The sequence below is a fragment of the Impatiens glandulifera genome, chromosome 1 (genome assembly GCF_907164915.1).
Source record: "Impatiens glandulifera chromosome 1, dImpGla2.1, whole genome shotgun sequence".
Lineage (NCBI taxonomy): Eukaryota > Viridiplantae > Streptophyta > Magnoliopsida > Ericales > Balsaminaceae > Impatiens > Impatiens glandulifera.
Window position 1 is genome coordinate 147,819,596 of NC_061862.1, and position 144,179 is coordinate 147,963,774.

At 29.5% G+C, this 144,179-nt stretch overlaps 7 protein-coding genes, 1 long non-coding RNA gene and 3 other non-coding genes across 12 annotated transcripts in view; 3 read left to right on the forward strand and 8 right to left on the reverse strand.

Moving 5' to 3' along the window:
• Positions 1-20,261: 20,261 nt before the first annotated feature.
• On the reverse strand, positions 20,262-20,332 carry TRNAG-GCC. Its single transcript has one exon. It is a non-coding gene; the product is annotated as a tRNA-Gly (tRNA).
• A 137-nt stretch (positions 20,333-20,469) lies between these two features.
• On the reverse strand, positions 20,470-24,076 carry LOC124914404. Of its 2 annotated transcripts, none has more exons than XR_007096814.1 (7): positions 23,865-24,076; positions 23,031-23,100; positions 22,520-22,611; positions 22,270-22,413; positions 22,031-22,134; positions 21,572-21,733; positions 20,470-21,194 (listed from the first exon to the last, which is right to left on the reverse strand). It is a non-coding gene; the product is annotated as an uncharacterized LOC124914404 (long non-coding RNA). The 2 variants fall into 2 exon arrangements; XR_007096813.1 differs by having other exon boundaries at positions 22,270-22,416.
• A 9,070-nt stretch (positions 24,077-33,146) lies between these two features.
• TRNAE-UUC lies at positions 33,147-33,218 on the reverse strand. The gene has a single exon. It is a non-coding gene; the product is annotated as a tRNA-Glu (tRNA).
• An 8,390-nt stretch (positions 33,219-41,608) lies between these two features.
• On the forward strand, positions 41,609-42,928 carry LOC124910161 (scarecrow-like protein 7). The gene has a single exon (XM_047450779.1). It carries the CDS (start codon positions 41,609-41,611, stop codon positions 42,926-42,928), a length of 1,320 nt encoding a protein of 439 aa, XP_047306735.1.
• A 357-nt stretch (positions 42,929-43,285) lies between these two features.
• On the reverse strand, positions 43,286-47,444 carry LOC124920069 (importin subunit beta-1-like). Its single transcript, XM_047460471.1, has 3 exons — positions 47,208-47,444; positions 44,223-46,655; positions 43,286-43,732 (listed from the first exon to the last, which is right to left on the reverse strand). The coding sequence occupies exons 2-3, from the start codon at positions 46,646-46,648 to the stop codon at positions 43,528-43,530; spliced, it is 2,631 nt and encodes an 876-aa protein (XP_047316427.1). The 5' UTR covers positions 46,649-46,655; positions 47,208-47,444; the 3' UTR covers positions 43,286-43,527.
• Positions 47,445-49,410: 1,966 nt separating this feature from the next.
• Positions 49,411-50,406, reverse strand: LOC124914415. The gene has a single exon (XM_047454960.1). It carries the CDS (start codon positions 50,352-50,354, stop codon positions 49,554-49,556), a length of 801 nt encoding a protein of 266 aa, XP_047310916.1. The 5' UTR covers positions 50,355-50,406; the 3' UTR covers positions 49,411-49,553.
• Positions 50,407-67,114: 16,708 nt separating this feature from the next.
• Positions 67,115-67,186, reverse strand: TRNAE-UUC. The gene has a single exon. It is a non-coding gene; the product is annotated as a tRNA-Glu (tRNA).
• Positions 67,187-79,607: 12,421 nt separating this feature from the next.
• LOC124914426 (probable transcription factor KAN4) lies at positions 79,608-82,297 on the forward strand. The gene is made up of 5 exons (XM_047454972.1): positions 79,608-80,157; positions 80,341-80,417; positions 80,508-80,550; positions 81,574-81,676; positions 81,799-82,297. The coding sequence occupies exons 1-5, from the start codon at positions 79,920-79,922 to the stop codon at positions 82,145-82,147; spliced, it is 810 nt and encodes a 269-aa protein (XP_047310928.1). The 5' UTR covers positions 79,608-79,919; the 3' UTR covers positions 82,148-82,297.
• Positions 82,298-97,873: 15,576 nt separating this feature from the next.
• Positions 97,874-99,022, forward strand: LOC124914434 (pre-rRNA-processing protein TSR2-like). The gene is made up of 2 exons (XM_047454983.1): positions 97,874-97,931; positions 98,277-99,022. Exon 2 carries the CDS (start codon positions 98,303-98,305, stop codon positions 98,855-98,857), a length of 555 nt encoding a protein of 184 aa, XP_047310939.1. The 5' UTR covers positions 97,874-97,931; positions 98,277-98,302; the 3' UTR covers positions 98,858-99,022.
• Positions 99,023-115,381: 16,359 nt separating this feature from the next.
• LOC124910172 (agamous-like MADS-box protein AGL65) lies at positions 115,382-117,431 on the reverse strand. Its single transcript, XM_047450790.1, has 10 exons — positions 117,230-117,431; positions 117,089-117,148; positions 116,977-116,995; positions 116,826-116,890; positions 116,721-116,736; positions 116,582-116,643; positions 116,411-116,507; positions 116,212-116,259; positions 116,010-116,137; positions 115,382-115,928 (listed from the first exon to the last, which is right to left on the reverse strand). Exons 1-10 carry the CDS (start codon positions 117,412-117,414, stop codon positions 115,382-115,384), a joined length of 1,227 nt encoding a protein of 408 aa, XP_047306746.1. The 5' UTR covers positions 117,415-117,431.
• A 25,286-nt stretch (positions 117,432-142,717) lies between these two features.
• The window catches only part of LOC124920070 (pyruvate decarboxylase 2), a 2,270-nt gene continuing 808 nt past the window's right edge, over positions 142,718-144,179 (reverse strand). The window contains exons 2-4 of the mRNA XM_047460472.1: positions 144,160-144,179; positions 143,433-144,083; positions 142,718-143,367 (exon numbers count right to left, since the gene is read on the reverse strand). The exon at positions 144,160-144,179 is cut by the window's right edge and continues 144 nt beyond it. Coding sequence (XP_047316428.1) covers positions 142,890-143,367; positions 143,433-144,083; positions 144,160-144,179 — 1,149 coding nt within the window. The 3' untranslated portion in view covers positions 142,718-142,889. The remainder of the gene's footprint in view (positions 143,368-143,432; positions 144,084-144,159) is intronic.

Sequence of the window (144,179 nt, forward strand, 5' to 3'; positions counted from 1 at the left end):
GGTTTAGGATAATAGAAATGCCTATCAACCAATTATAATACTTAACTTCAATTTAAAGTTCCAAAGTGTCCAACATGCCTAAAACAGTGGCTCAATAGGACCAAACAGGAACACAAAATTAAAGTACCATATTATAAAAGGGATCGACATTTCAAATCCATGCCAGATGTCCATTCAAAACTTCTAAGATAAGCTTTAATTTTTTATTAATTACTTTTTTTTTTTTTTTTTTTTTTTTTTTATGAAGGGTAGTTAGCGGTCATGATCAACACCTAATTTGATTAGCCTATTAGGCTTGACATTTAAAGCAAATAATTAAATATGTAGTAAGATTTGGAACGTACCCGGGAATGAAGGTTAAACACACTGTCCTCCAAACTTTTATTGATGATGCTTCAAATTTATTACAACTGGATGATGGTGCTAGAGAGTACAATAGAGAGAGAGAGAGTACAATACAGATTTCAGGGGTCGTTTTCGCCTCCCCTTCCAACCCAACATAAACAACTATTTATAGTAAAACATTTAAATAAAAGTTAAAAACTTGAACAGTGATTCCCAGGATTCCCGGGATAAGTTTCTTCCCGCAAATTACGGATCTTGTCTTCTTCTGCCGCAAACAGTACCTCCCAGGATTCCCGGGATAAGTTTTTTTCCGCATCTTTCGGATCTTGTTTCTCTTTAAATTTTGAACTGGCTGGATGATGATGATCCAACGTCTTTTTTTGAAATTTTTTCAACCAAGGTATCTTTGATTGCTTCGAAAATGTCTTCAATGGCGACATCACTTTGAGCGTCTTGAAGATAATCGGATGCCATAGTTGAGTCTGATTTGTTTGATTTATTATCATCTTCAAATTTAGACATAAAGTCTTTCTTCATTTCTTCAATATATGCAGATATCATCTGACTTTTTGATAAGTTCTCTGACCTCATTCGAAATTTTTTGGAGATATAATCAAACGGGGACGGTGCTTCCGCTACTTGTCGTTTTTCTTCATACATACTTATTTGCTGGTGTAGGAGGTCCATTGTCTCCTTCCCGAATCGCTCTTTTGTTTCCTGATCTACTCTCATCATCTTATCCCAAAATTTATAAAATGACGACCTAAACAGACAGGGAATGCCTGTTTTGGTATAACCAAATTCAGGAATCCATCTCCAGATCCATGGAATGGAAAATTCAGTAAAAAAGAAACATGAAGCTATTCCGTCAATATATAAATTAGCTTCTTGTTTTTGCAGAAGCTGGGGAGATATATTGCTCCATTTATCGAATAGGACCTTGATTTCTTCTGGTAAAATCTTTGGGCAGGGACCAAAACGGTAAAACCAGTCTATGAACCAGTGGGGAATATCACCTCTATAGACATTTGCACATACCTTGATGAACCAGGAATGTTTATATTTATTATTCTCATAATATAGTGCCTTAGTAAAGGCATCACAATAATCCCAATAATTAAATTTGATTGTTGTCGTTTTATTAAACGATAATTCTCTTTCTTTCATTGGGGATATTCCCCAATCTTCCAACGAAATTGTCTTTTTTATTATTATTTTGCTGAAATTATAAATTTCTTTGTTTGCCCCAGAGAAATGTGATATTTCACATGACCCACTTTGAATAAGTATTTGCTCGTAAAATATCCGAGACTTGTAAGTCCTTGACGGAGTGGATGTATTATCCAAATACCTCTGCATTATTGTCCATGGCTCATTCCTCCATTTGACGTCCTTCTCTTCTAAGAGAAATATAATTTCCTTATATTCATTTCTTATAAATCCAATATTATTGGATTCTGATTCTTCATCTCCCAGTATTCTGGCGTACGTTGGATTGTCTTTTTGACTGTCCGAACTTTGGGATAGATCCATTGCTATCAGTTTTTGTTTACCATACTGAGATATGATCTCTGGTGCTCTGCCCCGACCTCTTCCTCTGATAGAGGAGGATCCTCTTCCTCTATTAGAGAAAGAATCATAACCCCTTCCGCTCATTCCTGTAAATTTAAAAATTCACGGGTTAAGAAATCAGGGAGATTATTATCTATCCCTTTTTTGTATGATATTTCAAAATCAAATGGGGCTAAATGAGCTTGCCATCTGGCGAACATTTGTTTTGACACATCATGTTTAAAATCTTTCTGGAACATGAATTTAGCTGCATTGCAATCTGTTCGTATAATAAATTTTTGATTATATAAATCATCTTGGAATTTTAAAACACATTTGACTATCGCCAGAATTTCTTTTGCGACTGTTGCATAATTCTTTTGAGAGTTGTTCCATTTCCCTGAATGGAATCTGACAAGATAGACCTGTTTTGTTTCTGGATCTAATTGAGTTAGAATTCCTCCAAATCCTATGTCAGATGCATCAGTCTCAATTACCTTTTCCCAATTCGGGTTACTTATCATTAACAAGGGAGTACCTTTACTTTATTTTTAATTCTCTTAATAGCCTCTGTATGATGGTTTGACCATGGTTTAGGGTTCTTCTTCAGTCTTTCATATAAGATTGATGTATCTTCTGTTAGATTTTTATAGTATGGAGCCACATAATTTAAGCTGCCTAAAAATCTTTGTAATTGTGTTTTATCAGTGATCACATTAGGGAACTTTTCCGCAAATTCTATGTTTCTATTAATGGGAGTAATATTTCCCTTTTCAATGATATGACCTAAAAATCTTATTTTTGTTTTGAAAAGATCCATTTTTGGTTTAGAAATTACTAGTCCATTTTGAGTTATTATTGTTTTGAACATATTTAAATGTTTGAAATGAGTTTCAATTGATTTTGAATAAACTAATATGTCATCAATGTAGACAATTATAAATGTGCTATAAGGATTAAAGGTATTATTCATAATTTTTTGAAATTCGGATGGAGCATTTTTTAATCCAAATGGCATTACATTCCATTCATAATGTCCTATAGGGACATTGAATGCTGTTTTATACCTGTCAGATTTTTCAATCTGGATTTGCCAATATCCTGATTTTAAGTCAAACTTTGAAAATATTAAACTATCATACAGTCTATCTAACAGATCCTTCTTATTAGGAATTGGGTGCCTAATCCATTTTAATACTTTGTTTAAGGGTTTATAGTTTATTACTAACCTTGGCACGCCTCTTTCGACTTCTGAATGTTTATTTACGTAGAAAGCCGTACAGGACCAAGGTGATTGTGATGGACTTATTAATCCCTTCTGTAGAAGTGTATCTATCTCTTTTTTGCATAATTCTAGATATTCTGAATTCATTTGGCAAGGTCTTGCCTTTGTAGGAATATTCTTTTCATTAAAAGCTTCCTCATATGGTAGTGAAACTATATGTTTCTTTCTATCCCAAAATGCATTAGGATGTTCATTACAAATATCTATTGAAAGTTGGTCTTTTAGCAGAGCTATTTTTTCTTGTAATTTAGGATTTTCTAGTTGTTCATCTATTGTTATTAGACTTATTTCTTGCTTTAGAAAATATATTTGATCTTGTTTTGCTTTGATATTATCATATATACTATGTAACATTTTAGTAAGCGGTTCTACAATAAATTCTAGAAAAATATCATGTTTCTGGAAGGTTCCTGTAATACCTTTATTATTAATCATCTTAATGGGGTAGATTGTGTTTAAAAATGGGGTTCCAAGTATGACCTGATTTGATATATCTTTAGCAAGTATAAAGCTCTGAGGAATGCATTTATTATCAGTACATATATAAGCTTTTGGAAGTTTATATTGGATTTGGAGTTTATCTCCCCCTGCATGCCACAGGGTATGACTTGTTTTATGAAAATACCTAGTAGGGATTAGTCCTTCCTGAATAACATTTAAATCTGCTCCGCTATCAACAAGAGCAGTAAATGATCTTGTATAATGATTATCTATTAGGAGAGATATTTTTATGTGCCATTTTTGGGATTTAACCATTTCTATTGTGGATAAAAAATTTTCTGAGAAGATATTTTCTTCAATTTCTACTTTGTTGTCATTATAGTGATTTTTTTCGTTATGGTTATCCTCAAGCTTAGTTATTCTAGACTCTTGTATAATATTCTTCTTTTTTAATATCTTAATTTCTTCCTTTAAATTATTAATTTCTTTGTAAAGATTTGTGAGTGTTGTATTCTCTTCTTTATTTTGAATCTTGTGTCTGAGTTGATTCATTACTTCACTCATAGTGTAAGATTTTTTATGATTATTATAATTGAATCTCTTTTCTTCGGGCTCTTCATCTTTAGAGGATGAAGTTCCTTCTTCAGAATTAAACTGATCTATGATCTGCATTCTTAATTCTGGATCTTTGATGGCTTTTAGTAATTCAAAAGCATGATTTGATGTTAAAACATTAACTTTCATATCTGAAAATTGAGATATGATTCTATATAATTCTGATTTGTCAATATTTTGATCTAGGTTATTTGTTTCCTTTTTAGGACAACTTAATCCTGATCGGCAAGGCTCACATTCAGAGTCTTCCGAGCTTGATTCCGAAGTATTTTCATTATATAGGTCATCTATTTCAGAATCACTAGGTATTGAATCTGAACCAGATTCTTCAGATTCTGAGTTTTGTAAAGTTTGTATTATTAATCTTTTTGTGTCTTCTGGGATTTCAAGATTATTAATTTTTTTCTTTGCCCAACAGAATTTTGAGGTGTGTCCTAATTTTCCACAGTTGTAGCATTTCTTACTATTTTTGAAATTTTTTGACTTGTTTTTAACCTTTTCTTCCCTCCTCTCATTTTTTATGTCCGAGTACTTTCGGAATGGTTTTCTATATTTATGAAATTTATTATATTTCACCCTTTTCTCTTTTCTAGATGTAGGACTATCTATTCCAAATTGTTGGCAAAATTGACCTAATTGTTGTTTTTCATTTTGACTCTGTCTTTTAATTTGTTGGTTTAACCTTATTTCATTACATAAGGCTAGTCCTTCCTGTATACAGGTATCTATTAATACACCATATGTATAATTTTCATATGGTATCATTGAATGACTCTTTTTGAGATTTCTTCTAACCCTTTCAGCAAATAAGCTAGGGAGGCCATCTATAAATTTGGATTTCCAATGTACATTATTACATTCTGGTAGTTCCATTACTCTACTTAGAAAGGTATCTTTGTACCATCTAAAATCCGAGAGTGTCTTGCACCTTAGGTTTTGTAATAATGTTCTAATTGTATCACTATTATCACTGAACCTTCCCGTGAAGTGTTCAATGATGTTAATTGCTAATGTATAAACTGCATGTTCAGTTAGGCTATTGTTTTCTTGTTTTACAGTGTTAAGAATAGAATCTCTATTTTCTTGGGAAAAATAATTATCCCACCAGCCCTTTAATTGTCCAGTGAATCCGGCAACAATCATTGTTGCTATAGTTTTATCACTATTTTTACTATTTTTGCAAACTGTTGAGTACATTAGCATCCTATGTACTGTATTATAAATTTGTTTGTTTGAATATCCATCAATATTCCATTCATAGATTTTGTTTCCTGAATAACTAATATCAATTGTATCTGTGTATTCTTCATGTAAAACATCCATTGGTGTTGGTCTATTGTAGTAAAATTTACTTTGTATAGGTTTATCAGCCCATTTATCTATTTTATTAATATGATCTCTATTTTCCTTGTCTAAGGTTTTAATGCTTAGCTTGCTAAATTTTTCTTCAAGAATTTTTTCAAACTCTTGCATTGGCCTTAGTTTGAAATCAGATATGATTGGAGGTGGTTGGAAAGTTGGTAAAGCTTCTTTTTCTTTTGGAATTATTTTTGACGTTCCTGGTTTGATTTCATTTAAGGATTTTATTAATTTTTCAATCTTATTTTCCATGGATTGTAACTGTTCTCCTAGAATATTTAGGAACAGACTTGTGTAGTTTTGTTGTTCAAACATATTATTGATATGTTTGCATGTTATTGGGAGCGTATCATTTTCAATTAAATTTTTGTATGGCGCGAAATTTAATATTTTTTCTCCCTTTTCAATATGGAAAGGTTGTTGGGGTGGATATGTACCTAGATAGGTTTTTCCTGATTCTAATTTGAAAGTTCTTTCAATTACCGAAATATAACTTTTAACATAGGTGCTTATGAACCAAGAGGTAAAAGGAATTAAAGCATTTTTCGCAGTACAAAACTCATAAAATTCTTTTTCGAATTGTTTTATTTCGTTGGTGTGAAAACTTTCAAAAAACCATTTTCTGAATTGGGTATATCCCGGATTTTTGAATTCATTTGAAATTATTTTTCTGGCTGTAGAGCCAGTATTGAAATCTATTTTGGGTGTATTAATCATTTAAATAGAAAAGTTCATTTCCGACATTGTCGGTTCAGGTTCATTTAGAGTTTGAGTGTTATTTTCCCTAACAATATTTTGTCTGTTGATATATAATCTTTCTGTAATTGGAGTTGAATCTTCTGAAAACGTTGATTCCCTTATTTGAGAGGTGGATGCCCTAGAGGGATACTCAACCTTATAATCTAATGGTGAGATATATGATTTGATAGAGCTATGTCTTTGTATTGGACATAACTTTAGGTTTGTGTCAAATCTTACTTCGACACTTCCTTCCTCACTTTGACAGATATCTAATATATTATTATGATTCTGGACCTGTGGTTTTACAGGTACAGCTTGTTCTATTTTCCAGTTGTCTGGGAACGATATTTCTTCCCATTTAATTGGTCTCCTACTAGTTATGTTTGATTTATCACAATTTGTTTGTATTAAAATTGTCTCATTATTGGGTTTGTCCATTATTCTACAAAGGGGATTTAAAGTGAATAATGGTTTATAATATATTCTATAACAAACACACATTACTTCCGATCCGGGAGCATAATTATATCCATGTGTTTTAACATTTAATGTTAGGGAGTCAGTTATATTAGCGTCAGATAAAGATAATTGTAAGTTTGGAAAAACGTTAAAATAAACTGGTCCTTGAGCTAAACTGGACTGTATTATTCCCATTAGGGATTGTTTCCAATTTAGGTTTCTTCCATCTCTTAGGGCTGCCATAAAGCTCTCTGGTAAACCTTCTAAGGTTAAAGGTTTAAATGCCACCTGCACTAGTCCTATATGTAGAAATTTATAGGATCGTTTATAATATGCTATATCCATATCTGATAGTAGTTTTATGACCATATCACTATTATCTAGTGAAACTGACTCTTCAGTAGTTTTTATTACTTGTTTTAAACCCATTTTCTCAAATGTTCCTAATTGATATATCAATCTAGGTTCAACTTTTGGAATTGTCCACTTATTTAGGAGATCTAAATCCTTAGGAATATCATACTCCTCTTTTTTTGTATTCTTAAGAATCTGGTTCAGATTCAATACCTAGTGATTCTGAAATAGATGACCTATATAATGAAAATACTTCGGAATCAAGCTCGGAAGACTCTGAATGTGAGCCTTGCCGATCAGGATTAAGTTGTCCTAAAAAGGAAACAAATAACCTAGATCAAAATATTGACAAATCAGAATTATATAGAATCATATCTCAATTTTCAGATATGAAAGTTAATGTTTTAACATCAAATCATGCTTTTGAATTACTAAAAGCCATCAAAGATCCAGAATTAAGAATGCAGATCATAGATCAGTTTAATTCTGAAGAAGGAACTTCATCCTCTAAAGATGAAGAGCCCGAAGAAAAGAGATTCAATTATAATAATCATAATAAATCTTACACTATGAGTGAAGTAATGAATCAACTCAGACACAAGATTCAAAATAAAGAAGAGAGTACAACACTCACAAATCTTTACAAAGAAATTAATAATTTAAAGGAAGAAATTAAGATATTAAAAAAGAAGAATATTATACAAGAGTCTAGAATAACTAAGCTTGAGGATAACCATAACGAAAAAAATCACTATAATGACAACAAAGTAGAAATTGAAGAAAATATCTTCTCAGAAAATTTTTTCCAAAAATGGCACATAAAAATATCTCTCCTAATAGATAATCATTATACAAGATCATTTACTGCTCTTGTTGATAGCGGAGCAGATTTAAATGTTATTCAGGAAGGACTAATCCCTACTAGGTATTTTCATAAAACAAGTCATACCCTGTGGCATGCAGGGGGAGATAAACTCCAAATCCAATATAAACTTCCAAAAGCTTATATATGTACTGATAATAAATGCATTCCTCAGAGCTTTATACTTGCTAAAGATATATCAAATCAGGTCATACTTGGAACCCCATTTTTAAACACAATCTACCCCATTAAGATGATTAATAATAAAGGTATTACAGGAACCTTCCAGAAACATGATATTTTTCTAGAATTTATTGTAGAACCGCTTACTAAAATGTTACATAGTATATATGATAATATCAAAGCAAAACAAGATCAAATATATTTTCTAAAGCAAGAAATAAGTCTAATAACAATAGATGAACAACTAGAAAATCCTAAATTACAAGAAAAAATAGCTCTGCTAAAAGACCAACTTTCAATAGATATTTGTAATGAACATCCTAATGCATTTTGGGATAGAAAGAAACATATAGTTTCACTACCATATGAGGAAGCTTTTAATGAAAAGAATATTCCTACAAAGGCAAGACCTTGCCAAATGAATTCAGAATATCTAGAATTATGCAAAAAAGAGATAGATACACTTCTACAGAAGGGATTAATAAGTCCATCACAATCACCTTGGTCCTGTACGGCTTTCTACGTAAATAAACATTCAGAAGTCGAAAGAGGCGTGCCAAGGTTAGTAATAAACTATAAACCCTTAAACAAAGTATTAAAATGGATTAGGCACCCAATTCCTAATAAGAAGGATCTGTTAGATAGACTGTATGATAGTTTAATATTTTCAAAGTCTGACTTAAAATCAGGATATTGGCAAATCCAGATTGAAAAATCTGACAGGTATAAAACAGCATTCAATGTCCCTATAGGACATTATGAATGGAATGTAATGCCATTTGGATTAAAAAATGCTCCATCCGAATTTCAAAAAATTATGAATAATACCTTTAATCCTTATAGCACATTTATAATTGTCTACATTGATGACATATTAGTTTATTCAAAATCAATTGAAACTCATTTCAAACATTTAAATATGTTCAAAACAATAATAACTCAAAATGGACTAGTAATTTCTAAACCAAAAATGGATCTTTTCAAAACAAAAATAAGATTTTTAGGTCATATCATTGAAAAGGGAAATATTACTCCCATTAATAGAAACATAGAATTTGCGGAAAAGTTCCCTAATGTGATCACTGATAAAACACAATTACAAAGATTTTTAGGCAGCTTAAATTATGTGGCTCCATACTATAAAAATCTAACAGAAGATACATCAATCTTATATGAAAGACTGAAGAAGAACCCTAAACCATGGTCAAACCATCATACAGAGGCTATTAAGAGAATTAAAAATAAAGTAAAGGTACTCCCTTGTTTAATGATAAGTAACCCGAATTGGGAAAAGGTAATTGAGACTGATGCATCTGACATAGGATTTGGAGGAATTCTAACTCAATTAGATCCAGAAACAAAACAGGTCTATCTTGTCAGATTCCATTCAGGGAAATGGAACAACTCTCAAAAGAATTATGCAACAGTCGCAAAAGAAATTCTGGCGATAGTCAAATGTGTTTTAAAATTCCAAGATGATTTATATAATCAAAAATTTATTATACGAACAGATTGCAATGCAGCTAAATTCATGTTCCAGAAAGATTTTAAACATGATGTGTCAAAACAAATGTTCGCCAGATGGCAAGCTCATTTAGCCCCATTTGATTTTGAAATATCATACAAAAAAGGGATAGATAATAATCTCCCTGATTTCTTAACCCGTGAATTTTTAAATTTACAGGAATGAGCGGAAGGGGTTATGATTCTTTCTCTAATAGAGGAAGAGGATCCTCCTCTATCAGAGGAAGAGGTCGGGGCAGAGCACCAGAGATCATATCTCAGTATGGTAAACAAAAACTGATAGCAATGGATCTATCCCAAAGTTCGGACAGTCAAAAAGACAATCCAACGTACGCCAGAATACTGGGAGATGAAGAATCAGAATCCAATAATATTGGATTTATAAGAAATGAATATAAGGAAATTATATTTCTCTTAGAAGAGAAGGACGTCAAATGGAGGAATGAGCCATGGACAATAATGCAGAGGTATTTGGATAATACATCCACTCCGTCAAGGACTTACAAGTCTCGGATATTTTACGAGCAAATACTTATTCAAAGTGGGTCATGTGAAATATCACATTTCTCTGGGGCAAACAAAGAAATTTATAATTTCAGCAAAATAATAATAAAAAGACAATTTCGTTGGAAGATTGGGGAATATCCCCAATGAAAGAAAGAGAATTATCGTTTAATAAAACGACAACAATCAAATTTAATTATTGGGATTATTGTGATGCCTTTACTAAGGCACTATATTATGAGAATAATAAATATAAACATTCCTGGTTCATCAAGGTATGTGCAAATGTCTATAGAGGTGATATTCCCCACTGGTTCATAGACTGGTTTTACCGTTTTGGTCCCTGCCCAAAGATTTTACCAGAAGAAATCAAGGTCCTATTCGATAAATGGAGCAATATATCTCCCCAGCTTCTGCAAAAACAAGAAGCTAATTTATATATTGACGGAATAGCTTCATGTTTCTTTTTTACTGAATTTTCCATTCCATGGATCTGGAGATGGATTCCTGAATTTGGTTATACCAAAACAGGCATTCCCTGTCTGTTTAGGTCGTCATTTTATAAATTTTGGGATAAGATGATGAGAGTAGATCAGGAAACAAAAGAGCGATTCGGGAAGGAGACAATGGACCTCCTACACCAGCAAATAAGTATGTATGAAGAAAAACGACAAGTAGCGGAAGCACCGTCCCCGTTTGATTATATCTCCAAAAAATTTCGAATGAGGTCAGAGAACTTATCAAAAAGTCAGATGATATCTGCATATATTGAAGAAATGAAGAAAGACTTTATGTCTAAATTTGAAGATGATAATAAATCAAACAAATCAGACTCAACTATGGCATCCGATTATCTTCAAGACGCTCAAAGTGATGTCGCCATTGAAGACATTTTCGAAGCAATCAAAGATACCTTGGTTGAAAAAATTTCAAAAAAAGACGTTGGATCATCATCATCCAGCCAGTTCAAAATTTAAAGAGAAACAAGATCCGAAAGATGCGGAAAAAACTTATCCCGGGAATCCTGGGAGGTACTGTTTGCGGCAGAAGAAGACAAGATCCGTAATTTGCGGGAAGAAACTTATCCCGGGAATCCTGGGAATCACTGTTCAAGTTTTTAACTTTTATTTAAATGTTTTACTATAAATAGTTGTTTATGTTGGGTTGGAAGGAGAGGCGAAAACGACCCCTGAAATCTGTATTGTACTCTCTCTCTCTCTATTGTACTCTCTAGCACCATCATCCAGTTGTAATAAATTTGAAGCATCATCAATAAAAGTTTGGAGGACAGTGTGTTTAACCTTCATTCCCGGGTACGTTCCAAATCTTACTACATATTTAATTATTTGCTTTAAATGTCAAGCCTAATAGGCTAATCAAATTAGGTGTTGATCATGACCGCTAACTACCCTTCATAAAAAAAAAAAAAAAAAAAAAAAAAAAAAAAAAAAAAAGTAATTAATAAAAAATTAAAGCTTATCTTAGAAGTTTTGAATGGACATCTGGCATGGATTTGAAATGTCGATCCCTTTTATAATATGGTACTTTAATTTTGTGTTCCTGTTTGGTCCTATTGAGCCACTGTTTTAGGCATGTTGGACACTTTGGAACTTTAAATTGAAGTTAAGTATTATAATTGGTTGATAGGCATTTCTATTATCCTAAACCCAGAAGTTGTCCCTCTTCAGACTTTCTTTGTATGTTTTAATTTTATTTTCGATCCTCAAAATATTATGGTATATATATATATATATATATATATATATATATATATATATATATGATATTATATTATATATTTAAATATATAATTTTTTAATAACTTAATTTTAAATATTAAAAAGAATTATCTAACAATTTGTTTAGTATTTATTTTTTGAAATTTTGTTTAATATTATCATTAACCTTATAAAGAATTTATCATTAACCTTTGTATTTGTGGATAAAAAAATCAAGAAATAGAAATATATATGTTTTATTATTATAATTTTATATAAATATAAAAAAAAATTAAAAAAATAATGATAACAAAGAATGAAAAAAATAAGAGAGAATAAATAAAAAATTTTTAAAAAGATAAAATGAAAAATATGTTTGATTATTATTTTATAAATTTATTACAGAAAATTAATATAACAACATATTATAAATTTATACGGTTAAATAAGTGAAGTAGAAAAAAAAAATTAAATTTAAACACAAGATTTATCGATTAATTATTATTTTTTATGAACAAATTATTATGCAAACAAACTTTATCATCAGTATAAGTAGAATCAACCGACGTTATACTATTAAAATATGAGATATTTTAATAAAGAAGTATATAATGATTATTTTTAAAATAGAGAAATATTGATTATTTAAATTATGTAAAATGTAAGATTGGACGGTGGTGTGTTTTAAATAAATGTCCATTATAAGAGATGTGTGTATCTCTAGCGAATCAGTCTATGTCTAGCTAGAGTCTAGTGTTTAGAGTCTAGATCTGATTTTGACTCTGATTTTGGGTGCAAGTCATTTCCAAACATTTTAATTTATGTGTATTTGGACGTGAAAAAAATAGTAAAGAAAAAAATGTGACAAATTATTTTTAATTTATAAAATGAGATTTTGAATGGCTACATACAAAAGTCGATTATAATTTTAGTGGATGAGATTTATTATCATATTTTAACGTGTAAGATATTTTGATAAATATATAATATATTTATTTATAAAAAAGCTACAAATTCTTCTTTTTTCTGATTTTTTTTTTCTTTTCTTTTTTTATTCTTCTATATTCTTTGAAATATTGAGACAACTTAAAACACGAATATCTCAAAATATATTTAATTTTAATAATAATGCATCCAAAATTGTCTATGTCAGACGAAACACTGACAAATAAATACAAAATTTATTTATTATTTTCTAAATTAAATATTTTTTTAAACAATCCTGTCATGGTTTAAAATATGTGATTTCAAAAAATATTCAATTTTAAAAAGAATGTTCAAGACATATTTAATAATAATTTTATAAAAAAAGTAAAAAATAAATACATTAAAATAAAAGATAGATATTTTTATCCGACAAAATCTCAAATAACTAAAATTGCGATAATTCAATATTCATACCATAATTTAATGGTACACAAAAGATAAATTCATTTATTTTTACTTGTTTTGTTGGTGTTATTCAAATAACTTAAATCATTCAAACATCCTTTTATTTTCTCTCTTATCAACTATATCACTAAATTTATTTTTTAAAATACTAAAATATCTTTATTTTTTTATATATTATATATATCAATAATTTTTAAATTTTTTTAAAAAAAAATAATTATTACATTAACAAAATAATCAACCATGGTTATTTTTCTTTTCTCTCTAAAATTTTCCAATAACTAAATCCAAACAAGCTCTAAATATATAGAAAATAAACTCTATATTTCCTAAACCCACATCACACGCAAGTTCTACCCTATTCACTATACCGACCCTAGTAGGCTAGCAGTGCTAATTAAATTATTATTATTATATAGCTAGTTATAAACATGTTAACAATTATTTTCTTATTAATAAATATAATAAATCATTTTTCAACATTAATAGTAAAAATGTCGTGACTAAAGTGCTTGCAATGGTAGAATTTCCAATTAATGCAGATATTGCTTTCTAATATTTTTAACATGAATTTCTAATTATTATTTTTTTTAAACGACTCATTTACGTTTAAACATAACAATAAAAATATAACATAAAAAAATTAAGTACAAAATGAATACATTAGAATAAGTAATTGACTCGAAAATATTTAAAAAACAATAAGATCTCCACACGAATCTACAAGTTTTTCGGATCTAATATTTGACATCGTTATGATAATGATATTATAAATAATCTTTAACAACTTATTTTGGTTGTTAAAAGTTCTCTGATTTTTTTTAACTAGATAGTCCATCAGAAAATTATACGGATAGAGACCCATCTTTTAAGTCTCACATTATTAGTCGCCCAATCCATGCCTCTAAATATCCATTAACGATTTTCGACATAACTCATTGTATTTCAGTCAAATTTTACAAAAGACTCCATATATTTGCAACAACATTACAATGTAAAAGTAAATGAGAAGTCGTCTCAAGTCTCAATCTCTTTATAACACATACAACTCACAATAATTATGTCCTTTTTCATACATCTATCATTAGTAAAGAGTGTCATCTCTGCAAATAATAAGCGAGACATAAATAACGGAGATCGTCTCGCACCACATTCCATCCCATGAAACAAACTCACACTTTCGACAAACGACATCATTCTAGAAATGTCTTTCATAACAATAACAAATAAGAAAGGAAAAATAGGAACCATTTCCTGTTCTACCCACTTTTCAAACAATTTTTCTCAAACTACCCACATTTTCATTCGCATTCCCAAACTACCCACTTTTCTCTTTCTAAATCATTAATCAACATTTTAATTACACATCTTTCACATTAAATTCACTAATTACTTTATTTTATAAATACCAAAATATATATATTTTTTAATATATATAATTAAAATTAAACATTATAAATATAATTCAAATAAATATTATAAACTAAAATAAAATATTATACACTAAAATAAATTAAATTACATAAATTTTTAATATTATATTATTTATTAAAATAAAATAAAATATATATTATATAAATATTAAAATAATACTTATATTATATAAATATTAAAATAACACGTCTATTTTAAAGTTTATTGTAATTTATTTTATTTTAAAGTTTTTTAAATTAATACTTTTATAAATATTTTAAGATTTAGGTAATTTATTTTAAGATTTAGTTTATTTTATTTTATTTAAGGTTTATGTTATTTATTTAATTTTAGTTTATAATATTTATTTTGATATTTAATTTAGTATGTTTAGTTTTAATTATAAATATTATATTTATAAAATTAAGTAGAAATAAAATAGATGTGTTGTTTTAATATTTAATGTGGTACATGTGTTATTTTAATATTTATATAATATAATATATTTTATTTTAATGTATAATATTAAAGAGGTAGGTAATGATTTTTGTTTTAGTTTATAATATTTATTTGTATTATTTAATTTATAATGTTTATTTTTAATATATGTAAAAATAAAATATATGTGTTATTTTAATATTTATGTAATATATTTTATTTAATATATATTATTAATTTTAATTATATATATTTGTATTTATAAAATAAAGTAATTAGTGAATTTAATGTAAAAGATGTATAATTAAAAGGTTGATTAATGCTTTAGAGAGATAAATGTGGGTAGTTTGAGAATGTGAATGAAAAGATTGGTAGTTTGGGAAAATTTGTTTGAAAGGTGGGTAGAACAGGAATTGGTTCGGGAAAATAGGGTCTTCTTGTCTTATACCCTTGAACTCTCAAAGAAACCATGAGACCTCTCATTCACGATAACAAAGAATTTCGCCGTCAATACGTAAAATCTAATATATCCGATCTATTTCTCCCATATACTCATTCTACCCACAATATCAAAAAGGAACTCCCAATTAACATTATCATATGTTTTTCTCAATATTGAGTTTGACAAAAGCACATTTATCGTCTTTAGAATTAGCCAAATCAATACATTCATTGTCGATTAGTGCCACATCGAAATTTTAACGACCTTTAATGAAAGTCATATATCTGTTTGCCAAACATTTCGAGATAATCTTATAAAATGACGTAACCAAACTGATGGATCAGAAATTCTTCACGTCGATAGTTTCGCTGCCTTACGAATTAGGACAATCAACGTAGAATTCTAACTTTTCTTAAAAGTTGAAAATTGATAGAAATGATTCATAGCCGCCATAATATCAACCTTAAGGAACTCCCAAGCCTTTTAAAAAAAACAAAGTAAAACCGTCGCTCCTAAAACACTTATCACTACCACAATCCATTATTGTCGCCTCCGGGGCCGGCCCTGAAAATTTGAGGCCAATACATGTTTAAATTTTGGGCCCCTAAAATAGTAAAAAAAAAATTAAAATTTTAAAAATATAAAATTAGATATAAATGGTTAATATATTATAATACAAAAATAAGAGATTAAAAAAGAGATAAAAAAAGTTATTATAATATATTGTATAATATATATTTAATATTAAAGGAGAAAAAAAAGATTAATAATATAATACTATCAAATATTAACAAATGGGGGCCATGCAACTGCATAGATTTCCTTATCCCAGGGCTGACCCTTGCTGCCTCCACCTTCTCGATAGAGAAATGAGGTTCCAACATGACATGCATTTCTCATTTGCATTTATAGATGCAAAATTAATGTCATTTAGCTTTGATTTTACCCGAAATGGTTTCTGAAACAAATCTTTGTAAAATTGAATATTATTATTAAATATAGTTGATTTGTTCTCATGCACGACATCATCAATGAATATCAAGTTAATAACGTTATTTCTTGCTTGTGCTTTAGAGATGCCATGTAAATATTTAGTGTTTTATCACCTTCTCGCAACCAAATTACTCTATTGATTGAGTTGTCTCGCCCTAATTTTCTCCTCCTTACCTATCATCTATTGTTAATTAAAACCTCAACCTTGGAGCAAAACAATGCACAACTTAAACTTCCATTATAAAATTACTTTTTGGAATAGTTGAAGATGGTTGAATGCCACAAAATAATAATTAATTTGTTAGTGGGCTTGAGTAGGAGATTTTTTATCTACTATCTTATTTAAATAGATTATCTTTTAACAACACTAGCCGACTGCCGACCTATTATATTTTTCCATAATGCCATCTTTATGACTTGCTCTGATTGAATCATGGGCTGAATCTACATGCATCTAATTGTTCATTTGGAAGATGATATTTGTGCCAATTTGATATCCTCCTACCCTTCTTTTAGTTGCGTCACTTCTTTTTTATCCCATTTTTTAGTATCCCCAATACAAGTTTTATTTGTGATTCTTTGTTATATACTTATTCGACTCATTATATTTTCTTTGACATATACTTATAACTAATCTTAAAGAACAAAAGATAAATAAGAAAGGTAATACTATACATGGACCCATTTTGATATTTTATAGCTGATTTTGGATCATAAAACGTCAATAAATATCTTTGGTATTAATATTTTTTTTATTTTTTTTTGTCAAATATCTTTAGTTAAGATTATATTTTGAAACTTTAACTTATTTAGATATATTCATAAATTTTTTGATATTTTTTCATTATATTTTCTTTGTCATATACTTATAACTAATAGTTACTTCCTTATAAAAAAAAAATAAATAAGAAAGGTAACACTGTTCAAGAATGCATTTTGAATTTGTTTTTAGTTGAATTTAGATAATAAAACGTCAATAAATATCTTTGAAAATATATATATTTTTTTCAAATATCTTTAGTTAAGATTATATTTTGAAACTTTAACTTATTTAGATATATATTCATTAATTTGTTAATATTTTTTTATTATCAAGTTGAAGAGAAATATATATATATATATATATATATATATATATATATATATATATATATATATATATATTCTTTTCATTCTTTTATAATAATAATAATATTGTTTAATTTGAATTTACTTGTTTTGCTTATTAATTTCAATATATTTGTGAGAGTAAATGGATACTTGGGTCGGATAATGAGTTTACTCATCTATAAACTTAAAAAAATTAAAAATGATATATGTATATATGTTTCGAATGTACACCATATCAAAAATAGATCAACAATTTGGGTAGAATAGACTAAATCTAAAACTTCATATTGTGTCATATTGCACATTGATATTAGATTTATGAACGATTTTTTTTTTTTGAAAATGATTCAAGAGTAATAATTGAATGGCTGGAATTAGATTTCAGATTAAGGATGATCTTACAATTTATATAATTATATATTATACTTATTTAAAAATTTTTTTGTCATATATTTAAATAAAAATAAATTAATCTTATTTAATTACTTATTTCCCCTTTATTAATATATTTTTCTCTTTTCATATTTATTATATTAATCTTTAAATATTTTTTATTTAGGTTACATTAATTTATTTTTTACATATTTATTAGATACACCGTTATTTAAATTTATTTTTTTTAAAATTATTATATTTTTTACTTACTAATTTTTTAAAAATAATTATATATATAAAAATAATTCTACTTCTATTAATTATTTTATAATATATAATTATATATTAAATTTTAAAAATATTTTCACATCATCCTAATTATAACTAAATTTTCTAAATAATTTATTTAAAAATAGTAATTTTTATACATTCTCTCTACACATTTATTATTTATATAATTAATTAATTTCTTTATTCATTTTATCTTTTATTTGTTATTTATTAACCATGTTTAAATATATATATAAAAATTCATAAAATTACAAATTAAAGTGTTCAAATAGTTAAAATATTCATATGTAAACTCAAAGATTAAGATTCGAGTCCCATCTCATGCGAATTTTAGAGTCTCAACTCATGCGAATTTTAGAGTAAGTATTATAAGATAAGATATATGATGATATATATGAGAGTTTGAATTAGAGGGATGAACGATGATTGATGGAATTGGGTGCGAATTTGAGGGATATTATGGTTTGAATAAAGAGTGGTGTTAATAATGAATATTTAAGGGATCTATGAAATTGTGGTTTGAATCAAGAGTGATGTAGGGATTGGGAGTACTTGCATTTTTTTAAAATTCTTTTTTGTTATTATGGAACACCATATTGTAGGATTAATTTGATTTAAAAAATGTTAAATTCAGTCTATTAAATTGATTATTCTCAATCGATACTATTCTTCGAAATATAATTTAGTGTCATTTTTTATTATTAAAAAGAACGCAACAAATGTCATATTTAAAATGTTGAATATAACTATTGAGAAATAGTGTGTTATGTTGTTTTTACAAACATATAGAAAGAAGTTGTAGTACAATTACTTATATGGAAATAAATATATGTTTTTTCATTGTACACTCATGCGATTTATGGATATGATAATCGTTGAAAATTATATTTGCCTCTTGTGTACATAAAGTATTAAATATAACTAATAACAAATGGTGTGTTATGATATTTTTGGTATTTGTGAGTTCGTACTTGTATTTTTTTTTTTAATTTATGATTTATCTTTAATGTTTAGAGTTAGATAGAGAAGATGTAAGGTCTTCATTAGCATGCTCTTTTTTTTATTATGGAACACCATAAAGTAGGATTGAGTTTGAGTTGATTTTTTTTAAAAAGCTGGTTATTATTAATCAATACTATCCGTCGAGTGACAATTTTTTATTAAAAAGAACGTAACACATGCATGTCATATATGTAAGTGTTAAATATAACTATTGAAAAATAGTATGTTATGTTGTTTCTATAAATATTCAGAAGAAAGTTGTAGTACAATTCCTCTAAATGAAAATATATATATTTTTCCATTATACACTCACGCGACTTATACATCTAATAATCGTTGAAGATTACATTTTTCTCTTGTATACATAAAGTGTTTGACTATAAATAATGACAAATGGTATGTTACGATAAGTTTACAAATTTACATAAGAAAGGTACAGTCCAATCCCTCTACATGGGAAGATCACCATCAATATTCACTTAAATGATGGTTCTTATGAAATTTCTTACAACGATACCATCATACTAGTATATTTTAAATGTTTTTAAATTTGAATTGATACCATCGTATCGTATCAGTATATTTATATTTAAATGTTTTTAAACTTGAATTTGTGACCTTGTAATAGAATTAAGTAATTGTTGTAACTGGATATAGTTTTTTAATCTTTAAAGTGGTGTGACTCAACATTGTTCAACATGAGTCACTCTTATTTTACTAGGTTCACTTAAAGAACAATATAAATACCAAGAAATTCCAATTTTCTAGCATAGTTAAAAAAAGAGGTGAATATAATTTCCTAAAGTCCTAAGTTTTTTATTAATCGCACTCTTAAAAAGAAACGAAAAAAAATAAATAAATAAATGCACCAGCCGGGAATTGAACCCGGGTCTGTACCGTGGCAGGGTACTATTCTACCACTAGACCACTGGTGCTTTATATAAATATTAAGATTAATAATTAATTTAACAAAAAAGAAAGAATGAAAAATATTAGATATCTTAGTACATAATCTATATATTAATTGCATTAATTTTCATTACCATTCATATCATGTTACTAAAATCAGATGATTAATAAATAAAATACCATGTTTTTCATCTCAATAGACACACAAGACCATACAAATATGAAATCTAAACAACATGCCCAAATATAATCATCAAAAGAACAATCACAATATCTCATGGCGATATCATCTTCCAAAGGATATTACAAACATCGAATGGAGTCGCCACTTTCAAAGTATCGAACTCAAATTCTATATATTCAAGTTCAAGGAAATCCCACTATTTGTACGCCCATTCGAAAGCAAATGCAATGCCCTATTATATTTGTCACTGATAGAGAGTTTCATCCTGCACTAACTGGAATCAAATCAACTACCATTTCTCATAAATAACATAAACAGATGGATGATGAGTAAAATCATTCATAACTTAGTATTATGTTCTTTGCTTATCTTGTTCAATATGCCTGAGTTCTTCAATGGGAAACTCTTTGATTCTCCAGATCATTCATTTATTGTCAATAAGTGTGTTGGATTTTTAATAACAGAGATAGATCAGGTTAAAAACATTTAAAATCTTGAATGGAATAATTTTGATGATGGGATCAAGTTAAATTACTTATCTAAGCTCTTTTTTAGCAATCTCTTTATGTAGTTCCTCCTTAAATTCCTTCTCCAGTGATGAATCTGTCATGACCCTGATTCTCTATCAGCCTATCGTGATCTATCATCATCTGGTTCGCTGCAATATGAGGCTCTGTTAACAGGTTCATCTGATTCGGGTTCACCTTCATTAATTAACCAACCAAACGACAGCAATTAATAATAGCAATAGAAATACCAATAAGCACTTGGTATTAATAATTAGATCAGTAGAACTTTTAGATCATGATTTTGAATGTTAACTACATTATTTTTTTTTTTTTTTGGGGGGGGGGGGGGGGGGTTGTCTAAAAAACTGTTCAATAATAATAATAAAAAAGTAGGTTATTTGAGTTTTTAGTTGGTTTAATTACTAAATGTCTTCTTGTATTAAAATTAAAATTTAATGAAAATAAAATAAGGTCATTTTAGTTGATGAAAAGAGTACTTTAATGGTTAAAATGATGTGAATTTATAAAAAAAAAAAAAACTTACAAAAAATGCAGATCAAACGATGAAATACCTTGTGCATTCGCTCTCGGTCATTTTCTTCTTCTTTACCAAGACTATTTTGTTCTCTGCCTTCTTCTCCTCTACTCATTCACCAAGAGTTACTATCACTTACAGATATCGTGTTCGATTGAGTGTGTGATCTATTGTTGTGTATGAGCAAGACTTCCGTTGACTACAATGACGAGATTGCATGCCACAGATGAAAGCATTGAAAAGCTGGCAAGTAAATTAGAAGCAAAAGTTGCAAATAAATTTGACATGGTACATCAAGAAATTCAAGAACAACAACTACTAACAGAATCCAAGATTGTGTCAAAATTCATTGCAATGCAACAAGATAATGCGAAACAGTTCAGGTTCATACAACACGAAACAGCAAGACAACAACAAGACGCAATTCTACGATTAGAAGCAATGCAATCACAATTCTTGGCCAACTTGGATGCAACACTGGAGTCAAGAAAAATACCTGCTAATAAAAACAAGGAAGAAGCAAAATGTGCATCATCATCGACTGCGGCCAGAAAAGAGAGCGCTGTTGGAGTTGGAATATTCCGCCTAACGGATGCAAACCTTACAAACAACAACCAACAAGTTCAAAAGACAGAAGTTTCACAAGCATTGAATAGTTTAACTGTAAAGAATTCCAGAATTGATCTTGACAAGTTTGATGGAACTAATCCCAGAGGTTGGGTCAGAAGAGCGAACCAGTTCTTTAGAAATTTCGCAATCGAAGACATAGACAAGGTAAATTATGCCATATATTTCTTTACTGGACGAGCTGACATATGGGTTACAGATTATTTGATGGATCATGTGGTTTCATCTTGGGATGCATTCACGAACAAAGTTCTACTAGAATTTCAAGAAGCAGGTCATCAGAGTGTTATTATTGAATTCCTTCAATTAAAACAGACAGGATTATTGACTGAATACATTGATCAATGGAGAGACTTACGCTCTTTAGTCATGGCCAAGAACATAAATCATAGCGAGAGTTACTATGTACAGAGCTTCTTGGGAGGACTGCAGGACGAACTAAAAGAGATGCTGAAGATAATGAAGCCAGAAACATTAGATAAAGCTATAAGACTTGCGAAAAATAAAGATAAATTTCTAGCAAAGAATTGCAAGACGGCAGGCGAAACAATCAGATTGAATCATCCAAAACCAGCTATGCATGACAGTAGGAGTGAAACAAACAAAGACAGAGGAGTGACATCTAATTCCAATCAAACGAGAATCTGTTTCAAATGTGACGAGAAGTACACTCGAGGGCATGTATGCACAAACAGACAATTGTTCAACATTGAAGGATTAGATGATGAGTTTGAAGAAAGACTAAAATTGGAAGAAGATGAAGTTGTGGATGACAGGGGAGGACTATCATTATCATTGCAAACCCTCAATGGCACAGCCAATAACTCTATCCTAAAGATCTTGGGATAACTCAAGAAGAGAAGAATTACCATTTTGATTGGCAGTGGGAGTACTCATTCATTTATTGATGAAGGAACCGCGCGTCAATTGGGTTGTGACCTGCGAGAAAACAATCCCTTAGCAGTTACCATTGCAGATGGAGGTATCTTATATAGTCGATATACTATTCCTAATCTAACATGGATAATGCAGGAACACAAATTTACACTCAACGTAAAGACAATCAAATTATGGGGCTGTGACATGATCTTGGGGGTTGATTGGATGACAAAATTTGGGCCAGTAAGTTTGAATTACACAAAGAGATATATGAAGGCAAGGATCAATGGTTTAAAAATTCGATTGTACGAAATTAAGGAAAAGGGCATCAAAAAAGGATTGGATTGTTTTGTGGGACAAATGTATAACATGGAAATTAAAGAATCATCATCAACAAAAGAATAAGCCAGTGGTGAAAGTTCAACCAGATGAGTCCATTCAAGGGTTGATCAAGAAATACCTCCAATCTATTAATCTGAAGCCAGGATCTGTTCCCCCAATCAGAGACCACACAGTTATCCATTTATTCAGAAATGAAGCAGTCTGGGTTCATACGAAGCAGCACCAGTTCATACTCGTTTATCTTTTTCAAATAATCTAAAGTTTACATAAAATATGTCGCATATTACAGATGACATTAGAATACATACACTATTAAACTTCTACAATTCAACACTTCTAGTTACTTTAAGTGTCGATTGTAACAGATCAATGGGTTTTCAATGTTTCCAACAAGGAAAGAATAATTTAGCCATAATGCCCTAAATGAGAGTAAAAGCAGTAATTTAGAGAAATTCAATATATAATTGAGAACAAGGATGTACCTTGGATCAGATATTGAACATATTCGTAATCTTCATCGATTGGTCCAACTGATGCGCCATGTTAATGACGTCCTTCTCATCTTTCATAGACTGAATTAGCCATTTGAGATCTTAAACGGTACGGACGGTGAGTATAGGGTTATGAGCTTTAAGCTGGCAATGAGCCATTTCAGGGTGAGAATGCTTTTTACACCATAAATTTATTTACCTACTATTCCATGGCCGTTCAGTTTCGAGAAGGTGAATTGTTATTCATATTCTCAAATAAAATTAAAATTCATAAAATTATATAAAAACTTAATTCTTTTATTTTAATGTTAAATATATTTTTCTTATTATATATATATATATATATATATATATATATTTTTTTTTAAAGATGATCTTCGTTTAAGCTCAACGAGTAACGATAAAAAATTACATGAAAATAAAAAAAAAACGTAAATTCAATAAGTAAGCGAACTCGGACTCTATTATATTTTCGAAACAAATCTAAAAAATCATAATAATAATATAATTATAAATGATAAGTTTAATGATTTCTTTTCAATTAGATAGTCCACCAAAAAATAATTAGGATAATAACCCAAATATGTCAAACTTTCCAACAACTACTCAAAAACTCATGCATCACTTAATTAATTACAGTAATACTTCACACAAAACTCCAAATACTAACCACCAATCGACAATGAAAAAGTAAGTGAGTTGTCGATTTAACTTCCTCGTTACACATACGACTAACCATAATACAACATTTTTTCATGCACATATCATTCGTAAAATTTCCACTGTGAATGACATTCAATCCAAAGAACGATATATTGGATGAAATTTTTGACTCTCAAAATTTCTCCCAACAAAAATTATATGGAATCATCTTATCGAACAATTTATAGCAATGCCCCACATTAAACTATCCATATCTTGTGAACGCATAACGTCTTGTTCAGACAGAGACACTTGCATTACCCCTAGGGTAAGCTCGACAAGCCCTCGGGCTAGGGCAGCCCATTTGTTAAAAATATCAAAATATTTAGTTATATTTATTGTAATTTTAAACATAAATGGTTGTATCTTGGTGGTTCAAGATATGCATTTAAAGTTTTAATGTGGTTATGGGTTCAAATCTCACTAAAAATGATTTTTTTTTTATCAATTTTTAAAACTAGACTTAGGGTAACAAAAAATATATCGAACTTTTTCTACCGAGGTTAGGGCAGCCCAAACCTCGGGGCCGGCTCTACTTGCATGCGTCCTACCAAAAGTAAACTCTATTATGATATTAACTTTATCTAATATTTAATCTCTTTCTATATGGAATTTTACTAGTGAAATTACTAGACCGAGGATCAAACATGTCCATAACTGTGACATTTTCTATATATAGCAATGTAAGCAAGTTTAGGATGTTGTAGTTAGACTTTTGACACCACACCAAGTGTCATCTCAAAAATTGATCGAAGAACCATCTCCCACAATAAATCTAGACTACTCACGAAAACTTTTCTACGTAGAATAAATTCATTTTTAAATGCTACACATTTCTAGATAATTAGACATTTTGGTGAACCAACCAGACCAATCATAACCATTCTTAATGATCATCAATGACCAATGACTATTTGACTCTATCAAAAATCTACTACATCATTTTAATAGAAGAACATCGTTACAGGAAATAAGATCTCGAATATATAGATCTCCTTAATTTTAAAATATTTAACATTATCTCAACTAATTAGATGACAAAAGGATAAGATAGAAGATCTCCATAGAAATTTAATATTATATATTTAGTTATGTTTATTAGTATTATGGAAGAATCGGGGTAAAATAGGGGTCGAAGACACAAATACCTTCACCGTCTCATTCCCAAGTCAACTACCAGTCAAACAAAAAAAACGCTCATGACAAAATAATTTGAATCAAAAACCACGGGACGAATTATAAATGCTATAATGATACATGATGAGATATTCAATCTGATGCATAATGTTTGACATGAAAATAGATTTTTGGATTATCTCAAATTGGAAATATTTGATCCATTTCTATATAGTTAGTGTCCTATATTGTTTATTAATTTCATCCTAATGCCCATACTTTTATTGGTCTTAATCCAATCATATGTGCTTCTTTACTAGTTATTTAGTTAACACACCGTCATATTTTTGTTAAGATGAGTTTTATTTTCGTTCACTCCAGCATTCAATGCCCATGTGATTCTACATTCTTTGCTAATTTTCTTTTATGCAATAAACTTCTATTCGGTCATTGGATGAATCTCAAGATTCACGAGTAACTTCAGAGTTTTATTCAGTTGTTGCATCACCTCAGCATTTAATGCCCGTGGGATTCTACATCTTTGTTGGTTTATTAGTTAACACATTGTTATCTTGTAACTAGATGAAACTCACGAGTTTCTGAAGTTTGAAGATTAAAACATCAACATTTCAACATCTCGTCTTCAACCTCAAGTTGTTCAATTCTTTATCATATGTGATAATATCAATAATATATTATATTTAATTTCCTTATAAGTCTAATATAATGTATATATATAATTAGACGTAACATATATAACTCTAAATATATTATTCAATACAATCATCTTCGTATTCTAATATGAATTAACAATCATTCTAATTATAAATGTTATATGTGTCATTTGATTTGGTTGATGTATATTTCTATTTTTCTTTTAGACTAATGTGGGCGACAAATGTCTTGATCTTATTATATCAATCACATTAACAATAGTTATGTTAGAAATCTTGTCTTGAAAAATTACAGAAATATATATATAAACGATGTTACAAACAAATTAAATAAATACAATGTTACAAAGAACGAAATCACCAGATAAAATGTTGATTCGAGGCATGTGCTTAGCACATTTCCCTTAAAACAGTTCCATCGTCTCCCGTTTGTGCTGGAGCTTATCGCGGATGGCTGTCTCCCAGGGTACAACGAATCCTGTAGTGATTCTGCACTAAAATCAATACTCATCGAACTTGATCAGCGTACCTGAACTATCACCGGGTTTCAACGGAAATATCGAGCAAAGAACTCGAAGAACATTCACAAAACAAGAAGAGGGCTTTTGGAATTCTAGAGTAAGAAAAATATAAGATGATTGAATGATGTGAAATGAATAATGAATGGGTATATATTGTTGAGAATTAAACCTTCAAATAAAACCATCCAAACGTTTATTAGCAATAAATATTGCTCATTCATTTGTTAATTAGTCCATAACTAATTAACATCGTTGCCTATACGTTAATTTGTTGAAATACAATGTTAGACATTCAATCCTAGCAAATTGAAGAGTCTAAACGTTAGCCAATTGATAGGCAATTAAAGTTAAATGTTTATCATAACATTATACTTTAATTTTCTAATTAGGCATTAAATATTAATTAAATAATTAATATTTAATTGTAGTTTGGATTAAATTCACCGTTAATTCACGTTTGAATTTGTGTGAATTTTATTTGATTTTATTTATTCACAATCTTATTTCCATTTATTAATGGAATTAGCTTAATTCCAACAATCCCCACCATTAATGGAAATTGAAAGATTAACCCGGTGAAAGGTTCAACAGTTGAATTCTACATAGGATAGGTAGGTGTAACCTTTGAACCTTCCCTTGTGAAAGCATATAACTTTACTAGCTGATTAGTAGACTCGATGTCCTTGAACTATTCTGCCTTTTGTGTAAACGATTACACACTTTCACATAGAATTCTCCCTAATACATGTCAAGCTCTCATGGTTGTGTCCGTTTTGGCCATGGAACACGCGCCTGGTTCTGTGAGAGGGTCTAGAATTGAGCCGTGCAATTCCTTCAAAGCGGCCCCACTTCTCCCTCACATAGGTGATCTCTTTGTTCACAAAGAATCATTAAAAGCGATATGCTTATCCTCGTCAAGATATATATTGTTTCATTATAGGATTAATCCTCAACAATAACTTTCCAAGTCAGTACAATTAGGTTGTCCCATTGAACCTAGTTCTTGGGATCTCCAGTCTGCATAGGTTGGGTTTTCCTTCATACCAACTTATAGTAGGCTAATGTCTCAAAAGACTCCAAATTATCTCTCTATTCAATAATCTGATTAGTGGATCCACAATGTTATCTTTGACTTACATAGTCAAATTTGATAACTCCATTAGAGAGTATAGTCTAATGACATTATGTCTAAGACGTGTATGTCTAGACTTGTCACTGACTCTAAGCTTGTCCAATTTCTAATTACTATCACAATAATTAGAAATTTATGTTGGTACATTCTTAGTTAACCTTGGAACATCTTCTAATAAGAAGCATAGTCATTCGTACATGCTTATCATTTAATTTTTTTTTTTATGAAAACATTGTTTACTTGGCTAACTAGTAGACAAAATGTCTTTGAACTATTCTGCCTTCGTGTAAACGATTATATATTTTACATAAAAATATTTTATTTTTCGACATAAGTCAAAAATATAGATTATAACGTTTAATCTATCCATCATAAATTTCTTAGAAGATTTCCATACGTAGATTGCACTTCTAAGTATAAACATATTCACTTTAAGACGTAAAGTCTTTCATTTAATAATATCAATATATCATTTGATAACAATATGATATTTCGTGTAGTGCAATTCAAATCCTTAATGGATTTAATCATTTTTATCGTAATTTTCAACGATAAAAATATCGTACAAAAGACACGTAATGAAATGATTTTCATTGTCTTCATGATATATATAATTGTCACATCCACTTTTTAATAAAAGTATGATCAAATTTTCATATCATTATTATAAAATTTGTTATAAGTCATATCATGACTTTATAAACTTTCTTTTTCATTTATTTCATAAAATCATTTTGAAGACATTGGTTCTTCAAAGTTTTATGGAAATAATGTCAAAATATGACACGTTTCTTGATTTCAAAATCCTCAAATCTAAAATATCGATTTGAACACCAACTCAGCAAATATAAACAAGACATTTTCTTGTTATTTTCTTTCTTTTTGTAAAGTTGCGCAACTTTATCTTTTATAGAGAACAGATTTCTCTAACAATAAATTATCTTTTTATTTATCATAATATACACAATTATTTTTGTGTTATAATCAATAAAAATATTTGCCCCCACATTCGTGCTGGTACCCTTTTTTAAATCACACACTTATATGATTTAAATCAATGATTTTATAATCAAGAAATTGTCACACAATTCTTTTACAAATTTCTTCTGTTATACTTATCATACAATGAATAAGATAACTATATCATAAATATTTAATTGAATAAAATATAATTTCTATACAAGAGATTAGAATGTTTATTCATATATAAATCATTCTTCACATAATCTCTACATAAGAAATTAAAATATTTAATCAATTAAAATATTTATTTCAACACTTAATTTCTATAAAAGAAATTAGAATATTTAATCAAATAAATATTCACCATATCACATGATTTCTACAAAAGAAATCATAATGTTTCAAGCATCTTTGACTGAAGTCGCTTAAACATTTATTTCCGGTTGCACGTTTGCATCCCGTAATATCGGCACGTTTGCCATATTATTCTCAAATTAAACAAGACTTTCCTTGTAATTATTTGATTTCAAAATTATCAAATTAAGTAAGTCTTTATGATACAATTAAACAATATATATCAAATATATTATATTATACCAATTTTAATATATCCATATATATATATGATATTATATATTATTGCTTCTTTAATTTTAGTCACCACGACAAAAACAAATATATATATATATATATATATATATATATATATATAGTCAATAACTTAGAAACATAATCAAATAAATAATATGTCATATATTATTTAAACAAATATATATATAAACTTTCATATATATATAAAAATACATTTATAAAATACATAATAATTAATAGAATGTTGACCGTTTAACTTTAATCAAATATAAAACTAACTAATTATAAGTATTCATGTCATCAATTATTTGTTTCTTAATTAATTAAATGACCTTTAACATTCTATAACAAATATTTGTCAATCAAAGAACACATGTGAAAAATTTCAAAATTATCTATTAAAATAAAAATAGATAGAAAATAAATCTTAATTTATATATATATATATATAAATTTCTAGATAATCATACTTATTATGAAAGAACATGAATCATCATATTATTAGCTAATATGCATGATATATATAAATAATCACTTAGCAATATAATCAATTAAAACATAACTACAAATGTACCTCATGTCTTAATCGAAGTAATTACATTATCGTGTTATGAACGATAATCCACGTGACAAATCTAGGTGGATCATTCTCACCGAGATAATTCTTGCGAAAATATTTCGACTTACATAATTGTCTCTTTCAATGCATGATTAGAATAAGTTCTAACACAAACAACTTATTTAATCTTAAGAAATTAAAATTTCTATACTCAATTTATTTCATAATTTCTACATAAGAAATTATAATTATTTCAACATTCATAATTAATGTCATTTAGAAAATCATGTTTTTTTTTTATAAGAAATCATTATCGACCTCATTCATCTCCAACATATAGAGTCATTTTAAAATTCTGATTTCTACCAAGAAATTATTGGCTACTCATTCATCTCATAATTTCTACACAAGAAATTTGAATGGTTTCAACATCAATGACAAAAGTCATTTTAACTAGTCTGATTTCTATCAGGAATGGTTTCAACATTAATACAACATTAATACCTTTAACAAGTCTGATTTCTACAAAGAAATCATTGACTATCCCATTCATCTCATAATTTCTACACAAGAAATTTTAATGGTTTCAATATTAGCTAGTCCGATTTCTATAAAGAAATCATTGACTACCCCCATTCAACTCATAATTTCTACACAAGAAATTGGAATGGTTTTTTAACATCAATGACCACTGTCATTTTAACAAATCTGATTTCTACAAAAGAAATCATCTCATCAGCTGGATTCGAACACATGACCTCTTTTCCTCCACGCATCATTACGTCTAAACTTTGAACCACTGTGCCAATGCACCCTTTCAATGTTATATTACTGTTTACGACGTTTTGTCTTCTTTTTAGAGAAACTTAATTTTCTCTTCTTTTTGACTTAAACTCTGTCAAACAATGAATATATACACATTTAAAACCATAACTTATTACCATAATAAAATGTAATATATAAAACAATGTATAAATAAAAATATCATCTCTCTTTATTTATTAAATCATCCTACCATATTCTTATTAATTATATTGTTTAATTAAAAGAAGGTATATATTATAATTAATTATTTTAAAACTGAAACCATATGTTTCAATTATAATTAATTTTAACACCATAAATTTTATAAAAATTGAAAGCTAACATATTAGTTACTTTCTTATTTTCATTCATTATTATTAATAATTTTAATAACCAAACAAATCTTTAAATAAGACTAGAACAAATTAAATCATTGTGTTCTAATTTATTTTCTATATAACATTTGTATAATGAATAAACAAATTAATGTTTCTTGAGAAAATTTTCATATCAAAATATATTAGCTTATAAAACTAAGCTTTAACAGCATAAGAACATATGTGTTAATAATCAAACATATTTATATGCAATAAAGACTTATCTTTATTTGTTGATTTCTTAAGATGAATCTTTTCCATTTTTTTTTCGAAATGAACATCATCTCTTCCGCAACACCGCGACTCGTATTTCTGAAACATCAAAGACAAAAAATATATTCGATGGTGCAAGCTCTTAAATAGCTTAGCACAAAGAAACTGTTTTAAGATTGTTAGAAATCTTGTCTTGAAAAATTACAGAAATATATATATAAACGATGTTACAAACAAATTAAATAAATACAATGTTACAAAGAACGAAATCACCAGATAAAATGTTGATTCGAGGCATGTGCTTAGCACATTTCCCTTAAAACAGTTCCATCGTCTCCCGTTTGTGCTGGAGCTTATCGCGGATGGTTGTCTCCCAGGGTACAACGAATCCTGTAGTGATTCTGCACTAAAATCACTACTCATCGAACTTGATCAGCGTACCTGAACTATCACCGGGTTTCAACGGAAATATCGAGCAAAGAACTCGAAGAACATTCACAAAACAAGAAGAGGGCTTTTGGAATTCTAGAGTAAGAAAAATATAAGATGATTGAATGATGTGAAATGAATAATGAATGGGTATATATTGTTGAGAATTAAACCTTCAAATAAAATCATCCAAACGTTTATTAGCAATAAATATTGCTCATTAATTTGTTAATTAGTCCATAACTAATTAACATCGTTGCCTATACGTTAATTTGTTGAAATACAATGTTAGACATTCAATCCTAGCAAATTGAAGAGTCTAAACGTTAGCCAATTGATAGGCAATTAAAGTTAAATGTTTATCATAACATTATACTTTAATTTTCTAATTAGGCATTAAATATTAATTAAATAATTAATATTTAATTGTAGTTTGGATTAAATTCACCGTTAATTCACGTTTGAATTTGTGTGAATTTTATTTGATTTTATTTATTCACAATCTTATTTCCATTTATTAATGGAATTAGCTTAATTCCAACAAGTTATCGTGATGAATACAATACCTTATGAAACTTGATAATGATGTTGAAACACATATAACAAGATAGTGACGATATATTACATATTGTTACTTCTTAGATTTTGTTTCTTTATTTTAAGACTTATGTTTATCATTTGAAGAATCTAGCACAATACTAACATCATTATATCATTCTTCAATCAAAGTTCCCTCCCAAGCCTTGAACATTCATCTTTATTTATTCATCTTTATAAATAAAGTTGGTGGCTGCAAAACATCCCTCCAAAATTCTAAACTTGTACATCTCTTTTTCTCTACGACAATAATGGTAGGCACAATGGGAGGTTATACACTAAAGGAGTGTTTTTTGTTACATGTTATGATTAGGACTTCTTGAATGAATGATTCTAAGTTCCTCCAAAGGGAAAAAGTAATATAACTCATTTCCAAATATTTGGTCGCATATAAAAAAAAATCAGATTTGTGGTATGTATTCTCTTAAATGATGTCCTCCTCAATCTCTCTAGTCAAAGACTCTTGATTTGAGTCCTTTGTGAAAAAAGAAACAAGGTCACCATGATCTATTGGGCTTCTATTTGTTGATTTAACTTTAAAAAAAAAAGAATAAGTTTTAATTTTGTGTATTCTCTAATAAAAAAAGGAAAACAATTCCGATGCCGGGAATCGAACCCGGGTCCCCTGGGTGAAAGCCAGATATCCTAACCGCTGGACGACATCGGATTTTATGATTATAAATTGTTATTGTAATCTCTTCTATTATATACATACTAATCTAAAACAATCTTAGACAACAATTGCATATTGGATCGTCTACATCACTCTTATGATTGTGAGACACTAAACTAGCCTCTTTTATTACATAAACTCTAATAATATTGAATATTCTCTATCATACTGTATAACATAAGCTTTAATCATATTCTAAGATAATTATCCTTTTTTTATATTTTTACTTAAAGAGAGCATGTATTATTAATTTTACAAAGATAACTCAATTTACTATTTAGGATTTTAAAATGAGTTTAAATAGTAAGCCAACATGAACCATCTATTTTAAGTTGTATTTTATTTTTAATAAAATATTTCATGATTTTCCCTTGGGTTGGGCAATGGGTTGGATCAACACGAATCAGCACGATCAAATACGATATTAGTACCGAACGACATGATACAATATCTCACTCGGGTCGTGGGTTGGACATGACACAAGTACGAGACGACATAATTACAACACGATTATGAGTTTATACGATCGTAACACGTAGGAGGAGCGGAGCCATGTATGGGCTAGGGTGGGCTCAAGCCCCACCTAAATTAAAATCTTAAAATAAAACTTTTTATATATGTGTTTGTGTTACGGTCTAAAATCAAGGTCTCGGTCGTAGAATAATTCCAGCAACCTTTCTCGGCATCCGGTCTCAGTCCTAGTGTGCACATGAGCCAGATTTCTGTTTTGTTGTATTAATATTTTGTTTTGCTTTCCTTTTCTATTTTACAAACCGAATTCTGTTATTCTTTTGAAGTTGTTGTAACCGAATATTATGGGGTAAGACATCACCTATATAAGGCTAGTCTTTCTTCCCCAAGGACCCATGAATAGAATGATGAAGATGTGACTTCGTCCCTATTCGTCTATTATTATTATTATGGACTGTTTGGTATAGACCAACATTATTTCTCTTCGCACCCTTGGTTCTTCTATCCCCTCACCCCCAAATTCTCTATTGAAAACCTTCCGCTGCCCTTTGATTGTAGAATTTCCACCGGTCTTAGAGATCAAGAACTTGATTCTTGAACCCAAAACACACCTTACGAAATAAGTCGTAACAGTTTGACATGGGACTCTTAGCCTAGTTAGTTATGTAATTAAACTGTGAATATGAGGTCAGATGATCAAACTCTGCCTCATTTTTATTATATTTTGAAATATAATAAAAACTAATATAATTTATCTATAAACTAATTCATAATCATATTATTTTAATTATTATTAATTTTTTATTTTATACTAACAATATTTTCTAATATACAAATATTTATAATAATACATAAATTTTAATTAATATATAAATAAGATTTATTTATATAAATAAAGTATAAAAAATTATATGTAAAATAATGTAAATCATATAATAATATTATTTATTTTAATTTTAAATATAATTATATTATTTTAATTATTATTAATATTTTATTTTATACTAACAATATTTTCTAATATATAAATATTTATAATAATACATAAATTTTAATTAATATATAAATAAGATTTATTTATATAAATAAAGTATAAAAAATTATATATAAAATAATGTAAATCATATAATTATATTATTTATTTTAAAATTATATTTATATAATAATTATACATTATTTTTTATTTATTTTAATATAATTAATAATACAAATTATTTATAAGGGTAAAATATAAAAATTAAAATAACAATAGTGTTTTATATTTCTTAATTTTAAATTATTTCAAAATTTTATAAGAAAATATAAACTAATATTAATAAACAAGTTAAAATAGTTACATTGGTTTGGTTCGGTATTTAAATAAAGAATTTGATATCCCTGCTCAAAAATCTAACAAATCTCCTAGAATTGATGTTGATGTAAGTTCTCTTAAATTTAATCCAGCATTACGTATTCCAATATGGAAATATCATTTTAATCAAAAGGATAAAATTTGACGAGCTTATATCAAGATGGGGTCATATCAACCTATTAAGGATGAGTACCCGCCGACCAAATTTGGAAATCAAAATCGACGATTCTAAAGTCATTGGTTTAAGAAATTTACTTGGTTAGAATATTCTTCTTTGAAAGATGCTGCTTTTTGTTTCCCATGTTTCTTGTTTGAACATAAACAACCCCCAAAACCTACATTTATAATAGATGGATTCAAATATTGAAAGTGAGTTAATGATGGGGATAAATGCTCTTTTGTTATGCATATAAGATGTAATATTTCACCACATAATAGGGCAGTTGAATATCTTGATAATCTTCAGATGAAAAACAAAATAACAGATTACGGCTTACAACAACTATTGAAAGCACTCGGTGGCTCACTTTGCAAGCGTGTGCATTGAGAGGGCATGATGAGTCTCCATCTTCTAATAATCGTGGAAATTTTATTGAAAAAAAATCGGAACATAGAAAGTTAAATCTGAGATGCAAGTTGGAGTCAGCCCCAGGTAATTTTTCATTCTGGCTCCGCCCCTGGTAACACGGTCATGAGTCGACATAGACACAACACGAGTATAGACACAATACAAAACGACATAAACACAACTCGACACATTACATAAGCTACTCAAATTTACAATAATATTCTCTAAATCTATTTACATTCTCATTAATTAATAAATTATTTAATTTTATAAATGTAATATATAAAATTAAAATCAAACATATTAAAATAAAATATTAATTTAAATAATATGAATTAAATTAAAATATAAATAAACAAATTATATGAATAAAAATGTGATTATCATAATAATTCTCTCGATATTACTTTTATTAATTAATTAATTTCTTTTTAAAATTTAAATTATTTTATAATTTCAATTATTATTAATACATTAATTAATAAATATATTATAATAATTTAATTTTATATTACCCATCTTTCTGACATATCCATTAAATATAATATAATAATATAATATATATTTATAAATATGTCATATACAAATACATTAAATTTCTACTCACTTTTTTTATTTTTTCCACAAATTACCCACATTTATATTAACATTTTCAAACTAGCACATCTCTAAATTTATTTACATTCTCATTCAATTAATAATTATTTAATTTTATAAATTATTAACTAATTTTATTTGAATAACTATTTGTAAGTCTTAAAACAAATTTCAAATAATTGACATTCAAATTAATATTTATAAAACTATATATTAAAATTAGTTAACCTCGTGCAAAACCGTCCAATGAGGAACCAGAGGTGGTGTTGCTCATTGAAAAAAAGTCATGGAGAAACTTCTCGCAAATGGCGATGAGTGTAATCACACTGATGTGTGGTACCTTGACAATGGAGCAATCAACCATATGTCAGGCCATCAAGAGGAGCTCAATGAGCTCGAAGAGAAAACTATCGGGAATGTGAAGTTCAAAGACTGAAGCAAGGCACATAGGTTTCTTGATCCAGCTTGTGGTAAAATCTATGTGAGTAGAGATGTCATGTTCGAGCAAGAGAATAAGTGGGAGTGGTGCAATAACTACAACAATAAGCTCGTATAAAATTCTGTGGATTTGGAATCCTACGAGATGTTTATGTATAGGCACCACTGATAGAGATGGATCTTAAGGAATTGGTGTTGCTCACCACCGACGAGCCAACAACATATGACGAGGCAGTAGTCGAAGAGTCGTAGAATGAGGCCATGAATAAAGAGCTCGAGTCTATTAAGAAGAACAAGACATGAGAGCTCACCGACTTACCACACGGTCACAAGACCATCGGGTTAAAGTGATTTTTCAAGTTGAAAAGAGACAGTGAATGCAACATCCTCAAGTACAAAGCGAGATTGGTAGTGAAAGGTTATGTGTAGAAGCAAGGCGTTGACTTTGAGGAGACCTTTGTGCCGGTGGCAAAACTTGACATAGTCAGGCTAATTCTTGCAATCGCAGCTCACCATGGGTGGGAGATTCACCACTTGGATGTAAAATCATCGTTCCTCAATGGTGACATCGAAGAAGAAGTCTATGTTGCTCAAACTGAAAGCTTCATTATCAAGAATAAAGAGCATAAGGTGTACAAGTTATACAAAACTCTATACGGACTACGTCAAGCACCAAGGGCGTGGAACACTTGTCTCAACAAGAGAATGATGAGTCTCGGCTTCATGAAATGTTCTCAAGAGTAGACTATGTACACAAGAAGCCATGGAAAAGAAGTATTCATTGTTGGCGTATACGTCGACGACTTGATCGTGATAGGATCAAGCATCAAGGGTGTTGTGGAGTTCAAAAAAATAGATGATAAAGGAGTTCGAGATGAGTGATCTTGGGTTACTCTCATATTATCTTGGTATCAAGGTGGACCAAAAGAAAGATAACATCGATGTGAAGTAGGCATCTTATGCAAAGAAGATGTTGAAACAGTTTGCAATTGAGGATTGTAACTCGAGCAAGTATCCGATGGAAGCAAAGTTGCAGGTCGGAAAGGATATGGAAGGAAGCTTAATGGATCCAAAGGAGTATAGGCATATCATCGGGTGTCTTAGGTACTTGACGCACACTCGACCCGATATCTCTTATGTAGTTGACATAGTTAGTCGATACATGGAGCAACCTACCACTATACACCAACATACAGTAAAATACATTATTCGTTATGTGAAGGGAACGACGAGTTATAATATTTAGTTAAGAAGAGGACGAGAAGTTGAAGAATTCATTGGTTTTACTGACAGCGACCTAGCCGGTGACACAGACGACAAAAAAGTACTAGAGGGTTGGTGTTTTATCTCAACGGAAATCCGATTACTTGGCAATCTTAGAAGCAGCGAACTGTTGCTTTATCTTCATGTGAGACGAAGTTTATGGCAGTTACTACAGCGTCGTGTCATGGACTTTGGATGAGAAACTTGTTGATCGAGGTGCGAGGATGCAAGCCGAGGCTGATAACCCTCTATGTAGACAACAAGTACGCAATAGCATTAATGAAGAATCTGGTGTTTCATGGATGCAATAAAAACATCGACACTTGGTTCCACTTCATCCGTGAATGTGTCGAGAACCGACAGATCATTGTAGAGTCCGTAATCACTAGAGAGCAACGTGCATACATTCTCATCAAGGCACTAGCAAGAGTCAAATTCGCGGAGATGCGAGAGCTGCTCGGCGTCATGAATCTTGAACCAAATCAAGCTTACGGGGGAGATGGTGAGTTTAAGCATTGATTGTCAGTAAATTGAAAGTTATTAATGGTCTTTATTGTCTTTTATGAAATTAGGGCTTATTTAATTATTAATGGGTTTGAGCCTGTATGTATAAGTAATTTATGGTTTCTAGGCTAATTTACTCTTTAATAAGAGTTGTTTGTAAAAGTTGATATACAACTTAAGTCTCTCAAAAACTTTTCTTCTTCAAAAAATTGTCTTTCCCAATTTTTCAACGTTTTTTTTTTATTCATAATCGCTCTTAGAAAATCCTATAATCAGAACCAACAATTTAGATTATAATCTATTCAATAAATTAAAAGATTGGTTAGATCGGTTTTATTCTCTCGCCAAAAACTATTACTAAACATTATATCTAAAATATAATAAAGCATAAATATTTTTTATTTTAAGAGGATTTTTTACTGCATGCATATGTTTTTAAATTTTAATCATAATAGGTGGGTTTATCGGTTTCACTTATCAAACTATTGTGTTTGGTTTAGTGCATGGACTAATTTACATTAGAGATGAGTTGAGTTGAAGCTCAATAAGGATGACAATTTAAAATCGCTCCACGGTAACCGAATAGAATTACCCTGTTTGGTGTGGTTTATCCCTAAAATCGAACGAGGATGGGGTGGGGATGACATTTGTGTTCCCCGTCCCGACCTCACATCAATTCTGCCCCGAACACTATAAACACAATTAAATATATAAATTCACCAATATATTTGTGTATTCATTATATTTTTGAGAATTAAAAAATATGACCAGAATGGGTAAACATTTATTCATTATATTTTATAAGAGTTATAAGTTTATTTCTTTATAATAATATAAAATTTAAATATATTATAATATATATTATATTAAAAAATATGTTTATATCATTTTATTATATCATTTTTTTTTTGAAAAAATATTTTATAAATGGTTCCTCGCGGGGATTCTCTAAAACCGAACGGGGCGGAAATGATATTAAAAATATTCCTGAAATAAAAACGAGGATGATAAATACATTCTCCATCCCGGACCGCCTCATTGCTATCCCTAAACCCACTCAAACAAATGTTTTTTATTGTAATAATGTGACATGTATGACTTCCTAATTTTAAATTCTTATTTTTTTATTCTAATCCACGTGAAATTTTCATTTAGTTTTTCCCCAATATTTTTTAAAATTTATCCAAAATTTTTTTTAAACCCACAATGACTCTAATTCTTGGATCCGTCCTTAGTTTAGTGGTTTCAAAAATCAGTCAATTATTCGGTTTGATATTTCGATTTGAACCAAAACAATTTACATGTTTTACCCTTGTGCTAGTCCAAGAAAACATTCATGATTCTTTATTTTTCTTCTTCATTCAAGGGTAAGATTCCAACATCCAAGCCTGTTGGAGCAATACAAAAATATTATTATTAGTAAATAATATGATGATGTGGTAAATTACTGTTTTTGTTTTTTATTTCATTCTAAAGTGTTTGAACATGTTGTTGTCTTGTAATATGATTTGGCAATGCTGACAAGTTTGATTTATTCATGATGTTAAAATATGTTAATGCCGACTTGAAAATTGTCTTACCTATTAACTTTCTGTGAACTAATTTTGGCCAAAACATAATTATGCAACTTCATTAATTGTTATTCACATAAAACACGATCAATCTGATTAGTCTAACATTGATTGTCTTAAATCATAAATCATCGTCTGATCATTATTACACAAACAAAATCTTACCAACAACCAGATTTATCAAGAAATTTGTTGTTTTTATTTCTCAATTTTTGTTTTGTTTTGTGGGTCAAATTGTTTTCCAGACAAAAAGGAGGTAATTGATAATTATACTATGTTGTTCATGAGTACACGGCTGAAATTGTCCACCTGGGACTGCATTTTTTGTTTTACTTTAATTTTCGGATAAGACTCTTACATTAATTAACAATATCAGTTTTTATATTATTTTTTTTTTAAACATTACAGAAAATATGATTAAACTAGAATCATTTAATAACAACTAAACAATAAAAAAAAAAAAGTAGAAGGACGAATAACTCTCAACCGATTCCACGAACTTTTCATAACAAATTTTAAATAACTATTTGATTATGCATGACATATGAATCAAATATAATCATTAAAAATACGACAATTTCTTTTCAGCTAGATAATAAAAGAAAAAAAAAACATCCGCTTAATTTAAAACTTTATGTGAGTTATATGTTAGTTTTCTTTTTGATTAAGTAAAAAAAAAATAAGTAAGAACGATTATACAAAATAAACTAAAAACTCTCTAAACTAACTCAAAAATAGACTAAGAAAAACATTTTTATTTTGTATAAAACATAATTTAAATTTGTACAAAAAATAACACAACAACTAATGAAAAAAATAATTAAATTCGAAAAATCCATTTTTATCTTATTCCACTTCTCCAAACAATAGTATTTATGAATTTAGTGAAAAGCATAAATTTTAAGTTAATGGTCGCATCACCTTTTTATTGAATCTTTTTAGTTGCATTCTATCCAAATTATTCACTGGATATAATAGGGTTAAGAAACCAATTTTTTTAGTATAATATAATATTTCTCCAATTTTATAAGGAATAAGTTTACAGTTGTCAGCAAATCAAATTCTTTGGATTATAAATCAACCAAAATCATGACAAGTCTCAAATTGACTTTAACATTTTTATAATTTCTATATGAATACTCGTTTAACTTATTAGAGCGCAAAATACATAGTTTAATTATTATTAATAATCGTTTGAGCATAACGACAAAAGCAATACTAAATATGAGTGTTTGCCTTCTCATCAAACACACCCGAAATAAACGATATTAACAATTTATGAATAACGAATTAAACATAATATAAAATTTCTTGATAACGAGATTTTTTTTTTTTATCATTTTTGAAAAATTTTCTTTAATTATATATATCAAAATCCTCACAAGTCATCCTCTTGGAAACTCTCATGAAAATTTGTAAGAAAAGATGAAGAAAAACCTCAACTTATTAACTAATATTAAATAAATAGAATTTTATAAAACTGCCATGGAAGGAAGTTTACAAGATTGGTATTTGTGCTAGAAAATGACATCCTTGTCTCACTCCAAGTCTCTACACGGTTTCTCAATATATATATATATATACACAATTCCTTCTTCATCTTCACAAAAACATCACAAAAATGCAGTCTTATGATCTTCATCAATCATCTGATAATAACCCTACTCTGTTTTTCAACAACATGAACTATGATTCCTTCTTCATGTATGATGATAATAATCATCATAATTCAGAAGAACTCTGGCCTTCTTCCATAACTGAAACCTCCTCTAAATCATCTTCTTCCCCTGTTATTTCAATATTTTGTGAGAATGATCTCCTTGAGCTCAATGAATGGTTCCCTGATCTCATTCACGAGTTCACATTCCCAATTATGGGTGTAGAAATCGACAACCAACTTTCGATGATCGAACTATTGAAGGCTTATGGAGATGCAATGGAAAAGGAACAATTAGAGCTCGTGAATGTGATTGTTAAGCGTGCGAGGGAGAAAGTAAGTCCGATTGGGCTACCAATCGAGCGTGTCATGTATTATCTCTTTCGACCCGACAACAATAACTACCTTTTGAAAGAATCCATGAAGAATTTCAATGTAGCTTTCGAGACATTCTATCGAAACTTCCCATTTTGGAAGTTTTCTCATTTAACCGCGAACAATATGATTCTCGAGGGGGTTCCAAATCAAACCGAGGTTATACACATTGTTGATTTCGACGTTGGATCGGGGATTCAATGGTCGAGTTTATTCGAATCCGTTTCGTATCAAAGAAAGAAAGTGAAGTTGTCTTTGATTAAATGGGAGGATGATGATGATCATGGTTATTGGGATATTGAGGAGACTAAGATATGGCTACAAGAACATGCTCAAGCATTTGGTTTAAATTTGGAAGTGAATATAATCAATCTTCATGGTTTAACAAGAATATCATCGGAATGGTTAGTGTTTAATTGCATACCACAAATGGGGAACGCGATGAATCAACATAAGACGAATGAATTCCTACGAGTGGCTAAGAGATTGTCAGCGAATATGATTACATACAATGGCGATTATAAAACAGAGGATGATTCATTTTCCAACATATCTTCATTGTTGGATAAACATATAAGTTGTTACCATGCAATGATGGAATCAATGGAGTTGACATTTCCTTTTCATCTTGTTGAAGCTCGAACAGCCATGGAATGTTTATTTGTAGGGCCTTTGGTTTCTTCGTTTGAAGATGAACTTGATTATTATCATAGATGTGGTTTGAAAACAGAGTTTGGATTGATGGATGGTTGGAGAATTAGCCATGAAAGTGTTTTGGAAGCTATGGAAATGGTTTCGGCTTGGGGAGAAGGTTTATATGGAGTTGGTATTGAAGGTGAGAAGGGAAATGAGATTGTGTTGAAATGGAGAGATGTTAGTCTTGTTAGAGTTTCTTGCTGGAGAAGATGAACTTCACTGGCCGGAACTTCGCCGGAATGAATCAGGTTGCAGGATAAATACAAATGCTAGAATACTAATATGTATAGACAAACTTTTACTTTTGTTTGTTATTATATGGAGCAATATTTTTATTTGTTGATAATCTCTAGGATTTGTTTTTCTATAATAGAAAGAGACCCTAAGAACATGTCTTTGAAATTTGGCTATTATTATAAGTCCAAGTCACTAATAATGCATTAAAAAAAAACGTTTAAGAAACCAAAAATCACGAGTTCATAACAAAAATTGCAAATTTCCTTGTAAAACTCACAAAACTGCAATGTGCAAAACATGATTTATGGGATCCATAAATATATATATATAAACTGACACAAACAGCCACATATTTGTGGGGTGCATAGTAAAATGGATAGAATTCATGCAAGTTCTTAACAGATAGATCTCTAGACACAGACATAACCAACAAATGAAAAGAGAAGAAAAGTAAAGAAAACCTCAACCCTTTATGAGGACCAACAAACCCATGACAAAATATCCTTGGTAGGGGCGGCTAGCAACCGCCAATCTGAAATATCGATAACAAAAGAAAAGAGAACGGACGAACTCTCCTAACCGCATACAGAAAAGGCCTGTACAATCATTCCTTGGGTCCATGATGCAGTCTCCTTTATCTGTTCATCATCAGATTCAAGGCACTGTCCAAGAAACTCGGAATAGAAAGTGTGGTCTTTAAACAGTATCTTAACATTTGAACGAAGCGCATCTGCTAGATCACCCAGAACTGCAACTGCTGCCTTTGTCACATTCTCATCCCTGTAGTACAAGTTAGTTACCAACAAAAGAGGGTATTAGATACAAAGAGCTGCTTTCAAATGTAGGTTTTTCTTTTTCTAAAATAAACTGGCGTTTTGGAGAATAAGTTTACTTATTTCATAAAAATAATGATAAATTTGTATTTTAGTTGATATTTGAATGATAAAATAATTGATGATGGATATATGAGGATGTTTGGATTAAATCCAATGCTTTGTTTGATGAGGATTATTTGAAATTACTTTCAAATAACCTACTATCGAATCAACATTATACTCATCATCAATTACATTGTTCAAATTATCAATCAAAACTTTTTATAAAAAGATGTATATTTTGTTGTTATTAGTTTTATACACATAATGGTTTTTACCCAAACAACCTACTTTTCAATAACCTATCAAAAACAGGACTTCTTATAAATAACCACTTGATCATTCAAATTAACTCTAAATCAAACAAGACCAAAACAACAGGAGTAAGAAAGTACCTTCTGCTATCTTTGGAAACATGTTCTATGAACTGAAGAATATGGGTAGCATGAGGAGCCATCAAGTCCGGTTTGGAATTCTTAAAACCTTGAAGAATACCAGAATAAGCTTCAAAGATGCTCCTCCTAAGTTGGTTACCATAATCCATCATTTCATCATCACTGTCGTCAATCTGTGCACATATTTGTGCGGCTCCCTGCATCATAGGTATAGCATAAACAAGATACTTCTCAAAATGTTCTCCAATCGCAAGAGCAACATCGCCGAAACATGAAAATATGGGGGGCTTGACAGAACGATGAAGTTCATTGCTCGAAAGATCCTTAAGGAGATGAGTCATGATTCCATCGCAGTAAGGCAACACCTTATCGTCCAATGCACGGCAAATATCCCCAACCACACCAACAGACACAGCACAAACCTGGTATTCTTCAAAATTCTGCAAACCCATTTCCAGATATTTGTAGAACTCCGTCATGTACTTTCCAAACTCCGGTCCAACACCATAAGCCAACGCTCCAATAGCCAGCATAGCCTCCTCGTGAACTGTCGAGCTACGACAAGCAAAAACCTTGAGGAACAACACCATTATCTGGTCAGCAGCTTGAAGAATGGTTCCTTTTGTTTCTTCAGTACTGCTGAATTTCTGAATAATGACCTGAAGAACTCCACAGAGAAGAGCTTGCAATTCAACCTGATTCTCCCTGTCGTCTGACGATATAATTTGGAAATCAACACTCTGCCCGAGTTTAGTCATAATGACCGGGAGTAGATGCGTTATGATCGGAGCTGTTTCAGGGATCTTCGCACACCTCACAACCTCATTCAAGGTTTCATAGGCAGATGTTCTTAGCTTCGAGTCACTTCCGTCAGGCCTGTCAGCAGTTGTGATCAGACAACTTATAATGTTGGGAAGGAAAGGCGTAAGGAGGGAGGAGCTAGCCCCATCATCTTCATAACCTTGAGCGAGATAGTATATGGCACTGCAGACCTTTCCAGCAACATGAGGAACGTCTTTAGTACTTTCCAACAAAACCCCAAGAATCCGTTGTAGGTTCGTCGGAGAAATCAAAGAGATTTCGGATGATGGGTTATGCAATAACTCAAAAATACGGCTTAGGGTCCAGGCAGTTGTGTCCTTCACATGGATGTTTTCATCTTTCATCGCGTTAAGAAGGAATTCAAGACCTGAATGAACCATAGGAGCCAGCTTCTCGACACTCGGACCTTCAAGGATTGAACCGAACGCATATGTAGCTGCTTCACGCGATCGCCAATCGGGCTTTAATATGTTGGCCTCCACAAAGGGCATTACAAGAGGGACTATTCGATCACCAACTGTTCTAGCAACAAGACCAAGACAAGTCCCACCAGCCATGGAAACATTCCAAACAGTGTCATCCTGGTCTTGATCCTCGTCCTGTTTCAACAATGTTTCAAGCAACATAGGAACTAGTAACGTAAGAGCCTTGTCAATGAAGCATGAGTGAGGTGGGGTAGAGCCAGCGTTCCCACTTTCAAAGTCATTGTATTCTTGCAGTTCAATCTCTTCGTCACAAATGGAGCTCCAGAACTCAATTGATTGTAAAGCAACAGCTTCTTCATCTCCTTTGACGGCAGCAGATGTAAGCTGAAAGATGGTCTCCATGTAAGGTTCAATAACTTCATAGTAAGTTGAAGCAATTGAAACAAGACATTCAAAAGCAGCTTGTCTAATCTCTGGCTCTTTAGCTACAGCTGTCTCACACACCACCTTCATAATAAAATTTCGCTCCATCTCATTATCAAAGTTGGTTTGGGCAAAATCAAGAGCATTGTATAAAGCCTTGGTTGCTGCAAGACGAACTTCAGGGCCATACTCTCCAACACTCATACCCTGGACAACAGCAGTTAGGATGGAGTTGACTTCCTCTTGCACAAGATCGTGGTGAGATATCTCTTCGCAGACATATCCAAGAGCTTCCAAAGTAACCCATTTTAGATGTACAGGCTTGCTTGGATCAGTCATATTTCCAAGCAATGACCCAATGAGTTCTGGCCATTCTTTTCGTGGGATTTCAATTCCTGCCACTTTAGCAACAACCTGTGCAGAAGTATGTCTAGCCTCAAGTACAGATGATCCAAGAGTACTCAAGAGCAACTCTTTAATTTTTGACTTAACAGAAATATCAATAGACACCCAATGATTTGCAAGATTCTCTTTCCGGGTAGAATCTTTAGCATCTAATGAATTTTTAAGCACAATACCAGCCAATCTACGAGATTCAATTGGTTTCTCATCGCTCGAGAGCTCAAGCGATAAGGATAGAAGAAATGATGGTAGGTTTTGTTCTTGGAAAAGTTTCAGTTTACCCTCAGCATCAGTTCTGATATTTGCATCTGCTGACTGAGCATGTAGAAGAAATTGGGTGATCTCCATGGCCATTTTGCTCCTGTATTTCACAAAAAAGTTCATAACAGAGCTTAATTGTATCCTAACAAATATCATACAGCAGCAACATAACAATTGTGAAATCAACAAATCAAATCCAGTGAAGGATGCACGAGACAATAATAGCAGAAAGATTTTGGATTCCTGAAATTACTGACAATATATATGTATGGGTTTTCAATTTTACGATGAGAAGCTAAACATTTATCAGAACACGAGAACGCATAGAAACATGACTTCAACTTCAAACTCTGATTCAAATTACAAAATATAAACAATTTAGATGACAACCAAACGAATAACTCTATGGAACAAAACCGGACTGGAAAACCCACATCACGAAAACCATCGATTGAGAACACCCAAAAACGATTACGAAACAAAAAACAGAACTAAAGCAGAAACATTTCTAAGTACCCAAATGAAGAATCGCCCATTTTTAGCTATTGCAAACTGCCAAGACAGTAATAACTCAAAACTTGAAAAATGAATACAAAATTTCCAGATCCAATATCAAAATGAAAGAGAAATTTCATCGATGTATAACATTTACCTAAAGTTGTGAGTACTAGAGAGTCTTCAAACGCCGAAACAAACTAGGGTTTCTCTCTCTCTCTTTCTCAGTGTCTTTTCGCAACTTTTTCACACCCAAGTTGCCAATCTCTGCAAGCTTCAAAAGCAAATCCTCACAAACAGAGGAGAGAGATAAGAGAGATTTAGAGAGAGAGAGAGAGAGAGAGAGAGAGAAGTGTGAAATGGCGAAGAGAGATGCATAAACATAAATGGAGTGTTTCGAACGCTGGGAAGAAGCGGGAGGGTTGAATCGCCAAATTGAAAAATAGTAACGGGCAGGACGCGTGGCTGCCCGAATTGCCCGGCGTCGCTGTTTTTCAAAACCCTAATGTTTGGGGCCTTGTTTGATATTTTTTTATTAATCATCTATCAAAATATTAAAATATATTTATTTTAAACAATTTAAAATAGTAAATAATAATATTTTACTCATTTTAATTAAAAAAATCAAACAAGGCCTTGGACAGTTTTGCACTGGTGTGAAACGTAGATGGTGTCTGCAGTTGCCACGTGGCTATTACTTATTTCAAGATTTTCTAAATATTTTGATCATATATAGAATCAAATCCTATGATTAATGTTGGAGATAATGTTAATACCATAGATGGTTCATTTTATTTATTTCTATTAAATGATAATTATTTTATTAATTTTAAAAATAATATATTATTTTCTTTTTTTGGTTCAATTATTATTATTATTATTATTATATATTTAACAAGTTAATACGATCTCCAATTTTATGTTCAATTATAGTAATGGAATTTTAACACCTTAAAGATAAACAATAAATATTATTAACACTACAGTGATTATTTCAATTATTAAATTTAAATATTTTAGTTAATAAAATTATACATGATATTATTTAAACTCAATCATTTATACATGATAAATTGATATATAATATTTTGATTAAATTCAAAAACTTACTAATCTTACATTTAAAATGATTTTTTTATATAATAATTACAACACATCATAATTATAAATGCCTTAAACAAGGATAATAACAGTAAAATCAATAACAAAACAAAAAATAATTATAATCACTTATTTTATATTTATATATTTTGTTTAAAGTAAATTATCAATCAGTTATGATTTTACGTCAATTGAAATCTTTAAAAAAAAAATAATAGTTTCTTAAACAACATTAATTACACCAATGAGTTTTATTTATATTTGTAACCATTCTTTATTTTGTTACTGCTATTTTTTTATTTCCTTATTGGTAACCAACTATTTTTTATTTTACTTATTATTTTATTTTTTTGTTCACTTGCTGGATGGATAAATGAGTGGCTTGGAAATTGGATTTGGATTTATTAGATCGAGCATAGACTATTACACGCTTCACAATAAAATCATTGGAAACAATGATTATTAGTAAACTTATTTTAAAATTTAGCCAATTATTATTTGAGGTTGGAAGTTAAATGATTTTGTAATTGAATAAAGCTTGGATTTTGAATTGTACAAATTAGATTCAAATTATAATTTTTTTTTTAAAGTTATTTGAGACAAAACATTAATCTTCTTATTTTTAATTTTTTTTTTAATTAATTTATCACATTTTAAAATGAATTAATATTTAGAGACGTTTTAAACGTATTTTTTTAAATTAAGTATTGTTTTCGAGATTTACATATTCTAAATTGTCAAATTGAATTGGGTAACTAAAAAATTGTATAATTTTATTAAAGATTTGAGAAATTTTGAAAAGAGATAGATTTGATGTTTTTTTTTTTTAAAAAACTTTTAATTTTGTGTATATATGCTATACTTATAATTTAGACTTAATTATGTTTTATATTGAATATTTTTCGAGATATACACAATCAAAATTGATGAATACGATTTAAATGTATTAAAAATGTACAATTTAATAAAAATAATTGATAGATATTTTGTTTTTACATGGTAATAAATGAGTTAAAAAATGAATATATTATGTTAAAAATAAGACAATCTTTTATTTGTTTGTGAAATTGTTTAAAATTGTGATATTTTGAGGCTTATTATAAAGCCAAATTTGATAATAAAAAAAACAATTCAAATTAAAGCAGGGAAGAAAATGATTAACTTTTTGTGTACCAAAAAATGTGGTTATACAAGATCATAATTTTATTTAACAAATGATTGGAGTTTTACATTGAGTTAACCACTTAATTCGTTCAAGATTCATTCCAAATTGAAAATAAGTTGGAAAAATATATGTACACAAATTGTTTCAACAAAAACCTAATCTAATGTTAAATATTATAAAATCTATATGATAATGTCACTATACTTATCAAATAATTGAACATTATATATTTTGTGACTACTTCTTTATTCTTCTTCCCAAGCTCCATTGGCGAGATGAAGAAGACTTCATGTTGATAACATTCACCCCTTCGCGAACCGGACTCTTCAAACTACATGGAGGTTTTAGTTTCATCGCTTTCCAAGGAAGAAGAAAGTCGATCCCACACCCCTTCGGCTCGACACTTAATTGTCCTATTCCTTCTATCACATCAAAATTCGTGTTACTCGAGCCTTGAAGAGCAAGAGACGAAGAAATTGCCAAAGCATTGGCATCCGGAAGAAATCTCTTCAAGATAAAGTTCGGAGAGCCACCACAATCATCAATGATCCCCTTCCCATCATCATCATAGTCATCGTCGCCATCATCATCATCATCATCGCCAACTCCACGCATTTCTATAGTTGATTCACCCAATGAGAACACATCAATTGCATCTGAGTAAGCATCTATATCATCGTCAGAAGCAAAAGCAGAAACAGAAGCAAAGTTTTGGTCTATGATCATCTGATCGTGCCACCTCGAAGGTGGGAGTTTTGGAGGTGGCACTATCAAATGATCATCATGAGCTACCATGTTTCTTTGTTTGGGCTTTCCCGGGCTTTGTTCCCATGAGAAGGGAACCTGCATGTCATGTGAATCGAGCCAAGTATTCGGATTAATGGAATTATTCGAGCGAGTAATTAGATGTGCACGTCTAGTGGACAAGAGAGGAGCATCGTAGTCTAACGTTCTTGGACATATTATGCTAGAGAGCTTAACAATTGGTTCACCGTCATCGTCACATCGATGATTTGTTTCTTGTTCCTCCATCTTCATCGAGCAAGAACGATCCGATTAACGAAGATATAGTATGTTTTGATTCCGATTTGCATGAGGTGGGTAAATAGAGATGAAGGATTTGTTAGCTTGAAGAGTTATTTGGGAACTGTTTTGTTGTTAAAGTAGTTGAAGAGTAATTAAGAGCCGTAACTATCTAAGGATAGCTGGAAAAAAGTAAAGGGATCTCGTGCATTACATTATTATAAGCCACACTTTCAAGTGTGACAATTGTGGATCTTTTATTTGAGAAGATATTTATTTGGAAATAGTCAAATATATTTTTATTTGAAACTAGATGTTCAATTATTAGAAAATGTTTTAGTGTCTTTTGCGCGATAATAAACACATAATAAATTTTGTTCATTTTTTATTACTAGTTCAGATAACATGTATATAACATCAAACTCCAAGCATAAGTATGATAATTGTATGACCTTAGCATAAGTATCATTTGATTTTACAAAAATATATTATTATTTGTAATATATTAGGGTATCGTGTTAGATTGATTTTTAATTAAATTTAAACATATCTTACAACATCGGTTATACTTAATTAAGACCTTATTTATATATATATATTCCGATGAATTAGATATTTTATTTATTTGACTATTGTTATTTGACCTTATATCAAACATGTTTTTATATAAAACAACTAATTAAACAAAATTAAGTAAAAAGTATTAATATAATAATAATTTTAAGCAAATTTTCTTGTTAAACAAAAAAGTAAAATTAAATTGATATATATGTAAAATTATTTGAACATTTTTGTTTTATGTAAATTTTGGACAAATGATAGACTGACTGGATGATTTAAAATATAGAATAATAATTTGGGTTAAATTTGTGGTCAGTTATCTGAATACTTAACGGCATTTTTAATGTTTATTTATGTTGTGTTTGAATAGAGAAATTGGCATTGGCATTGGAAATATAATTTCAATTCCATGAGAATTGACATTATTGAAGTACAATTCATTCCATATGTTTGAAAAAATTATAGAATTGTAATTCAAATTCAATTCCTATGTTTGAGAAAATGATAAAATTGTAATTCAATTCCAATTTTTATGTTTGTAAAATAAAATATCGGTTCAAAATATTAACTTTTTAAATATATTTTTACGTTTTTGACACGTTTAATACGTTTTTGACATATTTAACACATTTAACACGTTTTTGACATATTTAACACGTTTAACACGTTTTTTTACACGTTTAATACATTTTTAGCACGTTTAAATACGTTTTTGACATGTTTAACATGTTTTCACACTTAAAACACATTTTCATACGTTTAACATGTTTTTCATATTTTTGACATTTTTAATACGTTTAACATGTTTTTCACACGTTTTGACAAGTTTAACACATTTTTCACGTTTTGACACATTTTGGACATATTTAACACGTTTTTCACACATTTAACATATTTTTTACGTTTTGGGCACATTAAACATGTTTTTGGCATGATTACCACGTTTTACACATTTTTGACATGTTTAACACGTTTTTCACGTTTTGGCACGTTTAACACATTTTCACATGTTTTTCACGTTTAACACATTTTCACACATTTTTTGTACATTTAACACGTTTTAAACATTTTTAATACGTTTAACATGTTTTTCACATATTTTAATAAATTTAATATGTTTTTCACGTTTTTGGCACGTTTAACATGTTTTTCACACGTTTTGATAAGTTAAACACATTTTTGGCATGTTTAACACGTTTTTGATACGTTTAACACGTTTTCATGTTTTGACACGTTTAACACGTTTTCATGTTTTGGCACGTTTAACATATTTTTTACACATTTTTGACATTTTTAATACGTTTAACATGTTTTGATAAGTTTAACACGTTTTGACACGTTTTGATAAGTTAAACATATTTTGGCATGTTTAACACGTTTTTCACAACTTTTACACATTTTGACACGTTTAACACGTTTTGGCACATTTAAACGTTTTTCACGTTTTTCACATTTAACACGTTTTTTTACGTTTTTGGGACATTTAATACGTTTTACACATTTTGACACATTTAATGCGTTTTTGATATTTTTAATACGTTTAACATGTTTTCACACTTCACGATAAGTTTAACACGTTTTTCACGTTTTTAGCACATTTAACACGTTTTTGACATGTTTAACACGTTTAGCATGTTTTTCACACGTTTTTAACATGTTTAACACGTTTTTGGTACGTTTAACACATTTGACAAGTTTGTCACATTTTTGACACGTTTAACATGTTTTTGGCATGTTTAACACATTTTTGGCATATTTAACATGTTTTAAACATGTCACAAGTGTGTTAAACGGGCCAAAACGTATTATAATGTCAAAATTTGGTAAATGTGTCAACATTTATCAAACGTGTTAAACGTATTAAAAATGTGTTAAACATACCAGAATGTGTCAAAAACATGTTTAACATGCCAAAAACATGATAAACGTGTTTAATGTGTTCAAAACATGTTAAACGTGTCAAAAACGTATAAACATGTTAAAAACATGAAAATGTGTTAAACATGCCAAATATGTGAAAAACTTGTTAAACATACCAAAACGTGAAAAACGTGTTAAACATGTCAAAAATGTGGTAAACGTGTCCAAAACTTAAAAAGACGTGTTAAACGTGTCAAAATGTGTTAAGCGTGCCAAAAACATGATAAACGTGTTTAAAGTGTTAAAAACGTGTTAAATGTGTCAAAAACGTGAAAACTTGTTAAACATGTCAAAAACGTGTTAAACATGTTAAATATGTGCAAAATTTGTTTACGTGCCAAAACGTGTCAAAAATATGGTAAACGTGTCAAAAATATATTAAACATGTCAAAAACATATTAAACATGCCAAAAATATGATAAACATGTTTAATGTGTTAAAAACATGTTAAACGTGTTAAACGTGTCAAAAACGTGTTAAACGTGCTAAATATGTGAAAAACTTGTTAAACGTGCCAAAATGTGCAAAATGTGTCCAAATGTGAAAAACGTGTTAAAAATGTGAAAATCGTGTTAAACGTGTCAAAAACGTGTTAAACGTGTCAAAGACGTGATAAATGTGTTAAATGTGCCAAAACGTGTTAAACATGCCAAAAACGTGTTAAACGTGACAAAAACGTATTAAACGTGTCAAAAACATGAAAACATGTTAAACATGTTTAAAACGTGTTTATTGTGTGAAAAATGTGTTAAAAATGTCAAAAACGTGAAAAACGTGTTAATTTAGAATTAAAATTCCGACCTAAAAAGATTGGAATTGAGAACTATCAAATTACACTATATTGAATTCCATTGGAATTCTAATTCAATTCCAATCTTAATATTAAAATGTCTAACAAACATAAGAATTGAAATTGAACCCTCTAATTTCAATTCCAATATCAATTCAAGGATTACCAAACACACCCTTATTGATATCTCTCTATATATAATGATGCTTAATTTTTAAAGTGTTCGGATTGCCGGGTCGAGAGCTGTGGTTAATTTGGATATATATGTGAGAGTAAATGGATACTTGGGTCGGATTGTGAGTTGACCCGCCTATAAAATTAAAACGGTTAAAAATAAAATTAAAAATACTGTAGGTATAGTTCGAACTTGCAACCTAACAAAACAAATACACCTTAACAAAACAAATACAACCCTTTAATAACACCAAATTGAACACCAAACTTGATGAACGCGCGATATTTTAACAATAAAAGTTCAACTTTTTAACTAACTAATCTATATAGATATAATGATGCTTAATTTTTAAAGTGTCTGGATTGTCGGGTCGAGAGCTGTGGTTAATTTGGATATATGTGAGAGTAAATAAATATTTGAGTCGAATTTTGGGTTAACCCGCCCATAAAATTTTTTACTTTAATATTTTTTTATGATTTTTTTTTATATTATTACTCTTGCAAATACAATATAATTTTAAAATAGTTAGATGTAGAATGAATATAAATATTTATTTGAGAATCTATAACAAAAGTTTTAATAAGATTTGAAAATAATAGTTCCGAGGGAAGATTATTTTATCTGATTATATTAAATTTAAATTATATTTATTGAATTTGCAATCTAAAATTATTATATTGATTAATAATATTAAATTTAAATGGAATGAGTTATGATTTGAATAATTCAATTTTTATTTTACTTTTGTTTTTGTTAATTCAATGGTTTAATTAAAAACATATATTATTAATTTTTTTTAATAATTAACTTTATTATAATTATTTTTTTATCTATAATAATATTTTAAATGTCTAGTAACAATTTTAAATTGATTTAATTTATGTTTGTTAAAAAGTAAGTATGTTTTAAATCAATTTTTTTATTAAATATATATACATATATATTATATATTTTAAAAACGCCTCTAATTTGTTAATGGATCATGTTTATAAATAAAAAAAAAATTAATTTATTAAAAAGAAATTTAATTGTTACCGAGAAAAAAAAATATTAAAAAATATTGGTTGGGCTTAACTAACACGAAAACAAAATAGGGTGCCGGATTTGTTGTCCCTTAGTATGTATCATAAGCTGTGCCTTTTTAAAACGACATCGTAATTAAAAAATAAAATAAAAATTAATGTTGCCCGGAGGCCCTTACTGCCCGAACCCATCTATCTTCCCTTCCCTTCCCTTCCCTTCCCTTCCCTTCCATTCCCTTTTAAAACAATCTTCTAACAGATGCATTTACGCTAGAGAGAAAGAAGCTCCAAGTTAAGGTTTTCAAAATCTCAAAAATTCGTCGTCTTCATTTCAAATCATCTTCTCTACGGTTCTACTCTCTTGCGACCTATGAAGCTAGGGTTTGTCCTCTCAACATTCGTCTTCATCGGCTCAACATTCGTCTTCGTCTGTCGGTCGTTTATCTGCCCACCGTTATCGATCATGCTCTATTGCAGTCTAAGATTCCTGAAATACTATAGGTATTTGTTTGGATTCAAGTTTAAAATTTATTCTCAATATACTTATTATTACACATCATTGAACTCAATCCAAACAACATTGCAGTATGACTTAAATTTAACAGAGATTACAGTTTAAGTTTAAGTTTAATTATGTATATATTCTTCAATTATCTAAACTAAATATTACTAATTAGAGTTATAAATCTTGAATGCAAGATTCCAAGAAACCCCTGCCACTTTTAAGATAAGAATCAGTAACTATTTTCTTAAATTTCTTTGTTAAAATGAAGCACTTGACCTGATACACTCTCATAATCTGTAAATGAGACATCCTCGTGCTTCATTTATTTGATAGACATGTTACCTTTAAGGAATATAGATATAATTTAGGTAACTGTTATATGCTTAATTAATTGGTTCAGGAATATCCTCAAATGTCAAATTGAGTTATTTTTGTGAACATCATTCATCCTTATAATGTTTTGGTAGGTAATTCAAAATATATCATATTTATATGTGATAGTAACTTTTTTTTTTAAGAAAACCTTTTTTTGAAGCATATTTACATGTTTTGTTTAAGTGGTTGTATGTTCGTATTTGTTACTATTTAACATCATCATTAATCCTCATACTTTTATTCAGCTAGCATAAGATTTCTATTATTCATTCCAGATGTCATGAAATATTGCAAGACTAAGGAACAAAGCTTCATGGCAGTCAGCTCCTCATCTACATAATCATTCGCTCGCAGACCTCATCTACATAATCATTCGCTCGCAGACGAATGAGTGATGAATAATACTGTGTGATAGTGGATTAAGAGCTTCTCTTTGGACCTTGTGGACGGAAAACAATCCAAGAAGACGAATGGAGAATTGTGAATAATTATTCAACCAATAGAAAATTTTAAGTGGTTATCGTAGTTATTTTTGCTTGTATTATAATGATATGCATCTTCTACATGTAGAGAATAAACTTGATGAAATATACTTTTACCTATAACATTTGTAAAATTTATTCTATTAGTGGTTGGTGGAAAGAAACTAATTTGTATTTGGTGAGGAGAATATTCTCTTTAACAATCCATTTTAATTATTCTTCTAATATATTTATATGATGATATTTTATTTTGTATTAATGTTATTATTCAATTAATTAATATCAATTCATTATATTAAAATTCAAATAATCTAATTTAATTTGAAACATTTTTTTATAATATCATAGAAAATACATTTATATATGTAAAAATATAAAGGTAAATTAAATTGACATCAATTCAAACTATGATTTAACATAATGAGACCGTAACAATATTAATATTCAAACAAAAGAGAATCTTGATATCAATGAGAACAGAAGCACTATTAATATTAACAAAAATTACAATTAAATTGAAAAAAAAATATTAATATGAATGAAAACATAAACACTATTAAATAAGAGAATCTTGATAACAATGAGAACAAAATCACTATTAAATTGAAAAAAAATATTGATTTGAATGAGAACATAAGCCACAAAAACCTATTGATTCACTATTAACATCAATCAAAATCAATCAACACAAACATACATTTATAATTAGTTCAATTTGTTTTTACAATGCCAACAATCACATTTATCATTGTAATTATGATTAAAGCTACCTGGTAAACTTTGTGTCTGACAATAAACCATATCTGATGAGTGTTGTACATATCAAATGGATGAATAATATCTTGTAAATATGCAGTATATAATAAAGAATATTATAAAAAATGTAATAATTTAACTGGATGAAATAAAGAATAACAAAATATCATTAGTACATTCGGCAATTGCAGGGAAGACTGCGAACTTTCAGCCAGCCATCGCATTGAAGACTGCGAACTTTCAGGCAAGAGATGTTGACCAGTGCTCACAAAAATCGACTACAATTTGCATAATAGTTAGAACAGAATATTTACATACAGTATTACTTAAATTGACCATTAGTGAGCCAACCTAACAACTAACATAATTATTAAAACATGTGTATGTAGTTCTGGGAAAACCAAGACTAAATAAATGTAAATGTTTTTTCATTGCAGCTTTAATAGGTAGAGCATATTCCAACAAATTCCTAGCTTCTAACAAACCATATTAGAGAGTCAAATAACCAACTCCAAATGTCTTCAGAAAAGAGAACCGATAATAAAAAATGGTAATTATAAATATAGTTATACCTGTGAATGTTGTGTTGGAAGAGGTTATAGAGATTGAGTTCCATGCATAGAGTGTGGTCGAACATTCTCAAGTGTTGATGTTTGTTTAGTTTTACTCGATCTTTTTCTTCTTTTTGACATTCTCTCTAGGGAACCTTTCAACCTTTTACTCGATACCGTTTTCTCCTTCCTTTTAATCCCTTTAATTCATGAGAGTCTCTTACACCAATTTCTACCTCATTTAAAATATTCGTGGCATTTGACTCACCAACTTGTAACATCTCATCCATCGACTTCAACGTACGCAAAATATCATCTTTAGCAACCTTATATGTATCATTCCTCTTTGCTGCCTTGGTTACCAGCTGAACATACAATCCACACAGTTCTTGATATCGCATACTTTACAATACTTTCTTAGACAAACTAGTTTGGTCACTAGTTGAATCATTAACTTCAAAATATCCAACATTAGCTTCTCGTGTCCACCTTTTTCGTATGAATTTACTTGGAATCTTTACAATATTGTTTATCGTAAATATTTTCAAAATATGTGAACATAAAATTCCAGTAAAATCAATTTTTCTGCAATCACATTTAAATTTTCCACACTATAACGATATGATTGTTGTAACTCTTTCGGAGAGGATTAATTTCATATTTTGTAAGAGTTTCATCATTCTCGATTATTCTGACACTAGTATCATGAGATTTGCACCACTCAGTTTGAAAACACTTGTATATTTCGGGGGTATAAATACTACTTGCTTGCTTCAATATTTCAATTGAAAATTCCAAGAATGGAGCACTTACTTTAGACCGTGTTTTAGCTTTTAACTCTTCGCATCGACGATCCTCAAGTAGTCTTTCGAAATGATTGAAAAAGACCAAAAACTTGTGTTTGTACGTAACATACCTTTTCACAATGCTATTCATACTTTCACTTCTTTGGGTTGTAGTCATATCTGCGCAAAATATATGTCGGCCATACACCAAAGCCTATTTTTCTATTAACTGAAACATGCGCCGAAGCCAATCATTTTCTTCTAATGAATACTGAGTCAACATCTGATTCCAGGCTGTAATAAAATCTCTCTCTTCATCAAATGTATTGCAGCATTTTGATAAATGTGCCAAATGCATAAACGATGATGTGTCTCTGGCCATCTCAAAGCTAAAGCCTTTGCCATGGCTGCATCTTGATCTGTGAGAATAGTTGTTGGTTTTTTCTCCCTCATGGCTTTACTAAATGTATCAAATAACCACTCGAATGACATAGATGTCTCATCATACAATAAAGATACACCAAAAATTATCGATTGTTTATGATGATTAACACCTACAAACAACGCAATTGGACGACCTTCATTGTTCTTCCTATAAGTTGTGTCAAAACAAATAACATCTCCAAAATGACCGTAATCAGCTCTCATCTTAGCATCAGACCAATAAATATTAGTTATTAGGTCATCTTCATCAAGTTGAATAGCATAGAAAAAATTAGGATCTTGTAACTGTTGTTTTTGCAAATATTCCAATACACCTAATGAATCTCCAACCATCACATTTCTTGTTCTTTTAGAACGCAAATAATTTTTGTAATTTTCAGGGATAAAACCTAAAAACTCTCTCCCACCCACTTGTCTAGCCATAAGATCATGAGATGCTTTTGGGGGATTCCAACTTCACTAGCCATCTCAATTTGTATCGTTGCAGAAGAAGATATTTTTCTATGGGATCTAAGGAAATGTGTTTTGTTGGGACTTGTGAGATAGTGATTATGCTCTCTCATAAATTGAACCACGCATAATTTGCCATTACTTCGACGACTAATCTTCATTTTAGCTTCGCAACCAAACCGTGTTTCAACACATTTGTTTTTCACATAAAGATCATGACGTTTATCTATTTCCTTTTTGCTCTGTGCACTACAACATAACACTCTATCCAACATTTCACCTGATTTATTAATATGACATCTAGATTTTCTTATGCTAAATCCAATCCTTCTAGCATATGTCAAATAAAACTGATAAGCATCTTCTTCACTTTCAAATTCTTGACCTATACTAGGTAGAAAGTCTTCTAATATAGGTGCCTCAATGTTCTCCAAATCATTTTTATTGTTCGACCCTTTTAAATTAATAAAATAATGTAGTCAAATTCAACCCAACAATAATAAAACATTATAAAAACAATTTAATAAAATATAATTCTAACCTTCATTAAAAACTTTCACACCATCATCCTAACACTCTTCATTTGCTTCAAAATTCAACCGACGACAACTTGTAGATCCACTTTTCATGATTACCACTTTTAAATCTGAAAAAGAATACAAGAACTTTAATTAATTTTTCAATTTAGCCTTATGAGTAGTCTAACAATGCTTAACCTCTTTTACTATAAAATAATCTAAAACAATGCCCAATTATGAGATGCTATTGATAGAAGTATTTTTTTTACATCAACACTTGTACATCTTACTTCACAATTTCTAGAAAAAATAACATAAATCCTAAACCATATAAATATAAATATAAGATATTCCTGAACTAATTAATTAAGCATATAACAATTACCTAAATTATATCTATATGCTTTAAGGTAATATATCTATCAAATAAATGAAGTATGAGGATGGCTCATTTACAGATTATGAGATACAATGAGAATGTATCAGGTCAAGTTCTTCATTTGAACAAAGAAATTTAAGGAAATATTTTGTTGATTCTTATCTTAAAAGTGGTAGGGGGTTTCTTGGAATCTTGCATTCAAGCTTTATAACTCTAATCAGTAATATTTAGTTTAGATAATTGAAGAATATATATATAGTTAAACTTAAACTGTAATTTCTGTTAAATTTAAGTCATACTATAATATTGTTTTGATTGAGTTCTTGATGTGTAATAATAAGTATATTCAAAACAATTGTTAAACTTGAATCCAAATAAATACCTATAGTATTTCAGGAATCTCAGGCTGCAATAAAGCATAATCGATAACGATGGACGGATAAACGACCGACAGACAAAGACGAATGTTGAGTCAACGAAGACGAATGTTGAGAGGACAAACCCTAGCTTCACAGGTCGCGAGAGAGTAGAACCGTAGCGAAGATGATTTGAGACGAAGACGACGATCTTGGAGATTTTGAAAAACCCTAACTTGAAGCTCCTTTCCCTCTAGCATAAATGTATATGTTAGTGTGAAGAAATTAGAAAGATTGTTTTAGAGGGGAGGGGAGGGGAAGGGAAGAGAAGAGAAGAGAGATGGGTTCGGGCAGTAAAGGCCTCCGGGCAACATTAAATATTTTTTTTATTTACGACGCCGTTTTAAAACGGCACAGCTTATGATACTTAATAAGGAACATCAGATCCAGATCCAGATCCGGGGTCTTGTTTTAGAGGGGAGGGAAGGGAAGAAAGATGGGTTCGAGCAGTAAGGGCCTCCGGGCAGCATTACTTTTTTTATTAATTACGACGCCATTTTAAAACGGCACAGCTTATGATACATAATAAGGAATAGATCCGGGGCCACAAAATAGAGAAAAAATATATTTGGATGAAATACAATCCAATAAACAAATTACAAATTGTTGAAAAATATTATTTTGTTTGACTAATTTGGAGATCATAATCCAATTTGAAATAATCAAATTTAAAATTTTTGTATTTTAAATTCGAATATGTTTGAATTTCGAATTTATTCATGAAATGGTTAGCATAACTCATAAAGATAAAATTTTGATTAAAGATTGGTTCGATTCAAATCTAAATTGTTCACATGTGTGTTTGCTACAGCTTCTTTTGTTTTTATTTTGTATATGGTGTGTTTGATACAGCTTCTTTTGTTTTTATTTTGTATATGGGGATATGATATGATAAGAAGAAATTTCATCTACAAGAGAGTTAGACTAAAGTGAACAAATAGTTAAATTCAATCATACATATTAAATTCAAATTATATATATTAAATTCGTAATTAAAATCATTATATTAATTACAAATTATATATATTCATTTCGTAATTAAAATCATTATATTAATTACATTGAATTTGAATTGGAATATCATTCATTATTAGGTTGATATATTTTACTCTCTTTTTTTTATTCTTTTTTTATTTAATGTTTCATACATTTCCTTTACATTCTTTTAAACCACTTAATAAAACTTTCCAAATGAGTTCCGTCTTTATATCCCGAATCATTACAAAATTAGTACTTCATTATTAAATTTATTTAATATACTTTATTATAATTAAATATTTTATATGTGCAATAGTAACCATAGTTTTAAAATTTGGCTCAGTCATCAACCCGGTGAACTAGATTAATTGGTGGGCCAACGTTGAACTAGTGTTTCATATAATAATAATAAAATAATATAAATTATTTATATAATGATAGTCAAAATAGAAATATAAGAGGTTAACTAAATTATGTGAGGGCCACAATCTCCAATTTTTAGATAACTATATTTTTATTTTAAAAAAAAAATTAGTTTAAGTTATGACTTACATTGACACCTTAAATCGTTTTTTAGTATGATAAAAACGGAATCAACTGATTGAAGTAAAAGGTGGAACTTGAGGTGAATGAAATAATTTGTTATTCTTAATGTATATAACTAGAAATTGGTAATTTACTTATATGGAACTAGAAATAGGTAAACTCAATAGAAACCAAAAAGTGGAGAGAATGGAATTGAGAGAGTGATAATTGAGAAAAAAAATTATTTTTTTTTAAAAATAAGATAAACTTGTTGAGTTAACCCTGACTGCCAGATTTCCGGTTCAACCAAGGGATTGATCGGGTTTAATTGGGTTGACGACTGGTTCACCAGGTTTGTCGGTGACGGGCCCAGACCGGGTTTCAAAAATAAATGTGATAGTAACTCTAAATTTATTTTATTAAAATAAATTTCTAATTTTTTAATAGCATGATTGAAGTATTTTTTAATGTAAAATATTTTTGTTACTAAACATAACTTTGATGGTAATAAAAAAAACTTATAGCTGGTCTGATTAAAAAAAAATAGAGAAAAAAATTATATTTTGATGAAATATAATGTAGAAAAAAAGTATTGAAAATATATTTTTGTTTGAATAATTCTAATTAAATCTGAATTTAAGTAAATTTGAATTATTAACTAAATTTAATTCGAAATAAATAAATTAAAATAGGTTTTTAGATTCGGATCGGTTTTGATTTCGAATTGATCGAATAGATGACCATTCCTAATTTGACAACAAAATTAAAATAAAGAGTTTATTCAAAATCGTTTAATAAACTTGCAAAATTGAGTATTAAAATATGAATAATTTATTTTCAAAAAATATTACAGTAGAAACTCTATAAAATAATAGACTTAGGACGATCAAAATTTATTAATTAAAAGAGTTATTAATTAATCGATAAATTAATAATTATTAATTTATATATTAATTAATATTTTATTAATTTATAGTAAAATATTTAGTTTACAAACACCTTTAAGCTTCTACTTAATTATTGTGTACAATGTATGTACTGTATATCAAATGAATGACCCAATTTGAAAGAAACTTTCAATCTCCCACCTTATGATGCTTCTTGTGTTCAATGTATCACTTTATGGATATTAAAAATATTTTCTATATAAACAAGATCAAAATACTGTAGATTAACACAAACAAATCATACACATAACATGGCTTCCCATCTTAAAGGTGTGAAAAAAAATACAATGACAGACGAGATTCAAAGAACATTATGCAAGGAAAATTAGAGATGACATTAAAAGGGAAATTGATTTAAAAAAAAAAAACAAAAAACAATTAAGTCATTTTCAAAAAACCTTCCTAAATCATTAATGTAATATGCTATATATAAGGAATTATTAATTTATATTTTATATGGGGTCTAAATAAATTATCAAAAATGTATTATCTTATAATTTTAGCGAATTATTAATTTAGCACCCTATCCCCGAGTCGGACCGGCCAAAAAATTATCTTAGAAAGTTTATTAAATAATCGAGTATTAATTTATCGAGTTTATACTGTAGTTATATATAATTATTATTATTATTATTTATATATATGATTAAATGTTTTTATATATTAACTATTTTAAAATATATATAATTAAGTATAAAATTAATTAAGAATAATAATAAATAAAGGACTTTATAGGTACATTAGTTTTGAGCGAAATGTCTTTTCCAAGGTTATATGGAAGTGATCAGGGTGTTCATCGGTTCAGTTTTCGGGTTATTCGAGTTTCTCGGTTCAGTTTATTCGAATTTTTATTTTTTTTAGCTAATTCAAAAACCGAACCGAATTCGAAAAATTTGAATTCAAACCGAATTCGTTTTTTTATATTTTCAAACTAGCATAACTCAAAATAAATTGCACCAGCCAAGAATTGAACCCGAGTTTGTACCTAGGGTATTATTCTACCACTAGACAACGAGTAATTTTGTTACTTTTTTTATTATTAAATCTTGAGTTTAAATTATTCTAATTTGATTATTTTGAACTTTTTTTAAGCTAAGTTTGGAAAAATAAATAATAAAAAAATGAATTCGGTTTTCGGTTTAGTTTTCGAGTTGAAACCAAAACTCGAAAATCAATTCGAAAACCGTATTTGAATTCGATTTGGTTTGAAATTCGATTCGAAACTGAAAATGAAATTCGAATTCGGTTTCATTCGGATATTCGGTTCAGACCAAATATTGAACACCCTTATAAGTGATCTAGTTTAGTTATGTTAATTCTAATATTTTTATTAAAATTAACACTAGTAGGAAAATGGCAGTAACCGCATTATTTTAGTTACTATATACATATCAATAAGGGCTCTACAAATACAATACTGTTACTAATATATGTATTAATAACGTCTCTCCCAATGTCAATGTTGTTACTGATATCTATATTAATAACAACTCTTCCAATGACAATGTATGTCGTTACTAATATCTATATTAATAACGACTCTCCCAATGACGATGTCTTTAGTGATATTTATATTAGTAACGACTCTCCCAATGACGATGTCGTTACTGATATATATATATATATATATATATATATATATATTAATTAGTAACTACTCTCCCAAAGGCAATGTCATTACTGATACGACTCTCCCAATAACAATGTCGTTAGTAATATGTAAATGTATTCCGTTTTATTTCGTATTATTAATATTTGACCTTGTAAACAATATTAAATAGTTGTTTTGCCAAAAACATTTATATAAATAAAAACGCTAATTCAAACAATATTCATAAATAATATTCAATCATCTCAATACACATCAAGTAGGAGGGAGAGGGCGGCGTAACATGAATAAAATCATGGTCATGTTCTCCCTCATCTCAATCATCTCATTCCGCATTTGGCACGCTCTATCCGTGACTGTTGTCTTTCAGCCTCACGCTCTTCCCGTGACTGTTGTCTCTTAGCCTCACACTCCTCTCACATCTTTAGCATCTCCGTTTCACGCTCCTCTCACATATTCTACATCTCCTCCTATAAAGTCCAATTGTCATCACGTAACTGTTGCGTGTTAGTGCGCTGAGTGCTCAAAGAACTCTCCCGAGCATCTGCTCTAAAAGGTGTAGGACATATGCCTAATCCCATACCCACGACTCTACCATGTTCTTAAGACCCGAACACGTACTTCGTCAACTTTAGCTCATTCCTACTCGGTCTTCTTCTATAGAGGTGCACAACGTAGACTACAAACACAATTAAATTTTGATTAGTACAAACACAAATTAAATTTAACTTATAAACACGACTTACCACTTTCTCAAAAATAATAGCGGGGACCTCCAGAATTGGATCATGCATAGTTGGTTTCTTTGAGTGCGTGTGGAGAAATAGGTCAGCGAAATTAGGGGAGTGTCGGTAGTCCTCTCCTGTACAAATTTAATAATAGACATTATAATAAAAACGAAAAAATATTAGAAACTTAATATTAAATGATTAAACGCACCAGTTGTCTCTCGACTTAAGAAAATGAGATGTTGTCCGCATGATTCTTGTACACGACATGCGATCTATTACTCGAATTCGACATACTTGTTTTCTACAATTAAGAAAAGTGGTCCGTTTAATAGATTATTAAAGTAAAGGCTCGTTACAAAAATATTAACTTACACTGAACTCCGAAGTGAAGAAGCGACGCTCTAAAAGATAATGCCAATCACTAAGAACGATCTCCGGAGAGGGATTGGCCCGAATCGCTGCCTCGTCACCTTCATGAGCCCTAATGTACTGAGTGTTCTATTGACATCTCCACATATCCCAAAATTGTTTTGCGTGATGTAGTCATTGGTGGCGATAATTGTCGATGTGCTACCCAACAGACTCGAAATGATCCTGAAAAGTCAACAACTTAATATTAAAATACATGTTCCAAAACAAATAACTTACCGTGATAGCCCGCCATACCTACATTACTGATCAAATCCATTAGTTTGATTATACTCGGAAATCTATCCTCAAAAAATATTTTTATATGGCTTTAGGGACCGAACCGGAATCTGAGTTCGGTGGGTCTAAAAATATAACGAGAAAATTATAAATAAAATAAGAGTGGATAAATGCAAGTTTTGTCTTTTTATTTTAAATAATTAAATTAAAAAAATAGTGTATTAAACTAAAAAAATTTAAAAATTGGAAGGTAGTATCTTATTTGTACTGTAATAATATATATATATATATATTAGGTGAGTTTTAGCTTACCCGAACCCCTAAATAGAACCGACCATATTTTATGTTATTAGTCTTCAAATAATATTTTATTTGTTCTATTAATAGTCTTATAAGTTTGCAATGTCAATGTAGATTTAATTTTTAATTGTTTAAAACCTTAACATTTGTTTTATTATGAAATAAATTAACAATCATTTTAATTACATTATTGATAGAATGTTATATGTGTCATTTGATTTGGTTGATGTATATCTCTATTTTTCTTTTAGACTAAAGTGGTTGACAAATGTCTTGATCTTATGATATCAATCACATTAACGTAAAAGAGAAACTTGATAATGATGTGATAATGATGTTGAAAGACATGCATCTAACAAGATAGTGATGATATATTACATATTGTTTCTTTATTTTAAAACTTATGTTTATCTTTTGCAGAATCTAGCACAATATCAATATCAAAGTTGACTCCCAAGCCTTGAACATTCATCTCTATAAATAAAGTTGGTGGCTGTGAAATATGCCTCCAAAAATTTAAACTTGTACATCTCTTTTTCTCTACGACAATAATGGTAGGCACTCCCAATGGGAGGTTATACGCTAGAGGAGAGTTTTTGTTGCGGGATGATTCGCAGTTCCTCAAAAGGGAAAAGGTAATATAATTCATTTCAAAAATTTTGGTCGCGTATAGAAAAAATTATATTCGTGGTATGTATTCTCTTACTCCTCAATCTCTCTCGTCAAAGACTCTTGATTTGCGAATCCTTTGTGAAAAAAGAAACAAGGTCACCATGAACTCTTGGGCTTCCATTGGTTGATTTAACTCGTGAAACAAAATAAATAAGTATTTGGTCCTTTGTAAAAAAGAAACAAGGTCACCATGAAACAAGTTTTAGTTTTGTTTATACTCTAAACAAGAAAAATAATTCCGATGCCGGGAATCGAACCCGGGTCCCCTGGGTGAAAGCCAGATATCCTAACCGCTGGACGACATCGGATTTTGTGATTTTGATTTGTTATTGTAATCTGTTCTATTACATATACTAATCTAAAAATTATTAGCCAACAATTGGACATTGGATATCATTTATTACCTAAACTCTAGTCATATTGGATATTCTCTATCATATCGTATAACATAAGCCTTAATCATATTTTGAGATTATTATATTTTTGTTTATATTTTTAAATAAAGAGAGCATGTGTTATTAATTTTACAAAGATGACTCAATTTACCATTTATGATTATAAAATGAGTCAAAATAGTAAGCCAACATAACCCTTCATTTTAAGTTGTATTTTATTTTTAATAAAATATTTCACGTTTTTTCCTCCGACTAGTTAGATTATACGAATTGACACGATCCAACATGATATTAGTATGTAATGACACAATACGATATTATCTCACCCGGGTCGTGGGTTAGACACGACACAAGCACGAGACGACACGATTATGAGTTTATACGATCGTAATATGGTCACGAGTCGACATAGACACAACACGAGTATAGACACGATAGGAACACAAAAATACACACGAAATAACATAAACAAAATTAGTCACACGAACTAAGCTACTCAACTTTATATTAATATTCTCTCTGAGTTTATTTCCATTCTCATTTAATTAATAAATTATTTAATTTTATAAATATAATATATATATAATTAAAATTAAACATATTAAATTAAAATATTAAAATAAAATATTAACTTAAATAATATAAATTTAAAATATATAAATAAATAAATTATATAAATAGAGATGTGAGTCTAATAATAATTCTTTTAATATTACTTTTATTAGTTAATTAATTTACTTTTAAAATTTTAAATTATTTTATAATTTTAATTATTATTAATAAATTAAATAATAAATATATATATATATATAATAATAATTTAATTTAATTTAATAATATAATAATATATATTTATAATTTCTATTCATCTTTCCCACATTTTCATTAAATTATAATATAATAATATATATTTATAAATATGTCAATTATAAATCTATTCAATTTTTATTCATATTTTTTTATCCACTTTATATTAATAAAACTACCTGTTTATATCTACATATTTTACATATTTAAATATTAATTAAATTTTTAAATAACATTTTATCACATTTAACTTATTAAATTAATTTAAATTTCTTTAAATTAAAATAAATAATATTTTATAATTTTTACTAACCATATAATTTAATATATATGTAATTAACATGAGTGTGTACACGACACGAATGAAAACGGACATCGACACAACACAATTGAGTCAAAACGATGACCAGGTATAGTCGAAATAACACGAACCATGAATTTAAACACGCGTTAGCACGACACAAATAAATTTGTGGACACTAATTAACACAACACGAAATAGCTCATTGATCATAATATTTTGAGTGGGATAAGATACGACACAACACATATAAGATTGAGACATGACACGATACAACACTATTGAGAGTCTAACACGACTTGTTCAAGTCGAATACAACTGCTTATACATCATGTGGAGCTCTAGAATTGTGAAATGTTAATGTAGCTCTTATATTAAATAAACATTAATATATAAAAAATGTAAAGAAAACAATGATGGCGAGATATAATATTAGCATATCTATAACATAAATTCTACAATAATTTTCTTTATTTTTACATAAGACAACAATGTTGTTAATTTTATAAAATGACCTAAATTATTATTAATAAAATATAAGAGTGATTCAAAATAATAAACCAACCTGAACCAATCAATTTCATGTTTAAGTTGTAATTTTCTTTTCTTTAGTAAAATGGTTGGACATTTTCCGGTCACAAAAAAGTAGATAATGTTTGAAATATTGAAATATTTAGTTTTACTTCGAGTGAAAATACTTTATTTGAAATATTTAATTTTATTCCGAATGATTTTGTTTTGCACTTGTGATTATTCTTAACACATATTAAAAGCTCTGTGTGCTCACCAAATATATAGATCCAAAAAGTTTACATTCGAAATATCTAAATTTGAATTTGGTTAGTTTTGGTTCTTCGGATACAAGTCACTTGGGCCTGCCCTCAGAGCTTGATCATGTTCCAAATGTTTCCTCGAAGAAAATGGCGTGAAAGGTTGGTTATTGCAGAAAAAACAAAATTATTTAAGTGGGTATAGGCCTCTCTTACAAAATTTAAAAAACCACATTTAATCTTCTCCATTTTACTTTTCTATTTTTTACTGTTTTGTTGCTTAGTGTAGACTTTAGTTTTGAGTAGTTATTGGTAGTTTGATATTTAGGTGCACAAGTGAGTCAAAGATGGAACCGGGATTTGAAAGACGAAAGTCATTGCTCCACTAGTAAGTTATAGTTTGACCAAGAAACCGGTCTGGTTTTCGATAGAGAAAAACCATGGACTCACCTTGATGGAAATGCACCACAACGGTAAACAACAAAATGCGGAATTTATCATTCGTTTGGTAACACTTTCCCAAACCGTTTAAACCTGTGAGGAAGCTAACAAATAGGTATGCAAAATGCAATCAACACAGCCCTAAAACAGTGAGTAACACACCAAGCAAGCACACACAAACAACACAAAATTTTAGCGTGGAAAACCCCTCAATGGGTAAAAACCACGGGACACCTAGTGCCGCTTAAAATCCACTATCACCAGCAAGAGAGCAATACAAAAGTTTTCTCTAGACAATACTAGAGGCATACAAATTCATAATACCCTTGGAAACATGCACATCAAGGATATAGAAACAATCAAAGAACAAGAAAGGAAGAATATCACCAAAAATAACTGCTACTGTTCCGGCAATGAAACCCCGACCTGCAGACCTCAGAATCGGATCTCTACCGTCCAAAATGTTGGCCCATAAGTTGTGAAACTGCTGTCCAAAAATTATGACGATCCAACGGTGCAAACTCCGGCAATCATCAAAACACTAAGGCTGCTAAAACTTGAAGTTTTTCCCTCTTTTCTTTCTTGATTTTCTCTCTCTTTCTTTTGCTCTTATATCTTGCAAAAGAAGTTTTCTCTCCTTTTATATTGCTTCCAAAAATGAATTAAGTGGGGCCCAAAATGGACCTATTTCTTGGGCTTTTCCTCATTGACTAAGGAAAACAAAAACCCAACTGAGCAGGATCCGAAATTTACCTATAGGCAAGATCGGCTCGACAATGTATACCTGCTCAGTCAACCGGAGTTCGGTCAAAGCGTTCGGTCAACCGGTTCGGTCAAGAAGTTCAAAATCCGGACAGGTTCAACCTATGTGCAGAAATCCGGACAGGTTCAAGTTCAGCACCGGTTGAGTTGTAAACCGAAAGAATGGTCAAGAAATCAAACTGGTTGAATATCAAACCGGCCAGAAGAAGCTATGAAAAACCTGAAGTCATCCGGTTAACCTGAAACTATGAAAAACCTGAAGTCATCCGGTTAACCTAAAGCTATAAAAAACCTGAAGTCATCCGGTTAACCAGAAGAAGCTATGAAAAACCTGAAGTCATCCGGTTAACCTAAAGCTATGAAAAACCTGAAGTCATCCGGTTAACCAGAAGAAGCTATGAAAAACCTGAAGTCATCCGGTTAACCTGAAGCTATGAAAAACCTGAAGTCATCCGGTTAACTAGAAGAAGCTATGAAAAACCTGAAGTCATCCGGTTAACCTGAAGCTATGAAAAACCTGAAGTCATCCAGAAATTAGATTTGGGTGAACTTGAAAAAAATTTAGGGTAGGTTTAAAAAATAACGAGAAAATTATGAATAAAACGAGAGTAATAATAAAAATAAGTTTTTTTCTTTTTTTAAATTAGATAAAAGAAATTAAAGGTAATATCATATTTGTACTTTAAAATTTTATTTTATTTTATTTTCGAGCTACGCTTCATATCTCCGAGCCCCAACATAGATCACTCATGTTTGGCTGTGATTCTTTTTTATAATATATTTTCTCCATGCATATGACCTTCTAAGTAGAATTCCTCTGCTGGAGATTCCATGGTTTCTATATCTCCCATGTAGTTTTGTTTGTATAATATATATATGTTGTATGTTGGATGGATGTACTGTTACTAAGTTTAATTTGTTTTGATTGGCAAATATGAATATTACATTAAAGATGGCAGGTAGCTGCATCAAAAAAGAGAAACATAGAAGAACTAGTATTTGCTCAGGGAACATCATCTAACCTCCTTGAAATGAATAGCAGTAATAAAAAGTCTTTTGTTGTAAAAGATGTTTAGAAACTCAGTACAAAAGAGACCAATACTATTTAATTTTGTTCAAAAACAGAGTCTGCATCAATATTTGCGAGAGATAGAGTCATGCGAGTGTTAAGAGAGATTTTGCACAAATGGCTATTAGGAACTTCTTATGGTGTCGTTTCATTCTCCGAATCGGAATTACTACTCCTCAAGTTTCATTTCTGAATCACAAACCAAGTACCATATCAGCAAACATGATGTTATTTCGTTCTTCAAGTTTCATGGAAGCCTGGATATTTTTCGGTTGTATAAGTACTATGTGGTAAATACTACAACGGCGTTTTTCAGGTCGTCAAACACTATTATAGTGAAGATTTTATCAAGGGAATGAAGATAGTTATTTCTGACATTATGTTTTTTTTGTTATGATATGTTTCCTTCTGAAATTATATTTATTTTTGTTACAATAGGACTTGGAGCCGGACGAGGCATGTCTAGCCATAAAAACAGAAAGAAGACTACTAACAGAAAAACATAGAAGGCCAACTACAAAAGAGAAGCAAACAAAAATTAGAGAGATATTTTTTTTTTTTAAAACGGTTTATAACCATCTAAATAAAATTTCAAAAGTGGGAATGTCAGAAATTAAAACTAGAAAAACCATAACTATGATTAATGATAACAATCAAAAAAACCCCTAAAAAACTGATTAGTAAATTCATACATTCTAAATAACAGAGATTACAAACAGAAAAGACTATATTCAAACCTAACCATCCCAGCCTAGAATTTTCGCATGCCATCTATTTTCATTGAGATGTATTCTTCCCCTTCTCTTCCTCTTTCTCTTCTTTTAACGATAAAAGGAGATTGTATTGAAGATGATGATGAGTATTTTTGTTTCTCATTTTGAATTCTTTCTTTGTACGAGTCTGTTCTGATTTGATACAAAGAATTATTTCTGAGAATTTCAGGGTTTTACCTTTGTTATCTTCAACTTGAATTTATGTATTCTTGTCTTCCATATCTTCAACTTCAGCTTCAAACTCTACATCGGTTTTGAAATCTTCTTTATCGACTTTAGAATTCTCTGTTTCAGCTTTGAAATTCTGGGTAATTTCCTCTTGAGTTTCCTCAACAACAACTTGAGTTTCATCTTCCATTTTCATCTTAATCCTTTGCATTACACAAAAAAATTTTTCCTCTTCACCTTGATTCCCTTTATTCTCTTTCTTTCACGGCTTTCCTTTTTCATAGAATCCTTCTTGCTTTCTTCCTCTGTATTTTCCTCAATTTTGTCTTTTTTATCACTATCATTGACTTCCATAATATGCTATTCAATTCTTGATACTTCCGTTTCATTTTCCTGTTTTTTTTTTTGCTTCTTGGGCTTTCATGATTTTTTGTTCTTCCTCAATTGCTTTTGCACATTTAGTACTAACATGTTGGAAATTATTGCAGAAACCACACCTGTTTGGTCTCCATTCATATGAGATTTCCATGACTATGGGCTTTCCCTTTCTATCAGCAACTGTCATGTTCTTTGGCAGTGTACTTTGAGGATGCACTTCAATGCTTATTCTAGCAAAATTAAGATGCACTCCTCCCTCTGTAATTGAGTCCATATATAATGATTTCCCCAATAGACTAGCAAAGTGACTTAGAGCTTCTGCATTATACATGTGTGCTGGGATGTTCATAAGTTTGAACCATATTTTTGGGCTGTTTCCTTTTACTTGTTTTGAAGGCTCAATTCTTCAGACCATCTCTCCAACTTCATACAGTTGGATCCAATATAAGTATGCCCAATTTTCAGAATATCATCCAAACTCGTTCTCTTTTTGACTCGAATATCTTCAAGAAAAATAATAAAATCTTCACACACATTCACAATTTTTATGGCATTGTAAATAATTTTTAACGATCTACTTTAATTGCTAAATATTTTTTGATTTCTTTCCAACAAGATAATCCACTAGAAAATTATAGGGATAAATATCAATCTTCTAAGTCTCGCTTTTTTAGTCGTCATGATCCATGTCTTTCAATAGCCACCAACGGTCTTTGACATAACCCATTGGATTCCGGTCAAATTCCACAAAAGACTTCATATACTTGCAACATTGTGACAATGTAAAAGCAGATGAGAAGTCGTCTCAACCTCCTTGTAACACATACAAAGACTCATAATAATAATGTATTTACGCATACATCTATCAGTAATGAGAATTTTCGTCGTGAATATCATTCCAACCAAATGTAGGCATTTTAAACTTCCATAAATTTTATCAACGAAGATCAACCGGACTAACTTGATTGAACAAAGTGTAATAATGATGCACATGAAAATTATTTAGATCACGTCACCGCATAGAATTCTGAGAAGACGGGTTTAACCCCTTATTTCTAACCATGAACAAAAGTCTATCATTGTATATGTTTTTATCGATCCATACGGTTTAAATTACTTTGTTAATATGATTTTTACACTTTATTTAATAAATTATTTCAAATCCAGTAACTAAGAAAGTGACTACAAGATATTTTAATCATATCATACAAGTATGCTCGTAAAATTATATTTTTAATTAATATATATGACAAAAAGATAAATGCGTAATTATATATTATGGAAGGCTTAATCTGAAAGGTACCTGAAAATATACAAATTGAAATTGAAAGTCAATTCTCAAATAATGCTAAACGGGACTTTAAGGAAAATAATTTTTGTGTTTTTATTAGAAATATTTTATATTATTTCTTTTTATGATTTTTTTAGTTAAGGTGTAAGTGAAGAAAAAAAGCAAAAATGAAATCATACGGGACCTCAGGAAAGTATTTGTGTTTTATTGGAAAATATTTATTTATTAATTTTCTAATTTTTTAAGTTAGGGCTTAATGGAAGAAGAAAATTAGATCAAAAGGGGCTTTAAGGCCTTGATCGAACCAAGGTCGGGTGGCTAGGTCGCAGTGAACGGGCATCTCTAGGCTCAGTCGAGAAGTAGACCGGACAAGCCTTCTCTTGGTTAGAATATACTATATAGGCACGATCAAAAAGTAGGCCACTACCAAAAACTAGGATGTGCGTGGCTTTTACTTCTCGGCCAAAAACTAGGCCAAAGCTGAAAAGTATGCCACAACCGAAAACCAGGGCCCAGGCCATGCTCTTGGTCGTGGCTCTTATTTTTCGGTCATAAACCTAGTAGAGGATATCCGTTAAAAACCAAGCTAGACTCTCGACCGTGACTCTTATTTCTTTGTCAGAAACCAGGACACTAGGTCTTTCCCTCGGCCGAACTCAATTTCTCGGTCATAAACTAAGGCCTTGCTCGGATTGAGATTTTTTTAAAAATTTAGGGGGAGAGAAAAAAATGATTGGTGATGATTTTGAGGAAATGATGATTATTTTTGGTAAGAAGACTTAAAGAGTATTGATATATATGAATGAAATAAAAAATAATAATTTAAAATAGAAGGTATTTTAGTATTTTAATTAATTAAATGAGTGAAGTAATTGTTTAGGAGTGATTAATAGAAAAAACTGATTTAAATTATTTTTTTTTTAAAAACCCCAAGAGAACAAGGCCCAAGCTAAAATCATGCACAATTTTTTTTGGGTTACAACCTAGTTTTTTCGACCGAAAACAACTAGTTAATTTTTATAATCGTAAAATTATAAAATTTAAAAAATGTATGTGAAATTTTTTAAATGTGTTTATTTTTTAACCCATTTTTAAAAAAATGTATGTCATACAAATGAAAATATAATACTTTTAATAACAAAATTTTGAGGGACTGGGCCTATGGGCTGCTTGGAGAAGAAAGTAGGCTGGACTGGGCTTTCTTTGTAGACGTTTAATTTGAACTAAACTGAAATAATTAAATATTTATTATTAAATAAATTTAATTCAAATAATCAATTAATTTAAATTAAATAAAATGATAAAATATTTCACACCACATTAACTTAAAAAAATATAAGAAGACAAGACACGTACATTTGGACTAAGCCGGACAATACTTTTCGTGTTACCAAGTGAAATAATGTAACTTTGAGAGATTAAAAATGAAAAATGTAGATAAAATAACCTAATGAAATCGATGTTAATGTTTATTTTTCATGATTTAGATTTTTAAAGAAACCACACAAATCCGAATATTCTATGGGGCATGTATGTGTTGTTGATTGATGCTGCAAGCCGACAACAAGTTGAGATTAGTTGATATAATTATATATTAATTGAATAAAAAATAATTACTGGTAATAACGAGGAATAAGGGAATCACAAAAATGAAAGACAGACATACTCAAATCTGAAATTCAACCTAATATTATTATCATTATAATATAGTAGAGATCCGCATTAGTAGGACACACATATTTAACCTTATTATGGGTAAATAAATGACAAGATTAATTAAGAAATTAACATCATAACCAAACAAAATCTACTACCCGGAGGTTGACTTCATGAAGGCTTAGAAATTCTTCAATTCTCAGATGTTCTGTTCCATGCACTCCTCCTTCAAACTAATCACATAGTTTGTTTGACGAGCTCGAACTCAAGACCTCGGGAAGATTTAAGAGATATATACTAGAAGAAAGGATGTGATTCTCCTCTTTCAAATAATATTTTCTTATTAAAAATAAATAAAAATACCATACCTACATTTTTTATTTGCCAGTTGTTTTCTATTTTATTTTAGTAACTTAATTAAAATAAAAAATCGCATCAATGGTAAATATTAAGGACAACCCATTACAACAAAGTAAATCCCGAATGTAAGTAATAGTTATAACTATTAGAATAAAGTAACTTACACGTTTTTTTTCCAAGATTTAATTTCTCTGTTCTATATATATTATATTTTTTTTTTTGCTAATTCATATTAGACATTAATTTAATATCACATGTTATAGTTTATATTTTTCAACTATGATGCTGATTTTTTTTATACAAAAATATTTATATGGAACAAATAAATTATAGTAATGAACTTGGAAGTGAGCCCATGATGGTTACATTTATGATCACAGATATATCTTCTTAAATATTTGGTTGTAACTTTGGGAACTGTATTATTTTCAATTTTGACTTATTATTTAATTAATAATTGTTCAAATTTAAGAAATATTTGGTGCAATAATCGAGATACCCGTGAGCATGATTTGGAGGGATGGAAGAAACCCTAAAACAAAAAGATAGATGATGATGATCATCAAGATCTTCACGGTCCTATACATCCAATGCTACACGTGGCAGTTCGTATGTAGTACTCATCATGTGATTCGATCTGACCTAAAAAAGGTATATCTCGTCGACTTGTCGACTTGTCGTCTATAAACTCTAGCTTTAATTTGATATTTGAAATTAACACGAGCAATTGAGAAAGAGACGTTACATTACATGCTGATGAAGTAATCATAATAATAATAATAATATTTATGATCAGAGCTTGGAATCCCATGTATTTCTCATCATGGAATTCACATGAAACCACCTTTGTCTCTATCTTTAGGGTTATAAGAAATAATAATAATTAATTTTGTTGTAAGGAAAGATATTAATTATAAATTTATGGAGGATTATAGTACGTGTTCTTTCTTGATCTTCGATCTGAGAGGTAACAAAATTACAAAACCCGCGATTCCCGACGGAAAAGAAGCTGCAATGTAATGGGGGTTGGGTCACCATCACAACTACACAAACTCAGATAAATGTATGGTTGGAAGTTTTTTTTTATTAGGTCTAGATTTTAAAAAATCTAAATAAAGATAGGTTTTGTATTTATTTAATTAAAAAAATTAAAAGAACATAATATTTTGTACAATTTTTCGAATCCAGTAATAAATTTGTGACTGAGAGAATATATAATTGAAAATTTTGAAAAGTGATAGAGTTGTTAATTTTGTTTTACAAATGTTAACTAATTAAGGAAAAAAAATACTAGGGACATTAAATTAAAGTAAGAAATTAAACATTTGTTTGTTTTCAAATAAAATCGATTAAAATCGTGATTGTTATCTTTAATAAAATATTTTTTAAAAAAAATAAAAATTTATAAAAAAATTTATATAAACGGAATTTTTAATATAATATGTATTGTAGTATATTTAAAATTTATATTATTATAAAGAAATAAATTTACGACTCTTATAAAATATAGTGAATAAATAAATATATTAATAATTTTGATATATTTAATTATGTTTATAGTGTTTGGGTGAGATCGAAGCGTGAGACACAAATATCATCCCGTCCAATTCCCGTTCGGTTTCGGAGAAAATTGTCCCAAACGGAGCAATTCGGTTCAATTTTCGCGGACGGTTTCAAACTGTCATCCTTATATGTTATGATACAATTCAAAATTTAAGTCTCGTTTGATAAAATAAAAAGTGATCAAATCGAATCTTAAATAACAATTAGATTTTTTTTTTTATATATAAGTTTTAAATAGTTAGGAAGTTTAATAATAATAATAATAATAATAATAATAAAATAAACTACCGAATGAATCAAACAAACAGAAAAAAAAAGAAGAGAACATTGATTAATCCAGCCGGTTAATTTCAATACTTGTCAGCAAAAAATAACTTCAGTTAAATCATACTATATATAATAGATTATAATTTAATGAAAAATCTAGATGTTAATTAGTTGTTCGAGTTATATTAATTAGAGATGATTCTAATTTAATTAATGGGAAGCTTCCTAACCCTGGGGGCTATTTGGTTTGTATTATCTGATATATATGATGAATCATATTATTAACAACAACAAAACAATCAAGTTAACAATAGATTAATTGTTTTTTCTTCCAAATTTTTGTCACATTATGTTTTTAGTGACTATTTGGAAATACTTAACCTGAATTGATCAGATTAGAAATAACTTATAATAAATTTTGTCTATCATACTATATCAATATATATTTTCCAATTGAATATATTTTTAACAAACTAGTCCACATCCACAAATTCATATCTAATATCATAATGTGTATAAATGGAAACATTAAAATGCTAGGAATATTTGTCAACTAAGTTGTCCTATGAGATATAGACCCTAACAAGTGCTAGAAAGTTCTTCTTTATGGTTAATTCTTTGAATTCACAATGCAAATATTCAATAAATTTGAGACAAAACATTTCATAAAGATAATTTTGAGTATATACATGTAAACATTTTTCACTCAATTCACACTCTATTTTAAATATAATAGAGTGTGATTTTGATTATCTTACTATAATTTGAGAGATAAAAAGATTTTTAACAGCAAATTAAGGTCCATCAAAATTTTGTAAGGTTTTATTTTGGTTTATTTATTATTTTAGGTAACCTTTCATACAAAAGAAATTTGTCTATTCCTTGAAAAGTAAAAGAGAGCTTTTATTTAATTTTTTAAACATATTAATTATTATCACATAAATTTTGGTTGATGATAACTTATGAACTCCAGGCTCCAGCCATCATGTTCATCATCATGACATCATGGGTCATATTCATATCAGCTTTGCTTAAAGAACAAAAGAAAAAACCCATAAAAAGTATTGAAAGTCTTTGAATATTACCTAATTTTAAAAATGTAGAAAATTTTGAAATCAACCACTACAGTTTGATTTTCTAAACTTTTGTATCAATCCCTTAATTCACAATAAAATAAATTATATTTTTATCATATCATGCCAAATTAGTACACTACAAGTCAATATCATTTATATATCATAATTAACTTAGTCAAAATACTAAGAAATTATTGCATTACAAAAAATCATTTAAATAACATCCTTAAAATTACAAATATTAAATGATAAAAAACAACTAACAAACAAGATATGAAAATCAAAAGAAAGACATACCCGCCACCCAAGAGTCGATCAAATTCTGAGATACTCAAAGAGTCGTAAATAAAATTATGCATTCCAACCTTTTGTTGGTAGAAATAGATAGTTTATTCGAAAATTATAACTGTATAAATTTACATCAAAATTTAACTTATAAAAATCGATCCAAACTTCTAAACACCCAATAGTATCCTTATCTACCATTAAACATTAAATGAAAGAAAAGAGTAGGTCAATGAAATCAAGACCAATTTGAAGTTCTTGAATTACTCACTTTTTGTGGGTTAAAACTTCATAGACAAAAACTAAATCATGAACTAGTTTAGAAGCTTATTTACAATTTTCATTTTTCTATATTGATATACACACATACAAAGGTCATGCATGTCTTATAAAAATCAGATGAAAACAAAAATTGTACACAAATAATTGCAATTTCCCACAACCCACCCCACAATTCATCTAGAGAGAGACTTGTCTTCTTCTTCTTCCTCCTCTTGTCAACTCTTTTTAGGTTTTCCGATTTCTCTCAAGTCATGAAACCAAGACCAAGTCACCAGTTTTATCCAAACCTAGTCCAATCAAACCCACCATCTTAAGGATCTTATTCTACCATTCCTTCATGATTATGTTTCAATCAATTACCAATAATTAAAAACAGATCTCAAAGAAAGAAGATCATATGGAGATAAGTGGTGGGACAACATCACATGATCAGTCAGATGAAAATGAAAACGAAGAAGATCAAGAAGAAGAAGAAGAAGAAGAAGAGGGTTTGGAGAAAACCAAGAAGAAGAACCCATCTTCATCATCATCATCAGTTAGGCCCTATGTTCGATCCAAATTGCCAAGGCTTCGTTGGACACCTAAGCTACATCTTCGATTTGTTCATGCAGTTGAGAGACTTGGTGGCCAAGACAGTGAGTTTGTAATTTGATTTGATTCGATTGTAACATTTGAATATTATTCCTAAAGTTTTCACCTGAAATGGTTTTATCATTTAAAGAAAAGAAAAAACTCCATTAGATTTACTTTTCTTATTATAAATGTTTCTCTAATCAGATCAGCTTCATGATGATCATGGTCTATATATTTATGGACAGGAGCAACTCCCAAGTTGGTTCTTCAATTGATGAACATCAAGGGGCTTAATATTGCTCATGTCAAGAGCCATTTACAGGTTTATTTATTAAAAATGAGATCTTTCTGTTAATTTACAGATCCTTCATTGATTATCATTTCTTTCTTTAAATTCTTTTATCTGGTGTAGATGTACAGAAGCAAGAAGATAGAAGATCCCGATCCTACAAAAGGTATAATTATTTGCAATGGATTCATTATTATTTTTTCATAACTCATTAGAAGAAAAACAAGTTCTAGTTTTTTCTTGATATATAGGATGAAAAGTTTAATTTGTCCATGTTTTTTACAAATATTGGAAAACTGTGTGGTGAATAGAGCACACCAATAACAAGTTCATTTTAAAAAGATAAAATTATTTCATTAATTCCTATTTTTGTGGAGAGCACAAAAATGAGAAAATCTTACTTAACAAATATTCACATGTTATAATATAAATCTTCACAAGTTTCAAAACAAAATAAAAATCACAAATGACATCGTTGAAAAAAACAATGTTCCCCAAATCCTTGAGAAAGCTAGCTAGCTCAAATTGACGCAAATCTCGATATCATAATTCGTTGTATCATTCTCATCATCAAGTTTAGTACTCATATTTTCATATAAGTTATGACATGAATTGTCGTGAGTTGCAAAGGAAGAAATTATTCAACAAATCTCTCAAAGCTCAAGTGTGCCTAGGTTGGCACAAAACTTGATACACTTTGCATTACCCCTATCATAATTAAAGCTTGTGTGAATTTTACACACTTCTCTCTCAGACTTTGTTTAATTTGTGTTTTTCTAGATCTTTATGTAATCAATATTATCAAGGATCTTCAATTGTTCGTCTATGTATTTCTACATCGGCGTTTTAGTTGAACAAAGCTACTAGGCTTTTGTTCGTCGCATGCAACCCTTTGATGTACCATTTGATTCGTTCACTCACTAGTCATGTCATTCCCTTTATATCTTGTGTATCCTTATCAGATTTCCATGCTAGCTTAGTCGATGTTGGGTAAGTTCTAGGGTTTTATAATTTCTTCTTCAGGATATGTGTTGTACATAGTGGCTCTCCTCGAGTATCTCAAACATGTTAATCGTATTTTCTTTATACTTTCCCTCATTTGCAAGACTCTTGTGTTTGTCGATGTACTCAAATGATACTTTTTTTTTTATTAATTTTCTGACCATTTAAAAAAAAATCTTGAGGATAGGTGCTTTCTATCATAACTATTTTGGAGGTGGGGGAGGAAATTATCAAAAAATGTACAGCCTTGAAAGGTTGCCTGGGATGCAAGGTTTTGGTTATAATCCAAGGTAATAAAACTCATGATAATAAACTCTTTTCTCATAATTTTATGTTTTCCAAGATTAAGACTATGCATGCATTTCATAATCTTATAATCATAAAATCAATCCTTTCTTTTGGCATGTTGAAGATATGGGAATGTATCATACAACCATCTTGCAAGCTGGATGCATAGACCTTATATGGACCGAATTAGTTCATTTGATGATATTGATCAAGCCAAAGGAGACAAAGACTCTAGCTTTCATAATGATAAGATGAATCTTAAGAGAAAAGAAACTTCTAATTCTGATATTGATTTGAATCTTTCTCTTGGACTCAAATCCATGGCCGAAGAAGGTAAAAAGACAAATGATATTGAAAGTGGTAATTATTTGTCTTTGTCTTTGTTTTCACAATGTCCTTCTAAGTTGAGAATGGTGAAAGAAGGAGGTGTGGAGAATGCAAGAAGGGCAAGTACTCTAGATCTGACTATATGAATATTGCTAAATTATTCTAAGTGAGATCTTGAGGTACTTACTCATATATAGAGACCTAATTATAGATCAGATATTTAATGTTCTTTGTATTTTCATGAAAAAGGTAACATTTGTTCACTTAATAATAACTCTCTTGTTTTGTTTGTTTCTTACCAAGTCAGAGTGACTGCATTTTTTTATTGTGATTGGTGTATGCACATGTAGTAATCCATCATGTAGTTAACAAATTAATTTGTGATTTGAAAACAGGAGGAAGATAAGAATATTGAGCCTAATTGGAAATTGAATTTTGCTTCTAGTTTTCATTTAAACATAAACAATATTGAAAGAGCTCCAAATATATATTTTATATTGAAAAAGTTGTAGTTAACATAAGGCTCAAAACTATTAATGAGTGTACCACAAACAACATCCTTCAATGATATTTCTCCTATTTATATTATGAAGTTTCCGCATCTATGTATTGATTTTGATTTTTCGATTATTCTTTATTCCTTCTTTTTTGCGTTATGTTCACAATCCATAATAGCTTTCTAAATTCTTTTTACAAAAACTTCATTATATATCCATGTCTAGTGCATATTTGAGTCATTCATCTAAAGACGGGTGACACGTTTCTTGACCATTTCTCCCAAACTTTTCATTAAACGTTTTATATGTATAAGTGTTTAACAATATTTTTTAATTAAAATAGAGGAATCGAGAAATTCAATAAACTGAGAAAACAAGAACCAACAACGAAAGATGAGGCCGAAGAAGACCATGTATACTAAGACTTTCAAGTATTTAATGTCTCTCAAAAAATAAAGACAAGACATCTAGCACAAAAATTCGATTGAGTGACTTTATAAAATGTTTGAGAAAATGAAGAGCTCCTGGACTTGGAGTGGAAGAGGGTGTGAAGAAAGATCTTTGGCACATGTAAGTGATGCACCCAAAAATTTCCCAAGAAAAAAAGTAATGCACCCAAATAAGAGCAGTTATAATTTATTGTCTGTAACGATTTGTTTATTTTTTGTTTTGCATAAAACAAATCAATTCTCCTAACCCTTATTCAAAAAGTCAAGATTGACATATTGTTTAGCTAAAACTATAATTTTAAATAAAATCAATAAATAGTCAATACAAATATTTCGTTAATGATATAAATATTTCAAATGAAAAATACAAGTGAAACAAAATGATACTTTAGGTAACTAATAAACAGACTTTTTGACTTGCTTAAATAAATCAAGCTGTTCCATTTGTATAATGAAACCTAGATTCCTGCTGTTTTGGTTACTTTGGGAGTTGGTTACATGTGTTGGTACTTATAAAAGACATTTTTCATATTTCTCCGTGAAAACTTATTTCAAGAAAAGATTCCTCCAAAATTTTAGTTTTTTTTAAAATGTTGGGTTATGTTTCTTTTTTGAAGTGCATTAAACACAATCAGATCAGACACAGAATTTGCCGCCTAATGGGCTCGAATCCAGGACCTCATGGAGACAGAAAATATCCACCTCCCCTTTTATTGCCGCTAGGCTACAAATATTAACGTAGCCTATATATCAAACTATCATGAAGATTTATTAATTATCATAAATAATATATATATATATATATATATATATATATATTCTTTTAACCAAGTTTTTTTTTTGAAAATGATCAATTCAATAATATTATGAAATGTATAGTCTTTTAATCACAACGATAAAAACATAAACTTGTGTGACGAAACAATAACAATTGTGCGGAGATTTTTCAAAAATGACAATGAGATCTCCCATCAAATCTGTCAACTTACCAAATCGATCTAATATCAATATGACTGCATTGTAATGATTCGCAACATACATTTTAGATTGTTAATTATGCGATTTCCTTCCACCCAAATTATATACTAGAAAATAATATCATATAACCGCATTGTCTCATACATGTAAATATAGTCTCCTCAATCCACGTTTTTAACATGCACTAATGATTTTCCGCATAACCCAATGAATACCAATAATGTTTCAAAGAAGACTCAAAATACGAGCGACACCCTCACAATATAAAAGAAGATGATGGACCGTCTCCACCTATTTGAGACACAAATGACATCGACTAACTAAGATAAAACATTGCACATACATTTATCATCAGTTAAAATTCTATCGTGAATCGCACTTCATTCAAAAGTTTTTTAGTGAGAACCCTAGATTCTCACAATTTCTCCCAACACAACTTTGTTGGAACAACATTATCGAAAAATAACAATAGTGTCCCACATTAAACTTATTCATATTCTTCCATGGTATCACATCCTAGTTAATTGGAGATACTCTTTTGTTTTTGTTGACCACTAATAAAAACCATCTATTATAGAGAATTTTTTTTTAAATGATAACTTCTTTCATATCTAATATTATAAACAAAATCTTGGAAACGATAATTATACATATATCCTTGACGGTGACATTCCTACCCATAACAATTGAATTAAACAAAATAATAATATAAATAAAAAGACAATAAAAGCAAGAAGAGCTTGTTTGAAAATTTTAATTTTTAAAATATTTATTTTAAGTTTTTAAAAAATTTCTCACTATCAAATACTATTATTTTAACCATCCAATCACATAAATCATTAACTAAAATAATAAAACACCCTTACTTATTTTTATTAAATTTTAATTTTAAATATAACAAATATTTTAATAATTTATTTTTTATAAATCTCAAATAACCCATTTTTTTTTATCAAATATATTTTTTAGACAATCTTTAAAAACCTAAAAAAAACTCAAAATCAAACCAGCTTTGTTGTTTCCATCTACAAGATTTTAAGTATTTTAACCATGCACCTCTTATTATAAAAACAAACAAATAATTTAATTGTTCAAATTTTATATGATTAAATACAATATTAATTCAAACTAGTCATATGCTAAAATAATGTGGGCAGTTGAGATTTGACATGTTTTGATCACATGTCTCATTCATATATAAATATATATGTATATTTTTAAGTCTTAAATTTGCTAGTAATAAAATATCATCAACAGTAATAAAATGCATTTGCAGCAAGCAAGCGAGCATTTCACACAGTAAAGTTGTTCACTTTTCATTTCATATTCTCAGCTTTATTTCTTATCTTTTCATGTAATATGTCTTCACTTCACTTTACTAACTAATACTTTCCAACTTTTTAGATATCAATTTGAGTTTTCGTTCATGATTTTTTCTATTTTTATGATATTGAATGATTTATTATTTGTGTAGTATGTGTATGCATAGTTCAATTAAATAAACAAAACAGTATTATATATATTTAAAATGATTTTTTTTTACATAAATGTTAAAAAAACCATATATCCTTGCAAAATTAATAAATTGTTATTATTTTTTATAATAAAACTTTTCATCAATGAATTAATTGTGAAAAAAAAGTTACTTTATGCGTAAAAAAATAACTAAGTTTTGAGATAAATTATCCATTACAATTAAAAATATGTCAATCTATTATCTTTAACCTTTTTTCCTCTTCTTTCCCATATCTCTACTTCCGATCAGGTACATCATTCACAATTCTTTTAACTAAATTAATTAAATTCAAAAATATATATAGTTTAAATCTTTTATTTTTGTCCCATCTATCATCAATAGTAAAAGAGAATAGAGACTCCAATTTTAATAAAAATATCAATATAAATTAATTTCGTTTTTGTTTTTCACATAGCCTACTACCCCAAATTTGTCCAGATTTAAATTTAAATTAGTTTTGTAAAATAATAATAAAATAATTTTAAAAATATTATTCTTATATTTTAAGAATAAAAGATAATATAAATAATATATATTTTATAATTTTGTGTTCGTTAAATATAAAAAATATAGGATAAAATAAAAAGATAATTCTATTTACAATGATAAGAGTTTATGTATATTTATTAGGAGGAGGGATAGAGATAGTGATGAAAATTTGAGAGACAATAAGAAAGAGAATTGACGTGTCAATATATAAAAGTGAAGGGTAATAAGAGAGTAAATTTGTTATTTTTTCAACTAATTATATTGTGACATTTCATTCATTCTTTTGACTCTCTCCCAAATTCTTCTCATTTATTATAGGAGTGATAAAAGAGAAAATTTGAGAAAGGGAATAAGAGAGAATGACTTGTTATCACATGAAAAAAATAAAGAATAAAGAGAGAAGAGAGAAAAAATTTATTATTTTTTTTAGCTTACAGCGTCTCACAAATTTTCTCTATCAATCATTTCTCTATTTATTATTATTATTTAATAATTTTATTATTAAAATGTTTTTATATTTCAAAATATATTTTCACTTTATTTATGATAATTTTTTCATCTAATATGAATAATATTTCTTGATTGTATAAAATAAAATTTTAAAAATAAGAATTGTAGCCTATAATATTATTAACTTATATTATTTAATAATAAATTATATTTATTAATAATAAATTATAATATAAAAATAAACTTTTATTATGTTATAAATAAATATAATTTATATAAATATTACAATATAATAATAATTTTAAAAATATTTTTAAAAGGTGATTAAATTTATATAATATTTTGTACGTAATTGAGTTTAATCAATTGTACCGAATAAATCCGAAAAGAAAAACATATTATATATATATATATATATATATATATATATATATATATATATATATATATATATATATATATATATATAATTTTAGTATAATAAAAACTCATGTACTATGGTTATGGTTATAGTTGGATATATATATATCCAACTCAAAATATATAACTAAAATGATGATTTACAGAAAAAAAATACTATTTTTTTTTTGTTATCTTTGTTCAATATAAAAATGTTTACTAAAAAATGTTTAAAATTATTATTAGGTCAATATTTTGATAATTTATATTGGTTGATTATTATTTTGAAAATAGTTTACAAAAATATGAAATGATGTATAAGATCATATATCCAAAATATTATCAAAGCAATCCTACACTTTAAATTCGGGAAAAAAAGATAGATCCTTAATAAAATATAATTAAAATAACATAATCAAACCAAAACTATTATCTTATTATTATATTATTTAAATTACATTGAAGGAAATTATATAGCTTGTAGTGGTTGGAGCTGCTAACATATATAGGTAACTAATGTTGATATTAATTTTTTTTACACCAAACAATTAATATAAAATATTCTGTAGATAAAATATATATAATTCTCACAATTTTTACTCTTAATATCAGGATTAGTTTGATTGAGTTTATTCCTTAAACATTTTAAATTTGATCCTATTTAATTTATTAGAATGGTTAATATTTGGGCTTTGTTCTTATTCAGATTTTTGGAATAATTCAACAAAAATCAATTATTACATATTTTTTCTCTCATCCATAAAATTAATGAATTCATTAATCAAAATACTAAAATATCATATATTATAAATTATTATTATTATTTATTTTATTTATATATATCAATAATTTTAAATCTTTTTACCAAAAAAATATCATTATTTTTTCAAAATTATCACCCATAATTATTATTTTCTCCTTCTAAGTTATTTAAATAACTTGAAACGAACAAGGCTTTAGTGTGTTTGATATGTTTAATTGTTTTTGTTTTATTCTTCTTATGATTTAAATCATTTAATTTATTTGCTAAAATTATGAATCTAATTAATTTTGACAGTTATAAATAGTTAATATATATATATATATTTTAAATTTAAATATTCTTTATTATTTTGTTTTTTAACTTTGTAAAATTATTTATATTTTTTTTATTTCAGCCTTTTTATTATTTAATATGCTTATTTCAGCATTTTTATTTAATAAATTATATTTTATGAATAATATAATTACATTTTTTTATAGATAATAATATTAATTAATAAAATAAAAAATATGCATCAACTATTTAAAATTTAAAAATATTATATATCAACTATTTTATATTAACATTTTAAAATTATTAATTATTCCTATAAATATATAAATATAAATAAATTATTAAAATATAACAATTACTCATAATATATATATATATATATATATATATATATATATATATATATATATATATATCAAGCAAATAAATTAATAGTTCTTATTTTTATATTTTTATATATTTATTATTTTAATTTATAAGGTTATATATATAATAAATATTTTGGACTACTTAATATATTTAATTTATCTATTTTTAAAATTTTAAATGTGATATGTATTATAAATGAATAAGGATGATTTAATTATAATGAGGCTAAGCATAACAAAATAAAAAATAAATTAATTGTAAAACAAACTTTTATTCATAATGTATTATAGTTATTTAATAGTACAAAAAGTATGCATATTTTAAAGATAATATTTGAATTAGTGAAATGTAAGAAAAAAATATTATTAGTCATCGTCTTGGTTAGTAAAACAATTAAATCAGTGTAACAACTTATTACATAACTTATTCCCAATTTTAGTTAAGCCGAATCAAACTGTCAATGTGATACAATAATGATGTTACTAGTTCCAATGTAGTAGCAGTTTTCTTGTAAGGTAGAAAAGTGAACAAGCCAAACCATGAATATTTTGGGCAGCCCTTTCATCTTTAATGATGCTGTTTTATTTTATTATATATACATTGCATTGTAATCATTTTAAAAATTCAATATGGCATGAACATTGAAATCTTGCAAGAAAATTTGATTTTTATGTAATATTTTTTTTTTTAGAATTAGCATGACACTCCGCTTAAACTCAAAATACTTCTAGAAAGAATCGAACTCATGACATTTTAATTTTTTAAGTCGATTCTTACCACTGGCTATCCGATACCGGTTTGATTTTCATTTATATCACCTTAAGTTGAAATAAGTGTAATGAAGTTGGGAATAATGCTAAGTAATAAAATTGTTTGCATTTATTTATTATGATTTTTTAGAAAAATGATATATATAAATTCATATCAAAGAAACCATCATCACTTCTTTTTGTTTCTCTATAGTCTATATAAAGGCTAGTCATTTGTTGAAAAAAGTAAAAATGGAGTATAATCTTATTGACCTTTCTAAGTTGGGAACAGCGGCGGCGAGAACCGGCTGTTCAATGCAGATCAAAAAGAAAGGTTGCAATGAGAGAAGGGTGGGGGCGAAACTTTCCACGGAGCCGCAAAGCGTAGCGGCACGGGAGAGACGACACAGGATAAGCGAGCGGTTGAAGACACTGCGCAGTTTGGTACCAGGTGGATCAAAGATGGACACTGTTTCTATGCTTGAGGAAACCATTCTTTATGTTAAATTCCTTAAAGCCCAAATTAATCTTTATCATCAGACCATCATAAGTCATGATCAAACCATGATCATGATGATGAACCTTTGATGTTCACAAACTCTTTGTCCTTCTTCAGTTGTTTGTTATAATAATTACATGTTTAAGTTGGTTCCCCTTTTCATGTTTTGATTTTTGTCCTTTTATTATGTTTGTTTTAATTTAATGCATTATCTGATAATGGTTTGTGTTTTTTTCATGTCGAATGAGATAATCCTTTTTTTCTTTAGTAACGCCCCCTCTTTCAATGATGTCACTGTGTAACGTTTATATATATAAAATGTATTTCATTTCGATCTCATAATTACATTTATCATTTTGAATGAAACCAATAACAAAGTTAGGCTCACATTTTGGTTATATAAATAATCTTAACTTAAACTTAATTGAATATTAATTCATTTATTATTTCACATTTCATAATTTATTGATCAAAATACTAATTTTTTTTATATTTTAAATTATTATTTTATTATTACGTATTATGTAATAATTTTAATTTTTTGAAAAATTCCATAATAACTTAGAGTTCATAACCCTTTATAAACACATGTGCTTAATTTACCTTACTTAGAGTTTACGACTCTTCATAGAACTCCTATTTTTTCGTTAATGAATGCATAAGTGTTACTCAGAATGCATGACTCTTTGTGGAAATTTTTATATCATCTCGTCGATAAACGCACCACTAGTGTCACTTGCCCATAATCCATAACACTTAGTGAATTCCTCTTTATCTCTTGTCAACAAATGCACAAACACCACTTGATCTACGACTCTTCGTGACATTTCTTTTATCATTTGTCATGGAACAAACACACACCACTTAACTCTTCGAAGAATTCCTTGTAGCTTTCCTTGATGAACAAACGAGCTTCACTTAGGCCGAGACATTCTTCTTCGACATATACACCAATTTGTAAACGCTTTGTTCCTTTCCTTACTGTTTCTCGACAACACTCAATTTAGATCCACGACATCTCACAAAATCCGTCATGAACCCTCAGTTCTTAATTCCTTAAAATCCACGCAAAAAAGTAAAGACATATCGCCATTCACCATGGTCCAAAATCTTTATCATGATGCACTTAGAATTTGAAGTTTCCTTGTGACTCTCTACTCGAAGAAGGTTAGAATTCAGTTAAACTAGAGGGACAAATAGAAAATGCTAACTTAGGGTAAAAACTGAGAGGTAATGCACTCTATCGAATGAGAAACTTAATATAGTCCTAACAAGAGTAGAAGTTGGAGTATGAGCCGATACTGAATCTGGTGAGCAGTCAAGACCTTTTGGGCTACTATCTAGATAAATCCGTCCAAAAGAGTTAATCCACTCAAATTCCACTTTGAGGATACCACTGATAGCGTTGAAGACGACCCATATCTCATGAAAAAATCATTAGGTGTTAGGAGCACGAGAAAAAAAAACTAGACGTAGAAGAGACTGTTTTCAAAAAACTAACTAGAAAGATTTACTCTCCCGCTGACTTAATTTTTGATAATAATGTTTCATTTGATGTAACTAAGAAGAACATTTTAAATAATGAAAAAGTAACATTTGATTACACGTCTTTTGATAAAATGTTTAAATTTGAAAGGATATATGATATAAACCATTATTTAGAAAAACAAGATAAGACATTCTTTACCGACAATAAAACGATTCAAATTAATTTGAACATAGAAGAAGATTCTTGGATAATCTTAATCGAACAAAGCTTAAATGACTATGAATAAAAGGACTTGTAAGCACTAAAATTTCATTTACCCAATTTATAATTTTTAAAATAATTATTTTGAATAAATAAAGTCAAAATAATTAAAATCAAGGCTAAATTATGATTAAATAATTAATTAGAATTAATTAAATCTAATTAATTAGAATAAAGGTTAAAGAATTTTTTTTAGATAAATGTTGTATTCATTTTGACCAATTTAAGAACATAAATTTCTATTTTATACAAAAATTAGTTTTTGATCAAATATGATCAAGATTGCATGAAATTGGTCTAGACTTTAACATCCTTAGAAACATGTTTGAAAGGTTTCTGGGTTGCTGTTCTCGAATTATAACTCAAGAACAGAAACCCGATTTTAAAAATTTTCAAAATAAAAATTTGATTATTCTTGATTTGGATTTATTGATTCAAATTAGTTTCGACGGAAAACTTATAAATGATCTTAGGATAGTTTTTTAATCAAAAAATTGAACAATTAGACAGTATATAAAACTGATCGAAGTGAAATATAAAAATTTCAATTTGAACTTAAATCGAATTAGAGTATGATTGCAAGTTTATTGTGAGTTGGAGAACAATCCTGAACTCTTTTAGATGTCTTATGAATGTCCAATCCGAGCTTTACAGTCTTATCAAAAGATTCAAAATTTTCTAGAAAAGCTTGAAAATTTTTAATGACAAATTTTGTATGGGATTGATTGAGGGCTTGTGATTGGGATCCTTGCCTTCAGTTTGTCGAGAGGAAACTATTTATATACTCACAAGGTCGGTTGATTGACCAACTGGATCGAATTTCAGACAAAACATCATTAATGACTTTTGTCTGTTATTAATCTAGTTGATTGATATAAGCAATGATGAAGCCTATGATCGTAGGTGAAATGATCACTGAGCTAGGGTGATTATTTCATCTTTCGAATTAGCCATTTTGGTTGAGTATCAGTCGAGTTCTACTTTTAAAAAATCAAAAGTTTTGGCCAATGATGATGGTTGTTCGTCACAAAGAAGAAGACAAACCAAAGGGAAAATGACATTGTTTTGGGCTAAAATGCGAACAGATGGGCATCCTGTTAGCGTTTTGTTGTGCCTAGGCGTTTTGTTGTGTTTTGGCTAATGGCGTTGAGGCGCGCATTAGTTCTTCATCTACTTCGCGAATGCGCATCTGTTCCGTTGTAGTGGGCGACGCGACTAACTATTAGGTATTGAATGATATTATAGTGTTGATCCAATGTTGTGTGGTCTGTTGCATTAATTCTTCTTGATTTTGGCTGCAACAAATCTCAACCATTTTCATGCCTTGTAGCTTGTTTGAAATTGATTTCTGTTCAATTATTTTCGCTCCATTTTTTACCTACAAAATATTTTAAATAGACATAATATTTATTTTCCTATTTATTTAATTTATTTTTTTTTTATATTTTTGTGATTTAATAAATAATTTATGTGGGATAAAATGAATATAACATTTATCATAAATTATTTATTTTATTTTCTTTTGACCTCTTGAAATTAGTTTGAGATAATATGAATATAATATTTTTATAAAATTATTTTATTTATTTTTCTTGTCTCATTTTAATTAATTGGAGTTTAATTATTATAATAGTTACTTCAATTAATTATTTAATCATGTTCGGTCTCGTTAGGTTAACTATTTTACTAAAATTTTAGTGTTTCCAATTATAAAGATTAATAAAATTATTATATATTTGATTTAATTATATATATATATATATATATATATATATATATATATATATATATATATATATATATATATATATATATATATATATATATATATATATATATATATATATATATATATATATATATATATATGAAATTAATTTTTGTTTAATTATTTTGGCTTCATTCTTGAATTATAAACTATTTTAAATAGACATAATATTTATTTTTCTTATTTTTTAATTTTTAATTTATATTTTTGTAGTTTAATAAATAATTAATATGGGATGAAATACATATAACATTTATCATAAGTTATTTATTTTAATTTCTTTTGACCCCTTTCATTTATTTTGAGATAATATAAATATAATATTTTTTTCAAATTATTTTATTTATTTTTCATGTCTCATTTTAATTTATTGAGGTTAATTATTATAATAATTACTTCGATTAATTATTTAATTATGTTTTATCTTAATGTTAATTATTTTAGTAAAATTTTAGTGTTTATAATTATATAGATTATAAAATTATTATATATTTAATCTAATTGAATATATATATATATATATATATATATATATATATATATTTGTTTATATATGGAAGGTTATATATTATAAACTAGTTAAGATACTATGCCTTTGTACCTTTTTAGTTAAAAAATAAAGATATAGATGACATAAATAAAAAATATTTTTTATTAAATTATCTCAATCATAAATAGTTATAAAAATAAAACAATTAAAAATACATAAAAATATTCCACCTACCTTAAAATTTATCTTTTACATTTTAGTTTTAAATTTAAAATATAACACAATCATCGTAATAATAATATACTTCAATTTAGGACATTTTTAATGGGAATGGGTAATTAATGTCTTAATTCGACACTTAACATTTAAGCTATCATAATTAGTTTAGTTAATTAGTATTTTTTATGAATAAAATAACACATTTTAACTAATTATTTAAAATTCAGTTTAAATTAATTAAACATAATTAATTTAAAAAAAATTATTTATTTAAAGATAGAGTCGCCAATTGATTTTCGAAAAATCAATAAAAAGTTGTACGTGTACAAACGTATTTTGCACTAGAGTTTTGTTTTTGGTTAGAAATTTGGTGATACTCGGGAAAGGGCTTACGCGCTTCACCAATTATTCTTCCTATCGTAGTCATGATTCTAGGTTTAGCGTTATTTAAAGTATTGAAACATCAATATTTAAATGTTGTACATGTTGTGGATTATAATTAGGGTGGAAATACTTGAAGAATATTAGGCATTTTTAAAGTCATTATGCTTTATAAATAAACACCAAACAAGCCCTTGTTGAAGCATTTTTGTGAAAATATCTCAAAATATTTAAAATACATTTTCTAATTTTTGCAGGATTTTTAGAAAATGATTTGGAGTCCCAAAATTACAAAAATAATTTTGGATTTTGAAAAGTGGAATCAAACAAGCCTTAGGACCGGAGTCTTAAGGTTTGGGTCCGATTTTATTGGTCGGGGTCCGGAGACCCGAGGCCTAGGCTCGAGAGCTCTCGGTCTAAGTACCAGAGTCTCTCGGTCGAGGTGCTAAGGACTCTTGGTCCTTAGCTAATCTTACCGGTCTATGTATAAAAACCTATCAGTCTTGGGCTAGCCTAGGTTAGGTTTCTTAGTCCTGAACCTGGGAGCTCTCAGTCCCAGGTCAGACCTCTCGGTCCTAGGTCATAATTTCGTCGGTCCTAGGTGAGAATCCTCGGTCGAATTTCTCGGTCCTAGGTCAATTTTCTTGATCCTTGGTCTCGGTCGACCGAATATCCTCGATCAGATCTCTTAGTCCTAGACTCACATGTCTCGGTCCTCAAGAACACAAAACTTTATTTTTTAAAATCAATTTTTTTTAACTCTGTGTTTTTGATCCAAGAGCTTGGGTAGTTTCACAAAGCTCTCAGAAATATGTTGATCATCATCTCAATATATGGATCGACCTGAATGATAATTAATTTGTTCAAAATAGTTTTTGATCAAAAATTGAGTTTTAGATTTTAAGGCTGTTTTGAAGTGAAATGAACTATCCAATAGCTTCCTTATAACACATATATTTGATTGGTACCAAAACAAGAACACTCATAGTTCGATTTGTCTAATTCAAGAAAACAAAAATTTCATTTTATTTTGAATATTTTTTAATCAAACATGACTGGGATAGATCAAACATGATCAAAATAGTTGTCTAACATCATTACAATCATGTTGGGTAGCTTTTTGGGCCATGATTCAATTGAATTAACCCAAGAACAACAAGCCCATTTTTTTGATTTTAAAATTTAAATTTGGGTTTTTGTTTGTTAGATTGGTTCATCGATTCTATCCCATCTAGATAGTCTCTAAATGATTCTAAGATCAATATTCAATCATAAAATCACATAAACAACTAACATACAAGTTTCTGCAATTTGAAATATAAAAGTTTCAAATTCAAATTGTGAATATGAATTTGAGGATGATTGAAACCTTACCAAGAATTGGAGAATACTCCTTGATCTTTATCGAAGCTTTTCTAGATGCATAGATCTTTGAGGGATTTAAACAAAAAATTCGAAAAATCCGAAGTTTTGAAGCTTTAATGGCGGATTTTGATTTGTTATGATTTGAGACTTCTGTGTTGGTAGGATAACTTCAGAAAGACTTTAGGGGAGGTATTTATACTCTCTCAATGATGGTTAAAACTTCTAGTGGCTTGAATCAGCCAAAGTCATTAATGGTTGTTGACTGTTCTTGGCACGTGGTTGCCTAAATAGGCCATGACAAGGCCTATAGTGATAGGGAGAATTATTATCGTTGTAGGGTAATCATTCTGGCTTTTGAACAGGTCAAAACCATTGACCAATGGCTGAGTTCCAAAAATGAAAATCAGAACGAATCTTTGTTCTTATCTCCGCAACGTCGCGATGAAGAAGACCAGAGCCAAAAACAACGTTGTTTCGTATGTTTTTGGCGTTCTGTCTTGACGTCATTGGCGTCTAGGCGATTTTAGATAACGGGGGTTGACGTCACATTAGTTGACTTGGTGCTCTTCGATGCGTGCTTCCTTCCGCTACAACAGATTATGCGGAGCGCATTGGCTTGTTGGATTGGATAAGCGTTCATCCGATGGACGCGGTTCCTGTTGCACCAAATTCATTTGTTTTCGGCTACACTCGATTACCGATTTATTTTTATTTTAAAACCTTAAAGGTTTGTTTGAAATTAATTTTTCTTTCATCCCTTTGTCTATAATTTTGATCTTGTTTAAATACACAAAATTTTAAAATAAATATGGAAAATATTTTACCAACTTATTTATTTATTTATTTTTGTTGTATATTTTTAAATTTAAATACATAATTCTCCTTAAATGAAATGGATACAACAATTCATCAAAATTATTTATTTTTGTCCTCTAACTTTTCTAAAATTATTTTGAGATATTATGGGTACAACATTTATCCCAATTAATTTTTTATTATTTTATTTTGGCCTTAACTCTTAATTAATTTGATTAATCATAATTAATTGTTTTAAATAGGTTTTTGGTCATGAGATTAATTATTTTGATCTTATTTATTTTAAAATAATTATTTTATTATTATAAAATTTTGGTTCTTGTAATTAAGGTGATTATATATTTATAATATATAATTATATAAATTATAAATAATTAATATAAATATAATTATTATTATGTTTATATATAATTAATTATTAATATATTATTATATAGATTATATAATAATTAATATGTATATATTTAATTATTTATTAATATATAATTATATAGTTTATAAAATAATCAATAAAAATATTGAATTAAATAATATTAATAATAATAAACAATCTAATAATATGAAAATAATGTAAAAATTATGTTAATATGTAAAGAGAGTATAATAATAATAATAATGTTAGAATATCAAATAAATATATATTTATATAAAGTTAATTATAAAATGTATTATATATTATGAGTGATAAAATATATAAATTAATTATGAGAGTAAATTTTTATATAATATATATATATATATATATATATATATATATATATATATATATATATATATATATATATATATATATATATAAATAAATAAGATAAGAGAAAATAAAAAATTAATTAGTAAGGAAAATTAATATATATAGATTTTAGGTGAGAGAAATGTTTAATATTGGTTTTTAAAATATTAATTTTTTAAATAAATTAATATATATATATATATATATATATATATATATATAATTTTTTATGTTATTAAAAAATGTATAAAATTTATTTGTATGACAATATAAAATATATATATATATATATATATATATATATATATATATATATATATATATATATATAAATAAATGAAGAGAGAATAAAGAATAAATTAATTAGTAGAGATGGAAAATTATGATAAGAAAAAAAGAAGTTAAAAGTAATTAATTAGTAAAAAGATATATATATATATATATATTATAAAATGAAATAAAAAATAAAAAATAAAATTATTTATAAAAGAGAAATTTATAATTTGATTGTGAGTTTAATAAATTATATTAAAGTAATTATATATATATTATAGTATTATTATATTTAATATTAAATATATAAATATAAAATTTATTAATAAGTTTATATAAAATTAATAAAAATAAATAAATATGAGAGATAAAATAATAAAATTATTAATTAGAAACATAAATTAGTAATTATGGAAGGTTTGAATAAATTAGTAATTATTATAAAAAAATTTTGAGATTATTTTTATATATATTATAAATATAAAATTATTAATAAGATAATATATATTTATAAAATTTAATGAAGAAAAAATAAATATTTATCTTTAAATTTATCTATTAGGCTTCCCTTAAAACCCTCCCTAACCCATTCCACAAAACCCTATATAATCTAATATTCACCTGTTTGCCTCACTTTTGAACCCCCTCTCATCTCATCTCTTCTCTCTCAATTTTTTCTCGTCTATCACTCTGCTGGTCGTCGTCAGGTATTTCTCCTCAATTCGTTTATGTACTCTTGTTATTTAATATTCAATACTGTTTTATGGAATTTCAGTTTCTTAATCATTACTTGAATGACGATTCTAAGCCAAAAAAGCTATGGATTGATGTGCAGATGCAGTTATTGTGATAGTTTCTTGATACATGAACTAAGTTTTTTTTGTAAATTCATTAGTTTTGGATAATTGCTTCAAATATGTATTTTACAGGGATGTTATTGCAAAATTGAGATGTTTATTTCTATTCTGAACCTTGTTATATAACCATAAAAGTTTTATTCTAAAGCTATTGTCTTAATTGATACAAATTAATAAAGTCTTACAAATTTTCAGGGCAGGTAAGAGGATTAGGGTTTAGAATGGAAGGTGGTAATGGAAATCCAGAACAGTTATCAGCAGAGGGTGCCAGATTCCTTGAACAGGGAATTGGGTTGTTATTCTCTCGATGGAATGCACTTCAGATGGCTGTTGCAGACAATTGGGGAGGGGGTGATTCTATTCTGAAGTCACAGAATTTTGCTGCAGAAGTTTTATTATGGTTCACCCATCCGAACGAAGCAGTACTATACATAGATGATTTGGAAGATATTCTGGACGAGTCGATGGTTTCATTATTCGATTCTGAGATAGAAGACAACAGTATTGAAGAGATTGCTGAGAAACTGATGGTGATGCATGAAGAATGTTTGCAGGGAAATTATAATTCAATTCAAATATTATTGAATGATGATGTTCATCATATTAGACAGGCAGCTGCTGCTGCTGCTGCTGCTGCTGATGTTATTGATGAATTTGAAGCTATGGTACTCGTGGAGAATCCTGGGCCTCAGGCTAGAGTTGATGAGCCTAATGCTCCTGAAGTAGATGAAGAAGGATGGAGAATAGTTGGCCCTAGAAGGAGAAGAAGGAACTAGCTAAGGTCAATTGCTCTTCTTCTCAAGAACAGAATTGGATGTGTTTAATTATTTGTGTTAGGTAGATCTACTAGTTTTTGTTTATAAAGCCATGGATACTATAAGTTCATATATTTCCTCTTTTTCTTTGATTGTGGCAAGTATAGGGTTAACTCAAATTCAATTCAATGTTACTATTTTTTATATCAATGATTATCTCTTTATTTGGCATGTTTTGATCTAATCGAGTTTAACACCTGTTTGTCAGGTCCTCCTATTGATTGTGTTTTAATGAATTTTAAGTTTACGATTCCTATAAACTTAAGGGCAATGCTGCTGAGTCTACAAAGATCTTAGATTCTACATTGTCCATCTGAATCCATTTTTTGATCTATTAGACATGGGTATGCAACTTCATTTACATCCTCCGATCAATTAGAAAAGAAAGGGAGAAGAAGATTGGAGGTTTGTGAGAAAATAATGGGGAAGAAGATTGAAGGTTTACTCTAATGAATTAGGTCATAGGAGAATATATTTAAATTATTATTTATTTATAAATATTTTCGATAAAATTAATATTATTCAAATTTAATTAATTTAAAATTGGTTTTAATTTGTAAAAGTTAAGTTTAATCTTAAACTTAAGGTTAACATATATTTTATTCATTCGGCACCCTCTCAATCCCTCAATAGACCATCATTTTTTGACTGACATTTTTTCATATATATTTTTTATCCCATCGGGGAATAACTCACCAATCTTAGTCGACATCAATTGATGACATATCTCTTATCACTCGTCAAACTCAACCACCAATCTTAATTTCGACTTCACACTCGACAAACCACCCACCTGACATCTATTTCGTGACCTCCCACTTTCAAATGCTCGCAAAACCAACCACTAATTCCGACCTCACACTCGACAAACCACCAACCACCCGACCTTCATCTCGTGACCTCACACTTTCAAATGACCTCCAAACCAACAACTAATTCTGATCTCACACTCGACAAACCACTCACCACCCGACATCAATCTCGTGACCTCACACTTTCAAATACTCGTCAAACTAACAACTAATTTCGACCTCACATTTGATAACCCATCCACCACCTGACCTCCATCTCGTGACCTCACACTTTCAAATGCTCACCAACCCAACAACTAATTTTGACCTCACACTCGACAAACCACCCTACCTCCATCTCGTGACCTCACACTTTTAAATGCTCGTCAAACCAACAACTAATTTTGACCTCACTCTCGACAAACCACCCACCACCCGACCTCCATCTTGTGACTTCACACTTTTAAATGCTCGTCAAACCAACAACTAATTCTGACCTCACACAAGACAAACCACTCACCACCCGACCTCTATCGCGTGACCTCACACTTTCAAATGCTCGTCAAACTAATAACTAATTTCGACCTCACACTCGATAAACCATCCACCACCCCACCTTCATCTCGTGACCTCATACTTTCAAATCCACTCCAAACCAACAACTAATTCCGACCTCACACTCGACAAACCACCCACCACCCGACCTCCATCTCATGACCTCACACTTTCAAATGCTCGTCAAACCAAAAACTAATTCTAACTTCATACTCGAAAAACCACTCACCACCCGACCTCCATCTCGTGACCTCACACTTTTAAATGATCGCCAAACCAACAACTAATTCCGACCTCATACTCGAAAAACCATCCACCACCCGACCTCCATCTCGTGACCTCACACTTTTAAATGCTTGTCAAACTAATAAATAATTTCTACCTCACACTCGATAAACCACCCATTACCCGACCTCCATCTCGTGACCTCACACTTTTAAATGCTCGCCAAACTAACTACTAATTTCGACCTCACACTCAACAAACCACCCACCACCCGACTTTCATCTCGTGACCTCACACTTTCAAATGCTCGCCAAACCAACAACTAATTCCGATCTCATACTCGACAAATCACCCACCACCCAACCTCCATTTCATGACTTCACACTTCTCAAATACTTGCCAAACAAACCAATAAATTTCAATCTCACACTCGACAAACTACCCACCACACGAACTCCATCTCGTGAACTCACACTTTCAAATTCTCGTCAAACCAACCACTAATTTCGACCTTACACTTTCAGATGCCTCGTATCATTTTTTTAAAAGTTGCGTCACCATTTATTTTTTTTGAAAATATAAATTTGCATGTCTTGAGATTCGAACTCATGCATAAAATGTGAACACTTTAACCACTAAAGCATTTGAGATTGTTGAAATAATTTTATTATTTCGTGTATATATATATTTTGTATTTAATATTTATTACCAATTAGTTAATTTTTATATTAACTAAAAAATTATTTATACTAATAAATAAAATATTATATATATATATATATATGATGAGAGAATAAATGTATAATAAAAGACAAAATGTATTTATATAAAATTGATGATAAAATATAAAATAATATATATATAAGGTAACTATATTTAATATATATTGTATATATAAAATATTAATACAAAATATATATTTGATTAGTAAGAAATATATATATATATATATATATATATATATATATATATATATATATATATATATATATATATATATATATAATTAATGAGAGAGAAAATAATTAGAAAAGAAAAAATATAAAATAAAATATATTTATAATCTTTAAAATCTAAAATTTAATTAAGAAATAGAGAGTATAAAAGTGGAGAGAAAATACGATGTGGATTATAATTTTGACATGGATTATTGTGGTTTTGTTAACTTTAAGTATCATTATATTATATACATATAATTATTAATATATCTATATATATATATTTGAATTGATATAAAGTTGTAAGTTTTATTTTATTATATGTATATATATATATGTTAATATTAAATATTATTAATAAATATTTTTTTGATATTTATAAAAAAGTTAGTAAACTAAAAATAAAATCATCTACAAATATGATAAAATAACATAAAATAATAATTATTACAAGATACTAGCATTTAGCCCGTGCATTTGCACGAGTAATAATATAAAAAACCGTGAAAAAAATTACGAATAAAATTTTTAATTTTATTTTTAACCGTTTTAAGTTTATGGGTGGTTCAACCCACAATCCGACCCAAATAACTTTAAAAATTAAGCATCATTATATATATATATAAATTAGTTAGTTAAAAAGTTGAACTTATATTAATATTAAAACGTCCCGAGTTTATCAAATTTGGTGTTGAATTTAAAATATAAAGTATTTGTAGTCTAATTGGTTAAAAAGTTGTACTTGTTTTGTTAGATTGCATGTTCGAAACATACCTCTAGCATTTTTAATTTTATTTTTAACCGTTTTAAATTTAAAAAGGGTCAACCCACAATCCGACCTAAGTATCCAAATTAACTACAGCTTTCGACCCGGCAATCCGAACACTTTAAAAATATCATTATATATATATATATAGATTGATTAGTTAAAAAGTTTAAAAATAGATTTAAATATGTTCGTCCACGAAGGGTGATTTAGAGCCTAAGTTCATGCCAAAAAGTGTAAAAAAATGTTGGGAATGTCGGCTTGAGTAAAACAAACATTGGTAATAAAATCTAAGAGTTCGTTAACGGAGGTGATTTAGAGCATAAGATCATGTCGAAATGTGTAATAGAATGTTTAAGACCGTAACCTTGAAGACCGCAAAGTTATTTAACAGAGGGTGAGTCAAAACTAAAAGACATAGTCGAATGCTTAAGTATGGTAGAATTAAGAATGGTTAGAGTTAATAATGCATAATTGAAATTAATTTATATGTTATATATGAGTGTAAGAGATTTTAATAATGTTTTTACTTATTTTAGTATTAAAATTATTATATATATATATATATATATATATATATATATATATATATATATATAAAAGGAGGTTGCACCATTATCATTAGTGTTTGTTCTTTTTTTTTTATCAATGTTAAGAAAGATGTGTGAATTTGTAGAGAAAATGCAGTTATGGAAAAAGTTAATATAAGTTTGGTTAAATAATAAAAAAAAAATAGTTACTCAATATAGTTATAGTAGGCTATTTAAGGTTACATTTAGCCCGTGCATTTGCACGAGTAATAATATAAAAAATCGTGAAAAAAATTACGGATAACATTTTTAATTTTATTTTTAACCGTTTTAAGTTTATGGGTGGGTCAACCAACAATCAGACCCAAATATCCATTTACTCAACATCATTATATATTAGTTAGTTAAAAATTTGAACTTATATTAATATTAAAAACGTCCCGCGTTTATCAAATTTGGTGTTGAATTTAAAATATAAAATCTTAGTAGCCTAGTTGGTAAAAGAGTTGTACTTGTTTTGTTAGGTTGCAATTTCGAAACATACTTCTAGCATTTTAAATTTTATTTTTAACAGTTTTAAATTTAAAATCGGGTCAACCCACAATCCGACCCAAGTATCCAAATTAACCACAGCTCTCGACCCGGCAATCCGGACACTTTAAAAATTAAGCATCATTATATATATAGATTAGTTAGTTAAAAAGTTGAACTTATATTAATATTAAAACGTTCTCGCGTTTATCAAATTCGGTGTTGAATTTAAAATATAAAGTCTTTATAGCCTAGTTGTTTAAAGAGTTGTACTTGTTTTGTTACTTTGCAAGTTCAAAACATACCTCTAGCATTTTTAATTTTATTTTTAACCGTTTTAAATTTAAAAACGGGTCAAACCACAATTCGACCCAAGTATCCAAATTAACCACAACTCTCGACCCGGCAATCCGGACACTTTAAAAATTAAGTATCATTATATATATATATATAGATTAGTTACTTAAAAAGTTGAACTTATATTAATGTTAAAACGTCCCGCGTTTATAAAATTTGGTGTTGAATTTAAAATATAAAGTCTTAATAGCCTAGTTGGATAAAGAGTTATACTTGTTTTGTTAGGTTGCAAGTTCGAAACATACCTCTAGCATTTTTAATTTTATTTTTAACCGTTTTAAATTTAAAGGCGGGTCAACCCACAATCCGATCCAAGTATCCAAATTAACCACAGTTCTCGACCCGACAATCTGGACACTTTAAAAATTAAGCATCATTATATATATATATATATAGATTAGTTAGTTAAAAAGTTGAACTTATATTAATATTAAAACGTCCCGCGTTTATCAAATTTAGTGTTAAATTTAAAATATAAAGTCTTTGTAGCGTAGTTGGTTGAAAAGTTGTACTTGTTTTGTTAGGTTGCAAGTTTGAAACATACCTCTAGCATTTTTAATTTTATTTTTAACCGTTTTAAATTTAAAAACGGGTCATCCCACAATCCGACCCAAGTATCCAAATTAACCACAGCTTTCGACCCGGCAATCCGGACACTTTAAAAATATCATTATATATATATATAGATTAGTTAGTTAAAAAATTAAACTTATATTAATATTAAAACGTTTCGCATTTATCAAATTTGGTGTTGAATTTAAAGTTTTTGTAGCCTAGTTGGTTAAAAAGTTGTACTTGTTTTGTTAGGTTGCAAGTTGGAAACATACCTCTAGCATTTTTAATTTTATTTTTAACCGTTTTAAATTTAAAAAAGGGTCAACCCACAATCCGACCCAAGTATCCAAATTAACCACACCTCTCGACCCGACGATCTAGACACTTTAAAAATTAAGCATCATTATATATATATATATAGATTAGTTAGTTACAAAGTTGAACTTATATTAATATTAAAACGTCCCGCGTTTATCAAATTTGGTGTTGAATTTAAAATATAAAGTCTTTGTCGCGTAGTTGGTTGAAAAGTTGTATTTGTTTTGTTAGGTTGTAAGTTTGAAACATACCTTTAGTATTTTTAATTTTATTTTTAACCGTTTTAAATTTAAAAACGGGTCAACCCACAATCCGACCCAAGTATCCAAATTAACCACAGATTTCGATCCGGCAATCCGGACACTTTAAAAATATCATTATATATATATATATATATAGATTAGTTAGTTAAAAAGTTAAACTTATATTAATATTAAAACGTCCCACATTTATCAAATTTGGTGTTGACTTTAAATATAAAGTCTTTGTAGCCTAGTTGGTTAAAGAGTTGTACTTGTTTTGTTATGTTGTAAGTTCGAAACATACCTCTAGTATTTTTAATTTTATTTTTAACCGTTTTAAATTTAAAAACGGGTCAACCCACAATCCGACCCAAGTATCCAAATTAACCACGACTCTCGACCCGGCAATCTAGACACTTTAAAAATTAAGCATCATTATATATATATATATATATATAGATTAGTTAGTTAAAAACTTGAACTTATATTAATGTTAAAACGTCCCGCATTTATCAAATTTGGTGTTGAATTTAAAATTTAATTTCTTAGTAGCCTAGTTGGTTAAAGAGTTATACTTGTTTTGTTAGGTTGCAAGTTCGAAACATACCTCTAGCATTTTTTACTTTATTTTTAACCGTTTTAAATTTAAAGGCAGGTCAACCCACAATCCGACCCAAGTATTCAAATTAACCACAGCTCTTGATCCGCAATCCAGACACTTTAAAAATTAAGTATCATTATATATATATAGATTAGTTAGTTAAAAAGTTGAACTTATATTAATGTTAAAATGTCCCGCGTTTATCAAATTTGGCGTTGAATTTAAAATATAAAGTCTCAGTAGCTTAGTTGGTTAAAGAGTTATATTTGTTTTGTTAGGTTGCAAGTTCGAAACATACCTCTAGCATTTTTAATTTGATTTTTAACCGTTTTAAATTTAAAGGCGGGTCAACCCACAATCCGACCCAAATATCCAAATTAACCACAGCCTTCGACCCGACAATCCGAACACTTTAAAAATTAAGCATTATTATATATATATATATATATATGGATGAATGTTAAATTCTAAAATGTTCTATAAGTCATATCTTTGGCAGAAATGGTTATGAACATTATTGAAATGTATAAATATAATGTTTCATTAAAGATTAAGAATATTATTTCAATTATAAAAATTTTTGAAGACCAATTTGATATGACTAAATTGATTGTATTCAAATGTCAATGGTGAATAGAGAAATAAGGCACTGACTTTTCAACTTTATATAATTTGTTTGGACGAATGATGTGTTTTAATAATAAATCTTATTTAGATGTAGGTAAGTGTCTTAACTTATATACATATATTTATTAATATTTATCTCTAATTTATTTTTTTTATTCTTGTTCATTTTTTTTTAAATTTATATATATATATATATATATATATATATATAAATTTATCAATATAAGTTTATAATATATATATATATTATTTTTAATATAAACAAAGTTTTTTCATTTAAAATTACTTAAATTTAAATAAATTTTTATTTTAAATATTATTTTATTCAATATTTTAAAATATAAATGAGTTAATCTCATTTAAATCAAACTAAAACTTAACATATATATATATATATATTTAAAATTATATTATATATTTAAAAATTGACTCAAGTTAATATAAAAATTGAGAGAAAGCTTACATATTTTGAAATTAAAATTACATAAATAATAAATAATTTTTATATTATATACTTTTATATATATACAGAGGAGTGATAGTGGGAGGGAATTTAGTGAGGGAATTTAGTGAGGGAATGACGTGGTTGGAAAATGTAAAAGTGGGAGGAAAGAGAGAAAAAAGAGAAATTATTTGATTTTTTCAGCGAATAAGATTATGGCACGTCATTCCCTCACCAAATTCCATCACCTAATCATTTCTCATATATTAATACAATATATTTTTTTACTAATTATTAAATTTTGTAAATGATCAATTAATAAATATATAAATTATGTTATAATTTTAAATTATTTATATAACTGTAAAATTGAGTGATAAAAAAATAAATAAAAATTAATTAATAAAAAAATTAAAAACTAACTAATAAGATAATATAATAAAATAAATTTAAATTTAATTATTGATATATCAATTTAAATTAATTTTTTTAAACAACTTAACTTTATTTTTTTTAAAATTTTAAAAGAAAAAACCTGCCTGAGTTCAAGAATTAAGACAAATCAAACATTTGTTTTAATTAATTTAAGTGACATAAACGACAATAATACATGAAAATTAAGTCATTTTTTTAAGTATTTAAGCAAGTGACTTTTTAATGAGCAATGTTTCATCTAGTATCTAGTGGTGAATTCAGAGCCATATTTCAACGGATACTTTAAAATTTATCAAGTAATTTATCCAACTGAGTCCACGTCTAACTCATTGGCTACCTTGGATATAAGTTAAGTGTTTATCAAATGTGTCCACATCTAGCTCATTGTCTACCTTTGGACATAAGTTATATGGCCTTAAAAGATCTGTATGTTTCTGTTGATTCAAATGTCTCAAATTCAACAATCATTGACATAAATCCAAGAATCCAACAAGAAAGTAACTAATTATGTACTAGTCTACTAGATATATATAAAGATCTTAGAACATTGACATCAATCCAAGAATCCAACAAGAAAGTAACTAATGATGTACTAGTCTAATATATATATATATATATATATATATATATATATATATATATATATATATATATATATAAAGATCTTAGAAACTTGGACTGCCACCAAGGACATCTTCTCGCCAAGCACGATGTCCAAGAGCTTCTTTCATCCCTCCAAAGAAGGAAAGATGCATCTGGAATGTATTTGGCCTCAAAAAAGGCCACAAAGGCAATCATAAAGACCTTAAAAAACATATTTTCAGAATATGTTTCAAATTCACTCTATACTTTTAGGAACTAGTCCCAAAATAACATATAGCCGGTCATACATAGAGAGGTGCTTCCCCACTATCAAAATTCTCAACCTCATGATTACTGGTAGAAACTATAAGACCTACACGCTAGCCAACTGCACCACCACCCCTTTGTACCACTTATTATTTTTAATCATATATAGAGAAAAATATATAGTTCATAATCAATTTGAATAAATTATACCCAAACTTTTCACAAAAGTCATAGAGTGTTTAAGCCCCTTCTTGCACCCTTTGAATTCGCCACTAACTCCGTCTATGTATTAATTTGTTTTGATTTTATTTGAATTGTGATAATTTATTATTTTAGTAAAAAATAAGATATAATAATATATTTAAATATTATTGTAAACATGAAAAATTTGACATACCTCGATTTATAATAATATTTATAATTTTAAAATACTATTTGATTTTTTTAATTCAAAATAATCAAAAGAAGAGTTTAAAAGTAAATTAGGATTAATTATTGTAATAATTAAATCTTAGTTACAAAAATTAATTAAAAAAATCAAATATAATTTTTTGATTAAAATATTGTATTTATTTTATTAAAATTAAACTAAAAAAAAATTGAAATAATTTAATTATAATTTTAGACATAAATTATGTGTAATTTATAGCCTAAAATAATTAAATAAATACCTAAAAATAAAATATATAAACATAATTTTTATTATGCTGTCAAAAATATTTTTGTGTATTAATTTGGTAAACAAAAACTCAAGAAAGGGTTAAAAAATTAATTTCAAATAACTCTTATATTAAGAATAAAAACTGTTAATCTAGTGTGGCCAAAACCAAGAAGATTTGTTGCATTATGAATTTTATCCATCGGATCAGTGCTGGATTTTCATCCAGAGCCCACGAAGGAGCCACACATCCTGTTGTAACTAATAAAGCATGCTCTCGGGTCCACACGAAATTAACTAACGGGACGATAACTCCCGTTAGCCTAGACGCCCAAACGCCAGACGGAATGCTTGACGATGGACGGAACGCCAATTGCGCGTTCATTTAAACAAAACGACGTCGTTTTGTTCTCCTTCTCAGTTGAGAAATCGTGAACGCCAGAAGCTTGCGCTCGACACCGACGATCATTCTAGAAGCTCTATCTTCTCCGTTTCTCAAGCTTATCCCACCATTTTTCACCAACGTGCACGTCTCTCCCTCAACTTCAATTCCCACAGGATTAAAATTCAAAAGCTACCATAGAACTAGGCTAGCGAGAACAAAACAGAAATCAAAGAATAAAGTTTTAGAAGCAAAATCGAAGATGAATTCGATTTCAATAACCAACATAGCTTAGTATAAATACTCCCTATGTGTTCTTCTTTCAATCCATAGAATAAAATCCACTAATTACAGCCTGATTAGAGATCTGTAATGAAGTTTTGGTGACTGTTTTTTGAAGAAATTGTTCCGGCGTTCTGAACTTCGATCCAGAGTTCTAAACGAAAATTCAAACCGATGTTCCTAAAGATCATTAGAGTGTTTTCTAATCAATAGTAAGCTTCCAGATCGGTCGTAATTCAAATTGTTATTCAAAAATGGATTTATCCAATTTCGACCAGGTTGATCTTATTTATGGCTCAATTTCGTGCTTGTTATAGTCAAAATCAATCCCCTAAATGATGTCCAAGCTTTCTGTTGAAAGGAATTTCATCAATTCAATCCCAATCAAAAAAACTCAAATTTGATTTGAAAATCCGGAAAATTTGAAATTCGTGTTCTTGAGTTTTTAATCTTGAGTTTTGATTCAAATAGTTTCCTAACATATTACATTCATCCCGATCATGTTGATCGATCTGAAATTTTTAAAAAATAAAGTTTAAATTTCAATTTGAAAAATTGTTACAGAGCTTGTTTGATGTTCTTGTTTTGGACGTGTTCGATTGTAAACATCATTTCGAAGTTGTTGGAACAAGAATTAGGACATCTCATTCAAAAGTTCCCAAAATTTTCCCTAGAAATTATTTTGAAAAAATCAATTGTCTTAGGGTTCGATTGATCAATTCTAGGATTTGGGGTTATGATCCCTGAATCCATACGAGTTGTTAGAAACTTACCAATCATGTTTTCATGATCTGTATCAAAAGATACAAACCTGCAATTTTCATACCAAATGAAGAACAACCGATCTTCTTATACCGAGTCTTATAGGACCGTGGATCGAGAAGTAGGACCAAGAATTCTCAGTCCTAACCGAGACCAAAGACCGAGAAAATTGACCTAGGACCGATACCAATGAACGATGTTCTAGAGTTAGGACTGAGCCCTAGGACCGGTGTTTTTGAGCAAGTACCGAGAAATTCGACCAATGATTTTCACATAGGACCGAGAGGTCTAACCTAGGATCGAGACTCCCATGACTCATGACTAAGATTCCTAGACCTAGGACCGAACAATCCGAGTTCAGGACCGAGCCTCCCGAACCCAGGGCTGAACCCTCTAGTCCTTTGTCCGAGTATCCCGAGCCCCGATCCTAGATCGGTAAAAAGGGATCCAAGCCCTAGGACTCCGGTCCTAAGACCTGTTTGGTTCCACTTTTCAAAACTCAAAATTATTTTTGTAATTTTGGAACCCCAATCCATTTTCAAATAATTCTAAGAGGTTAGAAAATGATTTTAAAATATTATCGAGATATTTCCCGAACAAATATTTTGACTAAGGCCTCGTTTAGAATTTATTTTTAAATTCTAATACTTTTTTGATATTTCAGGTCTTGTACTCAATCTTACATAACCGCAATCGCATGTACACACTTTTAAATAATTTTGTACAATTATTTACGTAATCTAAATTTATCATTATTTAGGACCCATATACTACTAATTAAAGGAAATAAAATCTCATAAATAAATGTTTTAGCCAGACTTTTAAAAAATAAAACCATTTTCAACGGGCGCGGGGACATAGCGCGAAAGCTTTTCCCGAGCATTACCAAATAACGAACTCCTTATGGAAACTCTGGTATAAAATATGTTTATATACGTACATTTTAATTTTTTTTCTTTCTAAAATCATTTGGCGACTATATTTTTAAATAAATAATTATTTTTTTCTTAAATTAATTATGTTTGATTAATTTAAACTGGATTTCGAATCAAATTGTCATTTGGTTACAATAAATCCCTATATTATTATATTAATTATTTTTACATAATTAATTTAAAAATTTGCCAGGTATTGTCAAATTTTTTAAAAATAATGTTTTATTTTAAAAAAATGTCCGGCATGCAAACTAGGATTGAAACGCATCGAACCTCGAGCCACCTCGGATCCCCCGTATTGCCACGTGTCCTCCAAACACGTGCTAAGCTGCGGAACCAAGAATTTTTCCGGGGTTACAATTATATAATATTAAATTGAATTATATTTAAATTTGAAATTGATTTAAATTTAAATAATTTATAAATATACGATTAAATATTTTTAATTAAAAGATAATATTAAAAATATTATATATTAAAAATATATTTTAATAAATTATAAATGAAAAAAGATATAGATGACAATGGATACCCGTGGATACCTGATAGTCAGGTTCAAATATTTTAAATTGGGTATCGGGTCGGGTATGAGGTATGGAAGAAGGTACTAGATCGGGTACGGGGTCGGAATGAGGAGTGTGCACAAAACCCAAACTCATACCCGATATATATAAAAAAATAAAATATTTTTTTATTAAAATTTAATATGACATTTCAAATATCTCATCATTACAAATATTATCATAAATATTTAGTTTTATTCACACTCCACTCTAATATTATTTTATTTATATTTTAAAAAAAATATATTTCTCTCATCATCTTTAATTTTTTTTTAATAACAAAATGTATTTCCCTCTCATCATTCTTCATCTTCAATCTTTTATTTTTTTTCTTCTACATTCATTGTAACATTTTTCTACACTCTAGCAACAAGAAAGTCGTTATATTTTTCAAAATCTACAACATAATTATATATGTAAGAAATATATTTGTTTGTGTTTTAACATTTCGATATTTCTAATTTTATTATTTATTACAATTATGTTTCTTCTTTTTAACTTCTACAATATTATAAGGTTTTAATTGAATAATGTGATATCTGTCAGGGATCGGGTACCCGACGAATCAGGGATGAAGATATAAATAGTGATACTTGTCGGGGTTAGGGTCGGATAGTAAAATGAATGTCGAGTTCGGAGATGAGTACTTCACTACCGACGAATAAGATACCCGCGTGATGCCATCATTAGGAGAGATGAAAGAAGAAATCAACATTTGAATAAATCAAATTAAGTGGAAAGTTAAATAATCAAATTTTAATTAGGTACATTTAAATAATCTATTTGTATGTGTAAATAAACTAGTTATACAAATTCTTACTATAAATTAAATTTATTCTTAAATATTATTGATATTAAGTTTCTTATATAAATTTGAAATTTTTATTATATATATATTAATATTAAATATCATAGATATTAAGTTTCTTTTATTAATATATTTTAATATTATATATATAATAATCATTATTATTTATATTATATATAAATAATCATTATACTTTTGTCGTTTGCCGAAAATGCGAGTCTGTTTCATGGGTGGAGTGCGGTTCGAGACGATCCCCGTTCACTATGTCTCACTTATTGTTTGTAGATGACACTTTTGTATGATTCAGGTTATTAAAAGAAATTTCAAGCACCTTTGTGATATTCTTTAGTTATTTAGAGAGTGTCTGCGTGTTAATTTGGGTAAGTCCGATATTTTCTTCTTTAATTCAGTTTCGTCTAGGAGAAGGATTAGATTGACATGTATTTTGGGATTTAAAATTGGGGATTTTCTGTCTACGTATCTCGAGCTCCCTCTAGGGAATAAAGCAGCTCCAAAGCCTTTTAGGATCTGATTATCAGTTAAATGTGGAGGAAGCTTTCCATTTGAAAAAGTAAAATGATTTCTAAGGGAGGTCATTTAGTCCTTATCAAGAGCGATTTTTTTCAATGCCAATTTATATGATGTCGTTGTTTGTCCTCCCAAAGTGTGTGTCTGTGAAGATGGAGAAAATTATGTGTAAATTCTTATGGGGATCGTTTGATTCCTTATTTAGTGAGTTGGGAGAATGTTAAATTAATAAAAAGAGCTAGAGGATTGGGAATCCACAATCTTGTTTTTTTAATAAAGCCTTTTTATCCAAATGGTGTAGAGGATTTGCATATGAACAAGAGAGTACTTGCACTAAATTGATTAAACGTAAATATGGTCAATATAAATTTGGCTGGTTCACCAAGAATTCTTATAGACCCGTGGGAAGCAATATTTGAGGTGGTATTTATTCCATGTGGAAGGTTTATCGGGAGCATTCAATTATTATTATGGGTGATGAAAGTTCAATTAGTTTTTAGGACAACATATGGTGTGGTGGTAATGTTTAGTGAATGTTTTTCCCGAGCTTGTTTCTATTTCTATTTGTAGATATGTATCAGTCTAAGATATGTTTGACATTCGGTCTAGTGGTTTTGCTAACCATATCAGATATAAAAGAAGATTGAACAAAGATGAAAGCATGTCTAATGATAGATTTATGTTCATTGTTGAAAATAAGGGATTAAACCCGTCTTCTTAGGATTTTATGCGGTGACGTGATCTGAATAACTTTCATGAGGGATATTGTTACATTTTATTCAATAAAGTTATCCTGATTGATCTTTATTGAGAAAATATATGGGAGTCTAAGATGTCTACCAAGATCTCTTATTTTGGTTGGATTATTATTCACGACGGAATTCTCACTAACGATAGATGTATGAAAAAATACATTATTATTGTAAGTCGTATGTGTTACAAAGAAGTTGAGACTGCTTCTCATCTACTTTTACATTTTCACGTTATTGCATGTATATGAAGTTTTTTATGGATTTTGACTAGAATACAATGAATTATGCCGAAAAATGTTAGTGACTTTTGGGAGGCATGAATTGGGACGACTAAAAATGCAAGACTTAGAAAATGAGTCTCATTCCCTATAATTTGCTGATGAACTATCTAGTTGGAAAGAAATCGGAGAACTTTTAACAATCAAGTTAGGCTGCTAAGGATTATTCACAATACCATTATCATGACGTTGTCGGAGATTATATCCAGAAAGTTTATGGATTCGTGTGGAGATCTTATTATTTTTCTTAAAGATTTTCGAATTAATTAATTATTGTACTTTATTCAATTTATATTTAACTTCTTATACTTTTATTGTTGTGTTTAAATGATTTTTATTAAATTAATCGTTGAAAAAAATATTGGATAGTTTTTGTTGGAAACTTTCCTTTTAATTATTGTCATAAGTTATTAATATTACTAAAATATAAGAAAAAAACTAAGTTACACGTACGTATGTACTTGTAAAACCAACTCATTTAAATGTATGTACTAATAAAAGATCATTTAAATATACGTATTATCAAAAATATGCTTATTTAGCTTCGGTTAGTAAACTATAATTAATTTTTATTTTATAATTTATATGTTTATTAATTAAATATTAATATATTTATTTCTCTTTTTTTTTTATTAATGAATGAATTCTTTATTTTTTTTTATCTTTTTAATAAAAAATTTATTATTTAGAATATTCATTATTCATTATTAATTATTTTAATTTTATTATATATATATATATATATATATATATATATAAATATATATATAAAACCATTCATCATTAATTACTTTCACTTTCTATTTTTCTATTTTTCTATTTTGTTTTCTTATATTAACATTGATTTGGTCTTAATAATTAAATAAAACAATGACATATCTTTCAAAAATAAAAATCTTTCAACACAAAAATAAATTACTTAATAATTAATAATTAGATAATAATAATAACTCATTCATCAAACAATAAAAATATAATAATCAAATATTAAACAAAATAATATTTCTTAGTCATGAATTAATAATTAAATAAAGACTTATTAATTTTATTTTTTCTCATATTAAATTAAATAAGAAAGAAACATTTCACTAAAATATTAAAATAATATAAAATTCATAAATAAATTATTAAAATTTCTTTAAAAATAAGAATTTAAAGAATAAAAGAAATAAAAACTAATAAAAAAAATATAAAAGAAAAGAAACATAAACTAATATAAAAATAATAAAAATTTTGAAAATAAGATAAATTTAAATAATTTAATTAATGAAAAAAAAAGAAACAGAAAATATATTAATATTTAATTAATAAATATATAAATTAAAAAATAAAAATTAACTATACTTTACTAAAAGATTTTAAATGAGTTTATTTTTGATAACAAGTTTAAATGATTTTTTATTAGTACAGTATATATATTTTTTCTTAAAATATAATAATTTACAAATTAATTATCTCTTTTAAGAGGATTTGAGGAACCAAGTTGAGTTTTTTTTTTTCATGTCTTGAAGATCTCAATTTTTACATCACTACTTGCCAATTAGTCGCCATTACATATCAACTAAGGTGTTTCCTTTTTTATAAACATGCCTCAGAACATGTGAATCCAAACATAATGAGTTCCAAAACTGAACGGACGGAGTCCGGTCTTATTACACTGGTTTCTCCAACATTAACAAAGAATAGAAGAAGAATAAGAATAAACAAAAAAAAAAAGAATGAACACATTTGTAATATGCTAGTATAATTAGTTTTAATTATAAACAAAATCTCCACTATACAACTTTATCCTTGCACCTACCACCAAACGGGTTTCTTCCGATGTTAAAGCTGTTGCTGAAACAAAAACAAAACAAAAAACAAATATGAGAGAGCAAGATTGATAAATATGACAAGAATTGTGAGGTACCAGCCTGTTCAAAAGACTTTTGACCAAAAATAGAGATCGGACAAGGCTCGGGCGGATGAATCCAAGTAGTCTGAGTAGGAGGAATGTTGTCGAATATAGGCTGTTGTTGTCCATGGGTTGATCCAAAATTCTCGTCAAAGTGAAAATCCAAAGGGTGGTGGTGGTTATTATGACAGTTAATCCCAGTTTCAGACTTCATTTTATTTGTTTCATGTAGAACTAAATTACTATAAGGATTGTAAGAAAATTGGTCTCTCATAAACATACTCAAACATGAACCATCATCAAGCGATCCACATTCCTGTCCCCTGTTATCAACTTGTCCATTTGTATTATTCTTTATCTCGGTTCTGCAATTCTCAATGTAACCAGAGTATGTTTGAATTGATGGATCTGAACTGCAACCGAACTCTCTATACCAAAACAACATTTTACCTTAAATTAAGGATCTTTCTTTAATTCTATCAAAGCCCGTGTAATAAGTATTAACTAACCTTTGAGAAAGAAAATTTGGCTCAACCAACAATGTCATGTGTTGATCATCGTTAGAAGGAAGCCATGATAATGGTTGGCCTTCTGATGTTCCAGCCATTGTTAAAGGCATACACATCCCAGTCCTGAACTGCGATTAAGAGATAAGGAAAATATGATTATGCTACAACAATGAAGAAGAAATTTAACAAAATGGTCATTTACTTGGCTTGTGGATTCCATTGACATTAATGGGAATTTCGCGAAATTTTCCTGCAAAGTTATGCAAGAGCATTCAACAAGATAACATAATTGATCAGAATCAATATTACTAGATGGTTTTGATCCTTTTGAGGTCATCTCTAATCATATTCTACAATAACAATTTGAAAAAGAAAAAGAGATTATAAGAATATGAGTCAACCCTATGTATTCGGATTCGATTGAGTGATTCCTTTAGGGAATCTTCCATCTGCATAAGATGTTCAACATTGTCAACTTTCTCAGGGCTACTCCAACAGCTGATGCAAATTCAAAATGAAAAAAATAAGTAAAAATAATATGAATGATAATTGCAAACAATAAATTTAGGCACCTCAATCTTCTATGCACTTCTGTTAGTTGTGCCTTCAATGTCCTTACTTGATTGGCTAATTCCTAAATATGAGAAATGAACATTATATTGAAGAGTAATAATAATTGAAACCATTGTAATTGAAAAGACAAGAACTTACCTCAATTGATCTAACCCTGCCCGGGAAAGAATTTAAAAATCACAATCCATCTTACAAGCAACTGTTAATGCTAGTAGAACAAACACAAAGTTAAGACAAACCAACCTTGAACCCAAAAACTCCTGTATATTTACATCATGATCCATCTTCTTAAAGGTTTTCTTCAGTGCCTGCAATCTCAAATAGAAGATCAAGTATGAAAAACAAAAACCACCCCAAAGAAATATAAATCATATGAGATCAAAAGAGATCTTACTTCAAGGCTCTCAAGCTTCCTATTCCAAGAAAAAAAAAGAGAAAACAGTTACATGACAATGAATGAATCTCCAACATGAAGAACAACAGGAGAGTAAACGAAATGAAAAAACCTTTTCGCCCTTTCTTGGGGCGTTAGCTGAGCAAATTTTCCAATAACCTCTTCAATATTGCTGAAGTAATAAACAAAAGGTTCTAAGCAAACAATTTGCATGTGTTTATGTTGGCCATCATTACGAATGATACATATATACCTGCGTTCTCCACGGAATAATGTTGGTTTCCCAGTAGGCGAAAACATGAGAAGTATAATTTCTATGTCGCATAGTATCGACAGTTCTTGAGCTTTTTTCAAAATTCCATTTCTTCTTTTAGAATATGTCACTTGTCTATTTGCAGTGTTCTCCAACCTCTTTATTTTTAACTTAACCCTTCCCATGACTCTAAGATACTAAAACCAGTAGCACATTCTTTACCATTATTATATGTGCGTTATTCCATTTCTAGAAAGAACATATTCAAATTTGTACACAAACATATAATAAATAGATTGATATAATGAAATGAAACATAAATAGAAAAAGAAAGCAAAGAATAGTATGCAATACCTAGATCAATTGAAATGTTAGAAGAAGGAAAGGAGGTAAGGAAAAGCATAGAGAAATTGGAGTATTTGACGATAAGGATGAATTGAAATGAGAGCAACGGAAACAAGGAGAGAAATATGGTAACAGAAAATAAGAATTTGTGGAGAAAGGGAGGGTGAAGTTAAATCTGGAGTGGAAGCCAACGACCAAAGCTTTGTCATTATAAATTAATAATTAATTTTATATTTATTAATTTTATTTTAATTTATAACATTTTTAGTTTTCTTTTTCTAGAAAAAAATATGTCTATCCAGAATTATTATTGAAGGTCTTTTTTTAGTCGATCTACAATTAATTTCTATTTTTGATCTTTGGACTATTATTTGGTTCTTTTATAAAAATATTGTAAGAAAGTGTGGGTGTGTTGGAGTTTTTCTAAATTTCACTCTCTAGGAAAAAAATGTTTTATATGAAAAAATATCTTCGATGAACTTAATGTCCCTCAAGAAAAATGATTCTTGGTTGGTAGGCGTGATCATGCGGTCTTTTTGGTGAACGGACAACCTCATATGAGTATTTAGGATAAGGCAAAACAGAATATCGTGAGAGGATCAAAAGAAGTTAAATGGTCAAATCGGATATTGATCTTCAATTGGCTTCCTCAATAACCCTTAAGGGTGTCTCTCACATTTGAATCCAGGGAGGCTATAGTTTGTAACATTAATGACACTAGTGGTAGAGAGAAGATTCTAGAAAGGGGCCGGTCATCGACTAGATTCCGTGTTAACAATCAAATGAAAGAGATGTCTTTAGTTAACACATAACTTATGCAACAAACTAGACTCAGAGCGGTGCAACCAGATCATCGCAAGACTATAGTTCAGACCTATGTAGCAGTGGTAGGCATTAGAAACAATCGGTTTGGGTCGACTAGATGAAGGCGACTCATGTCAGATATAAATCTTTTGAATTTCAAACGTTTGAGGCATGCCTTATGCCTCGTTTGATCTTTGGGTTATCTGGGTAATGTCTGGGTTTCTTCTAAAAAAAACTCATGTTTGACCAAATTAGGTAAAAATCTAAGTTTTTTTTTCTTCCAATTTTACCCTTCTAATTATTTATTTATTTCTATCTTATCTTATCCTCTCTACTCTTCTCAAATCTCATTTCCACTGATACATTATCAAAGGTCAGAGAATTCAGATTCTCTCTCTAACCCAAATCAATTATCAATTCCACTGATTCTATTTGATCTCATTATCAATTATCCATTTGATCTTCCTTTCTCCTCTGATCTTTCCACTAACTCAACCGATAAGTTCCTTCAACTCAACCGATCAGTTCCTTCAACTCAACCTGATCAGTTCCTTCAACTCAACCTTTATCAGGAATCTGATCAGAAATCAGTGAATATTTTCAACGAATATTTTCAGCGAATATGAAGCAGGTAAGATTCGTTCTCATCCTTCATGATCAATTTTCATCATCTATCAACCCTATATAAACTTGATCATTGATACTTTGTAGCCAGTCACCTAGAAATAACTCATTTAAAAAAATCTAAGATCTTCGTCGTATCCTAATTCCAGGTGAACGGCTGCAACTCCAGGTTAGTCTTCTGTTCTGTTCTCATATGCTTTTCATTTTGTATGAGATATTTTTATAAATTAATTAATATTTGTTAGATAAATATATAAATTTTATTTTTTAATATAATTATTTATTTATTTGAATTATTTAAAATTTAAATGTTATGATAATTATATGATATGTTATAGTTAGATTTATATGGGGTTTTAATTTTTATTTAAGGTAATTAATAAAAATAATATTAAATTTAATTAAAGGGTAGTTTTGGTATTTTAATTAATAAAATGATTGATTTGAGTTGTGATGGGATTGTTGGGGTTTGGGATAAAACCTGAGTTTTATCCCAATAACCCAAAGATCAAACGAGGCCTTAGAGTTGTGGTTATATCAAAAATTAAGAAACGGAAAAAAAGAGCGATTGAAATTGATTTGGTTCAACTAAAGTTGCTACGTTGGGCCCTTCAGACGTCGACATGGAACCGAGGGCGTCTTGGGATTAGATCTAATGAGAGCGTCTTTTGGTATGAGTTCAATTATCGCGGAAGATACATTGGTCTATGGAAAGAATTTAAAACAACATAGCTCTTGAACGGATTCAAGTGCGGAAATGCTTGCTAGATTTGAAGCTGTAGATTAAGGACTTAAAGATGCAGTAAAGAAATAACACAAGAGTTTTATGGATGTTAGGAGATAAAACTCATATGTTACCCCTTCTTCTGTTTGTAGAAGGATTCCACTAGAAGACTTTGGTTTGTATATAGTCAACAAAAAACTCAGTCAGAACCCAGGACTTAACAACTGCCTATTCTAAACTCCTAGCTATCACTTTATTGAACAGACAACGTTCTGTTCAACTTACAGTGCTGAATATACTCTCAAATATTATAGTAACTTATCTCTCAGCTTAGCGTAAATGAAATACACAATGTACTTATGAGAGAGAGTAAATTGATCGAGAGTTGAAGCTTTTTGTTGTTCGACTTGTTATCTATTATCGTTCGTGTGTTTGAAAAACTGTTTGCCGTTGTACTCTACTTGTAGCAACGATCAAATCTAATTCTTGGATACGTGATTTGACCGAGAGGCTAGATATTCAGGGATCTATCGTCTAGAAATCCAGGGATCCTCCGTTCAGAAATCTAGGGATCTACCGTTCAGATATCCAAGGATCCGCCGTTCAAAAATACAGGGATCCACCGTTCAGATATCTAGGGATTTGACGTTGTACTTTGATGTCCTTTTATATTGAAACGTAGTAACAGTCGAATCTCGTTCGTAGATACGTGTCGACTTTTTAGTGGTTGTATTTCATGTGGCAGTCTACTGTTATCATAGCACGACTGTTGACCTAACATTGTTGTTGGCTTCTTCAAGCTGCTGTTGAAGCAAGGCTACTGTTGGCGCTTTTTCAGACTACTACTGAAGCAAGGCTACTATTGACGCTTCTTCAGACTGCTGTTGAAGCAAGGTTGCTGTTAGCGTTTCTTCAGACTGCTGTTGTAGTAAGGTTGTTGCTCGCGCTTCTTCAAACTACTTCTGAAGCAAGGCTGCTGTTAGCGCTTCTTCAGACTACTATTGAAGCAAGGCTACTATTAACGCTTCTTCAGACTGCTGATGAAGCAAAGTTGTTGATCGCACTTCTTCAGACTGTTGCTGAAGAAAGGTTGCTGTTAGCGCTTCTTCAACTCTGTTGTTGACGTAAGTCTGCTGTCAGCGCTTCTTCAACTCTGATGTTGAAGCAAGTCTGTTGTCAACATTTCTTCAGGCTGCTGCTAGTGTGCTGAAGACAACTCTGTTGTTAGAAAAAACCTTGTTGCCAACGTGTCTTCAACTTTGCTTACATCAACTCTGCTACTCGCGCTACCTGCACATAAAACATTTGCATAACTTACATTATCAGCGCATCATCAAAACTATGTCGTATTAATTTTAATTATCCTAAGTTCATTTTAATCAATTAAATAGTTTTTTTTAATTCAACTTAATTTAATGTGAATTACTATTTAATCTTAATTAAATAGTTTTCTCTTTTTCTTTATTTAACTTAATCTAACATAAGGATATGATTTCAAATGACGAAATTGAACTTGAATTGCTCCTCCTCAACCAACCTAAAGCTGCTAAAAATACTCCTTACATGTTTCTCTATCAATCCATCAAACAATCACAACATATCCCGATCCAAATCAAAGAGCCAAGGAGTTTCGGCGAACTGTTTTTTTTTGAAAACTTTCTCTAGTCACCACATCTTCGATCCAGACTTCTGAAAAGTTTTCAACACATTCAATGAGTGTTCTCCAACTGTTGGTTTTAATTCAGATACTTTGTATATCGATTTGTGATTGAGAATTTGAATTTTTTTTTAAATTTTAAAGTTTGATCGGTTTGATTTGTTCTAGGGCTTAATTATGTGTGTTATTTATTTAGAATCACTCCCTATATCATGTATGAGCTTTCTATTGAAAGAGAATTGATCAATTCAACCTAAAACAAAAATTTTGAAAATTTAGTTTGAAAATCTGGATTTTTGAAATTGATGTTCTTGAGCTTTTAGGCTTGAATTTTGAATCAAATGGCTGCCTAACATGTTTTTAAACATGTTAGGATGATTTCCAGATGACTTTAACATCATTTCGATCATGTTTGATCAAACTGTATTTTTGAAATTTTTGAGTTTGAATTTCATCTTCAAAAATAGTTACAGTGATGCTTTAATGTTCTTGTTTTGGTTGTATTCAACTATATTCATCATTTCAAAACTAATGAAACAAAAATCAGACCTTTAAATAGCCTAATTTGAAAGATCCCAAATTTTGACCTAAAAATAGTTTTAAAAATTCATCTTTGTAAAGATCGAATGATCGTGATTAGGATTAGGGTTTTTGTTCTCCATAATTATATGAATCATCTGCAACTTACAGATCATGATTCTATGATTTGTATCAAAATTTATAAGACCTGCAATTTCTTCATACCAAATGAAGAAAACTCAGTCATATGACCGAAACTCGTAGGACCGGGACTGAGAAATAGGACCGAAGATCTTCGATTTGGACCAAGACCAAGGATCGGTGTTCTTGAGCTAGGATTAAGGAGTAGGATCGATGTTCTTGAGTCCGGATCGAGATCAAGGATTGGTGTTCTTGAGTCATGACCGAGACTAAGGACTGGTGTTCTTGAGTTAGGACTAAGACTCAAGATCAGCAAGGACCGAGTAACCGAATGAGGTTTCTAACCTCGGACCCAAAAGTTTGACCTGGGACCAATCCTCCTAGGTCCACAACCAAAGAAACCTAGACTTGGGACCGAGCCTCCCAGACCTAAGACCAACCAGCCTGAGTTCAGGACCGACCCTCTTGGACTCTAAGATCGATCCCTCTAGTCCCTCGACCAAGTAGTCCGAGTTCGAGATCGAGCCTCTCGAACCTAGGACCAAGCCTTCTGGTCCCTTGACCCATGCTCCCGATCCACATCTAGACCGAGCCCGTCCGAGCCCAAATCACCAAGACCAAACCCAGACCCTAGGACACCGGTCCTAAGCCCTATTTGGTTCCACTTTTCAAAATCCAAAATTATTTTTGTAATTTTCGAACCTGAATTCATTTTCAAATAATCTCGAAAGGTTAGAAAATGATATTTAAATATTTTTGGGATATTTCTTAAAGAAATATTTTGTCTAAGGCCCTATTTGGAATTTATTTATAAATTTTAACATTTTTCTGATATTTTTAGGGTTTTTACTTAGTATTATATCAACGCAATCGTAAGTATGTTCTTCTAAATAATTTTGTTCAATTATTTACGAAATTTAAACATATCCTTGTTTAGGACCCTGAACTACTAATTAAATAAAATAAATATTATTAAATAAAATTTTAAAAACCGTCCTTTGACGGGCGAGGATGACATAGCGTGAAAGCCCTTTTCCGAGCGTAATCAAAAATACGAACCCCTTACAAAAATTCTGGTATAAATATATTTTTACACGTATCATTTTATTGATTTTCATAAAATCATTTAGCGACTCTGATTTCAAATAAATAATATTTTAAATTAGCTATGTTTAATTAATTTAAACTATGTTTCAGCCAAATTGTTATTTGGTCCCCAGATTATTAAAATTTGAACAATTAATTTTTAAATAATTAATTTCAAAGCTCCCAGGTATTATTTTAAAAATCTTTTAAAATAATGTTTTCTTTTAAAAGATGTTTGACATGCAAACCAAGGTTAAAACGCATCGAATCTCGAGCCTTCTCGCGATATTTCCCATATTGTTGCGTGTCCAAGACACGTGCTAAGCTACAGAGGGAGCGATTTACAAATGTTTTTTAGTTTGAAAGTTGGATTACCCGAAGATGAAATAGATCTTCAATTCACGTTATGGTTTCGATCTAAGGTGAGAAAATTAATTGAATTATTATGTCATTATGTATGTATTTTTATTTTGAGGATATCTATTTGTCAATTTGTATATTTTTTATTCTTGAGGATCATAGTCAAGTTACTTCTAGAAGATTGTTGTATAATCTGTCAATATGGCCCAAAAACACTCGCAACAACATATCCAATTCTACTTTGTTAATGGGTTTATGTGGCGTTCTGGAGATTTTAGATCAAATAAATCAATTATAAATAGGGGTGTTTGTGTGCATGCTGATGACATAGACTACTATGGACCTATATAAGAGATAATTGAAATAGAGTATTATGATCATTGTTTATGCGTTGTTTTATTTAAATATTTATGATTTGATATATCATGCGATACTAAAATTTATGGGAATTATAGGATGGTTGACATAAAATGAAACAAAAATATTCTAAATACGGCTCACAACAAGATATACAAGTCTATTATACTAATAATCTTAGTAGAATGAACCAGAATAGTGATTGATTACTTTGTGTGAAACAAAAGCAAAGGAGAATAAAGAAGAGATATGGGAAGATGAGTTGGTGTATCAATAACATGGGTTGATTACTCAACTACATATTGAACTTAATATTACATTTTATGAAAACAATATTTTGTGTGATCCTAATGGTCAAATTTATGATCTCGACGATTATAACATAATGTGAGAGAGTGAATATGATGAGTTTGAAGATAGTAACGTAACGGGAGAAAGCGAATATGATGAAGAAGCATCGATATAAAATGACGAAAAATTGAATAACTCATCACTCATCTAATGACATGTTTTAATTGCAATTTCTGAATAGACGTTTAAATTTATATATTATTTCAACTTGTAATTGCAAATTGTTGTTGACATGTATTGCATTATCAACATGTTTTTTCATTTATTAGGGTTTAAGTTTGCAACATATATTGCAATATATTAAACCACTTTTAAACTTAATTTTGTTTAATATTATGTTGTCAAACGAGTTGCAAAATATTTTTAAAAACATGTGATGCATATTGTTTTTATCCGAGAGCTCACATTTTTTACCTTTTATGTTATTGATATGCAAGTAATTTTGTAATTTAATTTTTATTACTATGTTGCGCAATAAGTTACACATTTTCTCTATAAATTTAGGTTGCAAAATAAGTTACAAAATAATTACAACATATAAATACATAATAGTGCAATATGTTTTGCATTATATATAATATATTTATGTTGCTAAATTAATTGAAAATAATTAAAATTTTGTGTTTATTTTTCTTTACATAGTTAAACTCTTTCAATTTATTATGATCGTGAAAAGTAACACGTCGAATATAAATAATTGTTGACAATCATTTACAATTTTTTTAAATAAAATATACACAACTTAGTCAATTCTTATATGATTTTGATAGATAGAGATGTCTTTCTAGAGGATAGAGAAATCATATGCCCATCATTGAAGATGAGATTGACAAGAGATCACATATATATATACATTCTCCTAATGCCAATAATGAGTTTGCTCATTTCTGATTTAGACAAAGGCAAAGGAATGTATTTTTTATTTACCAAATCCGAAGATAAAACGCTCGAAGGACTTTTAGCCCGATTCAATATTTAGTTACTTAAAAAGTATCATTTTCAAGAAAGATCATATCACCCTTATAAAAATTACAAGCCCGAATGAAACCATTCTCTGTCCGGATTCATTGTAGAGTATGTATTCGAAGATGTTAGGTAGTTTAGGCCAGCATAATGAAGTCCTTTGCGTTAGGAGGTTTTCGCCTCTGATTAGATTAGATGTATTATTTAGCACTAATGAAATTAGTAATTGTTTTACATTAAAAAAATAAAACAAAAAAATAATTGAAAGTCAAACGTGGTATAGGGAAAATTACCTAAACCAAACAGGGCTTAGGCCAAATGGTCGCACCCAATGTTTAAAACCAGGAAGACCAGACCTAGGCTTCAAACGAAGCCCAAGACCTCTTTCAGTCAACGCAGAATGCTTGGTCAACCCTTGCCCAACGCGGAACGCTTATCGTGGATGTGGCCTTCATCTTCCTCGCATATGCACCCCGTCGACAACAGATTAAAAAAACAAAAAAATATACAACTTCACCTATTGGGTGTGAATGCGATTGAAGTTTGGCTTAGTTCCTCTTGTTTATCGATTCTGTTGCACCACTATCTCACCAAAGGCGACAACCCTTTCACTAGTCTCCAAACACCACAAAGGAGCTTGATGTTTGCCTCTCATCAAGAGAGTGATATCTATTTATATTATTAGGTAAAGTCAAGTAAGTGTGTTACTAGAGATTGTGCCACAATGTTGGGCCAACCAATAACCAACAATCTCCACCTTTGGCCTAAAGTAGTGCAAAACATGATCACGGAATCACAAGACACATCATCGCCAATTTATTACCACTGAGGCAACAAAGAGAATACTCAAGGTAAACTCGTGTCACAAAGACCAAGGGTAAGAGCACAAAACATGCGAAAATCACAAAGATCAAACGCAAGAGCACACAAAACATGCGAAAATCACAAAGATCAAATGCAAGAGCACAAAGCATGCGAAAATTATAAAGATCAAACGCAAGAGCACAAAACATGCGAAAATCAAAAAGATCAAACGCAAGAGCACAAAAGATTGGAAAATCACAAACATTGAAGGCAAGATCACAAAGAATACCATGTCCACAAATGACGAACCTTAAAGAGCTTTCCCTAAGTCAAAGTTTAAAATCCGTTGACATGAAATAAATTTTTCAGCAGGTAAACACTTAGTACCCATATCAGTAGGATTAAATTCCGAAGAAATATTCTCTAACTTAACAATGCCCTTTTCAACAATATCCCGAATGTAATGAAACCTAACATCAATGTGCTTAGTTCTATCATGAAAAACAAGATTTTTACATAGTTGAATAGTAGATTGACTATCAGAAAACACAACCACATTTTTGTTAAGAAAACCAATTTCAGACAAAACAGTCCTAAGACAAATTGCTTCCTTAAAAGTTTTAGTGGCAACTACATACTCAGATTCTGTAGTAGATAAAGCAACAATGGGTTGAAGTTGAGACTTCCAACTTATGCAAGAGCAATGCAAAGTTAACACATAGGAAGTAGTAGACTTTCTATTATCCCTATCATTAGCATAATTGGAATCCACATAACCAACCAATTTAGTACCTACAGAACACTTAGAGAAAGTCAAGCCAACATCAACAGTGGTTTTAGATATCTCAAAAGCCATTTCAAAGCATTCTAATGAGGTATACCAGGGCTAGACATAAATCTACTCAAGCAACTAATTATATATGTTATATAGGCCTAGTGCTAATCATGAGATACATAACAGATCATATAGCATTGGAATAAGGCACATTCTTCATTTCACTTATTTCAATTTCAGTCTTAGGAGACTGATCCTTACTTAACACAAACTGAGAAGCAAGAGACACATTCACAAATTTAACATCAGACATAGAAAATTTACTCAAAATTTTATCAGCATATGCACTTTGATTCAACATAAGAGAAAATTTTGTTCTATCTCTAATGACATTCATGCCCCAAAATCTTCTTAGCATCACCTAAGTCTTTCATGTCAAAATTTTCACAAAGCGATTTTTACACATGCATAACAGACTTTGGACATGGGCTAACAATCAACATGTCATCCACATACAAAAAATAAATACATGCATAGAGTCTATATTCTTGAAGTAAAGACAATGATTAAAAGAACTTATTTTAAACATCAAAGATTGCATGCACTTATCGAACTTGATATTCCATTGCCTAGGAGATTGTTTTAAACCATACAAGATTTTTTTTAACAAACAAACATGATCAAGCAACTTGGGGTCAACAAACCCTTAGGTTGATGCATATAAATATTTTTATCAAGTTCACCATGTAAGAAAGTAATAGTAACATCCATTTGCTTCAATTTCCAATCAAAGTGAGCAACTAAAGCAAGCATGATTCTAATAGTAGTGAATTTGACAATAGGAACGAAAATTTCAGCATAATATATTCCATCCTTTTGAGTAAATCCATTGGCTACTAACTTAGCCTTGAATCTAACGTTTTCAGACTCCTGCTTCACCTTATACAACCACTTGCAATCCACTAAAGAACAATTATGAGGTTTAGGAACAAGTTTCCAAGTATCATTGATTCTCAGGGAATTCATCTTATTATTCATAGCAACAATCCATTTAGTAGAAAACTTAGACCTCAAAGATTTTTTGTAAGAGCTAGGCTCATTGTAGTATAGGGATTCAAACATATTAAAAAGCAAACTCAAACATATTGCAATCATTCAAATTATCATCCCTAAATCTAGTAGGCATTTTAACAGTTCATCTACTTCTATCCCTAACAAGTTGATAGTCATACAAATCATTAGACAAATCATGTGAATCAAACAAAATATTTGAATCATGCAAATTATCAATATCATGCACATTATCATGGTCCACCTCATTGGGAACATTCATATCATGTTCAGCAGGTTGATCAACAACTACAGACACATGCTCCACCTTATTAGGAGCATTATTAACAAGAGTGGGAAACATAGGCAAGCAAGGAAAGTCATTCTCATTAAAGACAACATCTCTACTTATCACAATCCTAAGTCCAGGTTCACTCCTATCCCAAAGTCTATAACCTTTTACCCCTTCAGGGTAGCCTAAGAACATACATTTCTTAGACCTAAGCTCCAACTTGTCAACCTTTTGATGCACATAGCCAACACAACCAAAAAAATTTAAGTTGCTTAAATCAAGAGGTTTACTTGAAAACACATATTAATGACATTTTCCTCATAAGAGGACACTAGAGAACATATTTATTAAATAAGCAGTATGCAAAGCATCCCCCCAAAACTTATTAGACAATCTAGATGACACTAACATAGCTCTCACCCTCTCTAAAAGTGTCTTATTCATCCTCTCAGCAATACCATTTTGTTGTGGTGTATACGACACAAACCTATGTCTTTTAATACCCCATGTAACACATAAATCATTCATATGTTTATTACAGAACTCAAGATCATTATCTATCCTAAGTGTTTTGATTCTCTTACCTGCTTGATTATCAATCAAAATCTTTCACTCTTTAAACTTTTCAAAAATATCAGACTTATGTTTCAAAAGTAACACCCAAAATTTCCTAGAATAATCATCAATGATGGACAAAAAGTATTAGTTCCCCCCATGTGTGGTAACTCTAGAGGGACCCCACACATCAGCATGCAAATATTCAAGGATATCAGTACACTTAGACACGTTTAGGTAGGAGGAGATGGGAAAACTCACCTTATGTTGTTTTCCTAGCACACGTGATTCACAGAAGGGGATGTGGGACAATTTATTATTACCAAAGTGACCACCTTTATGAAAAATTTATAGACCTCTGTTACTCATTTGATATAATCTATTATGTTAAAGAACAGATTTATCATCAATCATAGAGTTCACAGAGTCACAGGCAGTCTCAGCATGACACACATACAGATTGTTTATTTTTTTAGCAGTAAAGATAACAAGAGACCCACGCAAAATTTTCATAACACATTTCCCCCACTTTTCCTCCAAACTATCATTCTCGAGAGATGCACAAGACATCAAATTATAACGCAAATCAAGAACATGCCTCACATTCTTCAAAGTAAACACAGAACCACAAGAGAACCTTGGGCATACATCACATATTCCTATCACATTGCAATTTTTCGAATTTGCCATAAACACTAAACTATGTTCAATCTCTTTATAATTAGAAAACAAATTTCTAAATGGAGTCACATGGAAATTACAACTAGAGTCAACTAGCCAATCAGATTTGCACAAAGAATCAGATAACATAGAGTTAAATCTAGCATAATCACATAGATTATTAATCATAAAAATATCACCCATATTGTCCTCACAAATAGCCACATTAGCATTTTCAACATGCTGATTTCTCTTAGGCTTAGGACAATCCTTGATAAAATGATCAGACTCATGACAATTATAACATTTTCTAGTACTAGACCTAGACTTAGATTTCTTTTACTAGCATGATGAAATTTCTTTACCAGAAATCTCATTACTAACATTCTTTTGGGCACTCGACCTACCCTGAGTCTACCCGTCACATGCATGACTTCCCCACCAGACTGTTTGCCCCTCTTAGAGTGTCTCAAATCTAACTCCTTACTCTTAAGACCATTGAAAACAATATTAAGAGTGACATTGTCTCTACCATAATTAATGGAAGACTTCACATCATTAACAGAAACAGGAATAACATTCAACAAGACAATGGGGGCATACTCATCAATGTTCTTATCACCACACAACTTAATATCAAAAATAAGTTTAGTAAAAACATCCATATTATCTTCAATGTCCTTAGACATATCCAATTTAAATTTGAAAAACTTTTCAAGTAAGAACATTTTATTAGGTAGAGAAGTTTCAGTATAAAGTTCAGACAATTTATCCCACAAGGTTTTTGCACACTCTAAATTACCATTTTTTCTTATTACAAAATCAGATAAGTTCAAGAATATAGAGTCACATACATTTTCATTCATTTCACTATTTTTCTCAATGGTATCAGCAGCAACATAAACCTGACTAATAGCTTAAAATCATTTTTCTAAATCAAAACACATTTATTTTTTTGTTTACAAATGCTAAAATCAGTTTTTCCGTTAAACGGAACCATACCATATTGATTAACACCAAACATGTTATCAAACAAATTAAAAGAAAACAACAATCAATTGGCAAAAATTAATAAGAGGGTTCAAGCTATAATACCTTGCGAAACTCAAATAAAGTTTTGACTTACCAACCCCGCTCGGGGATTTGATGCTTCATCTTCTCAGCAGCGGCACGACGACGGCTTTGATCCTCAACGATCGCGACAAACGCGACACCGAAAACGGTTGAACGTGACAGCAACAACTTATTCTCTAGAGGTGGCGAGGACTTTCTTCTTCCTCCAATAGCAGCAGAAGCAGAAAATAAAAGCAGTAGGATGAAAAAAGAAACAGATATGCTTATTGGTGAAGATAACTCATATCCTTCAACCTAATCTCAAACTCCAATTACAAACCCTAGCTCTGATACCACTGTTGGGTGTGAATGCGATTGAAGTTCGGCTCAGTTCCTCTTATTTATCGATTCCGTTTCAACACTACCTCACCAAATGCGGCAACCCTTTCTTTAGTCTCCAAACACCACAAAGGAGATTGACGTCTTCCTCTCACCAAGAGAGTTGTATCTATTTATATTATTATGTCATGTCCAATAAGTGAGTTACTAAAGATTGGGCCACAATGTTGGGCCAACCAATACTTAACATAACCTATAGCCAACCAAACTCGATGAATCTAAAGCCAAAATGATTACCAAAATCCTGTGATCATTTGGATCATTCCCTAATAGCTCCTTGAAGCCCATAGAAGGCGAATTCAACAGAAGAAGACAAAATCCATTAATGACCTTCGATCGAAATGGAAAACTTTGAGAACATCCTAAGACTTGGTCGAAATAGACCCTCTCAGTGATTCTGAGGGTCAAGGAAGAATGAAAGAGGAACCAGACTTCATCAACCAAATTTCGCTATTAACAAAAAAAAAAACTATAGTAACATGAGCTATATCCAACACTTTCTAGCTTTAAACGTTAGATTTATAGTCATTATTCTAATAAAGAGAATAACTAACCAACTAAATTAGTATACATCTCTATATCATACTAAAAAAATTAAATAAAAAAAGTCACATATGACCTTCATAATATCCAACATTTGAGGTCAGGTATGCTTACATACAATAATTGAAAGATTCAGTAATTATTAATCTTATTGAGGATTTGTTGGTATGTTGGTTGTAGTACCCTTAATCCCCGTTATAGTACTTCAATAGTGTCATATTTATGGACTATTACCTACACAACTACAAAAAAAATGCCTAAATAGTGACACACAATTATCGACGTTTAATTAATGTCGAAGATATGAAACAAATATTTCGATGATTTAATACACGAAAAACATGAATCGTCGCAAATATTAATGAATGAAGATAACTTTGTCGTAAAAAAACAAAGATGTTTACTTATGATCAATCATCGTCGCTAAAATAAAATGTTAAATTCTGGATTAAATTTACGATGAAAATTATTAAGCGTCGTAATTATTTTAGCTAGTCAAAAAACCGTAAAAAAATATGGTAGGGAAAATTCGTAGTAAATTTCAATGTTGTTTATGACGTTATTTTCAACTTTATTTTTATTGTTGTTTTTGTCAAAATTTTCATAGCAAATGTCAATTGTATTAGGCATCTATTTGCACTTAGTGATAGTGCACGTTAGAGAAAAACAATAGTCTCTTCATCCTAACATTAATTGGCAACAATGAGCACAGACTAAATTCTACCATAATCGATTCTATTAGAGATGTCAGAGTCTAGGTATCAACCAACAACAGACTCGATGGAGAATCATCAATAACTTCAGTTGTGTTGCCAATGAAAGATAAGAAGAATGCATATAGCTAGTAATGATGATGATTTCATACTTCGTTATGATCGAGGCTTCTCTGTTGCTTGATCGAAATTGAGAAGAAAATCGAGAGAGGGAGAAAGCATTGATGCTTGTTGTGGTTGCTCTGGTTAGTCTCTTTCTTTCTTATTAGCTTGTTGATGCCTTTTGCGTTGATGTTTGATTGGACTAGACTTACTCTACTAAAAGCTCTAAATGACTAGTTGTTCTACATTCTAATAAACATTATATGAATATATTCGGGAGATTAACATAAAAAAGAGTGGTATGTAGACAGATTAGGTTGTAAATCATCATTTGCAAGTATTTTTCTATATGTTTCAACATCAAATTGTTGGAATTAAATAAAATAATTTCATAATAAACTTAAATCATAAACTATAATACCATAGATCTTCATTCTTGTTCCTTAGATATGAAAGACAAAAGCGGAATATATATACCTGGATCCTTAGACATGATTAGATGAGATGGTCTTCCAAAAGGGCATAAATCCTTTAGCCTTATTTCTCTGATGATGGGGGTTCAGAGAAAGAGAGCGTGTGATAAAAATAATTTTGTTCTTATTTTTTATCAACCAACCTCCCTTTTATAATTTCTTCCGCCTTTTGGGGACCATAACCGTCATAACTACCTCATTAAGCTAATTTATAATTTAGCCCCTCATCAAATTAGAAATACCGCAAGATATCCACAATTTAACATTCATAACAATAACGTCCTTAAGTCAAATCCCAAACATCCTCCGATCACAAAATATTGACTTATTAAAATCATTGACCATATATATCCATTTAAATATATAAATGTCCATTTAAATTCTAATAATCTCCCACTAGACATATATATTTAAAAAATGAATAATATATCCTTATTGTGCATAGTATTGTCATCGATTTCGAGAACATTAACAATCTCGTCCATTAATCATATTAACAAGGATCAAGGTGGTCTTCGTTGTATCAATCACAACTAAACCTTCAATGGTCACAAATATCAATTTGACTAAATGACATAGATTAATCATTAATTTGTGGCATAAAAATTACATGTAAGGTGATCTATTCATGTCAATTTTCATCTGGTCCTACCTTAACTTTAGTGTGATCAAACTTTAACTTTATTGTACAAAATGCAATAAATCGTACAATACTTTATCTGATGAGAAATTGAATTACATAAATATTCATAAAATAAACTGAAAGACAACTGAATTTATAAACTCTCACTTAACCTAGAGATCATCCATCTCTAAAACACCCATGTTAGTAATGTGTTCATGAAAGACATTAGGCGGCAGACCCTTTGTCAAGGGATCAGCTATCATGGAGTTTGTACCCAAGTGTTCTATATAAATTTGACCACTTTGTACCCTTTCCTTCACAACTAGAAACTTTATATCGATATGTTTTGACTTAGTCGAGCTCCTATTGTTATTCGAATATAACACAGTCGAATTATTGTCACAAAATAACTTAAGGGGTCTTTCAATCCCTTTCAAAATACGCAGCTCAGTGACAAAATTCTTTAGTCATATTGCTTGATTTGATGCCTCATAACATGCTACAAACTCTGCTTCCATGGTGGAGGAAGCTGTAAGTCCCTGTTTGGAACTCTTCTAAGAGATCGCTCCACCAACCAATAAGAATACATAGCCCGGAGTGGATCTTAAACTATCTTGACATCCCGCAAAATCAGAGTCATAATACCCAATGATCTCAAGATTATCTGACCTCCGATATGTGAGCAAGTAACTTCTTGTTCTCTTTAGATATCTCATAACTCTTTTAGCTGCCTTCCAGTGATCCAAACCTAGGATGCTCAAATATCTTCCTAATACACCAACTATGTACGCAATATCTGGACGCGTACAAAATATAGAATACATTAGACTTCAACTACCGAAGCATATGGAATCTTTTGCATTTATTAAATTTCCAAATTTCCTTTAGGGCATTGTTGAAGACTAAATTTGTCTATTTTAGCGACCGGGGCATTTCCTAATTTACACTCTTGCATGCCATATCTTTTAAGTATTTTATCGATATAGCTCATCTGTGACAATCCAAGAATTCCTCGAGAACGATCTCGATGTATTTGGATCCCTAATACAAATGAGGCCTCACCAAGATCTTTCATCTCGAAATTTCTCGAAAAAAAAGTCTTAGTTTGGTGCAATAAGCCTATATCATTTGAGGCAAGTAAAATATCATCAACATATAAAATTAGATAAATATGTTTACTCCCACTGAATTTTTGATACACACAATCATCAATTAAATTCCCTCCAAAACCAAATGAGAGAATTACCTCATGAAATTTATGGTATCACTGACGAGACGCTTGTTTGGGCCCATATATGGATTTCTTTAATTTTCAAACCATATTCCTTGAATCTTCTAACACAAAGTTTTCTGGTTGCACCATATAAATTGTTTCATCAATTTATCCATTGAGAAATGTTGTATTTACATCCATATGATGTAGCTTCATATCAAAATGTACAATGAGTGTCATGATTGTTCTAAAAGAGTCTTTAGTTAAAACCGGAGAAAAAGTCTCTTTATAATCAATCCTGTATTTTTGAGTAAAACCTTTAGCCACAAGACGTGTTTTATACTTTTCCACATTACCTTTAAAATCCCGTTTGGTTTTAAAAATCCATTTACAATCAACAGGCTTCACCCCTTCTGATAATGGGACAAGTTGTCAAACTTTATTGTCTTGCATAGATTTATACTTTTCATTCATTGCATCAATCCACTTTACTGAACTATCTATGGCTTGATGAAAGTTTATTGGATCATCTTCCATAATTCCAAGATTATGCTCATGTTCTTGAAGAAATACATATTCATCCGACATAGTACTTCTCCTTACTCTTGTGGATCGCCGTAATGACACTTGTTCCTCAATAATACTTTCTTCTTGAAGTTGTTGAGTTTGTACCTCTGGGAGATCAATATCGTCTTGATTTTTTGGAATTATTCCAATATTATCAATGATCAGATGAGAATCTTGATCATTGTCCATATAAATCGGAATAGGAGTCAACTCCTTGTTAGCCAAATTAGAAATTGACTCTTCCTCAAAGACAAAATCATTTATTTGATTCTTCACCTCAAACTCAACATCCTCAAAGAATACAGTTGTTCCTGTCTCGAAAATTGACTTTAAGTTGGGATCATAAAATTTATAGCCCTTTGATCGTTCAGAATAGCCAATAAAGTAACTAGTAACTATTTTGGGGTCCAATTTATCCATATGAGACTTATAAGGCTTTGCCTCTACTGGACATCCCCAAACATGAAAATGTTTTAGACTGCGTTTCTGCCCTGACCAAAGCTCGTAAGGAGTTTTAGTCGTTGCTTTTGTTGGCACTCTATTCAAAATGTATGTTGCAGTCTTTAGTGCTTCACCCCAGAGTGACTTTGGTAAGGATGAATGGCTAACCATACTCCTCACCATATCCTATAAAGTACAGTTTCGTCTTTCTACTACACCATTCATGCTTGGAGAGTCCGGCATGGTGTACTGAGGAACGATACCACACTCCTCTAGGTATTTAGCGAAAGGCCATAGACGTTGTTCACCTGAACCGTCATACCGACCATAGTATTCATCACCACGATCGGATTTAACTTTCTTTATCTTTCTATTGAGTTGATTTTCAACTTTAACCTTAAATGACTTGAACACATCCAATGTTTGAGCCTTTTCTTGAATAAGAAAAATGTATGCATATCTAGAGAAATCGTCTATGAATGATACGAAATATTGTTGACCATTCCAAGACGGAGTCGGAAATAGCCCACAAACATCTGTATGTATCAACTCAAGTATTTCTGTAGCTCTATATGCATTAAATTTTCTATCTTTGGTTTGTTTTCCTTTAATACATTCAATACAGACATTAAAGTCCGTAAAATCAATGGAATTTAGAATCTCATCTGACACAACATGTTCAACTCTATTTCTAGAGATGTGACCTAAGCGTTTGTGTCATAATGTACCCGAATTATTATTATTTAGCTTTCTTTTAGTACCTCTTGATTCCACATTCAAGATTTCATTATATAAAGCAATTATATCAAGTAAATAAAGATTGTCATAATGAATTAATGAACCGGTTTCAACATCCGAAGTACCAAAAGATAACTTAAATTGATCATTTCTAAACAAACTAGAATAACCATGTTTGTCCAAATAACGAATAGAAACCAAATTTCATTTAAACGAAGGTACAATAAAAGTATCATTTAAGTCCAAATAGACACCAGAACTAAGCAACAATCTAAAGTGTCCAATTGCTTCAACTTCTACCAATTTTCCATCGCCCACAAAGATACGTCTTTCAGCATCACTTGGCTTTTGGTAGCTCAGGCAACCCTGTATTGAAATACTGATGTTAGTAGTAGCACCGGAGTCTAACCACCAAGTATTTCCAGGTACTGATGCTAAATTAACTTCAGAACAAACTAGATTAAAAAATGTACCTTTCTTTTCGCGCCATACACGATATTTAGTACAATCATTCTTTAGATGTCCAGCCTTATTGCAAAAGAAACAGTCATTGTTAATCTTTTTCTTTGCATTTGGACCCTAAGCAGCATCAACATTCTTCCTTTTCTTGCCCTTATCCCTAGAGGTGCTTTCCAGATGAGCACATTATGTCCTTTCTTGCTTTAATCTCTCTTCATCTTGAACACAATGAGAAATTAGTTCATTCAAGTTCCACGTTTCTTTCTGACAGTTAAAACTGACCTTAAAGTGGTTGAATTGAACCGGAAGAGAAATCAGAATGAGATGCACAAGTAAATACTCATGCAAATCAAGCTTTAGTGCCTTAAGTTTTGATGTAAGATTAGACATCTCTATGATGTACTCCCTTATATTACCATTGCCCTTATACTTCATTGAAATCAAGCTCTTAAGAATCGTGTTTGTTTCATTCTTATAGCTTTTAACAAAGTGCTTTTCAATTTCTACAAGGTAATCTTTAGCATTGGTGGTGTCTTCAGACACAGCACCCCTGAACACCTCCGGAATTGCACGCTTTATGATCATAAGACTCATGCGGTTAGAACGTTCCCATTTCTCAAATTTAGCCTTCTCTTCAGGAGAGCTAATAACCGTAGGAGTAGTGGGTTGCTCTGTCTGTATCGCAAGGTCCATGTCCATGCAATCGAGAACTATCTGAATGTTCTCCTTCCAATCCTTAAAGTTAGAGTCATTAAGGACTGAACTTAGTGGCATTAATATTTGTAACATTAGCTGAAAACATAATTTAAATTGTAACTAACATCCTCAATTCTTTAATTTTCAATCAAATTTAAAATAATCAGCAAATCTCATCCAAAATATCTAGTGCACCATTAAATTAAAGGTTTTTGGACAATGAAATTTAACTGCTAGTGATATTTTATTGCAATAATCAAACACTAACAATAATGCATGACAAATAACAAACATTTCTTTGGAATGATTTGATATTCTCATGTAAAAGAGAAATGATTAGGTGAGGGAATTTGGTGAGGGAATTTGGTGAGAGAATGATGTGGCATAATCTTATTCGCTTAAAAAATCAAATAAATTCTCTCTTTTCTCTCTTTCCTCTCACTTTTACATTTTTCAACAATGAAGGTGATGTCAAGTCATTCCCTCACCAAATTCCCTCACTAAATTCTCTCACTCTATCAGTCCTCCATGTAAAAATCTTTATAATTGTTATCCTTACTTTGGGCCGATTATTTAGTCACATTAAAATTCACCATTACAAACATTCAAAATTCGAACTTAAACAAACTAAATTAGAGAGGTCACTTTGGTGACGTCATAAATTAACTTATTTAATTTAAATAAAGAACAATCCGCTGAATTATTTTATAAGATTAAAACCTAAATAAAATTAAAAGAGTTCGACTCTTTCTTATATTAATTTAAGTAAATAAATAATAATATTATTTAGAAACTTATCTGTGTTAAAATAAAATCAAAATTTTATTTTCTTATAAAATAATTAAATAATATTATTTCTTAAAAAATCTAAATTGAATAATATTATTTTATCCGAATATTATTTCTTAAAAAAAAATCCTTAAATAAAAAAATTATTTTCCAATAAAATAATTATATAATATTATTTTGATACTAAATATTTTACCGAATTTTCTTTTAATAAAAGATAATGAAATAAAATTATTTCCTTTAAAATAGGAATTGAAATAATATTATTTCCCAAAAAAAGTATTCATCATACATTTCAACTTACGGTTTTCAAGTTGTTAAACCGTTACCTTTCAACTTGATTGCAGAACTTCAATTTAGGGTTTACCAATCAAGGTTTCTCTAAACAACAAACTTCAAAATTATGAAATCGATGATTTATTTTCCCCTAAATTCATGACAATGACAAGAACAAGTCTCCCTAAGTACAAGAATAAGTCTTTCTAATTCAAGAACTGGCTGTGATACCAATTATTGGAATTAATTAAAATAATTCCATAATAAACTTAAATCATAAACTATAATACCTTAAATCTTCATTCTTGTTCCTGATATATGAAAGACAAAAGTGGATTATATATACCTAGATCCTTAGACATGATTAGATGAGATGGTCTTTCAATAGGGCAGAAATCCTTTAGCCTTATTTCTCCGATGATGGGGATTCAGAGAGAGAGCGTGTGATAAAAATAAGTTCGTTCTTATTTTTTATCAACCAACCTTCCTTTTATAATTTTTTTCTTCCTTTTGGGGACCATAACCGTCATAACGGCCTCAATACGTTAATTTCTAATTTGGCCCCTCATCAAATTAGAAATACCGCAAGGTATCCACAATTTAACATTCATAACAATAATGTTCTTAATTCAAATCCCAAACATCCTTAGATCACATAATATTGACTTATTATAATCAATGACCATATATATCCATTTAAATATATAAATGTCCCTTTAAATTCTAACACAACTTGCAAAAACAAACTCTCAAAAACAGTTAAGAACATTAAGGTTTATGTCAAGTTCTAAATAAACATTTATGAAATGTATATTCTACCTCTTAGGATTTTGTTCTCCTTCGCTTCTTTGTCACGGGCTTCCGTGCAAGGCATTATCTTGTTCTTCTTCATTATCTTCGATGTCTAAAACAATCATTGATTCATCATTCTGTAGAGGTATGCAATCATATCATCTCTAGTTTTATGCATATGCTTCTTTTTATAAACATTTAGAAACTAATAAGCAATGACTGAACAAATATTTGGTTATGATTAATTGTTTGCTTGTGTAATTATTATTTCCTAAATAATGCAACAAACATCATTTGAGATTAACAAAGTCTTCACCATTTGCAACAAACACCTTGCTTATTGTTATCAATAAAAACAAGACATTGAATCAAAGGATGATCAATCAATCACATTGGAAATTGTAAGAAAATAAGAAGAAGAAGCAATTGCAGTAGCTGCTGTATACTATTGTTGAAACACTTGTTATATTCCAAATCCGAAAACAGCTCGAATCTTATGAAAAATCATATCCTTCCATCCTCTTTATGTGTTCTCCACCACTATTGCATTCTCATATCTGCACCATTCATTTAACATTGCTTTCCTTATTGATTTTGTAGGTGAGGCGTTTATCACTTGACCTATCCTGGTGAATTTTCGAAATAAAATTATAGACGAGTTTTTGATAAGAAACATCATTGATAACACATTTATTAAAGACTATTGACTTAAAATAAACTCGTATAGTTGCATTCATGCAAATAAAAGCAATATGACTTGCAGATTAATACGAAATCTTAAGCAACCAATCTTTGTCCATTTGTGTAATAATTCAATATAAAATTACATTTTGGATTGCCCACAAAATAGTCTTGTCTAAGAAGTATAAAAACACAATTTGGATATTAATGTATATTCACATATAATAAGGCTTCCTCAAATGTTATAAATGAGTTGTCAATGTTATATTTTAGTCATTGAACTTTTTATTTTTTATTTTTTTATAAATGAGAGTTTATTTTTGAAGTAAACTAATACAACTCTCCATAATTAATTTTTTTAATTTTAACTTTAAAAGTTTTTAAGTAATATTTAGATTATAAACTTAACCTACATTAATATATAATAATTAACTTACATAATTTTTTGATGTGGGTTTGAAAACTAGACAATCGTGGGTGTAGACTTAGTTATTGACTTCTTTACATATTGTGTCCACGGGATCTATTTTTTTTATGGAAAAAAAGTTAACTTTATTCCGTGTTTGACACATTTTCTTGAGGTTGAAAAAAAAAAGTAATAATATATTTGTGTATATATGTTTATAGGTTGTCAAGCAAATAGTGCTCTTCTGCACAATCAACTTCCCTTCTTCCAACTCTACATTAGTCTCTATCACTAACCCATCAAATATACTGGAACTCCCATATCTTTTCTTTGAGAAAACCCTTTTCATAAATTTACAATAAATCTCCTTGTTGATCTTAACTTTTGTTTGCTTGTGCCCAATTTGCTGATGTTGAAGAAGAACTTACAGATAAGTAATAATGATTTGAGAAATTTCAATTTCCCCTTTTCTATTAATTTTACTGCAAATTAAGAAAACCACCCGAAAATTTTATTTACCAGATAAGTTGCACAACACCCAAAAAAAAGTTTTATAACTTGTTATTATCAAAAAAAAAAAAAAAAAAAAAAAAAAACAAACAAAAAAAAAAAAAAAAACAAAAAAAAAAATACACCGTCATTTTTTTAACTTGTTTTTTTTTCCATTAATATCGTGTTGGAAGAGAACACACAAGATACCAGAGTTTCATCTTTGTCTTCATATGCACAAAGAAATGATACTTTGAAAATTCAACCGGACGGTTTTAAGTAAGTGTTTCACATCTTTATAAATTTTGAATATAAATAGATTATATAAATATTTTTTTTCAGCTGTACACTTTATTGTCTTTATTCAAATCTAATAGTTTTTAATTTTAATACTTTAGATAACTTTCTACCAAACATTATAAGGATATTAAACAAAATAATATCGTCTTGTTGAAAAGGAGGTCATACATTAATTGGAATGATGTGTCGTTAGAAGTTAAAGAATTATGGTGGAATCAATTCAATGTAAGTTAATTCATTATTTTATTTATAATCAATTAATACAAATATGTTATAACCTAATAATTTTATGATAGTTGTGTTTCAAATACGATAAGATTCACACATCAGAGATTCGACAAATATTCAATAGAAAATGGGATGAAAAGATTATAAATGTTGTATACCATGTTAAACGATGTAATAAAAAGTCATGGTTCGTTTCGGATCATAGTTGGACAAAAAAGAAAACTACTTCGACTCCAAAATATGAGTCTGAAAGTAGGAAAGCAAAAACAAGTTGAAGAGCGAATTCTGAGGAATTTATGGGGACTTTCCAAATTTGTCGTGCCTTTAAAGGGACACATCAGACTCCATATATTGCGAAGGCCTAAGTATCCAAGCACATAATAGATGGCTTGTGAGTTTGTTAATATTTTTAGTGAGTGATTTTTTTTTAAATTAACTCATATATTTATCCAATTTTAATATGTTATTATATTCTCTTATCAAGGAAGTGGAGCTAGGGAGGCCGCTAAGGAGGCCACCAACGGTAATAGAGTCATTCAGAAAGAAAAAAAATGGCAGCCGGAGTAGCCCACAAGTTGCTAAAACAACGGTATAAATTACTTTTATATTTATTTCAGTTAAAATTTGTTTTTTTTTTAAATTATCACACATTTGTTTTGAACAATATTATTTATATGTGTATACACATTTGTTTTGAACAATATTATTTATATGTGTATATCTTTTTAGGAAAAATCTGTGGAGCTTAATGAACTTAAAGATATTTGTGACAAATCTAACAAAATGACAAACGAAAAATTATGGGTCATAGTTGTGGGTGGCCCTAAAAAGGAAGAATATTTGACATGGATACAGGAGAAAACTTCTATACGACGAATCAAGAAACTTCGTCTTTACAAATTTCAAAAATAATTGTTGGATTAAAGGATACAATACAATAATTAAATAATATTATGTAAAAAAAAAATTATGAAATATTAAAGAAAATAACATTCGCCATAAATTGAGACGTTGATATTTTTGTCATAAACAGTGTCACAAATCTCGTCATCAATATTTACCGACTGAACAATATCATATAAAAAAATGTCGCGATTGTGGACTTTTTGGACATGAATGCCGGTTCCTTCTCGCTATTGTGGACTTTTCACAGGGCATCCCGTTACGTCTCGCAACCGACAGTTACATCTCGACAGAGGCAATTTCATCAAAAAAATATATATATATGAAATGGTCACAAACGCATTTAAGTAAAAGACCCAAACCAACCCAAACAATTTAAGGCTACTTAAGAGTTCAAATCTGGTTCATCCCAATTCGGATTTCTAATTCTGATTCAAGAAGTTTGTTTGACCGACAATAGGGAGGGTAGACGGGGCAGGAAATTAATGTGGGATCGAAACCACATGTCGAGATTTTATTTTAGGACAAATAGGCTCAGTTTTCTTGAAATTCATTTATACAAACAAAAGCATTCAGTCAAACCTACCAAACAAAGCCAAAACAAAAGCCAAACCAATACAAAATGGTCCCAGAATAGACTAATACATACATACAATACTATCACAATCTTGGAATCAGCTACGTACAGAAGAGAATTACCATTAATCTTACTGAGGATTTGGTGGTCGGCTGTTGGCTGCAGAAACCCTTGATCCCCATTCAAGCAGTTCTTTACTGGTGTCATCTTTATGAACTATTACCTCTATGAAGCACAAGCAATCCTTATTTTCTCCCGTGGCTTTCTCAATTGCTTCTATTAACTCCTCCTCATATCGCACCTTCGTTGTCCAGCATTTCCCTTCACCGTTATGGATCGCATCAACCAGACCACAGTAGTTCCAATTCTTTATCACATTATATGGTCCATCATGGATCTCTACTTCAATTGTGTACCCACCATTGTTTATCAAAAATATTATTGTTTTCTGTTCACATCTCAACATTGTTGAGATATCTTGTGCAGTCACCTGAAAGCTTCCATCACCTATGCAGGCAATCACACGTTTATCTCTAGCAGCTTGAGCATATCCAAGAGTTGCACCAACTGACCACCCAATCGACCCGTATTGCATCTGGAATTCATATCTGCAAAACCCAATTCTTAAGATTCATTCATTGTTAAAGCCAAAGAAATTGCAATTCTAACTTACCCGCATCCTTCAGGCAACTTTAGCTTCTGGCAGTTAAACCAAGAATCACCAGTTTCAGCAATCACAGCAGTGTCACCAGACAACATTTTCTGAATATGCTGGAACAGGACGTTAACCCTCAAGGGCTCGTTAGCCTCACATTTAAGTGGATGTCCTTCTGGAACATAAATCCTGTGGTAGTTATCATATGCTGTGCGGTTGTGTTTCAGACGTTTCGCCAGAGCTTCTAGGAAATCTTTCATAAGTATGCATCCAAATGAAGGGCCATTCGATATCACAACACGATCAGGATGAACTATGATAGCCTTTTCTTTCTTCACAAGGAGAGAGTACCCAACAGAGCTGTAATCGTTGAAAATAGGACCAGCAAAAAGATATGCATCAGCAGATTCAACAATTTCTGCACAGAATGATGTGCTAACTGCACCCCAGTAAGTTCCAATGAAGTGTGGATGGTTCTCAGGGACTAGCCCTTTGGCAGACGGCATTATAGAAACTGCATAGCCAGATGCGTTAGCCAATTCCAAAAAAGACTGGCTAGCCTTGGCAACTCTAAGTTTCGGACCACCCACCAAAACTGGCTTCACTGATTTGTTCAAGAACTCTGCTGCAGCTTCAACTGCAGCCTCCAGACCCATGTGGTTGCTCAATCTACACCCAAAACCCCAAATTCAAAATCAAAAAATGTTTCAGAAATTAATCTACAAAACACTACAATCAGTCATACCGAGGAGCTAAACTAAATGG

Excerpts from the sequence above, each read along its gene's own strand:
- LOC124920069 (XM_047460471.1), bottom strand. The coding sequence starts at position 46,648 with ATGGCCATGGAGATCACCCAATTTCTTCTACATGCTCAGTCAGCAGAT. Across the intron at positions 43,733-44,222 it reads GTTTCCAAAGATAGCAGAAG|GGATGAGAATGTGACAAAGG; the intron begins GTACTTTCTTAC and ends CTTGTACTACAG.
- LOC124914426 (XM_047454972.1), top strand. The coding sequence starts at position 79,920 with ATGGAGATAAGTGGTGGGACAACATCACATGATCAGTCAGATGAAAAT. Across the intron at positions 80,418-80,507 it reads ATGTCAAGAGCCATTTACAG|ATGTACAGAAGCAAGAAGAT; the intron begins GTTTATTTATTA and ends TATCTGGTGTAG. Across the intron at positions 80,551-81,573 it reads AGATCCCGATCCTACAAAAG|GTGCTTTCTATCATAACTAT; the intron begins GTATAATTATTT and ends TCTTGAGGATAG.
- LOC124910172 (XM_047450790.1), bottom strand. The coding sequence starts at position 117,414 with ATGGGAAGGGTTAAGTTAAAAATAAAGAGGTTGGAGAACACTGCAAAT. Across the intron at positions 116,508-116,581 it reads GAAGTGCATAGAAGATTGAG|CTGTTGGAGTAGCCCTGAGA; the intron begins GTGCCTAAATTT and ends AATTTGCATCAG. Across the intron at positions 116,138-116,211 it reads CAATGGAATCCACAAGCCAA|TTCAGGACTGGGATGTGTAT; the intron begins GTAAATGACCAT and ends TCTTAATCGCAG.
- LOC124910161 (XM_047450779.1), top strand. The coding sequence starts at position 41,609 with ATGCAGTCTTATGATCTTCATCAATCATCTGATAATAACCCTACTCTG.
- LOC124914415 (XM_047454960.1), bottom strand. The coding sequence starts at position 50,354 with ATGAAGATGGAGGAACAAGAAACAAATCATCGATGTGACGATGACGGT.
- LOC124914434 (XM_047454983.1), top strand. The coding sequence starts at position 98,303 with ATGGAAGGTGGTAATGGAAATCCAGAACAGTTATCAGCAGAGGGTGCC.